Genomic DNA, 137,211 nt, shown 5'->3' with positions numbered 1-137,211 from the left:
GTATTACATACAAACCTCCCGACACACCGCCGACCGCCCGGCCAGAGCTGGTATTACACCCAAACCTCCCGACACACCGCCGGCCGCCCGGCCGCAGCCGGTATTACACTCAAACCTCCCGTCACACCGCCGCCCGCCCGGCCGGAGCTGGTATTACACCCAAACCTCCCGACACACCGCCGCCCGCCCGGACGGAGCCGGTATTACATTCAAACCTCCCGGCACACCGCCGCCCTCCCGGCCGGAGCTGGTATTACACACAACCTCCCGGCACACCGCCGCCCTCCCGGCCGGAGTCGGTATTACACACCAACCTCCCGTTACACCGCCGCCCTCCCGGCCGCAGCCGGTTTTACACCCAAACCTCCCGACACACCGCCGACCGCCCGGCCGGAGCTGGTATTACACCCAAACCTCACGACACACCGCCGGCCGCAGCTGGTATTACACCCAAACCTCCTGGCACTCCGCCGCCCTCCCGGCCGCGCGGCCGGAGATTGGATCACACCCGAACACCACCCCTGCACACCGTCGCCCTCCTAGCCGGAGCCGACACACGCAGACCTCCCGGCAGAGCGCCCGGCCGGAGGAGGTATTGCAGGGCCTGCGGTCTTTGGTGAGAGAGGCAAGAGTCACCCTGAGGAGGCTCCATTTTGTTGTCCTCTTTTCAGGTCAAACCAAACCAAATAAACAAACTCAGATTAAATCAGGACAAAGTAAAAGGGGCAGCTCCCCAAAAAGGAGGGGGAACAGCCCGAACAGAAATCAAAGTACAAAGGAAACTTAAAAACATCAAATTAAAATGTGATTATTAGGGTCAATAATGCACCCCAACCCCTGCGGCGCCCAGCGGGCACGGAAGGCGTCAACCGCGCCCGTGGACACTGCATGCACCCTCTCCAGGGACACCTGGCCGCGAACGTAGCCGCGGTAGAGGGGAAGACAGTCGGGATGGACGGCCCCCTCGATCGCCCGCTGCCTGGACCGGTAAATGGCGCGTTTCGCCAGGCCCAGGAGCAGGTTCACGAGGAGGTCGCCATCCCGACCCTCCCCGCACCGGGTGTCCGTAGATCAGGAGCGTGAGACTGAAGTGCAAACAGAACATCAATAAAAGGTTCTTTAGGAAAACATAAAGGGAGTGCAACCTTAGACACACAACATAGACATGGTCCACGGACTCCACAAGGCCGCAGAAAGGGCAGTCTTCGGAGCCCGTGAACCAGTGAATCCTACGGTTGTGCTGCATGCATCACCCTCCACCCCAGGTCCCTGACGTAATTGGGGGAGATCCCTCCATAGAGGGACCTCCAGCGGGGACCTCCGCCGCCCGGCGGCAACAAGGCCCGCCAAGGTGTATCCGGGCGACAGGCGAGGAGGCGGTAGTGGAAGGTGTGCAGCAGCAGCCCGCACAGGAAACGCCTCCGCGCGGTAGAAAAAGGCACGGAGGACATTTCCGCGAGGCGGCTCAGGCTGTGGGGCACCTCACCCAGGGAGGAGGGTTGAGGTTTTGGGCCAATGTGGAATTCCGTCCGAACAGGGGGCGCGCTCGCAATGCCCGGAAGATTATGGTGCAAAGCTGTGTTTACTGGCTATAAACGAGGCCTTCGAAACCAAAGAGAGCGCACTGCTCTCCTCAAGATTGAGGGTGTTTATTGCCGCAATGAAACAGAATTTTACCTGGGCAAGAGATGTGCTTCGTCTACAAAGCAAAGAACAATACTGTCACTCCTGGCGGTAAACCAAACAAGACTCGTGTCATTTGGGGTAAAGTGACCCGTGCTCATGGAAACAGTGGTATGGTGCGTGCCAAGTTCAGGAGTAACCTGCCCGCTAAGGCTATTGGGCACAGGATTCATGTGATGCTGTATCCATCAAGGATTTAAAGCACAGATGTACATAAGGGCGGCACGGTAGCACAGTGATTAGCACTGGTGCTTCACAGCTCCAGGGACCTGGGTTCAATTCCCGGCTTGGGTCACTGTCTGTGTGGAGTTTGCACATTCTCCTCGTGTCTGCATGGGTTTCCTCCGGGTGCTCCAGTTTCCTCCCACAGTCCAAAGATGTGCGGGTTAGGTTGATTGGCCATGCTAAAATTGCCCCTTAGTGTCCTGAGATGCGTAGGTTAGAGGGATTAGTGGGTAATATGTGTAGGGATATGGGGGTAGGGCCTGGGTGGGATTGTGGTCGGTGCAGACTCGATGGGCCGAATGGCCTCTTTCTGTACTGTAGGGTTTCTATGATTCTATGAAATTGACAATAAATAGTAAAATGATCTAAAAAAAAGGAGGGATTGTGCAGCCAGGACTTTACACAATTTGCAGAGATGGGGAGAATGTGCATCTCTCAGTAAATGGAAGGTTTGGGGAAGATCAGGTGTAGTATTGACATTTTAGATTCATTTGAAGCAATTTTTAAAGCAGCATCTTGGCCTTTTGGCTAAGATGCAAATGAGATCAAGCCTTGGCGGAGGAGCTATGCCTGCTCCAATCAGCTTGGATCATGTAGATCAAACCCAAGACAGGAGGTGAGAGCCCTGTCTTGTCAGCTTGGATCGGGAACATCTCACAACAGGTTAAAGTTCAACAGGTCTATTTGGTAGCAAGAGCCACTAGCTTTCAAAGCGCTGCCCCTTCATCAGGTGAGTGGGAGTTCTGTTCACAAACAGGACATATAAAGACACAAACTCAATTTACAAGATAATGGTTGGAATGCGAGTCTTTACAGGTAATCAAGTCTTAAAGGTACAGACAATGTGAGTGGAGAGAGGGTTAAGCACAGGTTAAAGAGATGTGTATTGTCTCCAGCCAGGACAGTTAGTGAGATTTTGCAAGCCCAGGCAAGTCGTGGGGATTACAGATCGTGTGACATGAACCCAAGATCCCAGTTGAGGATCCCGTCCTCATGTGTATGGAACTTGGCTATCAGTTTCCGCTCAGCGATTCTGCGTTGTCGTGAAGGCCACCTTGGAGAACGCTTACCCGAAAATCAGAGGCCGAATGCCCTTGACTGCTGAAGTGTTCCCGACTGGAAGAGAACACTCCTGCCTCGTGATTGTCGAGTGGTGTTCATTCATCCGTTGTCGTAGCGTCTGCATGGTCTCCCCAATGTACCATGTCTCGCGACATCCTTTCCTGCAGCGTGTCAGGTAGACAATGTTGGCCAAGTTGCAAGAGTATGTACCGTGTACCTGATAGATGGTGTTCTCACGTGAGACGATGGAATCCGTGTCGATGATCCGGCACGTCTTGCAGAGGTTGCTGTGGCAGGGTTGTGTGGTGTCGTGGTCACTGTTCTCCTGAAGGCTGGGTAGTTTGCTGCGGACAATGGTCTGTTTCAGGTTGTGCGGTTGTTTGAAGGCAAGAAGTGGGGGTGTGGGGATGGCCTTGGCGAGATGTTCGTCTTCATCGATGACATGTTGAAAGCTTCGGAGAAGATGTCATAATGTCTCCGCTCCGGGGAAGTACTGGATGACGAAGGGTACTCTGTCCGCCGTGTCCCGTGTTTGTCTTCTGAGGAGGTCAGTGCGGTTTTCCACTGTGGCGCGTCGGAACTGTTGATCAATGAGTCGAGCGCCATATCCTATTCTTATGAGGGCTTCTTTCAGCGTCAGTAGGTGTCTGTTGCGATCCTTGTCATCTGAGCAGATCCTGTGTATATGGAGGGCTTGTCCGTAAGGGATGGCTTCTTTAACGTGTTTAGGGTGGAAGCTGGAGAAGTGGAGCATCGTGAGGTTATCCGTGGGCTTGCGGTACAGTGAAGGACTGAGGTGATCGTCCTTTTTGGAGATGCGTGTGTCCAAGAATGCAACTGATTCCGGAGAGTAGTCCATGGTGAGTCTGATGGTGGGATGGAACTTGTTGATGTCATCATATAGTTGTTTCAGTGATTGTTCACCATGAGTCCAAAGGAAGAAAATGTCATCGATGTATCCAGTGTATAGCATCGGTTGAAGGTCCTGAGCGGTGAAGAGGTCTTGTTCGAACCTGTGCATGAAGATGTTGGCATATTGAGGTGCGAATTTGGTCCCCATGGCTGTTCCGTGCGTCTGGATGAAGAACTGGTTGTTGAAGGTGAAGACATTGTGGTCCAGGATGAAGCGGATGAGTTGTAAAATTGCATCTGGAAACTGGCAGTTGTCAGCGTTGAGTACTGAGGCCGTTGCAGCAATGCCATCATCGTGGGGGATGCTGGTGTAGAGTGCCGAGACATCCATTGTGACGAGGAGTGCTCCTGGTTCAACTGCTCCATGTGCGCTGAGTTTCTGTAGGAAGTCCGTAGTGTCGCGACAAAAGCTGGGGGTTCTTTGTACAATGCGTTTCAGGATGCCCTCGACATAGCCAGAGAGGTTCTCGCATAGAGTCCCATTGCCTGATACGATGGGACGGCTGGGTGTGTTTGCCTTGTGTATCTTCGGGAGGCAGTAGAGATCTCCAACGCGGGGAGTACGTGGGATGAGAGCACGGAGGGTGCTCTGAAGGTCTGGATCAAAGGTCTTGATCAGAGTGTTGAGTTGACGGGTGTGTTCTTTGGTCGGATCTGCGGGCAACTGTCTGTAGTGTTCCTCGTTGTTCAGTTGTCGGTCCACTTCTTTGCAGTAATCCGTTCTGTTCAGTATGACGATGGCCCCTCCTTTGTATGCTGGTTTGATGACAATGTTGCGGTTGGTCTTGAGAGCACGGATGGCATTGCGTTGTGCTTGGGTGATGTTCGGGGCTGTCTTGTGAGTGCGGCTAATGAATCTGATGTTGACGCACCTCCTGACGGGTTGGGCATATATGTCAAGTCCACGGATAACCTCACAATGCTCCACTTCTCCAGCTTCCACCCTAAACACGTTAAAGAAGCCATCCCCTACGGACAAGCCCTCCGTATACACAGGATCTGCTCGGATGAGGAGGATCGCAACAGACACCTCCAGACGCTGAAAGATGCCCTCATAAGAACACGATATGGCGCTCAACTCATCGATCGACAGTTTCGACGCGCCACAGCGAAAAACCACACCGACCTCCTCAGAAGACAAACACAGGACACAGTGGACAGAGTACCCTTCGTCATCCAGTACTTCCCCGGAGTGGAGAAGTTACATCTTCTCCGGAGCCTTCAACATGTCATTGATGAAGACGAACATCTCGCCAAGGCCATCCCCACACCCCCACTTCTTGCCTTCAAACAACTGCACAACCTCAAACAGACCATTGTCCGCAGCAAACTACCCAGCCTTCAGGAGAACAGTGACCACGACACCACACAACCCTGCCACAGCAACCTCTGCAAGACGTGCCGGATCATCGACACGAATGCTAACATCTCACGTGAGAACACCAACCTCCAGGTTCATGGTACATACTCTTGCAACTCGGCCAACGTTGTCTACCTGATACGCTGCAGGAAAGGATGTCCCGAGGCATGGTACATTGGGGATACCATGCAGACGCTACAACAACGAATGAATGAACACTTCTCGACAATCACCAGGCAAGAGTGTTCTCTTCCTGTTGGGGAACACTTCAGTGGTCACGGGCATTTGGCCTCTGATCTTCAGGTAAGCATTCTCCAAGGCGGCCTTCACAACACACAACAACGCAGAGTCGCTGAGCAGAGACTGATAGCCAAGTTCCGCACACATGAGGACGGCCTCAACCGGGATCTTGTGTTCATGTCACACTATCTGTAACCCCCACGACTTGCCTGGGCTTGCAAAATCTCACTAACTGTCCTGGCTGGAGACAATACACATCTCTTTAACCTGTGCTTAACCCTCTCTCCACTCACATTGTCTGTACCTTTAAGACTTGATTACCTGTAAAGACTCGCATTCCAACCATTATTTTGTAAATTGAGTTTGTGTCTTTATATGCCCTGTTTGTGAACAGAACTCCCACTCACCTGACGAAGGGGCAGCGCTCTGAAAGCTAGTGGCTTTTGCTACCAAATAAACCTGTTGGACGTTAACCTGGTGTTATGAGACTTCTTACTGTGTTTACCCCAGTCCAACGCCGGCATCTCCACATCTTGTCAGCTTGGAATGTCTCACTTGCTGAGACTCTGAATTGGACTTCGATTGGATTGAATTGGAGAGATAAACAAAAAATAGAAAGCTGAGGAATGACTTGATAGACATCTTTAAAATCATGAAAGGATTGACTGACATCAAAAATAAACATATTACATTTATGGTAGAATCCAAAACTCGGGGCCATAAATATCAGGTTATTGTCTCTCTTTCTGCACCTAGTGGGGCACAAGGCAGACTTTCGTCTGTTGCCATTGCAAGGCTTTTCTCCTGGAACAGCTCATGAGCCTGTTGCCAGAGGCCTATAGCCACTCCACGTCAACCACAACTGACCAGGAGTTTGTCCCACTCTTTGCAGGTTGATACCCTGTTCAGTTGCGTTATGAACACACTTTCCTTTGCCATCAAATCCTGGGGTGGGACTCGAACCCAGAGCTTCTGGATCAGAGGCAGGGGATGTCACAACACCACCTACAAATATAAGATAGTCACCAATAACTCCAATAAGGAATTCAGGAGAAAGCTGGTTAAACTGTGAAAATTACCACTTTTTTATTTTATGAGTGTCACAAGTAGGCTTACATTAACACTGCAATGAAGTTACTGTGAAAATCCCCGAGTCACCACACTCTGGCCCCTGTTCGGGTACACTGAGGGAGAATTTAGCGCGGCCAATGCACCCTAACCAGGGAGGAAACTGGAGGAAATCCACGCACACAGAGGGAAAATGTGCAAACCCCACACAGACAGTGACCCAAGGCGGGAATCGAACCAAGGTCGCTGGCGCTGTGAGGTACAGTGCTAACCACTGTGACACAGTGCCATGCCACTTCATAGCATAGCTGTAGCAATTAACGTAGATATATTTAAGCAGAAGTTAAATTAGTACATAATAAATTAGTACATGGTACATAACAAAGGGTTCAATGAAGAGAAGCAAGAGGAGCCCCTAGTGGAACATAACCACTGACATTGACCAATTCAGCTGAATGGTCTGTTTTATGATGTAAATTCAATGAAATTCATATATTTCACGATCCCTGGTTATGTCCTGTTCCATTAGTAGCACAGAACCCCAGAGGTGACAGCACAGAACCCCAGAGGTGACAGCACAGAACCCCAGAGGTGACAGCACAGAACCCCAGAGGTGACAGCACAGAACCCCAGAGGTGACAGCACAGTGGTCTGCAGTCAGGAGGGAAGCGCCCTGGAAGTCCTCAACATTGACTTCAAGCCCCACGCACTCTCATGGCATCAGGTTCAACATGGACAAGGAAACCCTGTTGGTTACTACCAATTGCCCTCCTTCAGCTGATAAATCATTATTCCCCCATGTTGAACACCATTTGGAAGAAGCACTAAGGGTGGCCAAGACACAGGATGTACTCTGAGTGGGGGACTTCAATTGTCCTTCGCAAAGAGTGGCTTAGCTGCACCACTACTCACTGAACTGGCCGAGTCCTGAAGGATATATCTGCCAGGCTGGGCCGACAGTGAGTGAGGCCATCTTCCCTCTCAGGTTTGTATGTGACTCAATGGCACGACTTAAGTGCCGGGGTTCTCCTGATGTCTTGGCCAATATTTATCCCTTAACCAACACCAGGTGATTTGTACATTGCTGTATTGGGACCTTGATGTGCACAAACTGAGTCCTGCATTTCTAACATTATAACATGTGACTACATGTCACAAAGTACTTCATTGGCTGTGATGTCATAGAAACCCTACAGTACACAAAGAGGCCATTCGGCCCATCGAGTCTGCACCGACCACAATCCCACCCAGGCCCTACCCCCATACCCCCACATATTTTACCCACTAATCCCTCTAACCTACGCATCTCAGGACACTATGGGGCAATTTTTTTTTTAGCATGGCCAATCAACCTAACCTGCACATCTTTGGACTGTGGGAGGAAACCGGAGCACCCGGAGGAAACCCACACAGACAGTGACCCAAGCCGGGAATCGAACCCAGGTCCCTGGAGCTGTGAAGCAGCAGTGCTAACCACCGTGCTACCGTGCCGCCCCGTGCTTTGAAACATCCTGTGGTATTCTAGGTGTTATATTAATGCACGTTGTTACCTTTTTTTCTGGGTTTGCCTTTTGTCTCCTTTCCACATTGACATTCCACATTTTTCATCTGAATGTTATCTTCCATCACAATTATTGCAAGTATTTAGTCATCTTTTGACTGAGTACTCCCAGTTTTACATCTGACACCATTGGCAGTCACATCCTATCCATCTGTCTTGCATCAAGTCCTGCATCAGCCAAGATTCCTTCCATTGCAAACTCAACAAAATTTAAGCCATACTTTTTAGTTTATGTCAGTGCCTCAGTGCCTCTGACTTCATCTCCACCTACCTCCCTAACCGCCCACTCAGCCGAAACCACAAAGCTCGCACACAACCTTGCTATTCTGATGGATTCAGCTGGTATTCCCAATGGCTGGTTGTTTGTACTCCAACCTCACACTTTCACTGCCCAAACTCGCAATCCGTGTCTTTGTCACCCAGAATTGTCATTGCTGTCCCTCAACGACCACAATCGTGCCTCTAGTTTTCTCCAGTTACTTGTTCCCATTTACAACTCCTGCTTCCACAGTGCCAGACACCAAGATCCCATCCAATTCCCTGTTCCCTCCATTCCACCATTGGAAACTTCCTCGTTGCGAGAATTTTCTCCCAAAGGAGCTTTATTGAAAGCTGCTGGAAAATGTAATTGAGTGATGAACCATTCTTAACCCTCCCAGTCACCCATCCGACCTCTGATTCTCCGTGTACTGAGACATGGTACCATGAGGAACAAACAAATTAAACCATCATAGAAATATCATAGAAACCCTACAGTACAGAAAGAGGCCATTCGGCCCATCGAGTCTGCACCGACCACAATCCCACCCAGGCACTACCCCCATATCCCTACATATTTTACCCACTAATCCCTCTAATCTACACATCCCAGGACACTAAGGGCAATTTTAGCATGGCCAATCAACCTAACCCGCACATCTGCTTTTGAGCTATTCTGAATAACCCATATATACCAACTATTGTATAACATAGTCATAATCTCCACAAGAATTCTGTGCAGCACATTGTATTAAAGTCTCCTTTTTTTTGCTGTTCAACATTTTAACCTACTTATCATCATGAAAACTTCATAGAAACCCTACAGTGCAGAAAGAGGCCATTCAGCCCATTGAGTCTGCACCGTCCATGATCCCACCCAGGCTGTATTCCTGTAACTCCACACATTTACCCTGCTAATCTCCCTGACACTAAAAGTCAATTTAGCACGGCCAATCAACCTAACCCACACATCTTTGGATTGTGGGAGGAAACCGGAGCACCCGGAGGAAACCCACGCAGACGCTGGGAAAAAGTGCAAACTCCACACAGACAGTGACCCGAGGTCGGAATTGAACCCGGGTCCCTGGCAATGTGAGGCAACAGTGCTAACCACTGTACCACTCTAAATGGTTCTGAAAGGAATTGAGAATGTTCAAGTACAAATTTCTTTGAAACAATTTTTAAAATGGATCCAGGTGAAAAGGCAAACCTGTAACAAATAATTCATGAATAAATAAAGCTGTTAAATAGGGCGGCACGGTGAAACAGTGGTTAGCACTGCTGCCCCACAGCTCCAGGGACCCGGGTTCGATTCTCAGCTTGGGTCACTGTCTGTGTGGATTTTGCACGTTCTCCCCATGTCTGCATTGGTTTCCTCCCACAGTCCAAAGACTGGTTAGGTGCATTGGCAATGCTAAATTGTCTCTTAGTGTCCAAAGATGTGTAGGTTAGGAGGATTAGCCATGGTAAATATGCAGAGTGACGGGGATAGGGCAGGGGGTGGGCCTGGATGGAATGCTCTTTCCAAGAATCGGTGCAGATTCAATGGGCCAAATGGCCTCCTTCTGCACTGTATGGGTTCTATACGATTGGTCTGAAAAAGGGAAGAGGTTTGAAACGATATGGACATGGGCTTTTGAGGAACACTCTGCATCAGTGATGAAGCCACTTATATCAAAGCCTTTCAAAGCCCACTGGCAACTTACATTAAAAGCAAAAGACGCCATGTTAAAAAAACACTGCATGATGGTTAAGTTAGATTAGACTTGGACCAGGCATGCTGAGTGGGGAACCAGTATTAGTATGGAGGCAACAAACTCTCTCTTACACTCTATCGAGATGGGAGGAGCACGTCTTCCCAAATGTGCTTCACCGAGTTATTTTCCAATGTGGGTGTTTTCCCAGGCGTCAGTGGCGGACCTGTGAGGAGACAGCCAGGAGCTGAGGAGCATCCTGTTCCACCAGCTGTTAGCCACACTGACTTGCAAGTTGATTGGCTGTCCAGTAAGTGCTCAGGACAGAGGTCAGTGTGTTAATAACTGCCTTAGGGAAAGGGAGTGAAAATCAACCTGTAAATAAAAATAACTAAAACTTTAAAATTAAAATAAAAGCACAATAAAGAAAGTAATTAAATTGAGTTAACTAAATAACACAAGTTAGGATGGCAGGATAGGTGTTGTGTTGCAGCTGTGGAATGTGGGACTTTTAAAAGCCAAGGCAATCCAAGACATCTGCAGAAAGTGTAAGCAGCAAGAGGAATTCTGGATCAGGATTATTGATCTGGAGGCCAAACTGCAGACACTGCGTAACAGAAGGGAAAAGGAGAAATACCTGGACACTGCTCCAGAAGATGCTCACAGTTATTAGAAGAGGGTCATCTGTTTTGGGCAGCTTTCAGGGACAGAAGGATCTGACTGTGAGTGACACAGGTAAAGGGCCAAGCAGACAGGAATGGAGGAGCGTCAGACCTCACAATTGTCAAACAGGCCAAATGGTGCTCATAATCTGGACGAAAGTGAGATCTGCAAGATGGATGAGCAGGCTGACCGTGGCACCATTGTACAAGGTGATGTCCAAACAGGAATGTAGTGATAGCAGGGCACAGTATAGTGAGGGGGATTAACACTGTTCTCTGCAGCAATGAGCAAGAGTACAGAAGGTGGTGTTGCCTGCCCAGTATCGGGATTTGGGCATTTTCTCAGGGCTAGAGAGGAATTTGCAGTGGGAGGGGGAGGGTCCAGTGTAGGCACCAATAACATGGGCAGGATGAGGAATAGGTTCTTCAAGGTCAATATCAAAAGATTGGCACCAAGTTAAGAAGAACTTCAAAGGTAAGAATCTTTGGATTACCTGAACCATGTGCAAATTGGCACAAGAGAAATAAAATGAGAGAGATGAATGCATTGCCCAAAGACTGGTGTGGGAGAAGTGGGTTCTGGTTCATGAGACACTGGAGAAAGTGGGGGATGTACCATGGTCTACATCTGAAACAGACTGGGACCAATGTTCTAGAACCTCACAACTAGAGAAGTTGAGGGAGTTTTAAACTGAATGGGGAGGTGGCATGCAAGATCAAGTTTGGATAGATGTAGAAAATCAAAGGGTGGAGTCAAGGCAACAGAGCAATATACTAGTATGGGAAATTAAGATCAGAGATGGCACGAAGGGTCAGAGAGATAAAACCCAATACGTCAATAGTCAAGACCAGATATTACAAAGATAACAAGAAGACAAAACTAAAGACTCTGTATCAGAATAGATGTAGCATTCATTACGGAATAAACAAATTGGTAGCGCTCATTGAGCTAAATAAATATGAATTGACGGAGATGTGGCTGCAAGATGACAAGGATTGGGTCTTGAACATTTAGAGATCTTGGTGACAGTAGTCTCTTGAAATCGAAGGGTATCTGTCATTCAAGAAGAAAAGGAAGCTAGGTAAAGATGGAGTGGTAATACTGTCTCACCTGAAGATTCTATCTCCCGAAATGTTGAGTTATCAATCCTGCCCTTCCATCAACCACATCTGTGATGGCCACAAAATAAAAAACAAAGGAAAAAACATCTTGGTCGGAGTAACTTACAAGCCCCCGAGCAATACTCCCAAAGTGGGGCATTATATAAACCAAGAAATAACGAGGGCTTGTGAGGAGGGCACAATGGCAATCATGGGTGATTCTAACATGCATATTGACTGGATCAATCACATTGGCAGAGGTAGCTTGAGGGAGATTTCGGAGTGTATGAGGGATTGCTTTTTAAGGCAATATGTTACGGAACCAACCAGGGAACATGCTAGTTGAGATTTAGTATGGAATGAAGAAGGGTTGATAAATAGTCTTGTGGCCAAATGGGCCATCTAAAATGGCGATTTGTAAAGCACTCTGGGACAATTGGGCAAGAACTAAAACGACAGTCTGCAGCCTAAAGGACAGAGACAAACCGGCTGCAACCCGGACGTGTGAATCCACAGGATATGGGTCATCTCCTGGATCAAAGAGACTTTCTGGTCACACTGGGTTGTTTACCAGACATAAGGGCACCGTGACCCCCTTATTAAGAAGGGAGGTATGTGACCTATGTGCCTCCAGTACCTACAGACATGGCCATTGGGGACACACCCAGAGATTGATGTGGCAGCACCCGATTGGGCTTTATCGATCAGGGTGATCGATTGATTGGCAATGGCCAAAAGGGGTATGAAACCCAACGGGGTATAAAGGGTGCTGCGCAACCAAGAATCTCTCTCTCTCTGACCCCACGAACAGGTTACAACAACGGTGACCATCGCCGGTGACAACCAGCACGAGGAGAGCCACCACACCCAAGAAGGAAGGAAGACCAGAGCCAGAGTGCCAGACCAGACCAAAGGACCAGACTACGCAGACGACTACCAAGACCAGCGCACAGATAAAGGCCAATATCTGCTTGGGTACTTGCCAGTCACGCAAAGTTAAGTCAAGGTCTCGTATTGGACTTGAACTTTAGTATTTTCATGCAAGATAACTTATCGTTGGTTGGGTGGGTGATTATTGATTGTGTGTCTTAAATAAATATTGGTTGCACTAACACGACGTCTACTCAGTTATTTGTCCACCGTATAAGGGTTAAAATAGACTGTGCGGCAGATAAGAGGCAACAGTCTTGTTGTTAAAGATCCTCTTGGAAAGAGTGATCACAGCATGGTAGAATTTCAGATTGAGCGAGAGAAGACAGAGTGCCCCACTAGAGTTTTAGCATTGGGCAGAGTAATTATACAGACCTGAGGAAAAAGTTGGCCCAAGTAAACTGGGCACAAATAATTGAGGACAGTTGAGGAACAATGGAGGATGTTGAGGGAGATGCTGAATACCTCAATTAAAGTATATTCCTGAGAGGAAGAGGAATTTGTAAAAGGAAAAAAAAGTTCCATGGCTCGACAAGGAAGTCAAAGAGGACATAAAGGCAAAACCGAGGGCATACCAAAAACTAGTGGCAAGCTGCAGGATTGGGAAAACTTTTTCAGCAAAAGGCTACTAAAACTAGAATCAAAAGAGCCAAAACCAACTATGAAAGGAAACTATCAGAAAACAAACACAGATACCAAAAGTTTCTATAGGTATATAAAGAGGAAAAGAATAGATAAAGTAAATATTGGCCCTTTAGAGGGCAATACTGGTGAGGTATTAATGGGGAACACAGACGACAGAGGCACTGAACCAATATTTTGCCTCTGTCTTCATGGAGAATAATGAAGATTTTCCAAAAAACTGTCATTAATGCAAAGCAACTTGGTGCAAAAACCATCACTGGGGAGAAGGTATTGAATAAACTAATAGGATTAAAGGCAGATAAGTCTCCAGGACCCTATTTACTGCACCCTAGGGTATTAAAGGAGGTGGCAGCAGAGATAGTGGATGCATTGGTTGTGATATTTCAAAATTCCTTGGATCCTGGAAAGGTCCCGGTGGATTGGAAACACATGAATGTGACAACCCTATTCAAAAAGGGACAGGCAAAAAGTAGGAAACTATAGGCCAGTTAGCTTGACCCTGCGGTGGGAAAGTTGCTGGAATCAATCATTGAGGGGAGATAACTGAACATTTGGAAAGAAAGCTCCATCCACCATTGTCAGCATGGTTTTATGAAGGGAAAGTTATGCTTGACAAACTTGCTTGAGTTCTTTGAGGACGTAAGCAGCAAGGTGGAGAGTGGGGAGTCTATGGATGTGGTATACCTAGACTTCCAGAAGGCATTTGACAATGTGCAACAGGAAAGACTGATCCAGAAGGTGAGATCGCAGGGGATTGGGGGTAGAGTACTAGATTGGATTGAGGATTGGCTGACTCCCAGAAAGCAGCAGGTTGGGATAAATGGGTCCTTCTCTGACTGGCGAAATGTGCCACAGGGATTAGTCCTCAGACCTCATCTGTTTACAATCTATATAAATTATTTGCAAGCAGAGTGTAACAATGCAAAATTTGCAGATGACACGAAAATAGGTGGGAAAGCAGGCAGTGAAGAGGAGATAAAGATTATATAGATGGATATGGTTGGCTAGGAAATGGGCCAAATTTTGGCAGATGGAGTTTAATGTGGATAAGTGAGAGGTTACCCATTTTGGCAGATAAAATAGAAAGGCAAATTTATTACCTGAATGGAAGGCAGATTCAAAATGTGTCCGGGCAGAGGGATCTGGATGTTTATGTTCATGAATCGCAGAAAGTCAGGATGCAGGTGCAGCATGCAATAAAGACAAATGCGATGTTGGCATTTATTGCAAAGGGACTGAAGTGTTAGAGAGGTATTGTTGCAATTATATAGCGTGTTGGTGAGACCACATCTGGAATAGTCTGTCCAGTTTTGACCTCCTTATTTGAGGAAGGATGTGGTGGCATTGGAGGCAGTTCAGAGGAGGTTCACCAGATTGATTCCAGGGATGAAAGATTAAACAGTTTGGGCTTGTACTCGCTGGAGTTTAGAAGGATGAGGGGGGATCTGATGGAGGTATGTAAAATTTTTAAAAAGGGATTGATAAAGTAAATGTACACTAAATGTTTCCTGTTATGGGGCAATCTAGAACAAGAGGTCACAGGTATAGGTTGAGATGTGGTAGATTTAAAAACTGAGATGAGGAGGACCTCTCGCAGAGGAGTGGAACTCTCTGCCCCCGAGCGCAGTGGAGTCTGAATTGTTGAATGGTTTCAGGATAATGGCATATGAGGAACAGGTGGAGAGTGGATTTGAGACCAGGGAGAGATCAGCCATGATCTGACTGAATGGCGGAGGCTCGAAGAGCTGAATTTGCCTACTTCCGCTCCGAATTCCTGTGCGTCAATCACCGGCCTTATCTTATCCGTTCTACCAGCAATTCTCCTAACATTAGGCATGTCCATCCTTGCCTTACTCCCTTGAAACAGAATACATCTGCACTCCCTCTGATTTGATTGTTCTACCATACGATTCTGTGCCCTTATTCTGCCAACTATGTCCCCTCCCTTCTGCTGAATTAGTTTAAATTCCTGCCAATAGCACTAGTAAAACATTCCACAAGGATGTTAGTCCCGCTCTGGTTCAGATGTTGACTATCCCCCTTGTACAGGTCCCACCTTCCCAGAAATGGTCCCAGTGATCCAAGAATCTAAAATCCTCCCTCTTGCACCAACTCTTAAGACATGCATTCATCTGCAATATTCTCTTATTTCTGTGCTCGCTAGCATGTAGCACTGGAGTAATCCAGAGATTACAACCAGAAAGGTGCTGCATTTTAGTCTACTGCCAAGCTCCCTGAATTCTTGATGCAAACCCTCAACCCTCTTTTTACCTGTGTAATTTCATAACCTCTGCATTATCATCCCGTCTCTTCATGATATCGTGCAGCTGTGCAGCGACATCCTGGACCCAAGCACCAGGGACACAACACACCATCCTGGAGTCGCATTGACAGCCACAGTAGCACCTGTTTCTGACTATAGAACCTCCTATTGCTATTGCCCTTCCCCTTTTCCTCCTCTCCTATACAGACAGGCTGCTTATGGTGCCAGTAGCTTCGTTCTGTCTGCACTCCCTGAAGGAACCTCCAAAATGGAATACCAATTTGTGAGCAAGGCCCCAGGAGATTCCTGAACTACCTGCCTATTTTTCTTGGAAATCGAGGCCCATCTACCTGCTTGGATGGATCTAAAAGAGACCAACAGTACTATTTTGAAGAAAAGGGGAATTATCCCTGGCCTTCTGACCAGTATTTGTCCCTTGGCCAACATCTCAAACCACAGATTAGTCATGACCTCTCCCCATGTTTTCCACATTGCAACAATTCAAAAGCATTTGACTTGGCTTTGAGACATTTGGTAATCATGAAAAGCACCAGAAATGCAATTCTCTCTTTCTTTGAAGTTAATTCAATACAAAACATGAGTGATGGGAAACATTGGGTCTTTTGCACTCCCACCAGTCAACAGGTAGAAATGACAAAGTACACGGAAATTAATAGATTGAGGCAAAGCTTTTACTATCAGAAGTAGATTTATTACAAAAAAGCTTCAAGTCTTGCACTAATCGGTACATGTACTGCAGCTCAGCTGCATTCTACATATCAAAACAAAGCCAACAACTTCAGTTATTTGAGGACCTGGTAAATAAATAGTCATATACTACAGTGCCAACATTTATCTGAATGTCAGAATCTCAAAAGAACACAACATTCAAGATCATACAGTTTCCTCAAGTACTTGCTACTGAAATTACATCAGTATATTCCATATTTGTGTCGAAGGATTTACAGCATATACCAACCAACTTAAAGTGAAAGCACCATTACCCTTTACAAAAACAAATGTAAAAACATGCAGTTAGTGTTCTGATATATTTGCATTTAAAAATACTAAGTATTTGCATTTTGCCTTTAAGTATACACAACTTTTGAAGTATGCTATCTGAAATATACATGCACATATCACAGAATAAAATTCCAAATATTAACCCAGAAAGTTAGCAAATCGTTACCGAGTAAGTGTGGTTTGAGTCAGATGCGCACTTGCCACAACAAAAAAGTGCATTTGGAATATTTGCCGTCTTTGTTGTGTTGAACAGAACTCAAATTCAAGCTTTCCATCAGCTGCTCCGGTACTGAAAACCGGAAGCATTTCCTGGATTCAAGTATTTCACGTTTTCTCCTTAAAATAACCAATCTGCTTGGTTGTGCACTTCTCCTTTGTATTGCTCTTTAGTTAAGTTTTATACTTTAGGTGAAAAGTTAGTTTGAGTGATGATTAGCTTTCTTGTTAATAATTGAAAACTACCCATCATTGCGCCTTACTTTCAAGTCCAATCTCAGGACACTTGTACAAAATAAGGCCTAATTCATTGGGCCAACTCAATGAGGTCAGTCAGGAAGACAAGAGAGTTGTATGAAGGAACCACCAATTTGCAGTTTTTTTTTCTGGAAAATTGAAGTATTTACAACTGAAATCAAACTGCACATATTCAGGTTAAGTCACAATCAGTAGAAACATTTCACAAAATGCTCCACTCTATCCCGTGGTGATGTAACTGCACTGGGGCCTTTTCTTTGTTCTCAGTTTCAGTGATCCATACCGAACCTGTACAAAACAAAAAAAAAGTGTTTAATACATTTACTTTTAAACAAGTACAAACCCTCAACTTATAACTCATACTTATTGATGCTTGGGTCAAAAGAGTTTTTCCAATTATTAACAGCTCATTCTTAACTCCCCCATTTGTAAACAATCCATTCCTTTGGGAGGGCGCGGAGGAGATTTACTGAATGGGAGCAGGAATGAAGGGTTTGAGCCACAGAGAGAAACTGGAGAAGTTGAAATTATTAACGGAGGTGATGAAGTGTCCGATCTAGCAAATGGAGAGAGAAAATGTTTACACAGGCAGGAGATTTGGTAACCAGGGAAAATAGATTGAAGATAATTATTCGTCAAGAACCAGAAGTCAGATTTTTTTTTAAATTTGTTTTATGCAGCAAGTTATGGTGAATTGGAATGCATTGCCTGAAAGACTGGAAGCAGATTCAATATCAATTAACATTATCTTAAATCTATGTCCTCTGATCACTGACTTGAGCCATTTTGAGCAGCAACTCTTAACAAAACCACTCTATTAAAGCCTTTGTGATGTGTGTGCTCTATAACAAGCAATTCCATAATGTAATCTTGTACCAACAAGTCACCTGGCTTTATATTTAACACCAAACAGGATTTAAGAATACTGCAACTAAAACTTTACTCAAAACTATGTTTGGAAATATACTAATCAAAAATTCTCTCAATACATACTTAACACATTGGAAGGAATCAAAGCTGGAAAACAGCAGAGCGAGAGAGAAAGGTCCAGTTACAGGGAGCCAATAGAATTTACCTCTCTACGAAGGCCTTTTTGTTTGACTTTGAGACTCTGTGATCGTCGGAGGTATTTCTGTGTGGTGATCTCATCGTCTGAATGAACACCATCCTGCTCATCCTCGAATTGTTCCTTGTCATCCACTTCATCAAAATCAAAATGTCTGTCTGAGGGGTGAAATGGCAATTTAGTGAACATGCTGACCACATCCGATAGTTGCTCTTACGAAAGTTGATATGAAAGCCAAGTGTCTGCCATTGCACAAAGCAAGCATTGAAATTCTTTCCCACACGTTCAGTGTTTAAATTCTAATAACAATGTACCAATATGGAAGAATGTACACAACATTTATCCAACTGGCCACGAGGGGGCACCAGACACCTCAATACCCAAGCCACTCAACTCCCAAAACAAAATGAGTCCCCCAAAATGTTATTAAAACTGTAGTCTAGATGCAAGAGAGTTGGAAAAGCATGCTTTGCAATTTCAGGCTTTCCCTTCACACAGCCCAGACAACAAAATGCCCCGCCCAACCCCCCCACACACAAACAATCACCCTGCACGCACGCACACGGCACAAGTATATTTCCCATGTTATAATCAAATGTCAATTACATGCTGCTCCTGTCAATACCCAATTAAAATCTGCTTCGACAGTGACGTGAGCACTATGCTCTTAAAGGCCCTCACAGGCAAGCTTAAGCACTTAAACTATTCTACATTTGAAACATCACTACATGATATAAAAATCAAAGCTGGAAGTTTGCTAAAGTTTTATGGGTGTGATGAAAAGGTTGCTCTGATGAACCGTGTATGTGAAGGCAGGCCATATGAGTATAGTTTTCAAGTACCAACCAACCCAATGTGCACTTTTGGAGTTGTGTGTTTTCACTTGCAATTTTCTTTTAGCTGTATCAGCAAGTTAAGAGATTGGCTAACTGGAGAAACAAAACATCTGAGCTGACAGTGATGACAGCAAGAGTTTTAACAACACCAGGTTAAAGTCCAACAGGTTTATTTGGCAGCAAATACCATTAGCTTTTGGAGCGCTGCTCCTTCATCAGTGATGACAGCAGCATTGTCTTGCCTGAGGACGGCACAGGCTAGATTCTGCCATTCTATACATTGAGATAATTGATCATGCTTCAAATACTGGAATTAAGTTTAAGTTTATTGATCACATTAACTTACATTAGGCTTAGGTTTACATTAACACTGCAATGAAGTTACTGCGAAAATCCCCTAGTCGCCACACTCCGGCACCTGTTCGGGTACACTGAGGGAGAGTTTACCACGGTCAATGCACCTAACCAGCACATTTTTCGGACTGTGGGAGGAAACCGGAGCACCCGGAGGAAACCCACCAGACACTGGGAGAACGTGTAGACTCCACACAGACAGTAACCCAAGCCGGGAATTGAACCCGGGTCCTTGGCGCTATGAGGCAGCAGTGCATACCACTGTGCCACCCCTATATAGCTCGCATATTGTACAAATAAATTTAAGATCAGTTATCTTCAGAATGATTTCCCGTAAACAATGAATGAACTTCCACAACTTGCAACATACTGGGATGGCATCAATCTGCTCTCCATGGGTACCTATGAACTTTCTGAAGGCGATGCATTGGGAAACAATTTTATATTCAGAAGTTAGGTATCAATGGTGGATAGGAATGGCCACATTCAAACTGAGCGGCACAGAACTGTTCAGAGGATTGGAGCAGGTTTTTGATGCCAGGTGAGGATTTGTAAAGGAGGGGGGCAAGGATACAAATTCTATCCTTTAGAGGGACAGGGGTCCAATGGAAGTTTGGAGGGACAGGAATGAATGGTGAATAGGACAGGATGTGGGTCATGAGCGTTTGATAAATTCGAGTTTGTGCAGGGTGAGCGAGCAGCAAGGTGATCATTGAGAAAACCAGGTGTGGAGGTGGATGACGATGCTGGAGATGGACCAAAAAACCTTGTTAATGGGATGGATGAGGGGTCTGACGCTTAATTCAGTAACAGCTGCAAGAGAAAGGGATGGAGTCAGGAAGGAGAGGAAAATTGGACAAACACAATGCTTCAGTCTTGCCAACCTCAAAGTTCCAGTCACTTAACGTCCCTATAATTACTGAACGACCTGGCACTCCTCAGCACATTGATACCAAGCTAGTCAACTGTGTACACAAATCTCTCCCTCCAGCTATGCTTCACCTAACTTAAAATATTCCTGAGTTATACACATCATGATCATCTAACAAATCCACCAACATTTTTAAATTCTTTTTAACATTCCCTGAGATTCCAGCTTATAATCAATTCAGACGGCATTCACTAAACCCACACACAGTCTATTCTACCATCACACTTCTCAGGTTCAGCAAGGTGATCTGAGCACAAAGATAATCACACAATTCTTTGAAGATCTTTTTTGGGGAAGAACCACTGCTTTTCATCCCAATATTCAAAATAGCAATTTGCTGTTGTATTAAAAAAACACGTATTCCAAATTGAAAAACTCTAATCCCAGAAATTTAGCTGGTCAGATTGCTAACTGTCGTTGACATTGCTATCTGTTTTTGGGATACTACTATTTTTAAACCACTCCTCATTACCAGTGATGGTCACTATCTACTGGATTTGCTCTTCAGAATATGCATCTGGCCACATATACACAAGGATATTACAATGGCAAGTATGCACCCTAATCAAAAACATTATCTCAAGGGGGAAAAAAGCAGGTTCAGACAGACAAGTGGATGTAATGGGTTATTTTGAGCATGGTGACAGAATCAGAGAACGCAAACTTAAGTGGTCAAAGGATCAATATATATTCATGAAACCTTTCAAGCTTTTATTAACTGCATCAATGCCAATTAAATAGGAGACGAGAGGAAAAGGATTTCAGTTGGAACAAGATACGCAACTTGAAAGATTAAATGGAATAACAGAATATCTTGTTATAACTGCTCCAGTCTGATCAGCAACAACTGTAATCCACTTAATTAATCTCATCAGAGCAAGAACTCGGGGCAAAAATGGAAGTTTCACCTGCAATTAATTATTCAGGATGCATTTACACAAATTCAGTCAGTGCGTGGGTTTCCTCCGGGCGCTCCGGTTTCTTCCCACAGTCCAAAGATGTGCGGGTTAGGTTGATTGACCATGCTAAAATTGACCCTAGTGTCAGGGGGATGAGCAGGGTAAGTATGTGGGGTTATGGGAATAGGGCCTGGGTGGGATTGTGGGGGGTGCAGACTCGATGGGCCGAAGGGCCTCTTTCTGCACTGAAGGGATTCTATTTTATTCTATGATTCAGATTGGGCTCTGCGTCAAAATTATAAAGCACAAACCTGGTGCCAAGAACTCAACTCCTCTGGGGAATAACATTAGTTTTGTTCTGGTTTTTGATAAGCCACCAGACCTTCCACTCCATTCCTCCCCATTTTGAATTTAGGTCAAACTAACACTGGAACATTAGCGGCAGTGAAATCACTTTGTATCAATGCCACAGTTGTACGACAAAGCATTCAGAAAGCAACTGATCATCAGGATACACTGGCATCATTATGAAAAGGCAAAAAGATTCTGTTTTTGAAATACAATACAGATGTCCTTTTACCATGAACCTTTTCATAGTGTGAACATCTATTAGCATAGTACAAACTGACACTTTGTCACTGTATATGAAAACTGTTTCTGGCTTACAAAAAACTACTTACAAAATGGTTGGCAATAGATTAGAATACTTTAGCTAAACATACATTCAAAGCATCCAGCAAGGTATCCGGAGGTACTTTACACTTGGCTTTTCAAGGAATGGGAATGGGGTGCGGGATGGGGGTTGTGACGGATTGAGAGTTGCAGATTTCCACTATCATGAGTGCGATTAGTGCCAAATCACCATGTTTCAGTTCAATTTTGGCAGGCTGCCAAACTTCCCAGATGTCAAGGCTGGGAAAGCAAGTAGCTCCACCTTCTGAAGCCAGCCTCAGCATCAAGCAGGGAAATCAGAATCAAGCTAAAACTCATGCCAGCCCAGCCAAAACCCCAGGAGCATGCTCAACTGCAGTGAAGACTAATTCCCATTTTGGGGATTTGTGATCTCCTGAAACAGGAAACGATTCACCATCCATTGATCACCTGTTAGAAAGTGAATTTTGCTGTCCAAACTGGACACTGGCAAAGGCCAGCACTCATTTTCCAACCCCCAACTGTCCCCAAAAGGTGGTTAGTCATTTTCCAGATAACTGAATGGCTCATTAAGCTACTTCACAGGGTAGTTAAGAGTTAACCACATTGTTGTGGATAAGATGACACATGTAGGCCAAACTAGATACGGACTGATTAAATTCCCCGAGAGAAATTAGTGAATTAGATGGGCTTGATGGCAATCCCAATCCTATCATTAGATGGTCAACATAATATATTCTAGCTTTTTATTCCACATATATTTAAATAAATTTGATGCGAGTCGCCATGGTAGAATTTGAACTCCTCTCTCCTGGCCGCAGGATTGTTGGCCCTGAAACATGACCACAATGCTTGCATCACCAAGCTACTGACAAGATACACTTCAATCATAATTTAGTTCAAATTCAAAGCCTAGATTTCACAGATTAAAGATGGCAATCAAATCGATTGAGCCACACTCAGGAGGCTGTGTCAAGGCTGTTGGAGGTCTCACTCAATGCCAGTTGTGTCTCTCCGTTGCTTCCTTTCTCCAAACCCCCCCCTTCCAAAAAAAATATTCTGGCTTGTTATTTACACAGTCACACTTCACTTAGTTTATTTTCCAGTAAGTGGCCAAGCTGCATTATACAACTCATTACTTTTCAAAATTTAGTTGAGTGGTTGTGTAGTGCCTTTAACTACTTACTAGAGTTCTCCTTTGGCAGATGTTTCACCTTCTGTCTGGTATCAGCAGCACTGGTTATGGAGCGATGTCCTACTGGTTCATCACCTTGTATTGCTGTTAAATCATGCATACTTAAACTTCGCAGCCTCTCTGTAATTGCACCTTGACTCTGCAAAGTACAACAAAAATGAGAGATCATAAATGCAGCATTTTTCCATTAAACGTATTCATTTTTGAACACTAAAAGCTTTCACATATTTAAAAATAAAATTTTTGCTTCAGCCTCAGTGGATACAAACACTAAGTGGTGTGGCGCCAAGTCAGAGATCAGAAAGTACCAGGTTTAAACACAAATCTAGAACAAGTCAATGTTAGCTGGGGATACTACAATGGGACCACTGTGACCAGACTAAATGAGATTTTAAAAAAAGGTTAGGCCAGGCTCAGACCCCCTAATGTCACCCAGCGAAAACATGCTCAGGTGCCGACTGGGACTCGGATCAAAATAGCTGGTGTGATGTCCCCTCCCTGTCCCAATTCAAATATCCAACTGCATCAATGTTCAGATTCTCTCATAAAGCAAGTTGACTTTGACATGGGGGAAATGCCACTGCCATGGAAGTGCATCCAGCATTGGTCATTCAGAATCATAGAACCCTACAGTACAGGAGTCTGTACCAACCACAATCCCACCCAGGCCCTATCCCCATAACCCTACTTATTTACCCTACAAACCCCTCGACACTTAGGGTCAATTTAGCACAGCCAATCAACCTAACCCGCACATCTTTGGACTGTGGGAGGGAACTGGAGCACCCGGAGGAAACCCAGGGAGACACAGGGAGAACGTGCAAACTCCACACAGACAGTGACCCAAGCCGGGAATCGAACCTGGTACCCTGGTGCTGTGAGGCAGCAGTGCTAACCACTGTGCCGCCCTACCTTCCTTTCAACACAAGGGATATGTGCGTTGGTTTTATCTCAGGAATTTATTTTCAGGCTTCTGCCAATACATAGAACACAGACGTGGAATGCAGCACATAGTTGCAAAAGAAACTACACAGGAAAGTTTTTTTTAAACAAAATCTACACATCTCAAACTAATGGTCATCACTAAATTAAGGGGCGATAAACAAACAAAGAAAAATGCTGCAGAGAGGAAACAACTTGCATGCGGTGTTACCAAAGTCCTGTTCTAAACCATAAAAGCAACATTACAGGTAAAAAGCAAATGCCGGGTATCGTTACAAGTTAACTTTTACTGACACATGATGATATTCAAGCAACTGGACAGTACTGTGTTCTCCAGAGTGAGCACAAGCAGTAGAGTTTTAAAATAATCTCAAATGTTTAAGGGGGAAACTACGAACTGTTTGTGTTTTATATAAAATTTGTAGGTCAAGACAAATCCCAAAATTACTCAGAGCATGAAACAACAAACTCCCAAGATCAATGTCCACGGATGGGGAGCTGGGTTTTGTAGACGAGATTTGCATGTGTTGGTAAGCTGTGTCAATCAGAAACTTTCACCTTTCCAACTGATAATTCAACTTGCATTAAGATTTATTCAATTTGCATTCCATAACTGGCTGCTTGACCTCAAAGATCATTCAAATAAACTCCAAAAGTCCCCATGCACATTTTAATCTTCAGATTGACTACAATTCATGAAAAGGTTTTGAAATTCTGATGGAAACACAAAACATACACTTTTGAACAAAAGCTATGCAGAAATATTAAAAGGGTACTGAAAATTGGAGTTGCAAGGTTACGAATGAAAATAGCATGCTGTTAGTAGCTTTAAAAGCCAGCAATACAATCCAATTTATTGGAATCTTCCCAATGGTAACAAACATCCAATTTTAAGGCCAAAAAGGTAATTAGTGCCATTCACCCATAACTTAAGAGAATAAGTACAGAAGCAATTATCCATGTCAAACTATTTATGCCAATAGTCTCATTACCTCAACTTGAATGGGCCAGTACAAGAGTAGAAAGCTGAGCAACAATCCTGCAAGACAGTTTGCGAGTATAGGCAAGAGAAAGCAATATCATAGTTAGAATAAAAGACAGAAGGGAAATGACAAGCTAGGCAATATAAAAAATTCCATAAAACTGTTGATGCAGAATTAAAGTACAGTGGGAACAGACCATATTTTTAATTTGTGCATCAACTTTTGAACTACTAAATGCCTTTTGGAGGTTTAATGAAGACATACCTTAACACAATCCAATACTGCAAATGTAAATCTAAAATGTCTGGGCATGAGGCACGAGGGAGGAGGATGATCTTTACACAAACATGAGAAACATCTTCTGCTTTCTCTTTCTTTGTGCACCACCTTTCAACAAGTATATTACACATAATAAAACAGTACATAAACTGCCCTCGTTCTTGTACCAGAGTTGCACACACATACCTCTTTAAACTAAAGCTTTGAAAAATAAAGCTTGCAAGTATACAGGATACTGAATTCAGCCCGAAAGCAGGGCAGAATAAAGGGTCAACAACAGTGTTATATTCAGGTATTAAAATACTACGGGATTTCTGCAGGGATTTAATTGAGATCTTCAACTTGAGCCATTTTCAATTATCTGAGACTCTGCAACAAAGACACATCACTTGCCTTCACTGCAGCAGACACAGCAGCAGTTGCAGCTAAATTTAGACTTTGCTTTCCAAACTTCACCATCGTGTCATAGCTTCGATCTTTAGCTTGACTAATATATTCATCGATATCCTGTGACAAAAATAATTCACAATGTACGAACACCATAATATTTAGTCATGAAAATACCAGTTTTCAAATTAAATCATACAGCCTTTCATGTAGAAAACGTCTGTGTTGCTCAGAAATGTTGTATACCTCATTTCATGAGAAACAAAAATCGTTTCCAATATCCAAAGTAGAAAAGCTCAAATTACTGCTGAAATGTTCAGACAAAATTTGCATTTATACAATCTCAGATATCCCAAAACACTCTCCAGCACAAGTAGGTTGAAGTGTGGTCATTGGTGAAAAATAGGAATTGTGGTAGTGAATTTGTGCACAGGAGTGTCCAACAAGTAGCAATGATATAAATTACTAGATTTTTTATTCACGACGTTGCTCAAGAAATACAAGTTGAAAACTCTTCTGCTTTCTGACATGTCCATTTGGGAAGGAAAACAGCACCCAAATTTAACACCTCATTTGAAACACACACCACTGACATTGGTGCAGTGCTACCAAGTGGATCGTGTGCTTCGAGTGGGACTTTGAACCCAGACCTTCGAACTAAGAGGGTATTACATGATCATTAAACCAAGAGTGACACCTGGATGCACGGAAAGGGAACTGGACGAGGACTGGGTGCCACAGACTTTTCACCTGCGCCCGAATTAAACTTGGACAAATGTGATGAAAATTTATTTTCTTTTGATTACAGAAGTCCTATGTGAATCGAGCCAAGCTCAATCCACCTCCCATTTAATCTGGCATTAACTGGCAACATTAGTCGGAGGTCTCACTTCTGCATTTTGATGTATTCGAAGGTTGGGGCTGAGAAACACCTTAGTCTGTAGCCAGTCATTGCACAACTGACCTGAAAAACAGTCGACAGCCCCAAACTTTGGAATTATAACATTTCGCAGCACCAATCTTAATTTGAAAGAAACAGTAATGCACTCTCAAAAATAGACTCTGCCATTCAATTGTATCATCGCTTATTGTACGACAAGCAAAGCATCTCTTTAGTATCTGGACCTATGCTTATCAATTACAAGCTTTAAAATATTTAAGATTAGTTTTCCAACCTTAGTTGCGCTGTTATTTTCCCAGTTGCAAACATTTTAAAACATACACTTTCAGTTAAATTATTGTTGCAGCAGGAGTACATTTCACTGGCAAAGTAATAACCAAACAAAATAATAGCGAACAAGGTTTTAAAATGTTTTACTTCACAAAATTGCAACTCATGTTGCTTTCCGCACACTGTGGCATGTTTTCACTTTGTGCGTCACACCCTAGAAACCAGGGTTCAGATAAAACTAGCAATTTAAAATGCTTTCACCAGTATGATCTAGTTAGAACGAGGGTTATTTTAAGAACTGACACTATGCCTAGACTTAGCAGAAAAACTTACTCGTTCACGTGAGGAGAGAAGAGGATGTAGAAACTTTCTGTAAATTAAACTTGCTCCTCGAGTGTACGGAGACAACAACCAGATAACAAATGCCACTTTAAGTTCATAGTACAGTGGAAACCTGCAACCAAGAGCAACACTTGTCAAATTAGATATAGTATCAGAAGCCAGGTTAGGGAGGCATTTAGTTTCACACTGACAAAACCAGTCATTTCTAAATTACTTCATGCTTGTTCAGTTCTGTAAGACACAGTTGCAATTTGACCCATTGAAATATATCTAAGCTGGAAACAATCAGAATACATTTTCCAGAAGTCACAATCCACATTTCTGCAATTATAGTTTTGTGCAACTTCCTCTGCCAAAAATCCCGATCACCTCACCAGAGACTGGAAGCATGCTACAATAATAGAATACAAATTATAGGCAATTTTTATTAAAACAGGAACTTGGGGGGAAAAGTAAGATCACCTCGAAGAGGCCTTATTATTTTTTGAGCAACAATTTTCTGCTCAAACCAGAGTAAACATTGCCCCAGATCACATCATATTCTGCAGACCTTGTAAGGAGGACCATCACACCGGGCAGTAGCCCTCACGTGGCATCATTTGACCTCAGCTACATACAAATCCATAGTAATAACTTCTATGAAAGGGCTGAGGGTGACATATCCAAGTTTGTTGAATTTACAAATTAAGGTGGGAAGGTAACCGATGAGGTAGAGTTCTCCACTTTGGTAGGAAAGATAAAAAATGCAGAATATATTTTTAAAAGGACTGGGAAATTTTGCATTCAAAGGGACATGGGGGTTCTACATGAATCACAGAAAAATAATGGACAGGTACAGGAAGCAATTATCATATTTATGAATGATCAGAATTTTAAAAGGAAATGTGTGTGTAACTTTGGTCCGTGAACACAGCAACTTTAGGCCACTTCTTTCCAGAAGAAAACATGCTTTATGGTCCAGCAAATACAATAGGAAGGCAAATAGCATATTATCGTTACAAAGGGATTGCGGTACAAGACAGTGAAGGTGTCTTACAACAATTACACAGGACATCAGTGAAGCCACACCTCAAGTAGTGAGCGTAGATTTGGTCTCCTCGCCCAAGGAAGGACGCAGTTGCCATCAAAGGAGCGCAACATAGAACAGTTCTTGGGGTGAAGGTAATGCCCTAATAGGGGAGATTAAGTAGCCTTGGCTTGTATTCCCTGGAGTTCACAAGAATGAAATCTAACCGAGTAAAGTTTGTCATAAGTAGGTTTACATTAACATTGCAATGAAAATCCGCTAGTCGCCACACTCCAGTGCCTGTATGGGTACACTGAGGGAGAATTTGGCATGGCCAATGCAGTTAACCAGCACATCTTTCAGACTGTGGGAGAAAACTGGATCACCCAGAGGAAACACACGCAGACATGGGGAGAACGTGTAGACTCCACACAGACAGTGACCCAAGCTGGGAATCGAACCCTGGTCCCTGACACTGAGACAGCAGTGCTAACCACTATGCCACCCTTACATAAAATTCTTCAGAGGTAGATGCAAAGAAAGTATTTCCCCAACTGGGGAATTGGGAACACAGGATCACTGCCTCAGAATATGCAGTCAGCCATTCGAACCAAAATGTGGAGCAATTTCCTCACTCAAGGGTTGTGAATCTAATGAATTCTCTATTCCAGAAAAATGTGGATGCTCAGTTGTTCAGTGTATTCAGGACAAGATGTCGACAGAATTTTGGGTACTGAGGGAATTAAGGGATAAGGGGAGAGTGCAAGATGGTCTTGTTAAGGTAGACTATCAGCCATGATCTTGCTGATTTGGCAAAGTCCAAGAGTCAAATGGCCTATTCCAGCTCTGATCCTTATATTCTCTCCAGAAGTAAGCAGACATCATGCAAAGGACAAATCAGTTTCCCATGCACTCACTGCAAGACTGGTTTGCAGTAGTGCATACAATAGCCAGCTGTACTCAGGAGACCAGGGAGTAACAGACAAGTTCAAACAGCACTGCATGCAAAGGGAATACAGACTGATATATGCAACACCTTGGCTAACGGACAGCTGTTTCATGGGTACCCCATAAGCAGCCAGAGCGACAGATGAAATGACCTCTGACACAGACATTAGTGTTTTCAACAGCTAGGATAATGCAGTGGAGAATACAACCCATCAGCCATTTGCTGACTCCATTTGGAAATTGGTTTTCTAAACCTTGGAAACAATTAACCGATCAAGACTGATAAAGAAACTTGGCATGATCCATATGAAAAATTCAATGTTCCGTTTGATAGATTTATATGGGAATGAATCAACTTCTTCAAAATGGGTCCCAAGAATCACAACAGTTCAATTTATAATTCCAACCTCACTAATTCAGAAAATATTTTCCATGAGCAATTAAATTTACACACGCCATGATTCAAAGAATGATCAATCAATTATTGCACAACTAAATTAAGATCCCAAATCAGGATGTTAAGTAATCAAGTCAATTCTTGAAGTCTCATCTCACCATACCCTCTCAAACCCATGTGGAGCAGTGTCAAAAGCTTTACCAACAGCTGAACAAGCAGCATCTACTGAGTTCCCTTATTTATTTCGCCCAAACCATTCTGCCCTCAGGGAAGTCCAACTAATGAGAAAAATAATCCTTCACCTATAAAGACATGCTTCTCATGGCACATCAATGGTCCCTTTGCAGAAGATCCTGTTTTATCCATCACTGATATCATGCTCATTAACTTGAAGAACTTGGACAGGTTAGGAGAGTGGGCAAAGAAATGGTAGATGGAATACAATGTGGAAAAGTGTGAGGTAATGAGAAGGAATGGATGCATAGACTATTTTCTAAATGGGAAAATGCTTAGGAAATAAGAAACACAAAGGGACTTGGGAGTCATCTGATAAAGAAACTTGGTATGATCCATATGAAAAATTCAATGTTCCGTAGACATAGATATAATGGTAGCCACATACTTGATAGATTTATATGGGAATGAATCAACTTCAAAATGGGTCCCAAGAATCACAACAGTTCAATTTATAATTCCAACCTCACTAATTCAGAAAATATTTTCCATGAGCAATTAAATTTACACACGCAATGATTCAAATGATCAATCAATTATTGCACAACTAAATTAAGATCCCAAATCAGGATGTTAAGTAATCAAGTCAATTCTTGAAGTCTCTTCTCACCATATCCTCTCAAACCCATGTGGAGTATGGGTTTGAGAGTATTATTTGCTTTTGTATTATTTAGCATTTTTGTCCTCAACATAACCCACAGTGATGTGATTAATTCTGTAGGCCCTTGTGTGTCAGGCACCCATTCTCCTCGTTTGCAACATGCATGCTAAATACTCAATATTGAGCCAAGAAATGTGGGCATAAGACATCGGAGCAGAATTAGGCCACTCGGCCCATCGAGTCTGCTCCACCATTCAATCATGGCTGATATTTTTCTCATCCCCATAACCCCTGGTCCCCTTATAAATCAAGAATCTATCTATCTCTGTCTTAAAGACACTCAATGACCTGGCCTCCACGGCCTTTTGCGGCAAAGAGTTCCACAGATTCGCCACTCTCTGGCTGAAGAAATTCCTCCTCATCTCTGTTTTAAAGGATCATCCCTTTAGCCTGAGGTTGTGCCCTCTGGTTCTAGTTTTTCCTACGAGTGAAAACATCCTGTCCACGTTTACTCTATCCAGGCCTCGCAGTATCCTGTAAGTTTCAATAAGATTTCCTCTCCCCTCCGCCCCCCATCCTTCTAAACTTCAATGAATACAGACCCAGAGTCCATAACCGTTCCTCATACGACACGCTCTTCATCCCAGGGATCATTCTTGTGAACCTCCTCTGGACCCTTTCCAAGGCCAGCAAATCCTTCCTTAGATATGGGGCCCAAAACTGCTCACCATACACCAAATGGGGTTTGACCAGAGCCCTATACAGTCTCAGTAGTACATGCCTACTTTTACAGACTAGCCCTCTCGACAGGAATGCTAACATTACATTTGCCTTCCTAACTGCTGACTGAACCTGCACGTTAACCTTGAGAATCTTGAACGATGACTCCCAAGTCTCTTTGTGTTTCTTATTTCCTAAGCATTTTCCCATTTAGAAAATAGTCTATGCATCCATTCCTCTTCATTACCTCACACTTTTCCACCTTGTATTCCATCTACCATTTCTTTGCCCACTCTCCTAACCTGTCCAAGTTCTTCTGCAGCCCCCCGCTTCCTCAATACTACCTGTCCCTCTACATATCTTTGTATCATCTGCAAACTTAGCAACAGTGCCTTCAGTTCCTTCCTCCAAATCATTAATGTATATCGTGAAAAGTTGTGGGCCCAACATTGACTCCTGAAGCACCCCACTAGTCACCGGCTGCCATCCTGAAAAAGACCCCTTTATCCCCACTCTCTGCCAGTCAGTCAATCCTCTATCCATGCCATCTTTGTGGGCCACTCGTGCCTAAAGTATGAACTGGTCAATGCTCCTGACAGGGTGACTAATCACCCAACTCAGTAATCAGTTCTCACTTGCCTCCCCATTTCGTTGGTTCCTTTAGCCCCAAGAGCTATATCCAACTCCTTGAAAAAGTACAATGTTTTAGCCACAACTACTTTCTGTGGTAACGATCGAGCCAGCATGAAGGGAACAGCCAGCAGTTTCAAAACAGGCTGGTTAACCAACCAATTACTGGAAATACACAGCAAGGTGAGTCAGCTGCTGTTACGAGAAAAACAAATGGCAATCTTGGAGGCACTTACTCATCAACTGATTTCAATTGATGGGTAGGTATACAGCAGAATTATCATAACCTATTATTGTTCTTCACAGCAGCCAGCTTGCCTGCCGTACAGGAGGCATTTTATAGATTTCTGGACTCAGGAGTTCAACAATTTCAGATCATAACCGTCCCTTCTATTTTATGGGCAGCAGTAATTGGCAATGATTCTGTTTTTGTCATTTACATTTCAATAGACTGAACTTTTTTTTAAAAAATAAACTTGTTCCATTACCACCTCCATTTGCCATCATTTCTTTTCTCATTTAGTCTTCCTTGCCTTCCAGCCAATCATTGAATTTTGTTCTTTCCGCCCCGTTTTACCTTTCTTTCTACTTATTTGGATCTTGTTTATCCCAAACCTTTTCCAGCTCTGATGAAAGGTCATCAGCCAGAAACAGTAACTATTTGTCTCTCTGACCTGTTAAGTGTTTCGAGCATTTCCAGTTTTTATTTGTGCATTTCCAAAGAGTTGTCCTTTCTAATTCCTAACATTCTTCTAAATTTTAAAATTTTCATGTGAGCTAGTATCACTTCATGGGCAACTCAACAGTTTCATTGCTATTTCGTAATCTTACCAAGATATCATGAGATCTGCAAAAGTTTCAAGTACGGTGTAAAGGGCAAACACAATCCAGTACATCATCCAACGAACCTGAAAGAGGGAAACGCAGAATAATATTTTAGTCAAAAATGTCAAATTAATTTAACAGAAGCAATACCTTGGCCTTTTCCAAAAGGTAAGCAAAAATGATTAAGCAAACTCTCATAAATCCCAACCTCTGCTTACACTTAGCATTTTATAAAGTGATCAAACTGCTCACTTTGGATCAGCAAGGAGGAGTGAAGACAAGCTGCTGAACCAAAATACTAGGCTTGAAAAAGCCCTTATTTGGGAGGGGGACAGGACGGAGGAAAGTGCCCACAGTACTCCACATGGCATGTATTGCAACCTAATGGAGGTGCGGTGGGCAGTCACTGAACAGAATCCAGAGAGATTGGAGAGACGTCGGTGAGTCAAGAGGAATAAGTTGTTACTGGAGGTCCCTTGTGTCTGGTTTCAGCAGTTTACCATCAAATCAAGAATGGTGAGCAGCATGGGGTGAACATATGCTGGTGAAAGCCACAAACAATGGCCAAAGGAATCTGCTCACTGTGCGTGCTACATAATGGTGTGAATGGCATACATGTCACTCATAATATCCAGCTCACCAAGCTGTAAAATAACATGCAGGTGTGATAAATTTATGGAATTAAACAGTAACAATTCTGGGGCACACTCATCAAACAGATTATATAAATACGTACAAAACAATATGAAATCACAACTTAACGTTCAAGTGAGTGTCCTTTGACATCCTTGCAAAGTGCATACAGATCTGGGACCATGTTTAAGATACATTCCAATCAATACCAAGCAACATTTACTCGCCATTATTATGGAAATGGAGCTGCAATGAACATTTTGCAAGATACACATACACCTATACAAGATCATTACTGCTAGGTCCCGTAATATCTTAAAATCTAGCACTTGACCTTGGAATTTCAGTGTTGCTTCTTGGAGGTTATACCATGGCAGTCAGTTCAAACTCTCTTAGCAATTAAGGGGTTATTTTAAGCTCAAGTAAATGAAGCAAAATGCATGCATGCCACGTAGAAATTGGGACAAGCAACGTTTGCCTTTAATTGATGAACTTTCCATGAACTTGGCCATCTGTTCCTCTCATGCGACCACTGTCATAATGGTATGGTTCAGCGCCAGTGCCTATTTGGTGCCGCCTCTGGTGGTGAGTTGTGCTATTAGCTCCCAGGAGCCAGCAAAGCAAGGCACATGCAAGCACAATACAAGCACAGCCGGCAACATTCTAACATTTATAGGGCCTTTTCATACTTGCCCATCTTTCTCCCAACTTTCACAAAATACTTGCATATGTTTAAGAGAGGAGAAAAGGTTGAACCTAAAACACCAATCCCAGTTTCAGACAATGCTGCTGTGTAGTTACCGCATTTGCAGATATTTGGTTTAAATTTACAATGTTCCACATACTTAAACATTAGAAAATAAAGAATAGTTCTCGGGAAACTTTAAAACATTAAAAACAGCAGACTGGCTGGAGCTATTGTGCAGCTGGTATGTGATGTAAGTTGATTTCACCAGGATCAAGGAGATAAATCATGGGGCCCTGATGCATCTACTGTTTCACACTCTTCTCCCCCCCCCCCCGCCCCCCCCCCCCCCCCCCCCAACCAACCCCAGAGCAGAACCCTCCCCATCAATCACCCGTTATTTTCACCCCTTTTCTATATTCGCCAAACTCAAAGCTGCTTGCAAAATGGTGACACCTATTGCTGACATCTGCGTACAAATAGCACCTAATACATATGTCGCATGGGTCATGAGTATCAAGAGCAGCAACAGTATAATACAGTGCATTGCTCAAAGCAGTGTGATAGCATTACTGTGCTGCCAGTCAGAAAGGGAAGGGAAGGTAGAGCCACTGAGGACATTTCATTACACAGAAACATCCCCACCCCAGCCACCTCAACAGACTGGCACTCCACAGCCTTCACTCTGCTCACAGCCTCCTTCTCCAATTAGGAGCTGAAGAAAATAAAAAGCAGTGGGGGACCTCAGCCCCAGGAGCCAGCCACTGCCTCAAGCGGCCAAATGGCCTACTCCTATTTCTTATGGTCTGATAGGATTGGGTTCCAGGGAGCCTGTCCTGTGCTGATTTGATCTTATTCCAGCTTTTCCTCTCTTGTCTGTTTCCACACTTCCCCATCTTCAAGATGTACTGCAGGAAATTTCCAGTGCCCCTCAGACCACTACCACCTCAAAAGGACAAGGGCAAGGAGGCACATAGGAGCACCACTCACCATCCTGACTTGCTAATATATTGCAGTTTCTTCATTGTCACTGGGTCAAAATCCTGGAACTCCCTCCCAACAGCAAGCACGATAGGTGTGGCTATACCACATGGATTTTGCCATTCGAGGTGGCAGCTTACCAGCATCTTTCCAAGGGCAACTTAGAGGTGGGCAACAAATGCTGGCCTAGCCAGCGCTGTCCACATCAAGAATTTTTTTTTGGTTTATTTATCTAATTCAATCCAATCGAAGTCCAATTCAGAGTCTCTGCAAGTGAGACGTTCCCGATCCAAGCTGACAAGACAGGGCTCTCACTTCCTGTCTTGGGCTTGATCTACATGATCCAAGCTGATTGGAGCAGGCATTGCACCTCCTCCAAGGCTTGATCTCATTTGCACCTGAGCCAAAAGGCCGAGATGCCGCTTTAAAAAATTGCTTCAAATGAAGCCACAATGTAACCTCATGACTTCAACCAAGTACAGCATGTCGATACTACACTTCATCTTAGCCAAAAGGCCAATATCTCAAGAACTAATTTATTAAAAACCTCAGCTTCTGCACTAGTTCCTGGATGTTTGGCTTTCAGAACCCGAATAGGATCAGCTCTTTACCCAACACATCTATGTCCACATTGTAAAATTTGATGTACTGGGTTCTCACCTCGATCAGGGAGATATTCCTGATCACTCAGTCAAGTCTACTGAAATCTTGTATCTGCACGGAGGACAACCTGAGTGCAGCCTGAGAGAGCTACGCTTTAGGAACGCAAGATACTCCCAACGTCTGATAGGTTGTACATTCTCCACCCTCTATCCTTGTTGGTTACACTGATGAAAACATCGCAATTTTGTACCCTTGAGTAATAACAAGGGGCTTAGAGTTGCTAGGTTACCACTCTGCTACCAGAAGTGAGATGGGGAGAGACTTCTGTCTGTTAGGCGTCCAGACGGTTGATGACATCAACAGTAATAGGGTTATTTTAATATTCACTCAACTATATCTGTGAGCGAGTTGGAGGCAGCTCAGGACTTGGCAGTGTTTAAACTCTTGAGCGAAGGAACAGCATGCAGCAGGATTATTTGTCCAGCTAAATGCTAAAAGCAAAGGTAGCTCCCTAATAAAAATTTCTATGCATAAAATTAAACCAAGTTGCTGATAAAATTTCAGACTCCAGGTGTGATTGTGCAGCCCCTCTCCCAGGCCCTGGTTTCACATCTGACAAGTTTAAAACAAGTTAGCTTTAATCATGCTAAAAAATCAAATCAATAACAATCTTTTATTATGCTACACATTAATCAAAAATAGTTAAATAGGAAAATAATTTAAACTACAGTAGAAATACACAAGGGGATCATAGAATCCCAGGATAAATGTCACTTGGAGTCTGTGGTTTGACCACAATCAATTGCAAATATATAAATGAACACAACTATTATGCCGCTCCCTTCCATTTAACTTTGCCAGGTTCACACACACCTCTGTCAGGATTTAGCTTTGGTCATTCGCACAATGAAGCACTGGGCATGTGATGCAACGTTGTACACACATTGCAACTTCACATGAAGTGCCTAAAATGTTCAAACAACTGCCCTGCAAGAAAGCCTGACCTCTACTCATCTCCGCCCTGAAAATACAGGCAAACAAGAACTTGCCATGTTGTAAATTATGGGCACAAAGCTGTGCCTATCCCGTTACTTCAACATCAAAAAACATAACCTCAAATAACACCATAATTTCAGAAATCATTTCTACCAAACACTCAACTTTGCATTGGTTTTGCAATTTGATATTCCCTTCCTGAGGATGGAGTTTCAAGCAACAATGCAAGTGCAGCTAAATTATTGATCCTTCATTTTAGGGCACAAAATTCCTCTCAATGAAAGCAATGTTCTACTACCATTATTTGTCCCAGGCATCGCAACACAAACATCTACCCATTCCCACGAAGAGAAGGTACAAACTAAGTGTGACAGCTAACACAGAATTAACCTATTAATCTTACTTCAATTTCATGTAAAGTACTGGAAAGGTTAAACTTGAGAATCATGTGCACAACAATAACAAATCAACTTGTGTTTATAAAATTACTCATCACATTCCAAAGCATTTCCTCCCCAATGAAGTACTCATGAAATGTAGTCACAATGAAGGAAAGCATAGTGCCCGATTTGTGCACATCAAGATTCCACGAAGATCCCCAGAATAAGTTACCATATACTCTGTGGGGCTTTTGTTTGAGGGACAAGGATTGGGCCAGACAACTCCCCAGCTCGTTGAATGCTGCCATGGGATCCTTCACATCCACCTGAGCAGGCAGACAAGTCCTAACGTCTCATTCAAAACAGTGCATCACTCGCCCAATACCACATTGTGCCAGACAATTACATATTTAAGTCTCTGGATTGATCTTGAGCCATGATATGGAGATGCCGGCGTTGGACTGGGGTAAACACAGTAAGAAGTCTTACAACACCAGGTTAAAGTCCAACAGGTTTATTTGGTAGCAAAAGATCTCAAGCCCACAGTCTTCTCATAAAGGAAGAGTGCTACAAATTTTGGTATAGCTAGACTCACTGCAAATTCAAAAGGGAAAGCTCTCGCCTTACTAACATCTTCAGCATCTGCGTAGAAATGACAACTGGGTCGGAGTGCACCGAAACCCACGATGGAGAACATTCCAATCTGCACGAGGCTTTTGATAAAGTTCCACACAAAAGAACAGCAATCAAATTCAGCTGTGGAAAATAGTTACACAATAAATTCAGTCACTTCGAGCTGTACAGTCTCCAGTATGATTGGCAGGGGAGCTACACTTCATCTCCAACCTGGTTACAAAAACCCGTGCCACTATGGGCAGAGCAACGGATAAAATTTAAATGGAGACAAGTACAGTACTGCACAGGGAGGAAACACAGACAACATTCATACTCCATAAACAGCATTGAAACAACCACAGACATCTAAATGTCTCAATGGATTCAATGTTAAAACATGTCCAAACACTGCAAAGCAGCAATCCAAGTTAATAGGATGTGGAATTACATGGCCAAAGCATTTGAATCTAGGACAGAGAAAATAATATTCAAACTTTAATAAAGTGCTATTTGGATCAAATTACATCATGAACATTGCATCCAACTCTGATCTAAGGAAACAAGGGAGACATTCAAGTTCTGGAGGCAGTGCAAAACAAAAAGCCACAGTCTGATCCTCATGTCAGAGGTTAAAGTTAGGACGGACTGAAGCTTTTCAGACGAGCCTCTCTCACTGATAATTATGACCTGACTGTATGCCTTCCAGCACTTTCTCCTTGGGTTTCAATTTTTCCCAAGGAGACACAGTAGTTAAAAAAAAATCCACACCAGGATATTTCCTAGAAAATAAATGCAGAACAAATTGCTTGGTTATTTGTTCAATAATCTATTGAAAAGGCCAGTGAGAAAGCCTGCGACCTGTTTTAGATAATCCCCAAATAACAATAGGACAACCAATACTGAATCTAGAAACAAACATTTGTGACTTAAATGCAGCCATTAGTCAACTTATTTTCAATTAAATATTATCCCATTGAAAGTAAGTCCAGCATAGGAACACCTGCTAACACTGTCAACAGTGACTTTTTTTATTCATTCATAGGACATGGGCCAGCACTTACTGCAATCCCTAATTGCCCTTCAGAAGGTTACTACTATGTTTTGGTATTGCAATCAGTAATTAATAGTACTAAAAACAGCAATTACGATTGCTGTAAAACTATTAGAGGATTGCTGACCAGATCACATTCATCTTGAACTTTGGGCCGGGAAGAATACAAAAGCCCTTGGGGATTTTCTGTCAATTCCTATATAAGAACAGAGTTTTTGTCCATCTCATCCTCGTACACAAAGTAAAAGGAGGCAGGAACCCCCATTACTGGGCAATCCTGCACCCTAGATCTTCAAGGATCCAGTGTTAACCCAGAGGCCAGTAGGCTGAGGTGAAACAAACTACAATTCCAGCACAAATGGATTCCATTGAGGGAATGGGTGCTTTGGGGGCACATGGATAGGGGGTTGCAGGGTCCCAAAAGGTACTCAATGGTAAAGCAGCAATAGCCTCCTTACAAAGCCATCCATAAAAGGCTGTGTATTGTTTCCAGCTGAGGACCAGTCACCAACCCTCCAACTAGCTCGCCATAATACATCATCTCCCTGCAATGAAAAGGGCACACTGATTTCTCCCCTCGCCCAGCCACCATCCCTGCCCATAAACAACAAGTTGTTACACGAATAAGCAGGATATACTCTCCATTACACACCGGGTGTTCACTATTTTAATATTCATCTACATCAACACATTGTATAAAGATAATTACTAATTCCTAGATGGCTTAACAGAAAACAGAACGGTTTCCAAATCTGTCAGGATGGGGTGTGGGAGCACACCATCCGACTCAATTGTCGGAGAGAGAATTCATCCTGAGAGCAAACTCCCCATGACACAAAGAATATTGAGTGCTCATTTACAGTGCATTTATGGAACATACAAGTTTCAACAACTTTGACTTTGTTTCCACTAAATAAAAGTTTTTTCCCTCCAAAAGATTTCGAAGACAAAACACAGCTGTTTTTTTTCAGCCCACTTGCAAGCTTTTTTTCCACGCTCAAGACTACAATCACTGCAGAGGGAAAAAATGAGAGATCAATTTTTGAACTGCTGTTCCTGTTTTATAGGCAAACAAAGCAGCAGATCAGTACATGTGTGGTCCTCTAAACACCAACTGAAGTAAATGGACAGTTAATCTCAAATCCTCTTCAGAGATGCTGCCCGACCTGCTGAGTATTTCCAGCAGATTGTTTTTATTTCAGATTTCCAGCACCCACAAAATTTTGCTTTTGCCTGTTAATCTTTCACATTGCAGGATGAATGTTGGTCAAAACACCGGGAAAAGTCCCTGCTTTTCGAATAGTGCCGAGGATCTTTTGAAGGCAGATGAAGAAAAGTAGTGCTCTCAACAATGCACCATGCTGAAGCATGTGAAATGTCAGCCTAGATTATAGGACTCGAATGTATTCCTTCTGACACAAGTGTATTAAAAATCTGAACCAAGTTGATACAACATTGCTTGCGAATATCACTTGCTCAGCTGAGAAAATTGAGAATGTTTGGAGTGTCGGATGGAAAAGCCCTTCCACTTGCCTGCTGATAACAGATTCCTCCAAGAATGAAAGGGATACAAGGAACAGCTTACGGAGAAACAAACACCCCACTCTCACCTTGCCCCCTTTCAAGAATCTTTTAGAAATTGAAAGTATCATGAATAACTAAGTTGAAACAGTACTGAGTGTTGTAAAAAGTAACGGAAGTTCAATATAATGGAACTTCTCATTTAAGATTTTTCAAACACCAATTAAGTAAAATAGCCACTGGGCTGAAATAGATTTAGATTTCAAATATGTATTTAATGAAATAAATTTTTCTTCCTTCAAGTGAAATAAATCACTGATAACAGAAGCCACAATAAGCTAACTTCACACTACTTTGTGGACAGCCACATTGCTTCTTGGCCTTTTGGCTAAGATCAAGGGTCAGATCAAGCCCAAGATGGGGGTGCAATGCCTTATCTTGTCAGCTTGGATCTTGTTTGTCTGTCTTGTGGGGACCAAGAATTGGATTTTGAATTTGGTTTTGGAGCAAGCAAGGAATAGATTTAGGGTTGCCTAGTCCACTCTGAGCATTGGCTTTGTGACTGGATTGAGTAAAAAATTTAAAAAACCAGAAGGTTACAGCACAGGAGGAGGCAACTCAGCCCATCGTTCATATACCAGCTCTTTTAAAAAGCCATTCAATGAGTTGCACTTCACTGCTCTTTTGCCACAAGCCGGTAGAAATAGTTGACAAACAGAACCTTGTTAAGTGCTGTAATAAATGAAGCAATAGGACAAAATGTTGATTGCAAAGGTGAATGACAGCTGAGAGCAGAAAAGCCTCAAATGTTCAGCTCAAGATTTATTTATAGGAAAAAATAGCAAATAAGAAATGTGCTCATCATGAACGCTGAACTTTACAAACCGTTATGTTTTGAAATGTACCTTTAATTCAAAGTAAACAGGACTTTCTAGATAAATAGTTCACTTCAGACATGCATGTGATCTGGTTGTCACAGGGAGAGAAACTCAAACAGAAACCCACTCAAGTGTGACAACCTTTGACCTAAAAGCAGTAACATGAAGGAAACTAAGCAATTACTGGAAAACATCTGGGGAATCTTAATGGTTTTTTTAAAAAAAAGTTTGAAGGACATTTAACAATAGTTTTAAATGTCTTAAACTATAATTTGGGGAATACTGGTGACCTGGAAGCAGTACCAACAGGAGGAATGGTAAAATACAGTCTACGAGGCTGAAAACAGAAAGAGGATCAGAATTCAAATGGGAAGAAATGAAGCTTTCTATGACAAGGTCAGTTATCTATGTAGCAGCAAGAAGAAACAGAATTCCAGAAGCTCTTGGGGAAGCAACATACGAGCAAGCTAAAATAAACACAGTGCAAATAGCTCAGGCTGATATTCGAGGCCCAGATTGTGAACCGGTTATTCTTGGTTGAAAAGGAACTCTATAAAGAACTGACTTGACGTGCGAGAGAAAAGATCATGAACATCTGCCCACCCTGTCGGTACTAACCTGGGACCTTAAGCGGAATACGAATGCTGTTGAAGTGGCTCAGGAGCCGCAGCGATTGAGTGGAAAAGTTGGAGATCCTACATACTCATGAAGCAAAATTGGAGAATTTTGGAATTGCATGTGGTGGCACGTGCAGCAGTGATGCTTGATTCGTTAAGCACAGTTTTGTGCTTTCATCTACTTCAAGAGAAATTTACCTCTATTTGTTGGCATGTTAATTCATATTTAATTTACATTGATTCTGATTTGTGAAGTACAAGTTACAAAAAGTGAGATCTTGGGGTGGTACATTCAGTAAATTTGGTTGTTTTGGTTTGTGGATCCCCACTGGGATTGTAACAGGCTGCATTAGCAGAGCGACTGAATCTATGTATGTATTTTGTGTGAAAGATGCTGATTGGACCCTATCACACTTGATTATAAATACAAAATATAATCGAGCTATGGGCAGAAGTGAGAAACGAGGCGACTGATTATCAAGATGAAGAAAGGTCAAGGAAATCAAGTTCACTTTCTTTAGAGGGGGCAGCTACGAGCCAATTGATTTAAAGTTGAAGGGTCAACTGGATGACTAAAGGGTCAACTAATCCATGCACATTATTTGTTGCAGTGAAGAGGTCCAAATACCTGAGTACTGGGGGTAACATCTACAATACCAGAAAAGGAGAAGATCTACAACCAGGGAAACAGAGTGGCCTTCTCCTGCCCAAAATAATAGAGCTCTGAAAAATTCTCAAGGAAAACCACTGGAAATCACCCAAGACAACAATCCCATTTAAGAGGAGTTAATTGTCCATGACAGAGAATTTAGATGAGGAAACACAATATAAGGAGTTGGGAATGGAAATGGCCAAAATCAATAAGGTGTGAAATTTTGTAACATAGTCATTTTCATATGATAGCACAAAGCAAAAAAGTGACAGCAGCACAAGGTGCCAAATTTTATAGCATTCGAAGTACTTTGAGGCCATTTCCAATGGGCAAACTATTAGACTTCAAGTCATGAGCTTTCTCTTGGATAAAAGCTATGCCAGAAACAGTAAAGTCACATTCAACTCAAAACATTTAACTGCTTCTCTCTCCAAAGATGCTGCCAAACCTGAATATTGCTAACACTTTGTTGTTACCTTAAGATTTCCAGCATTAGCAGTATTTCAATTTTACTTCAGATTTCTCTGACTTTTAGTATCAAAATTGTGGGCCAATGTATTCATATCAAATTACTACATGACCTCAGCATTTCAACTTTTCATGCAGTTATTATGGATGCCATCCTGTATTGCATGTACTAAGAAGGGGCTTAAGGCTCCGAAAGCTTGTGGCTTTTGCTACCAAATAAACCTGTTGGACTTTAACCTGGTGTTGTTAAACTTCTTACTATCCATGCTAACAACAGGACATGGCCTTGCTGGATTACGTACGTCACTGGCAGGGAAACTACGGCAGGGAATTGCCATTCGTGAGCTAAGATCCTGAAAATTCTCTGTTCATCATCTATGAGTACAAGGTAATTCAATCCCAGTCATTCGAGGCAAATAACATGCTGAGGGTACCAGTCTACCTTAGCTCCTTGGTGTTTTCTCTCCGATTTGGATTCTAAATACAATTCCCACACTTACGAAAAATAAACCAAGATCAGATTCATCTCAAATTCCAACTATCTGATGCAATGAGACAGGAACCAGTCAGGCTTAACCAGTTTATCCAAGTTAGCAACAGACCAAATGAATTCCTGCATGGTTTATCAGATCTCTTCTCATGCGTCTTTGTCTCCCCACCCACCAGCACATGTTTATTTATTTGAAAGTAGTCGTTAACATCCCGAAAGTCTCGCAACCTATCCACTCGTCTCACGAGCCAGGAAGTTCCCAGCTTCAATTATTTATCTCTGCTGAACAGACTGACCTTGACTGAAATGAACAGATTCTGTGAAACTATGCCACAGCCAAGAATCGACACATGCAGTGTGATGCAATAATGTGGGAAAAAGGTACATCATTCCTGACTCAGAATGCTAAAATATCACCAGGTTGATCACAATCCCAGGCTCAAAATTAAGTGCATGGACTCCCCCGAAACTGAAAAAGGGCCCCACAGGGCGACACAATGGTTAGCACTGCTGTCTCACAGCGCCAGGGGCCCGGGTTCAATTCCTAGTTTGGGTCACTCTCTTTGTGAAGTTTGCACATTTTCCCTGTGTCTGCGTGGGTTTCCTCAGAGTGCTCCAATTTCCTCCCACTGGCTGAAAGACATGGTTAGGTGCATTGGCCAAGCCAAATTCTTCCTCAATGTACCCGAACAGGTGCCGGAGTGTGGTGACTAGGGGATTTTCACAGTCACTTCATTGCAGTGTTAATGTAAGCCTACTTGTGACACTAACAAATAAACAAACAAGAGTTGCCAAGACAATCCCAGGCCAGATTCGAACAGAGCCTTGCAGCATCCACTGCAATGCCCTGACCCCACTGGAGGTTGCTCTGGACAATCGGCAAATTCTGTATTTCACATGCATCATGTATTAATGTTCATTGTTTTTGTATAGAAATGGAACCCGAAGCTACATTTACGCTCTTTGAACCAAGACTCCTCTGAAAACAATAAAAGCTTCACTTACCAGTTCCCTATTTGCCTGGTCATCTTCAAAGCCCAGGGTTTGCAGGATGAAGTCAAGTGCGCTATCACCAGGTAGCATTTTGTGTTAACTGAGATTTTGATAACCCCTTCCACTGTCCAATACTCCAAGGCCTTGGGCGGCAGACTCGCTCTCTGCTGGCCATAAAGATATCGTCTCGATACAGGCGGTGCCCCTGGTCCTGCTCCGGGACTCATTACTTGTGGAGATTTATAATACTCCGCCAGGTTTTGCCACCTTGGAGAAGGTGGCACACAAGAAGCTGCCAGAGATCCCTCTGGGTTTTGGGCTGTCTCACTCCTCTTTTCTTTATTCAGCTTCCCTTTTAGGGCTACGGAGGATGTTAAACATCTGGTCAAAGCGACTGGTCTCTGACATGGCAGTCGTGGGACTGGCCAGAATAACTGCCAGTTCAACCCATCTCAGAGTGCTACCCTGCTGCCCATGCTGCTCCTCCAGTCATAGGTTGTGCCTCCAGAGAAGAAGCAAACATGGGAGAGAGGAAACCTGCAAATGCAGGAGCTGGAGCAGCAAGCTTGAGAGAAACAGAATCTGTGATTGAAGGAGTGTACCCCCTCACAGATTCTGTCACTACCACGCTCACTGCTCTTCCAGCAGCTGCTCTGCACTATTTTCCTACTCTGACTGATGCTTGCACTTTCAATTGTTCAGCCCTGTTTGGATTCTCAAGGAGGCAGATGCCTAAGATATATTTAGAATGGCAGAATTCCAAAATCCAAATGTCAGAGATCTGTCAAACAGCAGAAAACTCCTGATCCCTGAAGGAGTTTCTTTCACAGAGCTTGATAGTAGAAGTGGATTCAAGAGATAACTTAATACATCTCAGGAGAAAGAAAGGGCTCAGAAAAAGTTAATGAGATTCACCTAGACAGGCATATTATCTTGTTTCGACCAAATGGCCATCTGGCCAAAATAAGACAATACATACTTTGCATTATATCTATATATAATATATATCTAACACACAAAACTGGCAGTCAAGCTGTACATTTATACCAGCTGTCAGCTATGTCTCACTGAGAGCACTCACTTGAGGCAGATGATCTTTGGTTCAGTCCCACTGCAGGGACTTGAATACGCACTTGGATTACCCTCCGGTGCTGTGCTGCAGAAGAACTGCTGTCAGTTTTGGATTAGACATTAAGAGCAACCTCCAGTTCTCAGGGTTCCCTCCAAACTGCACAAAGAACAAAGAACAGTATAGCGCAGGAACAAGCCCTTCGGCCCACCAAGTCTGTGCAAACATAGATGCTTCTCTAAACTAATATTTTCTTGCCTCCATGTGATCCATATCCCTCATCCCTGCCTATTCATGTTCTCTATCCAGATGCCTCTGGACAATCCAAGTTTGCTCAACCTTTCTTCGTAGTCCATATTCTCCAAACTAGGCAACATCCTGGTAAGTCTCCTCTGCACCCTTTCCAATGCATCAACATCTTTCCGGCAGTGTGGCGACATGAATTGTACACAGTACTCCAAATGCGGCCTAACCGAAGTCTTACACAGCTGCAACAAGTTTTTCCAAATCCAATACTCAATGCGCTGACGGATGAAGGCCAGCATGCCATACGCCTTCTTGACCACCTTGTCCATCCGAGTTGCCACCTTCAGACAACTGTGGATCTCCACACCGAGATCCCTCTCTATGCTAATATCTCTAAGGGTTCTACCATTTACTGTATACTTTCCTTCTGCAGTAGATCTTCCAAATCGCATCACCTCACATTTGTCCGGGTTAAATTCCATCTGCTATCTTTCGTTCCGGGTCTCCAGTTGATTTATATCTTGCTGTATCCTCTGACAATCCTCCTCACTAGCTGCTACTCACCCAATTTTTGTATCATCTGAAAATTTATCAGACCACCTACATTTTCCACCAAATCATTTATATATGATTTATACAACTGCGCAGAAATGCAGAAGTTCCTGTGCGGGCATACACAAGTCAGCTCCTTAAAGTTGTCATGCATATAGGGCTGTGTAAAAAAACTTTAAGGGTCTGCAAATTTCTGAAAAAATGTGGGGTGTGAGGATCCAATAGCATTATTTGAAGACACCTAAAAGGAAATTCCCTCAGTATCTTGGTCAATACTTATTTCAATGAACATCACAAAAGTGGTTCCATTGACGAATCCTCTCATTGCTGTTCAGAGATCTTGCTGTGCACAAATTTGCAGCCATGTTTGTCAACATTTCTCAAGTATTTCAGAGCAGTTCTAAGGATATTACCAGGTGGCAAAGAGATCCCACAGGCCAGTGTCACTACAAGATCTAAACTCAGAATTTAGTGATGCAAATACTATGGATCATGAGCTTCATGTTGACAGAGTTCATCCATTACTGAGAATACACGTGGCTCAACATTACATGAAGCACCTATCAAATATGGAGCCGAGCTTTACTTGCAGATGTTTCGAACACCGCAGATCAAAACACAGAATAGGCAACCAGACAATATATCAAGTGTTTGCAATTAAAGTTACACAAGCATATTTCCAGATTTCAAGCAGGGGGAGATGAAGGTATGGTCTTAACTTTTTGTTAATGCTGTTTGGCTCAATACAAAGAATTGCTGGATATGTTATTTACAAAGAGACACAGATTAACTATGAATCACAATAATGATTAAAGACATATTGCTCTAGCAAGTCATGATTTTGCTCCAAGGAAATGAACTGTACACATCCATAGATAGCATATAACGTATTGTTCAAAAAAAAACTTCTGCCAATACGCATAATTTTTGAATTAGAATTGAACCTGACGACAGCATCATGATTGTGTGCCACAATGATGCAGATTTTGGAAGATAACCATGATTTCCATGGCCATCCCCTTTTGTACCCGGGATAATAGAAACCAAATTCTCAGTGAAAAGGGTGATGTGCAGTCTTATTGTCCAGAACCACTACACAAATCAATCTTGTCTGTTCAAACTGACCTGCTCATGGTACTAGGTGGTTTAGCAATATGCATTAAAAAGGTGGCACAAAGATAAGCGCATGGCCAGCATAACTTCTTCAGATATATGGTCATGTTTTAAGCCTCAAGGCTTCCCCACAAAATGTTACTGTATAGAGGAATTGCTAGTTATTTCTTTAACGACTGTACAAATATTAGTTCCATAGATCAACAATTTGACTGTGGCACCTTGCTACCTGCAACAGATCCAAGTGGTCAAAGAATAAACCAAAAACAAAAATAACATCTGAAAAACTTGCATTATGATGCGTCCTTGCAACACCAAAGTAGAATTCTCAAACATTACTCCTGGAAACTTTTAACACCTCAAATAAACTTCTCCCGAACACAGGCAAACTCATTTTTGAGCTCCAGTATCCACCCCAATGCTCTAAGTATTCTGTTTCCAGAATGCTCTTAAGGCTCAGATTTTCTAGATTCCAAAGTAGCCCGAAAAGACTCCACTGCCAGTTCGCATGCACCAATCCCAGTCTCCCAACGCTCCCCTTTCTAATTGTTTCCCTGTCAACAATTTCTCCTATGCACTCATTTCCTAACAGCTTTGCTCTATCTGCTCACAGTGTCTACCTCTATTTGGTACAGCTCACTTTTTACACTTTTGCTTCTGCCTTCAGAAATATTCATTTCACTCTTGCACATGGATAATCAGTCATAGAGAATAGAACAGTTAAAGAAATGGATATTGGGGGTGGATGGCACAGTAAGAAGTCTCACACCAGGTTAAAGTCGAACGGGTTTATTTGGTAGCACAAGCTTTCAGAGCACTGCTCCGTCAGTAGGTGAGTGGAGGATTGGGTTCACAAACAGGGCATACACAGACGCAATTTATAAGATAATGGTTGGAATGCGATTCTTTACAGGTGATCAAGTCTTTACAGGTGCAGACAATGCGAGTGGAGAAAGGGTTAAGCACAGGTTAAAGAGGTGTGAATTGTCTCCAGCCAGGACAGTTAGTGAGATTTTGCAAGCCCAGGCAAGTTGTGGGGGTTACAGATAGTGTGACATGAACCCAAGATCCCGGTTGAGGCCGTCCTTGTGTGTGGAACTTGACTATCAGTTTCTGCTCGACGATTCTGAGTTGTCGCGTGTCTTGAAGGCCACCTTGGGTGACATCTTCTTCGGAGCCTTCAACATGTCATCGAAGACGACGAACATGTCGCCAAGGCCATCCCCACACCCCCACTATTTGCCTTCAAACAACCGCGCAACCTCAAACAGACCATAGTTCGCAGCAAACTACCCAGCCTTCAGGAGAACAGTGACCACGACACCACACAACCCTGCTACAGCAACCTCTGCAAGACATGCCGGATCATCGACACGGATGCCATCATCTCACGTGAGAATACCATCCACCAGGTGCAATGTTGGCGACTCGGCCAACACTGTCTACTTGATACGCTGCAGGAAAAGATGCCCTGAGGCATGGTACATTGGGGAGACCATGCAGACGCTACGACAATGGATGAATGAACATCGCTTGACAATCACCAGGCACGAGTGTTCCTTTCCTGTCAGGGAACACTTTTGTGTGGCTTTTGCTACCAAATAAACCCGTTGGACTTTAACCTGGTGTTGTTAAACTTCTTACAGGGAACACTTCAGCAGTCACGGGCATTCAGCCTCTGATATTCAGGTAAGCGTTCTCCAAGACAGCCTTCAAGACACACAACGACGCAGAATCGCTGAGCAGAGACTGATAGCCAAGTTCCGCACACGAGGACAGCCTCAGCCGGGATCTTGGGTTCATGTCACACTATCTGTAACCCCCACAACTTGCCTGGGCTTGCAAAATCTCACTAACTGTCCTGGCTGGAGACAATACACATCTCTTTAACCTGAGCTTAACCCTCTCTCCACTCACATTGTCTGTACCTTTAAGACTTGATTACCTGTTAAGATTTGCATTCCAACCATTATCTTGTAATTGAGTCTGTGTCGATATATGCCCTGTTCACGAATCCAATCCTCCACTCACCTGATGAAGGGACAGCGCACCAAAAGCTCGTGCTACCAAATAAACCAATTGGATTTTAACCTGGTGTTGTCAGACTTCTTAGTGTGCCCACCCCAGTCCAACACCAACAGCTCCACACCATGGGGGTGGATGGGGAAGAAGAGATGCAGTGAGGAAAACACAGCATAGAAAAAAAATAAGCTGGAAAGAACTAGCTAAATACAAAAAAGACACTATTTAATCTTCCACTGCGAACATCTTGGGAAAACAACCAGCCATAAAAAGTAACTTGAACATGGACACAAAGATTGTTCCAATGCAGTAACATGGAGGGGTCAAAATGGACTTGAGCAGCTTTCCACACAGAAGGGCAGCTGAAAATAAACTTGTTACTTGGATGAGGCTACAATTTTTTTTTGGTCTGCAGTTATTTTATCTGGCAAGTTAACAGGCATGAACAATAGGGTGAGCAACAACTTACCAGCCTCGTGAAAGCAAAGTTCATAGAGAAAGAAGTCACACACGCTTAGACAGCATTGACAACCGAGAGCCTCAAGAGCCAATGCAGCTGTCAGCAAGCAACTGAGTGCAAAATACACTGCTTTAAATATGTGAAAAGTACATCATGTCGAATGAATATATTTATAATATGGTTTCCATGGCATCTTCAATCTTGTGAACGCTGAGTTTCCTTGCATGTTTACAAGTGAGCTAAAAGTACAGTGGTGCACTAAACATGAGCTCTGTGGACAAACACCAGAAACTGAAACATGACCAAATTTCAAGGTGGTTCAGCTGCCTCAAATAGACAATGACAGATTTCCACAACATTGACATAACACAATGGCACCTCTCACTTATAGTAAGGAAAAGCAAACAGGATTTACTGAAACAGCTGCAAGCGAACAGACTTGTCACGACTTGTTTACAAAACATGTCTGAAATTGTGGAATGCTAACTTACTGATAATGTGAATCACAGCAAGTTAAAACACCCTTTGTGGGGCTGCAGTTTGGCCAGCTCGCTGCAGCTCAAGAAAGAAAACAACTTCTTCAGGGTTCAGTGTCAAATATCCTCTCTGTCTAAAAGCCAAATTAAACTGCTCTTGGCCTTCATTGGGATCAACTCTAAGGCTGAAACCAGTGTCTCTTCATAAAAACACACGCAAACCCAAGGAGCAGCAGTCCTGAATAAATACAGTTTAACAACTAACATCTGTGGAATTGAAAGCCAACTCCGAATCCACTGCATGTGTGGCAATCCCAGGGGCTTGTCCATCTCTGATCAGATTGCTGTCTCTTTCCTGATTCGCTGTTTAACAACAGAAATAACATGCCAGAGAAAAAAAAGAGTTTCCCCCACAATAGCAGCGTTGTTTCCCTCTGGTTAGCTGACATTATCAGGGGGTCTCCGGGAGTTTGTCAGTAGCTCTGGTGAGGGAACTACCCACACTCTGCATGTTGCAAACCACTAGTATGAACCACGTGTAAAATAAAATTACTAGGTTAAAAAAAATGTTTTAAAACTGCATTCACAGAAAACTTTGTATGTAAAAATCTTGCTGCAACATTGATTAGAAAGGAATTTAGAATTAATCCACTTTGTTTTAATGGAACACAAATAGAATCATTGCTGCCAACTACAGTAGAACATCATCATCCTGCAGTATTCCGAGCTAGTCATACCTTGAAACCAAGTACCATATCCACTAAGCATTAACTGTATTGCAAGAACTAAGCCTGATCTAGTCAAACCAAACATTAGGCAGACTAGTGATTTGTTTCTTCTTGCCAAATCTAGTAAGATGCTTCTTCATATGCAAGTCAACCCATGCTGTGCATTTCCAGAATTCACAGTTTGCCATATATCACCTTTATGATCAGCTTATTCTGCTGGAATTGCAGATCTACTTAATAAATCACACTGCAATATTTGGACTGCTTTGGGCCAAATGTAATGAAATTGGCATTTGCCAGTAGTGTACAAACAAATCCTACACGGGGCTTCAGTGGGCAGAGATTTTGTAGCTCAACACATGTTCCTGTAACTTGAGAGTCAGAATATGATGGTCATCAACACGACGTTTAAATTTACTGCATAAAAGGCATGAAGCTCCAATCAACAATACTGCTTATGCCAGCAGCTGGCCAGACAGGGAGCAACAGATGGTGAAAAGTTGTCACCAGGATTTTAGTACCTCATTCTGCGAATATGAATTTTTTACACTATGCTCACTTCAGCTCAGATGACCAACCAGTGGTACAATTATAGATATCCTATTTCCACATTGGGGTGGCGTTTGATACTCACACTTCAGCCTGTAACAGCTCAAATCAATGCTGGCTAAAGAAATTTATGAACTAAAAGCATCATAAAACTGGGGGAAAAATAAAGGATCTTACACAGAATCCAAGTTTCACAGTACAAAAGAATGATCAGCCTATTAAATCTGTGCTAGCTCTCTTACCATTTAGTGCCATTCTGTAGCTCTTTGCCCACTCTCATTTACCCGAAAGGCCTTCTCCCCTACCCTTTGTCCCTATCTCTGCATTTGGTAGAAACCCTATTACATGTTCACTTCTTCCTTTTCTGACAAAAGGTCCGAAACAAGCTCTGAAACATCAAACCTTGTTCTTTCTCCATAGATGCTGCCGACATGCCAAATAGTTACAACATTTGTGGTTTTTATTCCTATTATTCTTATTTGTCACATTAACCTTTCCACCCTGACTTGCGGCTTTGCTTGTAGTTAGTTCAAAGCAATATTACCAATCCAGTCTTTATTCACTTCCTCTCAGTGCCACAGTTACTCACTTTTTCCATCACAAATGGTTAAATTGAACTCACTGCAGGCAGACACATGACAGATTACAAATAACTACATCCCAGGAGGCACTAAAACATTCACACTCCAGGTGAGATCTTTCCGAGGTTACAGCAACAATAAGAGAATGGATACCACTGATTGATACTCCACAATGTCTAGAAGCGCCATTGTGTCTCTGGAATACTAATCAAGTATCAGGGAAACGGGGACAATTAACACACTGTTGAAATCAGCTTGATAACTACAGTGCTCTGATATTGCAAACGTACAATGCTTTGATATTGCAAACAGGTAGACAGGATATGTTCAGAAAACAATTAAAGATAAAGCACACAGGACAATGGATCAGCATGTGATCAAAAGAGAACTTCAACAAATTTCAAGTAACAATGCGATGACCTAATCAAGATGTAGCACTTTTAAAGTTGAGTATAAGAATGTCTAAGAACCTATGATTAGCAGAGCCGCTAGGGAACAAGCTGGAATTACAGCTCCAAGTACTGCTCCTCATGCATGTTGAATAAAGCCCTTGTTGAAGTTCTATATGGTCTCAGAAGACTCAGTTTGTTCATTCCCTCCAACAATAACCTGGTCTCAGCATGACCACAAAATCTGCTACTTTATAATACAAGTCTTGTGTCCAATGCACACTTCCTCAATCACACTTACTTCAAGTATCACAATACGTCTGTCTTGCCTGGATACTACTTCCAACAGTTGGTTTTGCAGACTGATTGCGATACATTGCTTTTAGTCTTCTCTATGCACCCTCCATATTTAAAACCCAGGTTTCATCTGATTTGTTAAGTGACACTGTAGGTGGATTTTATTTATTTAGATTTAAATTTATTAAAATTTAAAAATTCTCTGCATTACTCTCTTTATGCATATTTTATTTTTAACCTCCTTTAACTTCATTTCTAGTCAGCATGACACAAGTCTACTCTGAACTAAGTTACACAAAGTCCTCCCCCTACAAGGTTTTGGGACTCAAGTTCCCACTTGTGCATACAGTACTGTACGTAAAGCTAAATGACTGAAATCTCAGATGGAATTAGAATAATTTCAGTGGTATTCAAACTCATTTTGCCATCATGAGACTGTACAAGACACTAAAAAGGCAAGAACCAAGAATTTGTAAAACCTTGGGGTTCAAGACATGGAACACAATCTTTGGAACATCTGTACTTTAGTTAAATTGGCTTGATCATGCAGTTTCATAGCATTCACTTATGCAATCTACACTTCATGCCAACGGATATGAAAAAGACCTTGGAAAGAATTTACAGCAGCAGAAAGATTAAGGAAAACAAATCTTGTCAAGACGAGGCAGACAAGGTGGTGTCTGGTCATAGCTTTTTATGTTTTAAAATTTAGGCAGAACAAAAAGGATGGGGGCTGGGAAGAAACAGGAATAGGTGGCATAACTACACAAACAACTTGTATTCAACAAGCTGGTTATTCCAGTATTGCAAAAGTAAAAGTGCCCTATCAGTTACTCACAATCACTCTACCTTATCTTTGTTTCTGAATACCATTCTCACCTCACAAGCTACCAGCAACTTGAAATCGAGATCACATTGTAATACTTGGGTCAGTCACATCTTATGTCATTATTTGTGTCTCATAACATTTCTTTACAAGGGTAAAGAACCGAGCTTTTCTGCTCAATCCAAAAGCCTCACCACCGTGTTATGATACTGCAAATTCACTCAATAATGTACAGCACAACTGATAGAATATTCACAGTTAATTCTTTTTTTTAAAATCACCTTTAGCTATTCGTAATTACATATCTGGAAACAGGACAGCAGGGATTGAAAAGTAGAATTTGTGGTAGTGAAGTGCGACCAAGAAATTTCAGTTTAAAAGGATTTTTTTTGCATAAGAAGTTCGAGGACCCAATTCAAAGAGGCACTTACATATTCCTTTACGTTTTTGGTTTTCACAGCTTTGTACGAATAGTAAGCAGGATACAAGGTCCCAAACACAAGGCTGTTGAAAAAAGAAAATCAGTTAGAAGATACGCAATATACATTTATATGCAAAGTAATGGTCATTAGCTGTGGTACAGTGACACAGAGAGAGGAACAGTTGGGTATATAGCTGGAGGGGCATCCACTGCACATCAAGCACGAGGCAAACCAAGGAAGCAGGCTGCCATAGCCAGTACAGGGCTGTTGGTGACATTCTCCACCAGACTCTAGACCATCTCGTCAACTGACCCTCACCCTTTGAGCAAACAGAAGCTTTAAAAACATGTCGGGAACCATTTTTGTTTAAAACACTACTATCCATCTAGCAGCACCAGGAGAATCCACTCAGCCTGCTGTGCTATTTTGCTGAAGATTACAGCTTTCCATGCTTTCTTGACACTTTCCGTCCCCAACACTGACCTGCCCTGTAAACTCTCAAATCTACCTTTCGGGACGTATCACTTCTCATACAAGTCTGTACAGAGACATTTTTCTAGAATTCCTTTCAGCCAGTTTAGTTGTAATTTTAAGATTACGTTGCCATGTTCTTTGGGAAGGTAGAAGTTATTGTCCCACTTAGCCCAATAGATCCTAGATCTAGTTTTGTGCACTGAAATTAAATGTAGCCGTTTCCAAAAAAGAATTGTTTTTAATACACACACAGCATTGCTGAAAGGAGTAAACAAGTACCCTAAAACAAAAATACATTTGGAAAATTGTGAACTACTTGCAGGATGACAGATGCCTTTATGCAACTACAATACAGAGTGCGACAGTAACACCATTTTAGTGACATGCCGTCCAGCCATATAAATAGCGCAGCTACAAGAGCAGGTCAAAGCTGGGAATTGTGGCAAGTAACTCACCTCCTGACTTCCCAAATCCTGTCAATCATCAACAAGGCACAAGTCAGGGGTGCAATGGAACATTGGCCATTTGCATCCATGAGTGCAACTCCAACAATATTCAAGAAACTCGACATCATCCGGACAAAGCAGCCCACTTGATCAGCACTGAATCCACCACCATAAACATTCACTCCCTCCACCGTCAGTGCACAGTGGCAACTGTGTACACCACCTCCAAGATGCATTGAAGCAACTTGCCAAGTGTCCTTCAACAGCACCTGCCAAACTTCACCATCTAAAATAACAAGAATGGAGACACATTGGAATATCACTACCACATTTCTTCTGCCCCGCCCCCATCATCCCGAATTGGAAATACATCACTGTTTCTTCACCATCACGAAGTCAAAATCCTGGAGCTCGCACCAAACAACACTGTGGGTATGGCTATACCACATGGACTGCAATGGTTTAAGGTGGCAGTTCATCCCCATCTTATCAAGGGTAGTTAGGGATGGGCAACAAATGCTGGCCGAGCCAGCCACACACTCATCCCATGAAGGAATAAAAGAAAATGTGCATATTACATAACACCTGCCACCAGTGTATCTAATTTTGCAGTTTCACTCTTTCAAAGTTTGGAATTCTGCAATGAATTCATCGGACACAGCAGTTGGGCAACTTAGTTGTTGTCCAGCAGTTGTGAGTATCACTCTGACCTGCATGATTGTTGACTTGAACTTCTAGATGCTCCAGGCCACCCAATTTACCTCGAGACCAGTGCTTCCACAGCCCCTGCTGCCTGCAATGTGCCTTTGCCCCCTTCCCTGACTCCATGGTAAAGTCCAACATTTTTAGTGCTCCACAGCTAACCAAAGCAAAGCACAAAAACTGACCAAAAACACAAATCCATTCTCCACCTTAATATGAAGAAACTCACATCAAGGTTACAGTACATATGCACGAGTATCAAGATTGCTTGGTCAACCATCTCCAGTAACCATAAATGAAATTAGCCATGTTGCAAGTAGATAATTTATTGGACAAGAATTTAAAAACAATGGTTGTAAGGGAGAGACAAACATCTAATCCTGCATTATCGGTTGTAGGCATTTTCACATTATGCCCATAACATATCCCCCTCGTCTAAACATAAAACATAATTTTCTCGAACTGAACTACACCAGACTTCAAAGTAAAAAAACACCCTTTGTTGATACACTGGCGAAAAGCAGACATTACTTTTATGGCAAGGAAAAGAGACAATGGACGATTTGTTTATGACTTGATATATGCCCATCTGCTTCTGCTCCAAAAATTACAACACACCAGAGTAATTCACATGCTGAGTGGATTCCTCATTCCCAGCAAATAATTCTGCTCAAGCTATTCAGATATACCTTCTTGAACATCATTTCATCTTTAGGCCCTCATAATTATTTTCAAGCTTTGATAGATGCAACAACATTTCAAAATGTTTGCTCCACAAAGCAATACAATGTTTGCTGCGTCCTCAAGAACTGCATATCTCAAATGGTTTTAAAAACTACAAGCACTCAGTTCAAACCCTGCCAACATGTAGACATGAGAGGGCACATCTTGTGCACAGACTAATGGCAGCTTGCCCAGACGAACCAGATGGGAACAAAGCCAGGCTTTCACTCTGGCTTCAGCTAAAAACTTAAGTCTTTAATAATGGAAGACTTGTGTATTGAAGTTAGCCAAGTGCTCGCAGACAACAAATCCTGACCAGATACTGTACTCAGCCAGAAGATTTTGTAATAGTATCAGGATTGTACCGATAACCACATTTGTTACTGAAAATGTGCTGAATAATAGTGCAACTTCAGATGAACTCAGTGCTCTGTACATTTCTGAGAGAAGACCTTACTCCCTTGTGTAAGGAAATGTGCTCATGCAAATCGTCCATCAGACCTTTCAAATGTAAATTATTGGGTATATTAAGCCAATTAAAATTCAGACATTGACATAAGTTGGTAAGAATTTTACATCAATGGAAACAGATTTGCTATATAGTTAACAGTATTTTACATACACCAGTTGTGTATATGTCAGCAGCCTTCAACAACATCTGGTTTTCCTGCTGTGCAGAGAATCATAGCTCCTGTTTCAACTGAAGGACTAAAGTGGAAAATCCATAAATTTATTTCACATGTAGAAGAGCAATATTTGGAATAGACTTAACAACAATAATTCAGCAAGCAACTCGGTTCAAAAGTTCCCACCAGTAAACAGAATTCATGGCTGGTGAACTAAAGTCTAGTATGCAGGCACAATGGACAGGACTGGCCTGAAAAATGTCTCTGTTACTGTGTTTTGAACAGTTTCAAAAATTGCTGCAGCTGTATACTTACAGTAACCTGAAAACATACTGCTAAAGTTTACGGTTATAAAAGTCAACTTGAATTCACATATAGATCTAAAAATCTACAGATATATTCAATGGAGAAACTTAATCCATTCCAACTACCCACTTGCTTAAAAATTACATTTACTTGAGTTGCCACAAATGTAACAACCTTTAAACCTGCTGCACTTTTGAGGTCAAGTAGAGCTATAAATGATTTTTCACAAGAGTAGAACAATCTGCAAATAAAGGGAGGCCCATTTTGCCCAGCTAATTAGTATGGACTCATTTTCAGCGCAAAAATCCTTGTTGGAACATGCATGGCATGAACAAGTATTTAAAGTCAACCAATGACAACAGAAATAGAGAGTTTCATTAAGGAATAGCTCAAAAGCTGGCCGAGTTAGATTCAGTGTGACATGCACAAGGGAAGGACACATGTCTGATCACAAAGCCCCCGGAATGAAACCTCTTCCTTGACAGGGAAAATATATGAACACATGTCTGAAACGCCCCACCCAACTCCTTGCTCTTCTGGCGAAGCCGAGACAACACACAGACTGTTTTGCTAAAAAAAACCTTGGCTAAAATCCCAACAGATAACATAGTAAACAGGAGACGGCAATTTAGATCCAACACCTCAAAGAGAAAACATAGGATTTCCTGATTTTAATCGAGAATTTTTACTGCTCTAATTTGTATATTGGATTTAATATCCAGTAAATATGCCACTCCAAGTAATCGAAGCAATAAATCTTTATACATCAAGTACACAGCAATCTAGTCCACAGAACAACAGGCATTTTTAGTTTGCTGATAAAATGAACCCTTGAAGTGCCAGTCACAACAATACTCATGAGCTAAATACAGCAACCTCAGCAGTAGGGGTTGAACTACATTTCTCATCATTACAAAATTGACCATCTGAAAAGGAAAGAAAGAAAATAATGAAAGGAAAGGAACGAGTCATTACTCCCATCATGCTTCCATCTGGCTGTGGAATAGGAGGAGGAGAATAAGTTTCAATTGTTGAAACCTGCACAACACCACCAGCAATGATGGGGCACGACTAAGGTAACATGGACATTAAAGACAGGAGATGCTGGAAATGCTCAACAGGTCTGACAGCATCTGTGGGGAGAGAGAGGGAGAGAGGGAGGGAGGAAAGGCAGAGACAGAATCATAGTTAATGTTTCAGATTGTGAGCTTTCGTCAGCACTGATTCAATTAAAATTGTTTAACCCTTTCTCTCTCCACAGGCACTGTCAGATCTGCCAACTATTTCCAGCATTTTCCATTTTTATCTTTGACCTTTCCTCTCATGCTTATGGTGACCATATCAACCCAACTTGCAAACAAATTCTGCATGCTAGTTTTCATTGCCCTCTTAAAATTTTGCCATCATGATGTGGTGACACATCAAATGGGGGGGGGATGCAGGTTGGCACTTGCAAAAATCCTCACTGCAAATTCCAGCTTTTCGTTTTCACATGAATAGCAGAAAGCAGAAGTGCCTTCAAGCATCTCTCCAAGAAACGGACAAGAGCAAGAAGAATAAAAACTACCAAATGGATTTTCTGATTTTGTTCCAAACATGCAACCAGATTTGAATGTTTTAAAACACCACAGCTGGAAATCACACACGACTGCATTGGTTATTGTGGCACCATCCCCAACACTGGTATATAAAGAATGCTGAATTATAAGTACAGCATGTGTTCAGTCGCCCAAGTAAGTACCTGCAATCCTTTGGGCTGATGTATAAAAAAATTGAAGCCAGCATTGCCTACAAAATATGGCCACACCCCCCCAGGGTGCCCAGAATTGGACAGGTTCCTCCATCTGGGACCGGACCAGTGCTTCAATGGGCTCAGCAATAACTTCCTTGCTTTTGTATTCTATTCCATAATTAATAAAGCCAAGGGTGAACTAATCACCATTGGGGAGTTTCCAGTAATCATAGTCATTTGCAGGCTTTGACAAGGCTCCAAAAATTAAGTTTGAGGATGCAAGGACACTGATAGCAGGTTTTGAATGCATTTTTAAAATTGACTAAAACGGACTAGATTGCATCCCAATTTAATTAGAAAATTGTTCCGTCTATCTTTAAACATCATTCTGCAATTTAAAACAAGATTACACACAGATAGTTGAATGACAGATTTAAAATACTTGATTGTTATGAAGTGGATGTTGATTTTCCCCCCCCTCTCCGAACTAACACCGAAACACCCAAAGAAGAGTATCTCACCTCAATCTGCAATAAGTGTGTGAAGTGGCGAGACCTGCTCTTCAGCAACTTCTAGTGGTTAAATACAAAATAAATCCCTGACAGTCTCTCTAAAGTCAACACGTAACAATTTAACAGTGAACAAATTAACTAAACTATTAACAAACCGAATAAATCCTTTCTGTTAACTATTCCCAAATAAAACAAGAATCTAATTGTATGCAGTTTAAATAAAAACAATTCCCACATTAACAAAAATAGAATTTAGTCACTCTCTAAGTTATTGTGTCTTCCCTGTTGATTCTTCTGTCTGGAACTTCTTTCTTCTTTGGTACCTTTGCTATCTAGATGGTGCTTTCTCTAAGACATAGATGAAGCTATGAGAGCCAGCGATTATCGAGAGAGAGAAAGAGCTGAGAGCTCTGGCAGGTGGCAGTTGCTCTTGGTCCCACTGCCACCTTCTTTTATACCCGTGATGACATATCAATATTTCCCACAATGGGATTGGTTCTAGATTGTCAAAACCATCAGATTGAAATTTAATAGGTTCTTGGTATCCAAGTGCCTGATCAAAATTGATTGGCTAAATTCAAAAACCCATTGTCTTGGTAAAAACAGCTGCTTGGCCTTTCGAAACTAATATTTCAGTTTGGGCTCTTTGTGTACTTGCATTTTCAATCTCCAAGTACAGAAAAAGCACCATATTTTAACAGCACCACAAAAACGCTTTCCCCAAGCACTCTATAGTTTTACTAACACCAAATTCTAACTTCCTACCTCCCAATCTACAATTACTCCATCCAACTTGGCAACAATGACAGATATATTTTCAGCTGCATTAATTCAATCTTGCAAAGTCAACGAGTTTAAATGTGAAAAAAGTTTACAAAGGAACATTTTTCAAATAAAAGAAGCACTTCAAAACATTCCACTGCTCCATGGCAAATTTTATATTTGGTATGCTAACTAGGTTGTCAAAATTCCAGGGGAATAAACACTTGGTAACATGGTGCAATTTGTGCCAGGATCATCAATTCCGCCCAGAGCAGAAACTCTACCCTCCCATTTCAGCATTGTAATTAACGACATTATAATGAGTCTGCCTTAAACTGTAATGTCACAGAATATTTGTACCTTGATTAGGTTTCAGCCATCATTCCAATTAACTGCAATCATTGCAGGCACACGAGTGTAGTTGTCACATTACTAGCACTAGCATTTCAGAGATCTAAATGATTCAGAGGCACAAATTAAATTCCCACCATGACATTTGGGGTATTTAAATGCAATCCATCAAACATGGTACCAATAATTGTGACCATGGATGAATAAAAGCCTACTCGCACAGGTCCTTTTAGGGAAGCAAACCTGCCAACTGCTCTGGGAAACACAGCAAGTATGAGAAGCAAAGAGACAATTGCAGTTAGCTGAGTTGACTTATGGAATGCACAGGACAGAAAAAAATCATGTTACTTGTAACAGATCTGCTAACAACTTCAAATCTGTAATGTGAAAAGCGGTGCTGAAGCTTGAACATGATTGCAGAATGTGGGGACAGTAAACCATTCTGGAACTATGTGAAGCCCAAACAGAAAGTTAAAAATCTTACTGGTCTACTATTTAATCCAGGAACTGGGAGAGTCACCGATCACGCCCAACAACGTGCTCAGATATTTAGTGACTTTTATTCCAGAGGCTGCGCTCGAAGATTTAGATCAAGTTTCAGTCGCCTCTCAAAGTACAATTGACCGATTGGAGGCCATTAACTTCACTCCTAATGGTCTTCATAGAATCCCTACAGTACAGAAGGAGGCCATTCAGCCCATCAAGTCTGTACCAACCACAAACCCACCGAGGCCCTACTCCCGTAACCCTCATTTACCCTGCTAATCCCCCTGACACTAAGGGGCAATTTAGCATGGCCAATCAACCTAACTCTCATATCTTTGGACTGGGGGAGGAAACCGGAGCACCCCGAGGAAACCCACGCAGACACCGAGAGAAAGTGCAAACTCCACGCAGACAGTGACCCGAGGCTGGAATTGAACCAGTATCCTTGGTGCCGTGAGGCAGCAGTGCTAACCACTGTCTTCAACAAAGGCTATTCAGATGCAAGAACTCAGCTGGACTAAATAAGACACATGATGTTCTGAAAATAGAGGGATTTTTTTTTAAATCGCATCTGCTTTGTCTGCTCTTTAACACTTTCTGGAAGATGGAGAAACACCTAAAGAATTGAAAACTGCTTGTTATATTTTTTGAAAAAAGGAGTAGAAAGGGTGCTGAGAATTATCAGCTAGTCAGTTTGATTCGTCACATTGGAAAATGACTGGAATTGTGTGTTGAAGGGACCATCTGGACTTTTTTGGAAGAAGCGTGGTCTCATTAGGGGGCGACAAATTTGGTTTCATCTCTGGGGGTTCATGCGCCTCACTTGAATTTTTTTAAGATTGGCTGCTATCGCTGACATCATAGACATCTCCACATCATAGTTGACAGAGGCCAATGGTGTGAAGTAATTTACTTGGGATTTTTCAAAAGCCACATAAGTGGTTATGGACCATGTGAAGGTCAGAAGGGTGAAATTGGAAGCAGAATTCATAATTTTTTCCAGGTCCAGATGACAGCATAAAATGGCATGAAGCACCAATACAGTCATCAATATAACAGAAGATTTGCGGGAGCTTGCCCGAGTCAGGCTGGAACAAGGAGTGTTCCGCATAACCCACAAAAAAGCAGCTATAATAACTAGGGCCCATGCGGGTACCCAAAGCAACTCCTTTTATTTGCAGAAAGTCAGTGTCTCCATACTCTGGGCAGGAATCTTTCTCCCATTCAATGGATCATTTCACCCACCTCCAATATTCTCATTCTAACTGGACCCCACCCACTGGCCTTTTACCTGCTCTTGATCTTTTCACTGAGAACAGTCAGCACGACATCTGCCATCTCAATTTTTCTGTCCCTCTCACCAATTTTTGAAGAAAGACCCCGACCCATGGACCCGTATAATATCCAGTTAATTTTAACTTAGCCTGTTATATCATTTGTTGGCCATCTGGAAGATGATAAGGTCTCTTAATAGTCACCTTCCTTGAGGGAAGACGGAGTTATCTTCCTCAGACCTAAAAGTGAGGGAAGTGGCTGCCTTGAAGTCAGATGAGGGGGGCTGTTGAAGCAATGCTCCCAATCTCGAGCAGTCTCCATTTGGGGCTAGAGTTATAATCCACTTCAGTGCACCTAACCCCACAGGCATACAAGGCAACCTATCATTTGCTTTTCTAATTGCCACTGTATTTGCACGTTAACTGTGAATTGTGTACAATAGAAACATAGAAACATAGAAACCCTACAGTGCAGAAGGAGGCCATTCGGCCCATCGAGTCTGCACCGACCACAATCCCACCCAGGCCCCACCCCCACACATTTTACCCGCTAATCCCTCTAACCTACACATCCCAGGACTCTAAGGGGCAATTTTTTTTAACCTGGCCAATCAACCTAACCCGCACATCTTTGGACAATCGGAGAAATGAAACACATCTCTCCGATTGTCAATATTCCAAAAGTATTCAGCTTTGCTACTTTTCCTACTCAGGAAGATCGCCACATTTCTCCACACGATATTCCACCTACACTTTCTTGCCCTCTCACTTAAATAATCTACATCCTTTTGTAGTCTTTGTTCTCCTCACAGCTTACTTTCCCACCTAGCTTTGCGTTGTCAGCAAACTTGGATGTGTTATCCTCAGTCCTCTCATCTACATATATTTTATATAACTGAAGCCAGAACATTCAACCTTTCAGAACCCTATCAGTTACAGTCTGTCAAGCCAGAAAAGACCCACTCACTTGTGTTTTTCATCAGTTATCCAGTCCTCAATCCATGCTGATATATTTCCCTAACCATGAGCACTAAAGTTATCAAACAATCTCATGTCCGTGACCTTACCAAATGCTTCCAGAAAATGCAAACACAGTACATCCACTTATCCTCCTTAATCTAACCTGCCAATTACATGGTAAAAATTTCAGATGTTAATTATGATAGTCTTTTCTTAAAGCATGCCCCCATTTCCAAATTGCATGTCACTAACCTATCAAAACTGGATCCAATGCTCTTCACTTGGTATCTTGGTTCCAACAAGAGTCAGAGAACAATAATCAGCATGGAATCCATGCTTATTTGTCATACTTTGTAGCATGTCAATTCAGCAAATACAGCTGAAATTAGGAACTTCTGTATTATTCACTGTGGTACTGAATCGACTTTGCATTAATAGAAAGCTACTCAAATGAGGTGATGTGGTCATCTGTGCTGAAGAATAGGTGTATGAAAGCAACAGTTCTGCCAGCCAGTATTACTTCCAGGATTGAAAATTTGCAAAATCTGTTTGGCAAGAACACTACTGTCTTCATAGGGCTACTTTGATGAGCTCTTTCTTGTTATGATATTTCTTGCAGAGGCTAATTATGCAGCAAGATGGACATTTTTTCAGTAGAAGTGTCAAGTTTTTCTTGCAAGCCAAATAATTGGTTTCAGTGTAAATTCAGACACCTCAATTTTCTTCACTGGGTTACAAAATAGCACACAGGAATATTTCAAATAGTAGCATTAACTTTTAAGTATCCAATCTTGATTTTCAGTTGCTCTGATACCTCAAAAAACCTATTTTAACGCAGTATGCTTTATTTTATGTTCTTTCATCTCAGTGGAAGCTCAGAATATTTCCAGCTTCCACAGCTCGAATTTCAAACCACCTCAATGACTTTTCAGATTCCGGTTTCCACGGCTGTGGCAATTAGATTGGAATTTCCTCAAACCCTCAGCTGTCTGTGGAGCAGATTTTCACCCACTGTATGCTGCAGTCTTAACATCCATAACTGTCCAATCGTTGCATTTTAAAATTCAAATCCCTCTTCTCTTTGGGTCTGAGCTATTACACCAGAACCTAAAAGACAATTCTAAGGCAGCCCAAATGGTTCTGATAAAATGCAAACTTACAAATGTAACATTTGAGTCATCCAAATGGCCATTGTTTAAACTGAAGCATGTTTATAAATTACCAGTTCATCTCCCATACAACCAAAAGAATTCTACTTTTGACCCTAATAATGTGACAAATTTCTCAGGAAAGTTTTTAAGTTGCATGCACTGCCCTTCATTCCTAGTTATAATCAGCAACTGACAATTACAATATAATCAGAAGCCAATTACATCCAGCCCAACGTGGCTTCACTTCATCTATATTGGTTGAGAACAGTGCCAAGATTTGCAGACCTGCTAAAAGGCAATCAACTGCTTAAAAATCACGAGTTACAGTCAACTTTGGCCACTGAGACTGCAAGAAAGTGTTACTCAGTTGGAAGTTTGAGATCTCACAGCTGGATTACATGCACTCAATTCTTTAAAGCGCTGTAGCATGTCGGTTCAGTGTGTTAATTGACGACTTCTACACCTCAGCTATTTTTAAATTAGCACACAAGTAGAGTATTGGGTCGAGTAGGGATAGGCTACCTAGCAGGTAGGGGGTCTCATGCAATATCAGAAAATGTAGACACAGAGGCATAAGTTGCTGACAGATAATCGTAGGAACCGAGGTTGGCTCATGCAAGGTGCCAATGCTGGGCAGGTTGATGCCTGCAAGAATTGGCATTAAACAAAGAAAGTGGTCAGGGACTGCTATGGATGAGTGAACAGAACATTCTAGATGAAGTTTAGGCCTCAATATTGGAGTGGGAGAATATGTGGCATGGAGTCAAGCATCTATAGATGGAATTTGAGAACATGGGGAATGGATATTGACATTTTGGAGCATTTATGCACACAGGAATTGGGACCATATCAGGTTGGGATTTAGAAACATTGTCAAAGCTCTGGATTTGACAACACGGAGTGGGAGAAACGTAACAGTTTGGAAAAGGGAAAAAATATTAGTTCAGATGTTCATACAAGAGTAGCCTGAGCACAGACAGCTCCTTTCTCAGCATGTACAGCAGCTGCAGGAAGAAGAAGCGAGCTGCTGCAACCACAATAAGATCAAAAATGCTGACACATCACAAGGCCAGCAATAATTCTGCCTGTAAGCAAAGTGGTTTTACCAGTAACAATGGGAGACAAAAGAGCTCAGCACGACTGTAAGCACAACCGCAAGACAAAGTGAATGTGGTCATGCCAGGGGTCGTTAAATTACTGCAATATTCAAGAAACAGCATCACCTCTTTTAACCTGGTACTGTGAACCAATAATGATGTGGAGATGCCGGCGTTGGACTGGGGTAAAAACTGTAAGAAGTCTCACAACACCAGGTTAAAGTCCAACATGTTTATTTGGTAGCAAAAGCCACTAGCTTTCAGAGCGCTGCTCCTTCATCAGGTGAGTGGGATTAAATCCCACTCACCTGATGACGAAGCAGCGCTCCGCAAGCTAGTGGCTTTTGCTACCAAATAAACCTGTTGGACTTTAACCCGATTTTGAGAGACTTCTTACTGTGTCAACCAATAATGTACCAGAGTGTAGGTGACTCTTAAAAGCCTAGCAAGCCACTCAGTTGTATCAAACTGCTAAATAGTAAATATGAAACCAAACTGGACAGACCAGGGAGCATTTCAGTGATAGTGACCGTAACTCAGTAAGATTTTAAATAGTGATGGAAAAGGACAAAGGTGGACCAGAAATAAAAGTTGTGAATTGGAGCAAAGGTCCATTTTAATAGCATAACACTTGATGTGGCCCAAGGTAATGGGGAGCAACTCCTTGTAGGGGAATCCACATCAGAACAGTAGGAGTATTTCAAAAGGAATGAGAGAGAGTACAAAGCCATGTTCCAGTAAAGGGCGGGACCAACAAATCCAGTGAAGGCTGGATGTCAAGTGATATACAAGATTGGATAAGAACAAAGTGAAGCTTATGGCAAAGAGAGGGGAACTGAAAACAGTGGATGCTCTAGGGGAAGAGAGGAAGTGCAGGGGGATACTTAAAGTAGAGCCAAGTGGGGGAACGAATAAACACCGGCAGGCAAAATATAGGCACCGGAGTGTGGGGACAAAGGGGTTTTCACAGTGACTTAATTGCAATGTTCATGTAAGCCTACTTGTGACACTATTGAACTTTAAAGGAAAATTCTGGAGATGTTTTACAAGTATATTCAGGGCAAGAAGGTAACCAGAGAAAGAGCTCCTGTGAGGAGCTGAAAGACGTAGCCTTGGAAATTAAATGAGCATTTTGGATCGGTGTTCACAATGGAGAAGAACGAGAGAGGTATAGAATGCAAGGAGCGACACTGTGATATAACTCAACAGATTAGCATCGTAAAGGAGGTGGCATGAGCGGTTTTAGATGACTTCAAAGTGGATAAATCCCCCAGGCCCAGACAAGAGGCATCCCAGGCTCCTGAGAGGCCAGGGAGGAAATTGCACGGGCTCTGATGCTAATTTGCAAATCCTCTCTGGCCACAGGAGGAGTACAGTAAGAAGTCTCACAACACCAGGTTAAAGTCCAACAGGTTTGTTTGGTAGCACAAGCCACAAGCTTTCGGAGCGCTGCTCCTTCAACAGGTGAGTGGGAGTTGTGTTCACAAACAGGGCGTATAAAGACACAAACTCAATTTACAAAATAATGGTTGGAATGCGAGTCTTTACAGGTAATCAAGTCTTAAAGGTACAGACAATGTAAGTGGAGAGAGGGTTAAGCACAGGGTAGAGATGTGTATTGTCTCCAGCCAGACAGTGAGTGAGACTTTGCAAGCCCAGGCAAGTCGTGGGGGTTACAGATAGTGTGACATGAACTCAAGATCCCAGTTGAGGCCGTCGTCACGTGTGCGGAACTTGGCTACCAGTTTCTGCATTGTAATGTGTCATGAAGGCCACCTTGGAGAACGCTCACCCAAAGATGAGAGGCTGAATGCCCGTAACTGCTGAAGTATTCCCCAACAAGAAGAGAACACTCCTGCCTGGTGATCGTCGAGCGGTGCTCATTCATCGGTTGTCGTAGCACCTGCGTGGTCTCCCCAATGTACGATGCTTTGGAACATCTTTTCCTGCAGCGTATCATGTAGACAACGCTGGCCAAGTTGCAAGAGTATGTACCGTGTGTCTGGTGGATGGTGTTCTCATGTGAGATGACGGCATGTGTCGATGATCCGACACGTCTTGCAGAGGTTGCTGTGGCAGGGTTGTGTGGTGTTGTGGTCACTGTTCTCCTGAAGGCTGGGTAGTTTGCTGCAGACAATGGTCTGTTTAAGGCTGTGCGGTTGTTTGAAGGCAAGAAGTGGGGGTGTGGGGATGGCCTTGACGAGATGTTCGTCTTCATCAATGATATGTTGAAGGCTTCGGAGAAGATGTCGTAGCTTCTCCGCTCTGGGGAAGTACTGGACGACGAAGGGTACTCTGTCTGCCATGTTCCGTGTTTGTCTTCTGAGGAGTTCGGTGCGGGTTTTCACTGTGGCATGTCCGAACTGTCGATCGATGAGTCGAGCGCCATATCCTGTTCTTATGAGGGCATCTTTCAGCGTCTGGAAGTGTCTGTTGCAATCTTCCTCATCTGAGCAGATCCTGTGTATACGGAGGGTTTGTCCGTAGGGGATATCTTTGTTAACGTGCTAGGGTGGAAGCTGGAGAAGTGGAGCATCGTGAGGTTATCCGTGGGCTTGCGGTACAGTGAGGTGCTGAGGTGACCGTCCTTAATGGAGATGCGTGTCCAAGAATGCAACCGATTCCGGAGAGTAGTCCATCGGTTGAAGGTCCTGTGCGGTCTTGTTCAAGACCTCTTCACCACACAGGCCCTTCAACTGATGCTATACACTAGAAACATGGATGACATTTTCTTCCTTTGGACTCATGGTGAACAATCACTGAAACAACTATATGACATCAACAAGTTCCATCCCACCATCAGATTCACCATGGACTACTCTCCAGAATCAGTTGCATTCTTGGACACACGCATCTCCATCAAGGAAGGTCACCTCAGCACTTCACTGTACTGCAAGCCCACGGATAACCTCACGATGCTCCACTTCTCCAGCTTCCACCCAAAACACGTTAAAGAAGCCATCCCCTACGGACAAGGCCTCAATATACACAGAATCTGCTCAGATGAGGAGGATCGCAACAGACACCTCCAGACGCTGAAAGATGCCCTCATAAGAACACGATATGGCGCTCGATTCATCGATCGCAATTCCGACGCGTCACAGTGACAAACCGCACCTACCTCCTCAGAAGACAAACACGGGATACGGTGGACAGAGTACCCTTCGTCGTCCAGTACTTCCCCGGAGCAGAGAAGCTATGACATTTTCTCCGGAGCTTTCAACATGTCATTTGGAGAGGCAAGGATCAATCAAGAAGAGTCAGCATGGCTTTGTCGGGGACGTTATGTCAAACGAATGTGATTGAATTTTTCATGGAGGTGACGAGGTGTGTAGATGAGGGCAGCGTAGCTGATGTAGTTTACATGGACTTCAATAAGGCTTTTGACAAGGTCCCACATGGGAGACGGAGCAAGGGCCTATGCGATCCAGGGCAATTAGAGCTCAAAGTTCTGATAGCATGAGAAAGGCCCTTCAGCCCATCACATCTGCACCAGTCAAAAACAACCATCTCACTATTCCAATCCCATTTTCTAGCACTTGGCCCGGAGCCTTGCACCCCTTGGCATCGCATGTGCACACCTAAATGCTTCTTAAATGTTTATGAGGGTCTCTGCACCACCCTTTCATCATGTTCCCCCCCTCCCCCCAGTATCCTCTATGCTCCAAGGAAAACAACCCCAATCTATCCAATTTCTCTTCATAATTAACACTCTCCATCCCAGGCAAAACCCTGGTAAATCTCCTCTGCACCTTTTCCAATGCTATCACATGCCTTATATTATTTGGCAACTTGGATCCAAAATTGGCTTTGTGGTCAGAAACAGGGGTGATGGCCGAAGGTTGTTTTTGTGATTGGAAGCCTACGCCCGGTGTTGGTGTACCACAGGTATTGGTGCTGGTCCCTTGATGTTTGTAGTGCACATTAATGAGCTAGACGTGAATGTGGGGAGTATGATCAGCAAGTAAACAAGATGATTCCACTGAGAAAAGAAATTAATGCTTTCGCTTAGACAGCGGCAACTCTGAACAGAGATGGCTTTGCCATATTTACTGTGAAGTCACAGAATTCTATTCACCCTGCTGCAGCAAAAATGCAGGGGCGCCACGCAGGAGAGGATGAGACATGGTGTGAACTACACAAACTTGTGAGATTCTTCAGTCATCAAGTCCATATAGGGACTTAAGAGCATTGTTGGACTTCAGATGAAACGGTTACAAGTGCAGGTGGTAACTGGACTGGAACATATACATATGTAATTCAGTGCCATTTTAAAGTGACACATTTCTATTCTCACTTTTGTAACTCCACTGTAAAAAACTAAGACCACATTTATAATGCTAATAGCCTGCATAAACTAGTCACACTGCAATTACAACTCAGTATTCCAATTTACAAGTATAATTAAAGCATGTGACAAGATTACTTAAACAGTTGCACTGTAAATGTGGCTAACAGGAGTAGTAATACAAAAGCTGACAGTCTAAATGACTCCTATTAGTAAAAATAACTTGGGCACGCCAGTTCTAGAGAATTCTTAGCAGCAATCAATGCCAATCTTCTATTGCTTGACCAGTTTTGTATCCGTTTCCCCTGTTCCTTTTTTATTTTCCCCCTGCATTCAATCCACTGGGATAGTCTAATTCAAACAAACGTCCATGCTGAAGCAGAGGAAATGCTGTTTTGCAAGTTCAACAACATTATGCCAAGTAGCATGATGCATTTTTCTGCTGTTCTTTTTAAGACGACATGCATTAACTACACATGGAGGTCATTATGGGTTCATTAGAGTGAAGCTCTTTTACTGCAGGTCAGCAGCTGATAATTAAACCCTGGCTCCTGAATAGCATCAGCACACAAGGCCAAATGGTACCCTTATCACTGCCAAAAAACTTGCTTCGAATTTGCTGCAGCAATGGTAGCAAAACAGTCAGCATGCACTGTTATTACTCCTCTGTCTGAAACTGGAGTCTGCAAATGCATAGTTCAACATGTAAATTCAAGGTTGCTCTCAGTGATTCTACACTTCCCCCAGCAGTGCATTGCTGAAGCCATAAGCCTGCAATTAAGTAGAAATCACGAGAACTGTACAGTTTTTCACAGCAAAAACCTCAAACAAGTTGCATAGAATTTCTACAGTGCAGAAGGCGGCCAAATGACCCACCGAGTCTGCACCGACTTTCAGAGAGCATCCTATCCAGGCCCACCCCCTGCCCCATCCTCATAACCCCACACATTCAGCCCGCTAAACCCTCTAACCCCAACACACCTTGAAACATTAAGGGGTAATTTTGTATGGCTAATCCACCGAATGTGCACATCTTTGGAATGTGGGAGGAAACCACGCAGACAAGGGGAGAACATGTAGACTCCGCACAGTGACCCAAGGCTGGAATTGAACCCAGGTCCCTGGTGCTGTGAGGCAGCAGTGCAAACCACTGTGCCAACCTGCCACTCATTGTTGAATGAGGGTTACTGGGTTTTGATGGCATTCTAAGCTCATAGCTATTGCTGAGAAACCACATTTGCATTAAAACAATTATGTTTATTTGTTGAAAGTCAAATTTATCCATTCTGATAAAAAAATTTAAAAGGCAAGTTGGATATTTCAGCTTCCACCTTAGTGTCATTTGTATGCCACAATCATTCACACTCTAAAATAATGAAAAAACAAAGGTTAATCGGTGCACTTTGCTTGCTTGTTTGCTGCTTGAGGAGACTTCAACATGATGGAATACTTACCATGCTCGGTGACACCATAGTTGCCTGACCACCAGTAAAGGGGAAATCCACATCACAAATGACAAGATTTTTTAGGTCAGCTTTCTTTCAGGTCAGTGACAAGTGCTACAGTTTTGTTGCTGACTGCAAACTCCAGGCCAATGAAGAAGGGTGTTTGGGGAATTCCTTACGATATTTATTAAGAGGGTTATGTAAAAAGATGGAATGGCCTACCAGAGGCAACAGTGGAGGTAGCATCCATAATCAATATTACTGCACAAGTGCGAAGTACTTGGAAAGACAGAGTGCATTCAGAAATCCAGCACGAGAGAGTCAAATAACCACCTTCCGTTGAATCAAATTCTGTGATTGTATTCCACGCTGCAGTTTGTTCAATTCTACGATTGACAGGAAGAATCCTTGCACAAAAATTGTAGAAGGATCTGGTACATTAAGGGTTAACCTGGGACTGTGTACAGTCCTGCCCACTCGTGATCTCAGGCAGCAGCTGAACTAGTGCTTAGATCAGCAGTATAGGTAGGAACATGCAAGGAAATGCTCTGGAGTCCTCGCCATACTATCCAGTCTACTCTAAATATTTGCATTGTTCAGAAATGTAAACAAAGACTTCTTATAACTTCCACGAGCACTTACTGGTGTCTAAGCAGCGTGCACCATACTAAGTGACAACACAACAAAGTAAATATTGTGCAAAGGCAGAACTGGGCTCAGTTGCGCTCCATTTTGTGGCCCAACAGCCAAAGGACACTCTGTGTGCCAAGACAGAGGTTCCTAAATTGGAGCACAGTGAGAAATTTGGAAGAAAAGCAATGCATTCGCACCTCCGTTTCTTTTGCTAATTATCTTCATTTGTAATACACATTACATTTGCCACATACAATTACTTCATTACCTTTTCTGGGCAAATCCAACTTTCCATTCCAACACTTAAACCTAACACACCAGTTAAATATTAGGAAGTCCAAAACCATCATTTTCAGCTCCCCACCAACAACTCTGTATCCTTGCCACTTTGTACACCCCTCTCCCCAGCAGAGCAACAAGTTGAACTTTTAACTCAACATCTTTCCACCCATCAAGGCAAGGACCATCAGCCATAACATTAATTCTCACATTGCCTACTTCCATCACTACTGCAGCTCATCCACTGTTAAAACTCTTCACCTTCACCTTTGTCACTTCGAACCTCAACTACTTCAACATTCACATCCTTCATTTAAAACATTATTGCTTGCATCCTCTCTTGAATCAGGTCCACCTCACCCAGCACCCCTCTGGTCACTGACTGACACTGACAGCCTGCCCTCAACATATTAAATTATCTCAAGCAACTGGCCCACATGGGACCCCCCAGGTGAGCACTCAAATCCTGCGCGGATGAGATAGTGGGGGTATTTGCAGATATCTTTAACCTCTCCTTAACACCGATCTGAGGTCCACACCTGCTTCAAGACGACGACCATCATCCCTGTACAAAAGAAAAGCCAGGCAGCATGTCTTAATGACTATTGCCCGGTGGCTCTGACACCCATCATTATGAAGTGCTTCGAAAGGTTAGTCATGGCACAGATCAATTCCGGCCTCCCAGATTGCCTGGATCCACTACAGTTCACCCATCGCCGCAACAGGTCCACAGCAGACTCCATCTCCCTGGCCCTACACTCAACCCTGGAACACCGAGATAACAAAGACACCAATGTCAGACTTGTATTTATTGACTACAGCTCAGCCTTCAACACCGTCATTCCTACAAAATCCACCTCCAAACTTCATGGCCGAGGGCTTGGCTCCTCCCTCTGCGACTGAATCCTAGACTTCCTAACCCACAGAGCGGAATCAATAAGGATAGGCAACAACACCTCCTCCACGTTATCCTCAACACCAGTGCCCTGGAAGGCTCTATTCTCAGCTCCTTATGATACTCCTGACACACATACGGTTGTGGGGCCAAATTCCCCTCCAACTCGATTTTCAAGTTTGCTGATCATCATAGAAACCCTACAGTGCAGAAGGAGGCCATTCGGCCCATCGAGTCTGCACCGACCACAATCCCACCCAGGCCCTACCCCCACATATTTACCTGCTAATCCCTCGAACCTACACATCTCAGGACTCTAAGGGGCAATTTTTAACCTGGCCAATCAACCTAACCCGCACATCTTTGGACTGTGGGAGGAAACCGGAGCACCCGGAGGAAACCCACGCAGACACGAGGAGAATGTGCAAACTCCACACAGACAGTGACCCGAGCCGGGAATCGAACCCAGGACCCTGGAGCTGTGAAGCAGCAGTGCTAACCACTGTGCTACCGTGCCGCCCCGATGGGTCGGATCTCAAACAATGATGAGACGGAGTACAGGAAAGAGACAGAGAATCTAGTAAATTGGTACGACAACAATAATCTCTCCCTCAATGTCTGTAAAATGAAGGAGATAGAAGTGTAGTGGAGGACATGCCCCTACAGCAACGGGGATGAGGTGGAAATGGTCGAGAGTTTCTAGGCGCCCAGACCACCAACCTGTCCTGGTCCCTCCATGCCAACACTACTGTTAAGAAAACCCAGCGATGCCTATACTTCCTCAGGAGGCGAAGGAAATTTGGCAGGTCCGCTACGGCTCTCACCAACATTTACAGATGCACCATAGAAAGCATCCTTTCTGGTTGTATCACAGCTTGGTCTGTCTGTCCAAGACCGCAAGAAACTACAAAGGGTTCTGAACTAAGCCCAGTCCATCACGCAAACCAGCCTCCCATCCATTGACTCTGTCCACTTCGCGTTGCTTCGGAAAGCAGCCAGCATAATTAAGGACCCCACGCACCCTGGACATACTCTCTTCCACCTTCTTCCATAGGGAAAAAAATCAAATCTCTGGAGGTCATGTACCAACTGACTCAAGAACAGTTTCTTCCCTGCTGCCATCAGTCTTTTGAATGAAACTACCTTGTATTAAGTTGATCTTTCTCTGCACCCTAGCTATGACTGTAACACTACATTCTGAACCCTCTCCTTTCCTTCTCAATGAAAGGTAAGCTTTGTCTGCAAAGCGCACAAGAAACAATATTTTCCACTGTACTAATACATGTGACAATAATAAATCAAATCCATCTTTGGCTCGGGACAAGTTCTTATGCTTCTGAAGTACTTTTGGGACATTTTGCTACAGTATAGCACATTTATTTTCCGTGATAGCCAATGCAAGTCAAATGGTGTTAGGAATAAATATTCAATAAGCAGAGCCCTTCAGCAGTGCAGTGAAGATGGCACAGATGCCAACACTACTGTTAACACTCTTGTGTTCATATGAAAAGATGGCAACCTATTAGTTGTTGCCATGAGGTAAAGCATCCCCAGACCACACAGCCGACGGAAATGTCAACAAGCTTCAAGTTTTTAGGTGTCCAGATCACCAACAACCTGTCCTGGTGCCCCCCACCCCCCACCGATGCTATAGTTACGAAAACACAGCAACACCTCAACTTTCTCAGGCAGCTAAGGAAATGTGGCATGTCCACTGCAACTCTGGCCAATTTTTGCAGATGCACCGTGGAAAGTAACCTTTCCACTCCTGCTCTTGGTATGGCAGGAGCCATACCAAGACCACAAGAAATTACAAAGGTTGTGAACACAGCCCAGTCCATCTTAAGGACAACTAGGGATGGGCAATAAATGCTAGCCAGCCCACGACACCCATGTCCCACGAACAAATAAACAAAATCCTGCAAACCAGTCTCCCATCCATTGACTTTGTCTCCACTTCCTGCTGCCTCAGAAAAGCAGCCAGCAGAATCAAGGACCCTCCACCTGCACCTTCTTCTATCAGGAAAAAGACACAGAAGTCTGACATCATGTACCAACTGACTCAAGAACAGCTTCTTCCCTCATGGTCAGACTTTTGAATATAATCAGTTGATCTTTCTCTACACCCTAGCTGTGACTGTAACACTACATTCTGCACCCTCTACTTTCTTTCTGTATATACAGTATGCTTTGTCCGTATAACACACAAGAAACAATACTTTTTACTGTATCCCAATACATGTGACAATAATAAATCAAGTCTGTGCAACCAGCCCAAAAGAAGACAGGCAGAAATAAATCGGCATTTCATAGTTAACTGGCATACCTTTTTTTTTCATCCTAATTAAGGAGTCCTTATTTGGATCCCCAGCTACTCAGAAAAACACTGCTCGGCTCCAATGACTTATTTTTGGAAGATAAAACAATCAAGTCGGAATTCGATTTAAGAAGAAAGCAGTTCCACATCCCAGGGCAGGATGCCAAAGGTGTAACGCAATTAATGAGGTGTCCTAACCCGGGGGTGTGCATTTGGAATGGCGGATCTACAATGGCTAAGTTTGGCGATGTTGTTGGGTGGAGACGTGCTCACGGCAGCCACTCGGTGAGCGGGTCACTCAGTCACTTCTGGAGAATGACAGGAATTCAGACACACAATCCCCACAATATTACTGAACACATCTTCCCAGAGAGCGGCCTGGCTGAGGCGGTGACCGGGACTCAGAGCTGCCCGGCCGCTCACTCAACCCACCCGGGGCCTTCCACAGGCGGCTGCCCGACTAGGGAGTCACCGAGGCCTCGGAGCCCGAGTTCCCTCCCGCCCTGGGAGCAGCCCGATACCCTCCCCTGTCCCGGTCTCTCTCTCTCTCCCGCGCCTGGGCCTCTCTCACTTACACCACACTCCGCGAGATGATCGCCGACACCATGGCCCCTGCTGGCAGCCTGGGCTGGAGCTTTCCTCTGACCGTCTCTCCCTCACACCGCTCCGCTCGGTAAACCCGGCCCCGCCCTGAGGCCTAACCCACCTCTCATTGGCCATGTCACACATCGCCAAGGGAACGCCTCGGGATTCCGGCTCTGATTGGCCACTCCGCCTGTCAATCAGCGCACGGGACGGCCCTCCTTCCCTCCAATGCTCTGTGCCAGGTGGGGCAAGCTGGACGAAAAGCCAACCTTATCCCTCCCTCTCTCAATGTCAGCCTTTTGGCCAAGATCAAACCCCAGATCAGCTTGGATCTTGTATGTCTCTCTTGAGGCGACCATGAATTGGATTCGGTTTAATTTTTTTGGGGAACAAGCAAGGAGATGGATTTTGCCCTGTCCATTCTGCGCATTGGCTTTGCAACTTTACCAATGAAGGAACAAGTTATTTAAGAAAGTGCTGTGACAATCAAAACCTCTGCGGTTTTAGAAGAGTGAGATGGATTAAAATGGGTGACAACTGGGGAAGTGGGGGGTGGGGCAAACTCATATACAATAAAAGTCTTTTATTCGTGTTCGGAAGTAGGCTTACATGACATACATGAGAGGATAAACATCAAGGGACAGAAAGAGGAACCTGAGACTGCAGTCCACATATTTCTGAAGATGGTTGGACATGTAGACCAAAGGTGATTAAAAGGGCATATAAAATGGGGACAATCACCATTAACTTTATTCGTCAAGGCATAGAGTGCAATGCTGGAACTGCACAAAACACTGGTTAGGCCATGGCTAGAGTACTGAAAGAAGTCTCACAACACCAGGTTAAAGTCCAACAGGTTTATTTGGTAGCAAATACCATAAGCTTTCGGAGCGTGCTGCTCCTTCGTCAGATGGAGTGGTCTCTGCTCTCAAACAGTGCACAGACACAGAAATCAAGTTACAGCACTTGTAACTTGATTTCTGTGTCTGTGCACTGTTTGAGAGCAGAGACCACTCCATCTGACGAAGGAGCAGCACGCTCCGAAAGCTTATGGTATTTGCTACCAAATAAACCTGTTGGACTTTAACCTGGTGTTGTGAGACTTCTTACTGTGCTTACCCCAGTTCAACGCCGGCATCTCCACATCTAGAGTACGGAATACAGTAAGAGTTTTAACAACACCAGGTTAAAGTCCAACAGGTTTATTTGGTAGCAAATGCCATTAGCTTTCGGAGCGCTGCTCCTTCGTCAGCTACTCAGAAAAGCTACTTCGTTGTTAAAACTCTTACTGTGTTTACCCCAGTCCAACGCTGGCATCTCCACATCTAAGTACTGAACACAGTCCTGGTCACTACAGCAGGAAAGAGAGGGTACAGAAGAGACTTACGAGGATATGGTCGGGACTGGAGAACTTTAGTTATTAGAATGGCTGGGTGGTCTACTTTCCTTGGAATGGCAGAGGGTCAAGGGAGATCCAGTTTACGTCTATAAAATTATGAGGGGTCTGGATAGACTGAAAAGAAAGGACTCTTCCCTTTGATTGATTGATCCATTTCTGGGGGAATAGATTAATGGTTAGAGATAGGAGATATAGAGGCAATTCAAGGGGAAACACCAGGAGGGTGGTGGGTTGAACTCATTGCCCGAAAAGGTGGTCCAGGCAGAAACCTGAAAAAGTTAAAAAGTACTTTACACTTCAAAAGTAATTATTGTCTATAAAATGTTTTGGGATAATGCAAAAGGTGTGCTGGAACTGCATGTCTTTCTTTTTTTCTTTTCAAACCCCTCCAGTTGAAGTGTTGTAAACTCCAAGGCAAAGAGCCAGAAACTGGGATGAGGCTCCTTGTTGGCCAGTGAAAACACGATGGCTCAATGGTCTCCTTCTGTCCTGTAAATTTCTATGACTTTCTTCACTGGTCTGTGTCATTAATTAACAGTGCCAACCACTCATTTTGGTTTTAAAATATAATTTTTGTATATCCTCCATGATTTAACTCCCTGAAGAGTTGAGAGCTTACACCCACATCTTGCTTGTTACAACCTGACAATTTTAATGTTCTCCTTGACTGAAAATCTTAGTTAAAGAGTCAGCCGTGGCTCATCTGGTAACACCTTCACCTCTGAGTCAGAAGGCTGTGAATCAAAGCACCATTTCAGAAACTTGAGTCTACACTTCAGTACAGTACTCGGGGAATGATGGAACTGCTGCCTTTCAGATAAGACATTAAGCCAAGATCCTATCTGCATTTTACAGTTGAGGTAAACAATCCAAGAGCATTAAAAATAGGTGCCCTCGCTAAATTTTAACCTTCAATCAAAACCATAAAAGCAGATTACCGGGTCTTTCTCACCAACATTTACAGATGCACCATACAAAGCATTCTTTCTGGTTGTATCTCAGCTTGGTATGGCTCCTGCTCTGCCCAAGACCACAAGGAACTATAAAAGGTCACGAATGTAGCCCAATCCATCACACAAACCAGCCTCCCATCCATTGCCTCTGTCGACACTTCCCGCTGCCTCAGCAAAGCAGTCAGCATAATTAAGGACTCCACGCACCCCGGACATTCTCTCTTCCATCTTCTTCCATCGGGAAAAAGATACAAAAGTCTGAGGTCACGTACCAACCGACTCAAGAACATCTTCTTCCCTGCTGCTGTCAGACTTTTGAATGGACTGACCTTGCATTAAGTTGATCTTTCTCTACACCATAACTATGACTGTAACACTACATTCTGCACTCTCTTGTTTCCTTCTCTATGAATGGAATGTTTTGTCTGTATAGCGCGCAAGAAATAATACTTCTCACTGTGTGTTAATACATGTGACAATCATAAATCAAATCAAATTCAGATCATTGCTTGTGGGAACTTACTTTGTGCAAATTGACTGCTACATTTCCAACATTTCATAGGCAATGTAGTACTTTTGAAGTGTAGTATAATGTTTTGGGGTAACACAAAAGGTGTGATATAACTTAAAGTCTTTCTTTTTTCAAATCCCTCTGTAGTTTCACACACACTAGGCAGAATTTTCCAATGTCCCCACCAGCAGGTTCAATGGTGGGCAGGAGATCTAAACATTGATTTTACACTGGCATGAATTTCCACGGGATCTTCCATTGGTGCCTGCTTTGGCAGATTTGAAAACCCACTGATGGCGAGCATCCCACTAATGGGATGCGGATGAAGGCCGGACTGGAATCTTGCTCCCATCCCTGATTCTCTGACACTAGCAGGGAAGCACATCTGGGACAACATGGCATGCAGAAGTCGGAACGTATTTGAAGACTATCTCCGGAGTTTGGGATGGAGACTGCCAGCAATCCTGGAACATCACAGCAGTGGGTGGCGGGAAGCCTCTGGCCTGCCCCAATACGGAACATGGTGTAAAAACCCCAGATGCATAATTAATTAGGTCGGGGTCACAGATTGCTGTGGTTTCCAATCAGCCTCTGCAACAGGAAACACTCATTGTTCCCACCATTGCCACAGGACTTTGTCCCAGATGACAGAATTCCACCCACTATCTCTGCAAATCTTCTAACTTTCCACTTATCTCTCCTTTAAAAATTCATCTCTTCCTTTCGGTCAACCTGTCCTTCTTGTCCTAGCTCAGCATTTGTTTTCTTCAGATAACCTTGTTAACTGCCTAGTGTGGTGAATCCTTCTGAAGTTGCCTGCAAGGGTGTCCCAGAACCCAGAAGGGTAACTTGGAACACCAGTTCTTCGTGGTGTATGTGTTTTTTGGTATTATGTGAAGAACGAAGTACACTCTAGTGAGGAACAGTCCAGTCATTGTGTGAACAATTAATAAAGAATATTTGTTAACTTAAAAAAAACACACACACAAGAAGGACTATACAGGAAACTAACCCATGATTCGCAACTACCAATCTTACCTGAACTCCAACACCATTTATTCCAAACAACATCCAAGATTTTCCAACTGTCATCTTTGCTTTCAAATCCTTCAGTGGCCTCACCCCTTCCTATCTTTGTAAATCTCCTCCAACATTCCACAATATCTAAACCCGATTTGGTGCTTTCAGCCACCAAGGCTCTAAACTCTGAAACTCCATCTCAAAACCTCCCACTTTAAGAAGCTCCTTTAAACCTATCTCTTTGACTAAGCTTTTGGCCATCTGTCTTAATATCTCATTATATAGTTCAGTGTCAAATTTTGTTTGATTATATTCCTGTGAAGTGCTTTGGCAGGTTTTACTACATTTAATATATTATCTAATTGCAAGCTGTTGTTCTTGTCTTATAATGAAAGGAGCAGACAGAAAATGGATGACATGTTTGATTTATTGTCACATGTATTAGTATTGCAGTGAAAAGTATTATTTCCTTTGCTATACAGACAAGCATACTGTACATAGAGAAGGAAAGGAGAGAGTGCAGAATGTAGTGTTACAGTCACAGCTAGAGTGTGGAGAAAGATCAACTTAATGCGAGGTAGGTCCATTCAAGAGTCTGATGGCAGCAGGGAAGAAGCTGTTCTTGAGTCGGTTGATATGTGTTCTCAGAATTTTGTACCTTTTTCCCAACGGAAGAAGGTGGAAGAGAGAATGTCCGGGGTGTGTGGGGTCCTTAATTATGCTGGCTGCTTTTCCGAGGCAGCGGGAATTGTAGACAGAGTCAATGGATGCGATGTTGGTTTGAGTGATGGACTGGGCTTCGTTCACAACACTTTTTAGTTTCTTGTGGTATTGGACAGAGTAGGAGCCATACCAAGCTGTGATACAACCATAAAGAATGCTTTCTATGGTGCATCTGTAAAAGTTGGAGAGAGTCGTAGTGGACATGCCAACTTTCCTTAGCCTGCTGAGAAAGTAGAGGCACTGGTGGGCTTTCTTAACGATAGTGTCAGCATGGAGGGACCAGGACAGGTTATTGGTGATCTGATCACCTAGAAACTTGAAGCTCTCGACCATTTCCACTTCATCCCCATTGATATAGACAGGGGCATGCTTGTGTATACTTTTAAGATATATTTCAGAACTAACCAAAATGATTGTCAAAAGTTCATACATGACCAGATGTACCACGTGGTACTGGGAAAGAAACATTTCCAAGTGTAATATGGGAAACCTTTTAAGTTGAATTTTTGTAACAGATCATTCCAGCAAATCAGTGTCTTCCTGTGTGATGACAAGTCCCCAAAAAAGCTCTAATGATCCATTAAAGTATATGTCATTTTAATAATGCCTTTCTTATTTGATATATTGTATGTTTGCAATGAATTGAATGATGAACTACAGAAGTTCTATTCCATTGTAATCAGTCGAAATGGAATAGAGCCGCACTTCTATTCTACATACTTGATAGTTTGTCTCGCATAATATTACCTTTATCTTGCCACTTAATCTTAATTTTGACATTCACTTCGTCATTCAGAGAAGAATTGCAAGTCTAAATCAGAGCACAGTATGAATAGGTCAATATCTCATCCCAGGGGCAGAACCGTTGACAATGCAACACTCCCTTAACTCTGCACTGAACAGCCAGCACAAATGATGTGTTCCACAATCTGATTTTTCATTTGAACACACAACTTTTTGACTCAGTGGCACTGAGCCACTCAAATCTCCTTTGTTGAAGCCATGCATCCAATGCTCTCCGTTTGAAAGAGCTATTGAATTAGTTCCACTCCTCTGCACTTTCTCCAGAGCTCTGCAATTTTTCCCTTGAAGTAGTTATCCAATTCCCATTTGTAATTAATAGTGAACCTGCTTCCTTCGCCCACTCAGGCAATGCATTCCAAATCATAGCAAACTACAATTGAAAAAACAATTCACCTCACTTCCCTTTGTTTTTTTTGCCAATTTGCTAAAATCTGGTTATTGACTCTCTTTCCAGTGAAAACAGTTTCTTCCAAAATACTTTGTAAAAGTCTCTCATAATTTTGAGCACTGTGTTTTAATTAATTACTTTTCAATGCTACAAATACCAAATGCATTTTAACCCATGTGTCAGCTTTGATGCAAATTATACGAAAACTATTCTTTACAATTGGAATTACAGGTTTCAGTAATACAGAAACAAAATCCTTATGGATGCTGGAAATCTGAAGCAAAGAAACACAGAAAATGCTGGAAATACTGTTATGAACTCGGTAAAGACTGAAATTTAAAGGAAATAGAACTTCCAGTTACGTGCTGACAGAATGACCTGACACAATTTTGTGTTTTAAAAATTTTACTCTCACATATTACAAAATGTTATGCATTAAATGATTGATTCAGCACGACTTTCTTTTTGCAGGTCATTTATACTTTAACTACAGAAAATGGCATTTCTCTATATACTTCTCACCCATTGAACTCTTCGTGGAATACAATCATTATAGCAGTCCTTTGTTCTCCCAGTTCCAATGGGTTTCTATATCCCTGTTTGGCTGGGTAGTAACTTTGAGTGACCATCTCCAGGTGCTTTCCTCAGTTTTTAGCAATTTTCTTAAATAAAGACAGTTCTGCTGATTCTTCTTGCCCCAGCCACTCTATAACAAAACACCTGGAATCTAGAGAAGACTACAGGATGCATCTCTTTGACTAGACAATGTCTCCCTCCTGCATCCAGCTGTAGTAGGTTTGGGCGGTATGGTGGCACAGAGGTTAGCACTGCTGCCTCACAGTGCCAGGGATCCGGGTTTGATTCCTGCCTTGGGTGACTGTCTGTGTGGAGTTTGCACATCCTCTGTGTCTGCGTGGGTTTCCTCCGGGTGCTCCGGTTTCCTCCCACAGTATGAAAGACGTGCTGGTTAGGTGCATTGACCTGAACAGGCGCCGAAATGCGGCAACTAGGGGAATTTCACAGTAACTTCATTGCAGTGTTAATGTAAGCCTTACTTGTGACGAATAAATGAACTTTAACTTTTAGTTAACAAGTCAAGCTGCCTTTTCTCTCTGCAGACCACTCTGACATTCTTTGTGATATTTATTGATTTGTAGGGTAGCCTATAACCTGATCTCAAAAATAGCTTCCTCTACCCCCTTTTCCCATTCGCCTTGCATCCAGGTAGAAATGTTAATTGGCTATTTTTGACTTCAACTTCCTTTCATTTTAGGAGTAAATGAACAGTTCAGGGCACAACTGTTTACAATTTGATATTCCCAACACTTTTCTGGGACTCTGGAGACTCTGGCTACTCTGTGCAAAGCAAAAGACTGCTGCCATTGTGTCCAAGGATAAATACCTTGCTTTCTTCTCAGTAAAACAATCTAAGTACTCCTTTGATTTTGAACAATCAAACCACTCAAGCTTATTGTCAAGCAGACTGCAGAACAGGTTGCATGAACCCATTCATTAACCCTAAATTTAAAGCTGCAGTCCCAAGACAAAGATTGATAGAATTTTTGGGTACTAAGGGAATCAAGGGATATGGGGATAATGTTAAAAGCTGGAGTTGAGATGGAAGATCAGCCACAATCCTGTTGTATGGCAGAGCAGGTTCAAAGGGCTAAATGGCTGAATCCAGCTCCTTATATCCTACTGTTATTATGAGTAAAATGATGGAGAATCAACCAAGGGTGAAATGTTAAGTGACAGAACGACAAAACCTGAGCCAGACATTCAGGATAAATTGAACATCCCCCGCTCAGTGAGAGTGCATGTTGGGAAATTACATTTGTTGTGTTGCCCTATCTCAATCTTCGTTGTGAGTGGCACGGTGGCACAGTGGCCAGCACTGCTGCCTCATAGCTCCAGGGACTTGGGTTCAATTCCCAGCTTGGGTGACTGTCTGTGTGGAGTTTGCACATTCTCCCTGTGTCTGTGTGGGTTTCCTCCGGGTACTCTGGTTTCCTCCCACAGCCCAAAGATGTGTGGGTTAGGTTGGATTGGCCATGCTAAATTGTCGCTTAGTATCCCAGGATGTGTAGGTTAGAGGGATGAGCAGGGTAAATGTGTGGAGTTAAGGGGATAGAACCTGGATGGGATTGTTGTCGGTGCAGACTCGATGGGCCGAATGGCTTCCTTCTGCACTGTAGGGATTCTATAATTCTGCATAGCTCCCCACTGGAAGAGCAGGAGAGATAAATTTATCAATTCCCCAAAAGCATAAGTTCAATGAAACATTAGCAGTAAATTAGTGAATAATTTATCGGAGGAGTGCCAGGGAATTCTTGTTTCAACTTAAATTGTTCAATGAGAATAAGAATACTATTGTATAAATATTTGATCAAAAAGGTCTAATTAAGACATTTGAACATCCCAGTTAATATGGTGCAATATCCCCTGACATGGTATGTTGCCTACCGGATGCCAAGGTCCGTGACGTCTCAGACCGTGTTTTCCGGATTCTGAAGGGGGAGGGGAAACAGTCACAAGTCATGGTACACATTGGTACCAATGACATAGGTAAGAGAAGGGACGGGGATTTAAAGCAGGAATTTCTGAGGCTGGGCTGGAAGTTGAGAGCCAAGACGAAACATGTGGTTATCTCTGGTACGTTGCTGGTGTTGCTGGTGCCACGTGATGGCGAGTTGAGGAACAGGGAGAGAGTGCATTTAAACATGTGGTTGCAGGGATGGTGTAGGAGGGAGGGCTTCAGATACGTGGATAATTGGAACACATTCTGGGGAAGGTGGGACCTGTACAAACAGGACGGGGTGCACCTGAACCAGAGGGGCACCAATATCCTAGGAGGGAAATTTGTTACGGCTCTTCAGGGGGGTTTAAACTAATTTGTCAGGGGAGTGGGAAAAGGAGTTGTCGTCCAGAAGTCAGTGAGGGTGGTGAGGTATTGGGGAAGGTATCAGGGTCAAGGGTGGGTACCGGTAGCCAGGAAGGTGGGTTGAAGTGTGTCTACTTCAATGCAAGGAGCATCCGGAACAAGGTAGATGAACTTGGGGCGTGGATTGGTACTTGGGACTACGATGTTGTGGCCATTACGGAGACGTGGGTAGAACAAGGACAGGAATGGTTGTTGGACGTTCCGGGGTATAGAAGTTTCACTTAGTGTAGGGAAGCTAGTAAAAGAGGTGGAGGAGTGGCATTGTTAATCAAGGATAGTTTAACGGCTGCGGAAAGGCACTTCGAGGGGGATCTGCACACTGAGGTAATATGGGCTGAGGTTAGAAATAGGAAAGGAGCGGTCACGTTGTTAGGAGTTTACTATAGGCCCCCAAATAGTAATAGAGATGTGGAGGAAGAAATTGCTAAGCAGATTATGGATATGTGTGGGGGTCACAGGGTAGTTGTCATGGGGGACTTTAACTTTCCAAATATTGATTGGAACCTTTGTAGGTCAAATAGTTCAGATGGGGCAGTTTTTGTGCAGTGTGTGCAGGAGGGTTTCCTGACACAATATGTGGATAGGCCGACAAGAGGAGAGGCCACATTGGATTTGGTACTGGGAAATGAACCGGGCCAAGAGTTGGATTTGGTTGTGGGAGAGCACTTTGGAGATAGTGACCACAATTCGGTGTCTTTTGTTATTGCAATGGAGAGGGATAGGGCCGTATGGCAGGGCAAGGTTTAGAATTGGGGGAGAGGTAATTATGATGCGATTAGGCAAGAATTAGGGGGCATAAGTTGGGAACAGAAACTGTCAGAGAAAGGAACTGATGAAAAGTGGAACTTTTTCAAGGAACAAATACTGGATGTCCTTGATAGGTATGTCCCTGTCAGGCAGGGAGGAAATGGCCGAGTGAGGGAACCATGGTTCACGAAAGAGGTGAGATGTCTTGTGAAAAGGAAGAGGGAAGCTTATGTAGGGATGAGGAAACAAGGTTCAGATGGCTCGATTGAGGGTTACAAGTTAGCAAGGAATGAGCTGAAAAAGGGGCTTAAGAGAGCTAGGAGGGGACACGAGAAGTCCTTGGCGGGTCAGATCAAGGAAAACCCCAAGGCTTTTTACTCTTATGTGAGGAATAAAAGAGTGACCAGGGTGAGGTTAGGGCCGGTCAAGGACAGTAGTGGGAACTTGTGTATGGAGTCAGTAGAGGTAGGCGAGGTGATGAATGAATACTTTTCTTCAGTGTTCACCAAGGAGAGGGGCCATGTTTTTGAGGAAGAGAAGGTGTTACAGGCTAATAGGCTGGAGGAAATAGATGTTCAGAGGGAGGATGTCCTGGCAGTTTTGAATAAACTGAAGGACGATAAGTCCCCTGGGCCTGATGAAATGTATCCTAGGATTCTTTGGGAGGCAAGGGATGAGATTGCAGAGCCTTTGGCTTTGATCTTTGGGTCCTCGCTGTCCACGGGGATGGTGCCAGAGGACTGGAGAATGGCAAATGTTGTTCCTCTGTTTAAGAAAGGGAATAGAAATGACCCTGGTAATTATAGACCGGTTAGTCTTACTTCGGTGGTTGGTAAATTGATGGAAAAGGTCCTTAGAGATGGGATTTATGACCATTTAGAAAGATGCAGATTAATCTGGGACAGTCAGCACGGATTCGTGAAGGGTAAGTCGTGCCTCACAAATTTGATAGAATTTTTTGAGGAGGTAACTAAGTGTGTTGATGAAGGTAGGGCAGTTGATGTCATATACATGGATTTTAGTAAGGCGTTTGATAAGATCCCCCATGGTCGGCTTATGATGAAAGTGAGGAGGTGTGGGATAGAGGGAAAGTTGGCCGATTGGATAGGTAACTGGCTGTCTGATCGAAAACAGAGGGTGGTGGTCGATGGAAAATTTTCGGATTGGAGGCAGGTTGCTAGCGGAGGGCCGCAGGGATCAGTGCTTGGTCCTCTGCTCTTTGTGATTTTTATTAATGACTTAGAGGAGGGGGCTGAAGGGTGGATCAGTAAATTTGCTGATGACACCAAGATTGGTGGAGTAGTGGATGAGGTGGAGGGCTGTTGTAGGCTGCAAAGAGACATAGATAGGATGCAAGGCTGGGCAGAAAAATGGCAAATGGAGTTTAACCCTGATAAATGTGAGGTGATTCATTTTGGTAGGACTAATTTAAATGTGGATTACAGGGTCAAAGGTAGGGTTCTGAAGACTGTGGAGGAACAGAGAGATCTTGGGTTCCATATCCATAGATCTCTAAAGGTTGCCACTCAAGTGGATAGAGCTGTGAAGAAGGCCTATAGTGTGTTAGCTTTTATTAACAGGGGGTTGGAGTTTAAGAGCCGTGGGGTTATGTTGCAACTGTACAGGACCTTGGTGAGACCACATTTGGAATATTGTGTGCAGTTCTGGTCACCTCACTATAAGAAGGATGTGGAAGCGCTGGAAAGAGTGCAGAGGAGATTTACCAGGATGCTGCCTGGTTTGGAGGGTAGGTCTTATGAGGAAAGGTTGAGGGAGCTCGGGCTGTTCTCTCTGGAGCGGAGGAGGCTGAGGGGAGACTTGATAGAGGTTTATAAAATGATGAAGGGGATAGATAGAGTGAACGTTCAAAGACTATTTCCTCGGGTGGATGGAGCTATTACAAGGGGGCATAACTATAGGGTTCGTGGTGGGAGATACAGGAAGGATATCAGAGGTAGGTTCTTTACGCAGAGAGTGGTTGGGGTGTGGAATGGACTGCCTGCAGTGATAGTGGAGTCAGACACTTTAGGAACATTTAAGCGGTTATTGGATAGGCACATGGAGCACACCAGGATGATACGGAGTGGGATAGCTTGATCTTGGTTTCAGATAAAGCTCGGCACAACATCGTGGGCCGAAAGGCCTGTTCTGTGCTGTACTGTTCTATGTTCTATGTTCTATTGCTGACATTGACATTGATGGGGTGGCATGGTAGCACAATGGTTAGCACTGCTGCTTCACAGCCCCAAGGACCTGGGTTCGATTCTCGGCTTGGGTCACTGTCTGTGTGGAGTTTGCACATTCTCCTTGTGTCTGCGTGGGTTTCCTCCGGGTGCTCCGGTTTCCTCCCACAGTTCAAAGATGTGCGTGTTAGGTTGATTGGCTATGCCAAAAATTGCCCTTAGTGTCCTGAGATGCGTAGGTTGGAGGGATTAGTGGGTAAATATGTAGGGATATGGGGGTAGGGCCTGGGTGGGATTGTGGTCGGTGCAGACTCGATGGGCCGAATGGCCTCTTTCTGTACTGTAGGGTTTCTATGATTTCTATGATTAATAAGTGGACTACTTCAATATTTATGATGATGCTTATAGTTTAAGTTATTATGAACATGCTGCACATGTACACTTCCACCAAAGAATCATTGGATAGCATTAGGAATGAAAACTCGGGGTTATTTTCCACTCCTAAATTCAGATGTATAGAGGAGAATTATAGCATCAGTGAAACACACTTCCTGGTATGTACGGCTCAGCTATAAACTTCCTCTAACCACTGTTAGTTTATTGAACACATTTCTGACATGCTGATTTCTCACAAATTACACATTCTGAATCATTGTGCGGGACCCTTCAGTCTTGCTCCCGTGGTGAGCATCGGCAGGACCGGGAGATCCCATGGCAAGCAATTGTGAGCTGCCTCGGTCACCGGAAAACACACCGCGGGGGGCCGGAATATCCCACCCATTGAATACAAATCTGTTTCAATCATGCAAGGTGTTATTTCATGGAGTTTGTGGCATTCGGTTCATCTGCATTTAATGGTTTGCTTTTAGTAGTTTTTGCATTGATGCAACTCACCAGTATAAGCAGGTAATTAAACTTATCATACTGATGCCACATCACCATCTGATCAATGCCCCTGAACTCGCCAATCAATGCGAGTGAAACTGGGGCATAATTTATTTTCCAATGTTTCCAGCAAGAATACTTCAAAACTATTCAATGTACTCAAAGTCCTTTCAACTCTTGACTAACATTAAAAATTTAACTGCGAGTGTGACTGAGCCGAGTTCGATGCATCCATTGAAGCAAATGAGAGCTCTGCGTTGCCTGACCAAAGAGGTGAATTTCGAGCTTTGGTGAAAAGCTGCTGAATGTTTATTTATCTCTCTTTAACAGGCACTGAACAAAATTGTGCACTCAGAAATTTCTAATCATGATGCTAAATAACCGTAGGAGTAGAAGAGGATTTTAAAGGGAAAATTTCAAATTGTTTTAAAACTACATCAACAGTTTGCCTATCCATCCTGTCATCGGTTACAATCCTACTAAAGGATACAGGGATAGGTAATGGATGATGAATATACTAAACTTATAGAAGAGATCAGTGGGAAATGTGATATATGTAAAAAATACAGGAGGGCAGCATCAAGATCTGGAGTGAGTCTCCGATTAGCAAGAGACTTTCATGAAATAATAGCAATGGACTTAAATATGGAACAAGAACAAAAAACATTTCTCTCTTACCCCTCATTGTTATGGCAACTAGATTCGGTCTGTCAACAGTAATATATAACAAAGGAAAAAGGTAATTGTAGACAAGATAATGAATAAATGGGTAGGAACTGGATTGGGAGCACCGATTAAATCCCAAACTAACAAAGGGGAGGAATTTGCCAATGATTAATGTAAAAGTGTGTGTGAAAATATAAATATTGTAACAATGAACACCACAGCAACAAGTCCCTTTAGTAATGGGGTTTGTGAAAGAAATCACACAATAATAATTGATGAGATGTGTTACAAAATCTTAGCTGACCAACAGAGCTGTGAACTGTCTTGGTGTGGGCAGTTCATGCAAAGAATTCACTTGAAATGTTTTAAATGAGATTAATCCAAAAATAACTTTGGTGATGTGGGATTGTCCCCGGGCTTTTGAAGGGACTACAATTAGTTCAAAAAAATTCTGAATGCGTCAATGTTGTGCATGCAGGAAGAAGGGCATTTAGCAAGGCTGAGGCTTCAGTGAAAGTTTGATGAGCCTTACGGCACTGCATAATGTGGTAAAAAATGAAATAAATTTTAATCCAGGGAACATGGAATAAAAGAGAAAGACAGAAAGAGGTTAAAAGCCTGGGTAAGACATTGATGGAAAACTAGTAATTTTACAACATGTCGATCAAACTGTTAGGGTACAATTCTCGAGGTGAATTGGCACTGATTATAGATTGACAGAATCTGAACAGGGTACAGAAAGTGAAGAGGCACGATGCACTTCACATCACCACATGTTGAACAAAACGAGGAACAGATTATGACAGATAAAGGGCTGAAATAATATGAACAAAAATACTGAAATGCAGGACAAGGCCAATTATCTCAAAAATCAACTAACAAAAGTTGGCACCAGAGCAACATATGTTCCAGTAGAGAGGTCAACCTGTGGAGGGGTGCCAGTGGCTTTTAGGGACAGCAGGAGAAGTCACTGGCAAATACAAGCATTGGCTGAATGTGCAAGATGTGAGGCAGAAGGTAAAACCTATGGATTGGCAAAATGAAGTAAATATGTAGAAGGCCAGAAAATGCAGTATGAGTTCTGAAAGTGGATCAGGAAGCAATCAGGGCCCTACGGAAAGAACAGAGACTTGCAAAAAGGATTCTGATCGTAGGAGAGAGAGATCATGCAGCAGTAGTCCAGAATGAAGGAGGAGGGTGAGTTGAGATCATAGCTTGACAAGAACAAGAATCATAGAACAGGCTAGGAATGCACCAGAAGGAGAAGCTTTAGTAACAAATTAGAAAATAAGTTGAGAAAGGATGCCAAACAGAAAAGGGTTGGAAAGTTGGTAAGAATTTGATGTATGCACTGAAATATCAGATAGGGGACAGCCAGCCTTATCACACAGGTAGATATGCACAGAAACGATACTTCCTGATGGTATGTTTCAGGCAAAAGCCAGAGGAGTGGCTTTGGGTTTCAAACAGAGACTTGGTGATCAAGATTTCAAGTGGATTCTCCCATTGCAGGAAAAGGGAGCTTGAAGATTTTCTTAGCTTTTTAGTGACATGTTCCTCAGAACATAAATCGGTTGATATGCAAGTTGCATTTTTGTAGAAATTACCGAAAGAAGCTGGTGATAAAGAAGGGAAACTATGGAAATTAAACAAGTATTTATGGATTGCATTATGGGCACCCTGGCTCATCCCACCTGGCACCTTATCAGGGGGTGTGGCCTGAGTGGGAGTTGGGGTGAGGCATATGCACAATGACAGGTGGTTCTGCAAGCAGCGGAGTGGGGGGGGGGGGGAGGTCTCCGATGTCCATAGGGGGGTTGTTGGGAGGAAGTCTCCCAGTTTACTGAGAGATCAGGGCACCCTGTGCAATGATACCCGAGCTCTATAGATCCAGTTTCCCCAGCAAGCTTAGGCTCCAACACTGCTTCCCACCCCCCACCCCCGCCTCTTCTACTGGTCCAAGTCTCCCTGCTGTCAAAAAGCTGAGTGTGCCAAGATTGCAATGCCAAACTTGCCCAAAAAACAGGTATGAAACACAGCCATTTGACTTTTTATGGCACTCAGAATTTTTTTGGTAAGATTGCCTCTGGTATGTCTAAGGAGCTTCTAACAGGCCACCGAGAGCTGCACAGACCAACCTCAAAGGGAGCTTCACAAAGGCGATTTGCATTTGATAAGCCAAGATTGTTCGTGGAGTTGGAGAGTCTTGGAGGCATTACTTCCCAAACACCAGATCCTCAACAAATAACACCTCTTTCAACACAATGGCTGAAACGTTATCAGTCCTGGACACAAAACCAACTTCCAGGCACTTGACAAACATCTTTTGGTGAAGTTATTGTGGAGAAGTAACATCGCATAACCCAAAACTCTGCATCCCCAGTCTGTTGTTCAACATCCAATCAAGGCCATCCCCACACCCCCACTTCTTGCCTTCAAACAACCGCACAACCTCAAACAGACCATTGTCCGCAGCAAACTACCCAGCCTTCAGGAGAACAGTGACCACGACACCACACAACCCTGCCACAGCAACCTCTGCAAGACGTGCCGGATCATCGACACAGATGCCATCATCTCATATGAGAACACCATCCACCAGGTACACGGTACATACTCTTGCAACTCGGCCAATGTTCTCTACCTGATACGCTGCAGGAAAGGATGTCCCGAGGCATGGTACATTGGGGAGACCATGCAGACGCTACAACAACGGATGAATGAACACTGCTCGACAATCACCAGGCAAGAGTGTTCTCTTCCTGTTGGGGAACACTTCAGCGGTCATGGGCATTTGGCCTCTGACCTTCGGGTAAGCGTTCTCCAAGGCAGCCTTCACGACACACGACAACGCAGAGTCGCTGAGCAGAGACTGATAGCCAAGTTCCGCACACATGAGGACGGCCTCAACCGGGATCTTGGGTTCATGTCACCCTATCTGTAACCCCCACAACTTGCCTGGGCTTGCAAAATCTCACTAACTGTCCTGTCTGGAGACAATACACATCTCTTTAACCTGTGCTTAATGCTCTCTCCACTCACATTGTCTGTACCTTTGAGACTTGTTTACCTGTAAAAACTCGCATTGCAACCATTATTTTGTAAATTGAGTTTGTGTCTTTATATGCCCTGTTGGTGAACAGAACTCCCACTTACCTGACGAAGGAGCAGCACTCCGAAAGCTAGTGGCTTTTGCTACCAAATAAACCTGTTGGACTTTAACTTGGTGTTGTGAGACTTCTTACTGTGTTTATCCCAGTCCAACGCCGGCATCTCCACATCACAACATCCAACCAGCAGGCCACACAGAAACAAGCACTGGTCAGGTTGGATACCTGGCCCCCGTCTAATCTGTTTCTGCTGGGAAGATTTTGTACTATCACTGCAGAACTGATTGAGTCTCTGTGTGCCGACTTCATTTTTTGAGTTCAACACTGCTGGAAAAGCGGACCTTAACCACTGGCCTTCAGCCAGCTGACCTCTGAGCAAGAATTTCTCAATGGACTTGTGCTCTGAAACTCACATGAACCAATACTCATTTTTTTCTATGGCCCTTGTACTGTATAATCTCCTTTTCAATAACCCTCCCTTTACTGTATAAATGCAGAGTGGGAAGTTGCGGACACTCTTTTTCAGTTTTCATTTTGAATGTCTGCCATAAACTAACCTTCTGAGTTAATCCCAACTCGAGTTTGCTGTGGGTTATGAGTAGAAATTGAATCACATAAAAACTGAGGGATTGGGAAAAAGGCACCGTTTATTCAAAAAAAAATCAAAGCATCTTTTTGTTTATGGGCAGGTGGTAAGAGAAATTATCATTGTTGTTTGAACTGACCCCTCCCTCATCCTGTCCATAACATAGGCTGCACTTAAACCAGGCTGGGATCGGTGTCCTGCTGAATTGTATAACTAGGGCTATAGATAGAGCACAAAATTAAAAGACAGGAAACTCATGTGAAGGGAGATTTAGAAATCTAAAGATAAATGATAGTCTAGTGATTGGGGTGAACATAAGCAGAATGAGATAGAAAAGGACAGAGAATTTGAAGGTATAGAACACCGGTAAGGAAGGTTCAGGGAAACAAATAATGGCAATAAAAAAATACAAGGCTTGTTATCTGAATGCATGAAACATATGCAATAATATGGATGAACCAGTAGATTTAATTGCCAATGCAGAGACCTTCTCCGATCTCATTCGCCCCACCAGCACTGCCAGCGAGAATGGAGAATTTGGCACTCAGCCTGAACTCTATTCATTGCAGGGGGACTGGAAAATCCAAGCCGCAGGTGAGCTCAGAGGTTTCCAGCAAGTGTCTTTAGAATTATATATTTTATAATTATTGACTTTTAAAAATATATATCTATATATACACCAAGAAGAAAACATATTCTGCCTCCAAATCATTGCTTTTCTTTGGCAGCTGAAAACAGAGTTTTTAAAGGTGGATCCACTCCATTTCCTTCTGCCTTCAAAGGGCACTGTGGGAATGATCGGCCTGGCCACCAAGTTTTGATTCAAGCCCCATTACCTTTCACCCTGGGTAGGTGAAAAAAGGAGCAGCAACAAGAGCAACAGCTGCGACATCAAAGCTTTTGGAAATATATTGCTGCTCCCCTGTAACAGATTTCCCCCAGGAGACAATCTAGTCAGTTGAATCTCCCTATTAAAATAAACATTGCCTTTCAAATGTTGCGGTGTATAGTTATGTTATTACAAATTTTTAGAAAAACTGATCTGAAGGTCAATTTTAAAAAACATTGGACTGAGTTTAAAGACTGTTCTCAAAATTGTTTCAGGCTGCCAGGAAGAATTCTGGATTTCAATCATTTTTCTCTGACCTCATGAAGAGACAAGATGCATTCCTCAGAGATACACATTTAAAATCCAATGAATGTTCCAAAAGAGTAAACAGAAGCTAATTGATTTGATGATTTTTCCTCCAAACACACAGACACTGTTAAGTGAATGTTATGGGTGATATCACAACTCATCACTGATAAGCTGTTATCATAAACTGATATGCCACAGTGAGATGTGAAAACCATATCCCTTTGATCACTACACTGGGTAAGAAGACTTTGGATAACGGACTACCACGTGCCTTATAATAGAAAGTGACTTGGATTCAGGTCACATGATAATGGGGCTACCTTGCCTTACCTGGAAAAAGCATTGAAAAAGGCAGGAAGTAAGAGCTCCACAGAAAACTATCTTAAAAAAAGGCTTCAACCCAGGGAGAGACCAAGAAAGGCATATAAAAACAGCTAGTGATTTGTAAAGTAACCAGACAGCTAAAAGTGCCACATCTGAAGAACAGAAGTAAGGAAACCTCTCCTCCCTATAAATCCTGATTCCACTTATCAAGCTTACCTGTTAAAGCAACCTCTGGAAATTTGACAGTGGAAGCCATCGGAGCTGCAGAGATAACTCTCCAACCTCAAGATCTTCACATCAGACAATGCAACGCCTTGACTTTTGCACTCTCTCCTTTCCTTCTCCTCTATGTACTCTGAATGATACATTTTGTCTGTGTGGGGGGAAGAAACAATACTTTTCACTGTATCCCACTTCATGTGACAATAATAAATCAATGAAATCTTATGAGGCCCACACTGAATATGGACTAATGTTAATTTTCATTGATAAGTATAGTTTCAGCTTAATTTTTAACTAATCTTGGTACGTATTAGTAATTTTATCTTTTCTTCGGTAACTTCTGGAGTCAAATAAATTAATTGTTCGAGTTTGAAATAAAAAGCTTTTGCTACAGGGTTATTTAAAATTGAAATTTGCACTCCATGGGTACATGCACACACACTTTGTGGAAAGACCTTTAAAACATCTGTAACACAAAAAAAAATTGAAATAAGTCTATCCAATCCCCATTCCACTTTTAACCCCTAAAATGTGGCCAATCTGGTACCAAATTCTAATATTCAACCCTTTTCTATCTAAGCACTCAGCCAAAACCTTGAATTCAATTTCAATATCAACCCCAAACCTCACCCTAACCATAAAGACTATTCCTGAATAGATCCAATTAATGACTCCAGTGACATCAAGTCCAGGGAAACAACAGCAAGGCTGATGAAAAAGTTTGGTGTCTACAATATTTCAGGAACTGCAAGAACTGAAACCATTGATGACTATGAGATGTGATTGATGTTGGTGGTATTTCACTGCCTATTCCCTCTTAAGTGGAGTGTCTGAATATCTGATGGTCCAGGAATGAATAATAACCCTCATTTAATGTTCAGTTCAATATTATGTAGATTTCTACATTCTATGATTCTATGCAGTTGTGCTGGCAATGATTTACTGACTGGAAATGTGAATGTTGCTCCAGAAGCTGCTAATAATTACCACATACTGATGAATAATATTAATATTTGACCTAATTTAACCTCACAATATCAGCTTTACAGACAGTGTCATTAATGCAGACTTATTGAAAGTGGAACAGATTATAATAATCAATTATTAATTTTAAAACATTATGAATGGTTTTCACAGAGTAGACAGTGAGAAGCTATTACTAATGGCAATGGGGTCAGGAACCAAGGGACACGGATTTAAAATAATTGGCAAAATAACTCGTGGAGAGATTGAAACTTTATTTTTAATTGGACTTGCGATGATCTGGAAAGGATAATGGAAGCAGATTCAATGATAACTTTCAAAAGGGAATTGGATAAATACTTGAAAAGGAAAACTACAGAGGCAATGGGGAAACAGTAGGGGTTGGGAACAATTGAATCAAAGAATGATACAACATAGAAAGAAGGCAATTCAGCCCATAATGCTGTGGTTGAGTTATCCAATTCATTCCCTTCCATTCTCTTCGACAGAGTGTAGTCTGTCCTTGTCGACTCTGTACCCAAGGTGCATTACTGCATTTAGCTGGAACACACACTTTTCCCTTTTTAGCCTGATGCCAGCCTCAGAGAAATGCCATAAAAGTCCTTTTGGGGTTTTGTCTTCCAGGATTTCACCTTCTGGGAAGTCGCCTTCTAGGACACACAAGTCCAAACTGGGACGATAGTTCTCATAGAAGTCCCAATTTTCTTATTATTTAAACAATTCATCCAAATACATTATAAATTACAACCCAAATACATTATAATGTCATAATAATTAAACCAACAAGCTGACATAATTACAACAGCAATAATATCTTCCTTAATTCAGCAGCAAACAACCTCCTTTCCAATGAAAATGGAATCCATTGTAAGTTATCTGTCACCTTTCGAGGTTTTGCCTTCCAGTGTTTTGCCTTCTGGAGTTTCACCATCCAGGGGTTCATTGTCCAGGACACATGAGTCCCATTTGGAACAACAACTCTCACAACTGTTGTGAAACAGTTCTTATACACAAGTCCCATCAAGACAATAGTTCCGCAGACTTTCCTGGTGTCTGCCTTATAAAAGGCTCAGGTGATGACTTCCACTGGGCAGGCTATTGCCTGTTACCAAGGAAACTCATTTTCTATGAGCCCCACTGGGAGATCAATTAGAGATTCCCCATGGAGCTCATGGGGTTATCACACATAACAACACCTGTGTGAAAAAAATACTCATGTCATGTCTGGCTCTATTAATTATCACCTCAAATCTGAGCCCTCTTCATGGTCATCATTGCTGAGACGAGCTTTATATTCCTGATTTGTCAACTGAATTTAAATTCCACCAGCTGCCATGGTGGCAAAGTGATTAGCACTGCTCTCTAACAGCGCCAGGGACCAAGGTTTGATACTAACCTTGGGTTTAAAGTTTATTTATTCATGACAAATGGGTTTACATTAACACGGCAATGAAGTTTCTGCAAAAATCCCTTAGTCGTCACACTTCAGCGCCTGTACGGGTTACACTGAGGGAGAATTTAGCATGGCCAATGCACCTAATTAGCACACCTTTCAGACTGTGGGAGGAAACCGGAACATCCAGAGGAAACCCACACAGACACGGTGAGAACGTGCATATTCCACACAAAGTCACCCAAGGCTGGACTCAAAGCTGTGTCCCTGGCGCTGTAAGGCAGCAGCACTAACCACTGTACCATCGTGCCAAGTGAGGATATTAATCGAGCGGCACGTTGAAAGAGCTTGCATAGAGAGCATGGACCGAATGGTACCCTTCTGGGCTACAAGATTCTATGATACAAATATGTAGATCGTTACACCAAAAATATTATTTAAAAATCTGATGCTTTCATTATATCTGTTCCTGCCCCTCATTATCAGCAATTGTTTTCGATACTGTGAATCTGAATGGACTACAATGACATTAATTGTGACTTAGTCACAGCTCCTGTACTTGGATCAATTCCAAAAACCGGCAGCTCATTGGTTAACAGAAAGTGGGAAGCTTCCTTCAAGTTGCTGTGGAACTGGCTGTAGCAATTCTTCAGGGACGCAGTGTGGGGGGTAATTAAACCTCATCTCGGATACTTGTTTTGAATCAGACATTAACTGCAATAATGCAGGCGTGGGAAAAAAGTGGGAGGACTCAGCGACAAGGTCAGCTGGGGATAGGCAAAATCGTGAGCAAAAATAAATAGAACTAAATACAGTCGATACATCTGGAGAACCTTCAACGAGGCGGGAATCCGGAAACCTACAGCACTTTTCTTTTTTTTAAAAGGGACATGTTTAGAGAAAATCAAGGACGGTTTTCTCCGTACATGGGAGGGTCCAGTCTTGAGTAACGAACTGGTCCCGCTTTAAGCCTTGGGCAGGATGTTTTTGCAAGTATGTCCTGTCGGTAGAAGGTTTCTCATCCAGAAATCTTTGAAAACTGAGTACTGTATAAGAGCAACACCCGCCCCCCCCCCCCAACCGTCGCAACAAGCAAGATTAATATTGAGTAGATTCACACTCACATTAATTTATAATATTTCTAACTTTAATTGTGTATTTTATCATCAGTTAATGGTTAATTTGAAATTGGTAAAATTGCTCTTCAGATTATATTTAATTGAGATATTTGGTTTAAATAAACTAACTGAAAACATTGGGACCCACGGCAGAACTCAATCAAGAAAATACATTCAGTGCAAAGCACCGGCAAACTTAAATTAAAACAATTCCTCTTGCAAATTTCAAGTTTTATTAACATGTATAAATGTTGGTTTACATTCAAGAGAATTGCTTATTACGGGTTGTGTAAATTTCTTACAAAATGAAAAGCTACCACTGTCTTCTGAATTGATATACACAGTACATTTCATCTTTTACAGACCTATGTGTTTTAGTTTGGGATCACAGAAAGCCAAATCGGAAAAAACTATTCATTTGCAATGATTTAAAACGACAGGGAAATTATGCAGTTTGCTGGTAATGGGGTCTGGAGCTGTCTGTAATGAATACTTGCACCGATTTTAGTTAAGCCACCCGTTTTAGCCATGGAATATTACAATCCTCATCTCAGCTCTTCTGCTTAATGGCCCTGCAGTTATAATTGGAAGATGTGCCTTTATTTCCCAGCCCTTTTCCCCTCCCCTGCTGTTCTCTGTTGCACAGTCTCACGTTTGAGGTGGCAGTACAAAGAGCTATATTGGTCGATAAAATGTGCTTCGTGTTACACCCGAGGAGGAAGACAGCCACGAAGCAGGGTTAAGGTCAGAGTCAGCTCTCAGCTGAGCGAGAATGCACTTGGCACTGCGGTGAGCTGCTGGGAGAGATCCGCTGTTGAATGACACGACCTCAGGTTTAGGGAAATTCCCTTCTACTCTACACCACACACACGATTGAAGGCTGGCTGTAATTTAATACTCCACCAGATTTAATTTCACCGAATGCCATCAATCTGCATTAGACGGCGCCGACTGTACACACGCACACACCAGAGCTGTCAGTGCAGGCAGCTCATCAACAACAATAAAAAAAATAGAAATGTGATAAACATGGGGGAATAAAAGGCTACAGAATTGGAGAGGGAAACATACGTACTGCTGAAGTACGTGTCTGTGATATTAACCATCTGGTTAATGTTCTCCATATGTTCTGAATGAATTCTTGTCAGACGATGTGTCAGGGGGTGGGGTGTCCTGAATGGAGATGACAGCACTGACCCACACAGAGCTGTGAGTGTGGGGAGGGAGAGGCAGGGTGTACTGGGCAGTGTTGTTGCTGCTGCTGGGGCACTATTTGCTGTGGTGGGGGAAGCGCGTGGGGGCTGGCGGACGGAGACAGCGGCAGTTCCTCCGGCTGCTGGCGGAGGGATACAGGCCGTTTGTGTGCGTGCGGGTCGCAGCGGCTGAAGCTCGAGCGGCGGCGGCGGCGGCGGCAGGGAGCCGGTCAGCGGCTTTCCGACTGAATAATAAACCCCCCCCCCCCCCCCCCCCGTCAGCTCCGCTCCGCTCTCCATTATGTCAGTGCGCTGAGGTGTTTTTTTTCCGGTGAGGTTGAAGCTGGGCGGGAGGGGTTTGTGTGTGTGTGTGGAGGCGATGGCGCCGGCTCCTCGGATGGAGCTGGTCGGTAAGCGGTTTGTGTGTGTGGGTAACAGCGGCCGGGAGCTGGACGTGTCGAGAATCCATGAATGGCAATGGCGAGCCGGGGTGATCAGAGCCGTCTCCTACAGAGAAGCCTCCAACAGAGAGTTGTCGGTGAGTGTCCGAGTCACAGCACTGCCCCCCCCCCCCATACATACACACACACACAGCCGCTCTCTGCCTGTCCATCTCTGTCTGTCTGGGTCGGCCTGTGCCTCTGTCTGGTTGTCTGTGTGTCTCTCTTCATGTCTGCCTGTCTGTGGTGGAGGGGTCCCTGCCGGCCTGTACATGTGTCTGGGTTTGTGTGTGTCTCTAACTGTTTGGATCTCTTTGTGTGTGAATGTTTGTTTGTCTCTGTGTGTGCCTCTCTCTGTGCCTGTCAGTCTCTGTGTGCATCGTGGACTTTGCAGCTGCCTTGAGATTCTCTCCAAACACTTAGTTTCCTGTATATGTGTTTTTGTCAAGTGCCAAGTCCTGGTTTGGAACGAACAGTGATTTACTCTTATTATTTGCAATTAAAATTAAATCATTGCATTAAATCTGACTGTGGCATTAACATCCCCTAGTCATTGGAAGAAACTTGTGTGAGGATATTTAAATACAGGAGTACTCATTTGTTATGTTGTGGTCCTCAAGAGAGCGAGAACAAATGCCGTCAGGTTAGAAGTACATGTAGTAATTATACTGCGAGCGTGGCATGATCCTGATGTTTTGTAATACTCGTGCTTGCATATGTTTGGCATCGCGACAGTGGTGTTATCCGAGAATAAATAACATGGCATTTGTCCTAGAGCTATTTCTAGGACTGCTCCTTCTGGTGATTATGTTGCTGCTGGTTTGGCGTACACATGACTGCTCCCCCACCCCCACTCCACAAAATATTCATGGCTGCAGGGAAGCATCCAGATGCTAGTTTTTGTGCCCGGTAAATAATTCGGAAGCCATATTTTCCAAGATTCTGCAGAAAAATGGAAATGTCAATGTTTAGTTAGACAAATTTGGTACAACATTACACGACAAACACTTAAATCATGCCAGTGTACTCTCAGTAATTTTCAATAGTGACATACATGTCCATGGTTCTTGGTGTCAACAATTTAAGCTTCAACATACAATAGACCCACTTGACAGTGCACTACAGTTTAAGTATTCACAAGTTGTCTCTAAAATATGGATGGTATGGAAGATGCCAGTGTTACTTTGCCTTGTCATCAACAGTTGACATGTACATAATTATTGATCAACTGTTGCTTTGATAGGTATAGTTTTGTCTAATTGGATGATTTGAAGGGGAAGGGAAAACCAAATCCTTGTAGTAAAAAACATAGTTGGTGTGGACTTGAAAAGGTTGACAAGGTAATGGAAACAACAAAGGGTAATTTAGTCAATGTCATGTATTTGGATTTTCAAAAATCTTTTGGTAAGGTACCAGACAGCAGGATCGTGACAAAGTTGGGGATAAGTAGCTGAATCGATAGCAAATTGTTTTTTTAAAAAAAAAGCAGAGTGGGATGAACAAAGGTGAAAGCGGGTCTTCCCCGAGGTTTGGTGCTTGGACCATTGTTCAGAATTTATATTTGGATGTAGGAATAAGTAAGTGGATGGATATCAAAATCTGCATGTGAGACCAAAATGTGGGAGCATAACTAACACAGAAAAATGCAACATAATACAAATAGATGTTTCAAACTTTCAGACTGGATTGTTAAAAGACAAAATTAACTTTCACATAAGTGTGAGGTGATTGACTTTGGTGGAAAAAAAAATACATGCATCACCAATATCTTAGAATAAGAAACTGAATGGAGTAGATGCAAACAAAGTACAGATGTAACAAAAACTGTAAAATCTCAGCAAGTCTGACAGCATCTGTAGAGAGAGAATAGAGCCAGCGTTTTGTCTGGATGACCCTTTGAAACATTGGCTCTATTCTGTCTCCACAGATGCTGTCAGACCTGTTGAGACTTTCCAGCATGTTCTGTTCTTGTTTCAGATTCCAGCATCCACAGTTTCTTGCTTTTATCAAAATACTGATTTATTTGTTTAGACTTCAGAAGTGTTGACATTCTGTTAAATTTGTATAGGACCCTGATTTGGCCACATTACGGGTACTGTGCACAATTCTGGTGTGCAAACTGGAAAAACACTGCAGGAAGTGCAAAACAAATCAAAGATAATTTAACTGAGATATTATTGCTGTTGGGAAAGATTGAACAGGTCATCCATATGTTCTTTAAATGTCTGCCATTGCATATCCACTGTCAGCCTATCTTTTGCCAGCTTATCCGAGCAAATGCACGTCCCATACCATCAAAGTTAGCTTTCCTTCAGTTCAGGACACTAGTCTCAGACTTAACTGTGTCACTCTCCGTCTTAATGAAGAATTCAACCATATTATGGTCACCTTCCCCAAAGGATCTCGCACCACAAGATTGCTAATTAATTCTCTCGATGCACAATACCCAGTCCAGGATGGCCTGCTCTCTCATTGGTTCCTTGACATATTGGACGAGAAAACCATCCCTTATACATTCCAGGAATTCCTCCTCCATTGCATTGCTACCAGTTTGGTGAGCCTAATCAATATGCAGATTGAAGTCACCCATCGTAACTGCTGTACCCTTACTGCACGCATCTCTAATTTCCTGCTTGATGCCATCCCCAACGTCACTACCACTGTTTGGTGATCAAGGACTTCAACATTTTAATTGGGTTGGATAGGGTAGATCAGAAAAAGATGTGGGTGAGTAAAAAGAGAGGCTCAAAAATGCAAGATTGTTGTTAAAAATCTAACAGAGATGAGAAGTTTCTTTACTCAAAGGTAAGAACGTGGAACTTGCTAATACAGGAATTGGATAAGCAAATAACTTGGATTCTTTCAAAAGGCAAATTGACTAGTATGACATGCAGGGAAAGGGTATAATAAAATGAAAGGCTGAGATGTGGCAGATGGAATGAGATGAGACTTGTGTGAAGTATAAACACCAGCACTAATGAGTTGGGACTCAATGGCCTGTATGTTATGCAAGCGGCATTAAATAACATCAAAGAATGTAATCAAATGCTTATTGAGTGGGCCATTGTAACCATTTTAAATTGATTTTAATATTTTGAATTCTGGTCATTGTAGTGTAGAAGTGTGCATCAACTTTAGGTCTTCCTGTTTGTGGTGATGAAGCATCAGTTTGTAAGAGCATCTGAAATTCAGTCATAATTTGTCAGTTGGTGAGACTTCACAAAATCTAAATGGGCACAGCACTTTCTAAGGGAATACTTTTAACATTCATTGTGATAAATATGAAAAATCAGAAGTTATCTTGTGTTCAGACAATAGCTGTGACTTAAATTGGAAGCTGTATTTCTGTCTGTGTTGCTGATTTAGCCGTGTGTGTCTGCACCTTATGAAATATGTTGCATTATACAATCTTCTGTACATGTTGCTCGTTCTGAGTGAATTCTGAATAGTAGGTATGTCAGCTACTTGATGAACTTACAGTAAATTTTATTTGCCTTTTTCATGACTTTTATGCTTAGAAACATTAAGTTTATAAAATTCATTTAATTTTTGTGCCATTCTCTTAAATGGCTCATTATCACATGGCTGCTAGTGTAGATGGACCATGTGGCAGTGGTCCTGAATCTTGAGTATTCCAGTTTTATAACCACTTTTTCTGATTTTAATTCTAAAACAGATACTTTCTGTTTGGCCAGCATCTCTGAGACCAATCTCTAAGACCTGTCAATTTTCACCTCAGGGTGTTAATAGAAATAAGGGAAGAAATTATAGAAATGTTGATCTTAATTGTTGAAAGTTGTCTAGTTTGAAGAATTATCCTTTGGATTGAAGAAATGCAATTGTCATTGTTTAGGAAAGATTCAGCATGGGTTGAGATGGGCAAGTCATGTATGATGTCAGTGAATTGTTTTACAAAGTCACAAGCATGGTTTTGCGAGATGTGCCTCAGGACACTGTTCATATGGACTTTCAGAGAAGAATTGTATATCCAAGTTAGCAAATGTAAGGTGCAAACTTGCATTATTATGTCTTTGCAGGAGACTACAGGCTGGCTCAGAACTGAAGTAAAGATAGGAGGTTGCAAGCATAGGACAAAATGAAAGGGTTGGAAAGCATGCAGAAAATGGGGGAGGCCTTCTAAAATTTTAACATTTGAAATTAAAATCAAACTTGGCAGAAGTGACTCGTCATTGTGAGAGTGTCTTTGGAGACAAACAGCACTGAGTAGCAATGTGATGGCTCAAAAGCAAAGTGGCAGGAGAGACATGAGGCTGTATTAAAGTTCGAAGGAATTAGAAATGTTAGATCCAAACACGACAGGCAGGAATTAAGTGATAAATGCACACCTGATGCAAGGCTTTGAATACATTTGATAGATATTTCATGCATTGAAATGAGCAAGTTGTTCCAGTTCATTTGAAACGATGTGTGACTGCTGAAATGATGGGTTGGGATGATGCAATGTTTGAAGTATGATGTGTATTGTGTAGTAGTTTAATAATGCTGTAAAGTTTTTACATGAACATTTCAAATATCTTCATATTTAGCATTTTGCCAAAGTCATTTTTTTGCTAGCTTTCCATATCGTGTAATCTGACAGTTGTAAAAAGTTACTCTCAACTATCCTGTGATGAGGAGGGGTAGTTGCAGCTGGTCCCTCCCTTGGTGTCGAGTCACCTAAAGGAACCGTGTAGAGGTGTATCATCAGGTTATTCATATCTAATCTGTATAATTGCACAGTGAATACCCAGATGATATAAAGGCTCAATTTTCTTTGACTATATTTAGAAATTTTTGAAACTCTGCTTTTTATTGTGCTTCAAAGAAACAGTTAATCTTGTGCTCTGAAAATTGTACATGTGCTAAAAGGCATCCCTTTCTTTCCTCCACATGTCCATCTGTGTGTCTCTGCATTTTTCAACCTTCTGTGTTGATGGCAGAGTGTCAGACTAGGTGCAGTTTTATGGGCACATGAAGCTCTCCAGTACATGGTCCACATGTCCATAATTGTGAATGTTAATTGGTATGTTGATTAGATTTATTATTGTCACATGTATTAACATACAATGAAAAATATTGTTTCTTGCGCGCTATACCGACAAAGTATACCATTCAAAGAGAAGGTAAAGAGAGAGTGCAGAATGTAGTGTTACAGTCATAGCTAGGGTGTAGAGACAGATCAACTTAATGCAAGGTAAGTCCATTCAAAAGTCTGACAGCAGCAGGGAAGAAGCTGTTCTTGAGTTGGTTGGGACGTGACCTCAGATCTTTGTATCTTTTTCCTGGTGGAAGAGAGAATGTCCGGGGTGCCAGGGGTCCTTAATTATGCTGCCAGCTTTGCCGAGGCAGTGGTAACTGTAGACTGAGTCAATGGATGGGAGGCTGGTTTGCATGGATGGATTGGGCGACATTCGCGATCTTTTGTAGTTCCTTGCGGTCTTGGGCAGAGCAGGAGCCATACCAAGCTATGATACAACCAGAAAGAATGCTTTCTATGGCGCATCTGTAAAAGTTGGTGAGAGTCGTAGCTGACATGCCAAATTTCCTTGGTCTTCTGAGAAAGTAGAGGCGTTGGTGGGCTTTCGTAACTATAGTGTCGGCATGGGGGGACCAGGACAGGTTGTTGGTGATCTGGACACCTAAAAACATGAAGCTCTCGACCCTCTCTACTTCGTCCCCGTTGATGTAGACAGGGGCATGTTCTCCTCTATGCTTTCTGAAGTCGATGACAACCTCCTTCACTTTGTTGACTTTGAGGGAGAGATTATTGTTGCCGCACCAGTTCACCAGATTCTCTATCTCATTCCTGTACTCTGTTTCATCATTGTTTGAGAACAAACCCACTACGGTGGTGTCGTCAGTGCATGCGACATCTGAACTTGATCCTGACATAACTAACGTGTAACATAATATAACATGCTGTCATGATTCGATCATTCTATTTGATTTTATAATGTTACTTGCACTTCACAGTAAAAACAGTCATCAATAATAGGAATATTGTTTTTCTTTTCTGACACTTTTTTGCTTTTTCTCCTCTGCTCTCCTTTTTCTGTTTTGCTGACACTTTGTGCATCTGACTGCCTTTTTATGTACTTTTCCCCTCTCTCGCCCTTTTCTCATTCTTTATCTTTTTCATTTTTTCTCTTCACTTTCTCCTTTTTCTCACCTTTCCAGCTTTATCTATCTCTTTACCTCACTGTGTTGTTCTCTGTGCCGTTGTCCCCCCCCCCCCATCTCTCTTCCTTGATTCCTTGCTCTCTTTGCTCTCTTATTCACCTTGTCCCACTTGCTTGACTGTTTGGGCATATTCTACCCCTCAGTCTTTCCCGCTGCCATCTCAAATTGCTGTCTTATTTTCATCATCTCTGTTCCATTCTTTCCCTGCCTGTTTTTCGCATTCGTTTTTCCTGACTCCTGTAGTCTTTCAGTCCAACTTTCTGTATGTCTTTCATTTTCCTCTCTCTTTCTCATGCTCTTTCAGTCATGCTTTTTCATGATTTCCTGTTTCTTATTGGTGAATTGACCTGCCTTGCACTTTTGATCTCTCTTTCTTTTGATTGCATTTTCACATAGTACTCATTCTTGTTTTCTCTTGAGCACACTTGTATGCTCTCATTGTTCTATGTCTTGCCCAAGGACACTGAGACCAGTTTTGTTGCCTTGAGTTCCTCTTTATCTTAAATCAGCAAAATTTGCATGTACAAGAATTCAAATCTTGGATTTTGCTCACTACTTGAACTTTGAGTTCATCTTTAAGTGACTGAGGAATCTAACGAGGTCTGTTTTGCATGTCAATATGATGTTTTCTCGAGATCAGAGAGATGCATAACTGTTGAACTCTAAATTTGAGTCTTGGAAGTTTATTTCTAGAATTTATAATGCTCCTTGCAGCCATTGCACGAATGTAGGTTTTGTATTTAACAAAGCATAGAAAGTTCCACTATATAATTCTTACATTGAAATTAATTTTCAGCTGTCCTGACAAAATCTAACAATTTGTAAGAAACAAACTACCATTTTGTTAATTGTCGTATTACACCTGGACATGACAGGGTGACACGGTGGTTCGCACTGCTGCCTCACAGTGCCAGGGACCTGGCTTTGATTTTGGACTACGGTGTGTGTTTGGAGTTTGCACATTCTTTATAAATGACTTGAATGTAGAGGGTTGATCAGGTTGAAAATTGGTAGGGTGGTAAGTAGTGAGGAGAATTGCCTTCGATTACATGAGGATATAGATGGGCTGATCAGTGGCAAATGGAATTTAATCCAGATAGGTGTGAGGTGGTGCATTTGGGCAGGACAAGGAAATACATGATGAATGGTAGGACGCTGTGAAGCACCAAGGATCAGAGGCACCTTGGTATCTATGGACACTGGTCCCTTAAGTTAACAGGAGAAGTGGATAAAGTGGTTAAGAAGGCATATGGTATACTTGCCTTTATTAGCCAAGGCATAGAGTTTAAGAGCAGGGAGGTTCTGCTGGAACTATATAAAATGTTGGTTAGGTCACAGCTAGAATATTATGTGCAGTTCTGGAATCCATATTATAGGAGGGATGTGATAGCACTGGAAAGGGTGCAGCGGCGATTTACCAGGATGTTGCCTGGGCTGGAGAGTTTTAGTTCTGAAGAGAGATTGGATGGACAGGGGTGGTTTTCCTTGGAGCAGAGGAGACTGAGGAGGGACATGATGGAGATGTAAAAATTTATGAGGGGCATAGATAGAGTAGGCAGGAAGGAAATTATCCCCTTGATGGAGGGATCAATGGGCAGGGGGCATAGATTTAAGGTAGAGGGCAAGAGATTTACAGGGAATGTGAGGAAGGTAGTGGAAGTCTGGAACTCAGTGCCTGTAAGGGTGGTGGCGGCAGAGACCCACGTAACAATTGGACTTTTTATTTATTAGTGTCACAAGTAGACTTACGTTAGAGTCATAGAAGTTTACAGCATGGAAACAGGCCCTTCAGCCCAACTTGTCCATGCCACCCAGTTTTTGCCACTAAGCTAATCCCAATTGCCTGCATTTGGCCCATATCACTTGATACCCATCTTACCCATGTCTAAATGCTTTTTAAAAGACAAAGTTGTACCCGCCTCTACTACTACCTCTGGCAGCTTGTTCCAGACACTCATTGCCCTCTGTGTGAAAAAACTGCCCCTCTGGACCCTTTTGTATCTCTCCCCTCCCACCTTAAACCTATACTCTCTAGTTTTAGACTCCCCTACCTTTGGGAAAAGATATTGACTTTCTAGCTGATCTATGCCCCTCATTATTTTATAGACCACGATAAGATCACCTCTCTGCCTTTTATGCTCCAGAGAATAAAGTCCCAATTTATTAAGCCTCTCCTTATAACTCAAACCACCAAGTCCCAGGAGCATCCTAGTAAATCTCTTCTGCCCTCTTTCTAGTTTAATATCCTTTCTATAATAGGGCGACCAGAACTGCACACAGTATTCCAAGTGTGGCCTTACCAATGTCTCGTACACTGCAACAAGACGTTCCAACTCCTGCATTCAATGTTCTGACCAATGAAACCAAGCATGCTGAATGCCTTCTTCATCACTCTGTCCACCTGTAACTCCACTTTCAAGGAGCTATGAACCTGTACCGCTCAATCTCTTTGTTCTGTAACTCTCCCCAATGCCTTACCATGAACTGAGTAAGTCCTGCCCTGGTTCAGTCTACCAAAATGCATCACCTCGCATTTACCTAAATTAAACTCCATCTGCAATTTGTCAGCCCACTGGCCCAATTGATCAAGATCCCGTTGCATTCCTAGATAACCTTCTTCACTGTCCACTATGCCACCAATCTCGGTGTCATCTGCAAACTTACTAACCATGCCTCCTATATTCTCATCCAAATCATTAATATAAATGATAAATAACAGTGGACCGAGCACTGATCCCTGAGACACACCGCTGGTCACAGGTCTCCAGTTTGAAAAACAACCCTCTACAACCACCCTCTGGCTCCTGTCAAGAACAGTTCTGAAGTTTAACAACAGCAGGTTAAAGTCCAACAGGTTTATTTGGTAGCAAAAGCCACAAGCTTTCGGAGCCTTAAGCTCCTTCTTCAGGTGAGTGGGAATTCTGTTCACAAACAGGGCATATAAAGACACAAACTCAATTTACAGAATAATGGTTAGAATACGAATACTTACAGCTAATCAAGTCTTAAAGGTACAAACAATGTGAGTGGAGAGAGCATTAAGACAAGTTAAAGAGATGTATATTGTCTCCAGACAGGACAGCCAGTGAGACTCCGCAAGTCCAGACAAACTGTGGGGATTACAGATAGTGTGACATGAACGCAATATCCCGGTTGAGGCCGCCCTCAGGTGTGCGGAACTTGGCGATCAGTTTCTGCTCAGCGACTCTGCGCCGTCGTGTGTCGTGAAGGCCGCCTTGGAGAACTCTTACCCGAATATCAGAGGCCGAATGCCCGTGACTGCTGAAGTGCTCCCCAACAGCAAGAGAACACTCTTGCCTGGTAATTGTCGAGTGGTGTTCATTCATCCGTTGTCGCAGCGTCTGCATGGTTTCCCCAATGTACCATGCCTCGGGACATCCTATCCTGCAGCGTATCAGGTAGACAACGTTGGCCGAGTTGCAAGAGTAGGTACCGTGTACCTGGTGGATGGTGTTCTCACCTGAGATGATGGCATCCATGTCGATGATCCGGCACGTCTTGCAGAGGTTGCTGTGGCAGGGTTGTGTGGTGTCGTGGTCACTGTTCTCCTGAAGGCTTGGTAGTTTGCTGCGGACAATGGGCCGTTTGAGGTTGCGCGGTTGTTTGAAGGCAAGAAGTGGGGGTGTGGGGATGGCCTTGGCGAGATGTTCGTCTTCATCAATGACATGTTGAAGGCTCCGGAGGAGATGCCGTAGCTTCTCCGCTCCGGGGAAGTACTGGACGACGAAGGGTACTCTGTCCGCCGTGTCCCATGTTTGTCTTCTGAGGAGGTCGGTGCGGTTTTTCGCTGTGGCGCGTCAGAACTGTCGATCGATGAGTCGAGCGCCATATCGTGTTCTTATGAGGGCATCTTTCAGCGTCTGGAGGTGTCTGTTGCGATCCTCCTCATCCGAGCAGATCCTGTGTATACGGAGGGCTTGTCCGTAGGAGATGGCTTCTTTAACGTGTTTAGGGTGGAAGCTGGAGAACAGGATATGGCGCTCGACTCATCAATCGACAGTTCCGACGCGCCACAGCGAAAAACCGCACCGACCTCCTCAGGAGACAAACACGGGACACGGTGGACAGAGTACCCTTCGTCGTCCAGTACCTACCCAGAGCGGAGAAGCTAGGCATCTCCTCCGGAGCCTTCAACATGTCATTGATGAAGACGAACATCTCGCCAAGGCCATCCCCACACCCCCACTTCTTGCCTTCAAACAACCGCACAACCTCAAACAGACCATTGTCCGCAGCAAACTACCCAGCCTTCAGGAGAACAGTGACCACGACACCACACAACCCTGCCACAGCAACCTCTGCAAGACGTGCCGGATCATCGACACGGATGCCATCATCTCACGTGAGAACACCATCCACCAGGTACACGATACCTACTCTTGCAACTCGGCCAACGTTGTCTACCTGATACCTTGCCTGGTGATTGTCGAGCGGTGTTCATTCAGGAAAGGATGTCCCGAGGCATGGTACATTGGGGAAACCATGCAGACACTGCGACAACGGATGAATGAACACCGCTCGACAATCACCAGGCAAGAGTGTTCTCTTGCTGTTGGGGAGCACTTCAGCGGTCACGGGCATTCGGCCTCTGATATTCGGGTAAGAGTTCTCCAAGGCGGCCTTCACGACACATGACGGCGCAGAGTCGCTGAGCAGAAACTGATAACCAAGTTCCGCACACATGAGGGCGGCCCCAACCGGGATCTTGGGTTCATGTCACACTATCTGTATCCCCACAGCTTGCCTGGACCTGCAGAGTCTCACTGGCTATCCTGTCTGGAGACAATACACATCTCTTTAACCTGTCTTAATGCTCTCTCCACTCACATTGTTTGTACCTTTAAGGCTTGATTAGCTGTAAGTATTCGCATTCCAACCATTATTCTGTAAATTGAGTTTGTGTCTTTATATGCCCTGTTTGTGAACAGAATTCCTACTCACCTGAAGAAGGAGCTTAAGGCTCCGAAAGCTTGTGGCTTTTGCTACCAACTAAACCTGTTGGACCTTAACCTGGTGTTGTTAAACTTCTTACTGTGTTTACCCCAGTCCAACGCCGGCATCTCCACATCCTGTCAAGAAGCCAATTTTGTATCCATTTAGATACCTCACCCTGGATCCCATGAGATTTAATCTTATGCAACAATCTACCATGCGGTACCTTGTCAAAGGCCTTGCTAAAGTCCATGTAGACAACATCAACTGCACTGTCCTCATCTACCTTCTTGCTTACCCCTTCAAAAAACTCAATCAAATTTGTGAGACATGATTTTCCACTCGCAAAGCCATGCTGACTGTCCCTAATCAATCCTTGCCTCTCTAAATGCCTGTAGATCCTGTATCTCAAAATACCTTCCAACAACTTACCCACCACAGATGCAAGGCTCACTGGCCGATAGTTCCCAGGCTTTTCCTGCAGCCCTTTTTAAACAAAGGCACAACATTTGCAACCCTCCAATCTTCAGGCACCTCACCTGTGACTATCGATGATTCAAATATCTCTGCTAGGGGACCTACAATGTCCTCCCTAGCCTCCCACAATGTCCTGGATTAACACTGCAATGAAGTTACTGTGAAAATCCCTGAGTCATTACATTCCGGCGCTTGTTCAGGTGCACTGAGGGAGAATTTAATATGGCCAATGCACCTAACCAGGTGGTCTTTCAGACTGTGGGAGGAAACCAGAGCACCTGGAGGAAACCCACGCAGACATGGAAACATGCAGGTTCTGCATAGACAGTGACCCAAGCCGGAAATTGAACCTGGGTCCCTGGCGCTGTGAGGCAGCAGTGCTAATTACTGTGCCACCCATTTAAGAAATATTTAGGTGTGCACTTGCGATGCCAAGGCATACAAGGCAATGGGGTTAGAATACTTGGTTGTTTTTGACTGGCATAGATGTGATGGTCTGAAGTGCCTTATTAGAACAGTACAGCACAGAACAGGCCCTTCGGCCCACGATGTTGTGTGCTGTGCTTATTCTGTGCTGTATCCCCCTCTGACTCCCCGGGTACCCTATTTTCCTCCAAAAGTCCAATGATGTGTAGGTTAGGTGAATTGGCCATGCTAAATTGCCCCTTAGTGTCCCAAAATGTATAGGTTAGGTGGATTAGCCATGGTAAATGCGTGGGGTTATGGGGATAGGGCAGGTGGGAGGGCCTGGGTAGGCTGCTCTTTCGGAGTGTCGATACAGACTTGCTGGGCCAGGTGGCCCCTCTCCGCGCTGTAGGGGCTCTATGTTTCTAATTCCCATTCCCTTCACCATGCTCTGTTCATTTTTATGCAACAAGATGATAATCAGTCCATCAATTTTGTAACATTATTTCATTCATCATCTGTCTATTTATTTGGTTAACTGATAAGCAATAGTTTTCTTTTCTCTATCCACTCAGTTGACCAATCAGAAATTGCAACTTCAACATTGATGCATTTATCCATGTTACCAATTATAATAGTACTCAGTACCTACTCTGGTTTGCATCTCTCCAAATAATTGGTTATAAGAATTTGTGCTTTATTAATGGAAATCCAGTTGGGTCTGTCTTAAAGTGACCTGAATGTTGTGCATGGAGTATCGTCAAAAATAGGTTTCCATCACATTAATGAATTGCTTTTCTATTTTCCATGTCCTTCTAAAGTGCCATCTGTATGTAGATGTTGTGGATTGTATTCTCACCATGGTGCCTTACACTTGGACCACTATTACAGTTAAATACATTTTCCTGTGAAGGATAATCTTTGTTATCTGGCATGTTCGGGGAATGGGAGCTGCCAGATAATAAAATATGCCACTTAACTGAGATGCAAGCTGAGTTCCCCATTTTTATTCAGTGAGAGCGCTCCAGGATGATCATATGGGTATTGAAATTTCATGAAAGGTGCAGGAGTACGTGAATTGACTGAGCAGTGTCAAGGGGGAATGCAGAGCAGTGGTCGGCTGATACCAGAGTGAGAACAGGACTGATAGAAATGACTGGTGAGTTTATCATCGTAAGAAGTCTCACAACATCAGGTTAAAGTCCAACAGGTTTATTTGGCAGCACTAGCTTTCGGAGCTTTAAGCTCCTTCTTCAGTGAGTGAGGACTTGTGTTCACAAACGGCATATAAAGACACAAACTCAATTTACGAGGTCTGTTGGACTTTAACCTGGTATTGTGAGACTTCTTACTGTGCTTACCCCAGTCCAATGCCGGCATCTCCACATCGAGTTTAACATTTCCAATCAAAAAAACAGACGCAACCCACGAGGCATGGGATTGAGGGTGATTTAGTGGTTTGGATCAGAAATTGACTAGCTGTAAGAAAACAGAGGGTGGTGGTTGATGGGAAATGTTCATCCTGGAGTTCAGTTACTAGTGGTGTACCGCAAGGATCTGTTTTGGGGCCACTGCTGTTTGTCATTTTTATAAATGACCTGGATGAGGGCGTAAAAGGATGGGTTAGTAAATTTGCGGATGACACTAAAGTCAGTGGAGTTGTGGACAGTGCGGAAGGATGTTGCAGGTTACAGAGGGACATAGATAAGCTGCAGAGCTGGGCTGAGAGGTGGCAAATGGAGTTTAATGCGGAAAAGTGTTAGGTGATTCACTTTGGAAGGAGTAACAGGAATACAGAGTACTGGGCTAATGGTAAGATACTTGGTCGTGTGGATGAGCAGAGAAATCTCGGTGTCCATGTGCATAGATCCCTGAAAGTTGGCACCCAGGTTGCTAAGGCTGTTAAGAAGGCATACGGTGTGTTAGCTTTTATTGGTAGAGGGATTGAGTTTCAGAGCCATGAGGTCATGTTGCAGCTGTACAAAACTCTGGTGCGGCCGCACTTGGAGTATTGCGTACAGTTCTGGTCGCCGCATTATAGGAAGGATGTGGAAGCATTGGAAAGGGTGCAGAGGAGATTTACCAGGATGTTGCCTGGTATGGTGGGAAGGTCTTATGAGGGAAGGCTGAGTGACTTGAGGCTGTTTTCGTTAGAGAGAAGGTTAAGAGGTGACTTAATGGAGGCATATAAGATGATCAGAGGATTAGATAGGATGGATAGTGAGAGCCTTTTTCCTCGGATGGTGATGGCTAGCACGAGGGGACATGGCTTTAAATTTGAGGGGTGATAGATATAGGACAGATGTCAGAGGTAGGTTCTTTACTCAGAGAGTAGTAAGGGCGTGGAATGCCCTGCCTGCAACTGTAGTTGACTCGTCAACATTAAGGGCATTTAAAGGGTCATTGGATAAACATATGGATGATATTGGAATAGTGTAGATTAGATGAGCTTTAGATTGGTTTCACAGGTCGGTGCAACATCGAGGGCTGAAGGGCCTGTACTGCGCTGTAATGTTCTATGACCCTAGAATTCCAGTTAATAGAAAACTCCAGTTGGCTGAGTGTTGGATCATAGAAATTTTGCTATGCTTTCTTTTTATATGTGAACTGGTAAGCTGGTCTTTATTGTTGGGAAAACAACCTTCTGACAGTTTTGTCATAGTTCAGATTTAATGGGATAATTTCTTTTCCATTAATTGATGAAAAAGTAGGACTTTTTAAGGTAAGACTGAAGACAAGTTCTCACCACTTGAGCACTGTAATAATGTTTGCATAAAGCTTTGAAAAGCACTTGCAGTTATTTAAATTTGTCAGTTTGATTTGGTGAAGATAAAATTTGTAAATAAAAGCACGTTTCTCTGAGGGAATAGAAAATGCAAGCTTGTAAAATGTCTTGCTGCTTTCCTGTTTTGCTCGTTGCTGAATTACAACAGCGATACTGTTCCTTTTAAATGTTCTACACAAAACCAAGACAAGGTTAGATTGATTCTAGAAATTCACCAGATCTCCAGACTTCATGTCTGCACCCACTGATTGTACTTCAGTACTGGAAAGTCGTGGTTAAGTGAAAACAGCTGGATTGTATTTGTGTTCCGTGCGGAGTGGTGTATAATTGCATGCTTTAGCAGGTAAAATAAATTCTTTAGGAGCCTGAAATTTGAATCGTGTGAGACAAAAAAGAAAGCAATATCTATTGAAATCTGTCGTCTCTGCTATCAGGAGTATGAAGCTAACATGGTGGCCTAGACTTGGAAATTGTCGACTTAAAAATAATTTAATATTATGTCTTTCCTGTTTTCAGACATTCCAGAGTGCTTCATGGTACTTTTGAAATGTAGTCACAGTTGAAATGTAGGGAAGCACAGCAGCCAATTTGCACACAGCAAAGTCCTACAAAAAGTAGAGACACAAATGGGCAGACCATCTATTTCAGTCATGTATGGAAGGATTTGGAAGTGATATCCAGGACAACAGGAGAATGCCCTCCCTAATCTCCGAGGAGTGTCATGGGATCTTTTATACCCATATGAGAGGGCAGAAAGGACCTTGACGTACAATGTCTCAGCAGAAAGATGGCGTCGCTTTCAGTACTACATTGAAAGTGTCAAATGAGTGTCTGAAGTAAAATTGTACTTGTGATCTTCTGATTTTGAAGCAAGAGTGCCACAGCTAAGTCAACAATGTCATTTTATGATCCAGATTAGATTATGTTTAAATGTTTGAAATCGTGTTCACTGCTCAGTAGAAAGTTTCAGACTTGTTTGAAACAGAACCAAATACTTCCAAATGCTGAAATGCACTGCATATAATCTGGGAATATAAGGAAAACTGTTTGGAAAACTGTCATTCTCCTGTCACACTACCAAACAAAAAATAAAGCAGAAACCAACTTTCAAAAATTTAAGGGCTAAAACTAAATTAAATGTGAAATAGTACTTCTATCCAAGGAGCGGCATCTAAATCTGCAAATTGGATTTATTAAGTATACGGAAACACAAAGTGATGCAGCACAGGAGGTGGTTATTTGACCCATCATGCCCGGGCTGGCTCTTTGGTCGAGCTTTCTAAGAAGTCCCACTTCTCCGTTCTTTGCCAATAGATCTGCAAAATTTTAGCCTTGAAATATTTGTCTAATTCCCTTTGGCAAATTGCTATTGAATCTGCTTCCGCCACCCTTTTTAGGTAGCATATTGCAGATGACAGCAGCTGACTTTGTTTAAAAGATTTCATTCTTTTGCCTATTGGTTCTTTTCGCTAATCACATTTAATCCTTATCTTCTGGTTACTGACCATTCTTTCACTGGAAGTGTTTTTTTCTGATGTAGTTCATATCACAAGCATTGATTTTGAACATCTCCATCAAATCTCCTCTGTTTTGTGGAGAATAACCCCAGCTTTTCTAGTCTGAAGTCTGTTACCCCGGTAAATTTTCTTTTACATCATCTCTGAAGTGCAGTGCCCACAATTAACAACACTACTCCTGCTGAAGTCTAACCAATGTATTATAAATATTTAGGATAGCTTTCATTTTATCGTGAGCTTTGCTGGCTGTGTCGACCATCTGTATTTACCTCAAGTTGATGGCGCAATCTGTACAGTCCATGTAGGAAAGCTACATTCACATTGCTCCTAAGGAGAGAGATCCAGTATTTAGAACCCAGCGATAGTCAAGAAGCATTGATCGATATGATCGGGAGCGTGTGTGAATTGGAGGGGGACGGGCAGATGGCAATGTTACCCTTGTCATCATAGGTGGTAGAGATCACAGTTTGGAAGATGCTGTTGAAGAAACCTTGATGAACTGCTGCATTGCAAGTTTTAAATGGTACACAATGTTGCAAGTGGTGTAGCGAAGGAAGTTTAAGGTGGAGAAAGGGGTGCTGATCAAGTGGGCTGCTTTGTTGGATGGTGTCAAGCTTCTTGAGTGTTGTTGAAGCTGTACTCATCCAGGCAAATGTGGAGTGTTCCATCACAATCCTGACTTGTTAAGAATTGGGGAAAATATGATCTGAGTAGCCCTGACACCCAAACTAAGCATCACTGAGCACTCGACAGTTTGCCTCTAGTAATGAAGCCATAGATTGCAGATACTTTTGTCCTGTTATCGTAATACATTTGATTACATAGGTCTCTCTCTCCCTGCACCATCTCTAAAATTGTGCAAAGGAACCAAGGAACATAGGATTTAATAGTGGTATAAATCTCTTTTATTGTACTCTACGAAGTTACTGCACAAGTGTCAAACTCTACTACACAAACTTCAAGACACCAGACATCAAAACTTGTTGGACAAAAAGTATTCAACCTCTGACCGACTTTGTTATACGCAAAGTATTGAAAAGGTATGGTGGCACAGTGATAGCATTGCTGCTTCACAGCACCAGGGACCCAGGTTCAATTCTGGCCTTGAGTGACTGTCCCCTTGTCTGCGTGGTTTTTCTCTGGGTGCAAAGATGTGTGAGTTAGGTGGATTGGTGATGCTAAATTGCCCCTTCGTGTCCCAAGAGGTGTAAGTTAGCGGGATTAGTGAGGTAAATACATGGTGTTACGGGACTGGGTGTGTTGTTCTGCCGGAGAGAGGCGAGCTGAATGACACTGTAGGGATTCTATGAAAAGCTTCTCAAAATATCCAAATTCACAACTTGGACTCTGATACTACTCGTGGAGAGGTAAAGTAATCATGTTCTCTCCCGATGGATTCTGATGTCTCCTGAGTCATAGATTCAAGGTCTTGCTGCTGCTTCTGCAGTGGCTGATTCCTGGTTACTGCTGCTGATGTCTCTGAATCTCTCTCTGTGTAGATATTCTGTGCTGATCATGCTTCCAGTCATGTACTCACAGGACAGACACCGATCAATCACAGTCTTTTTGGTCATGAATGCTGAAGAGTCGTCGTGTCTCTCTCGGGTCAAAAATCTCTCAATCACTGTCTGTTCAATAAGTAGTCTCACAGCACCAGATTAAAGTCCAACAGGTTTTATTTGGTAGCACGAGCTTTCGGAGTGTTGCCCCTTCATCAGGTGAGTGAAGAGTTCGGTTCACAAACAGGGCATATATCGACACAAACTCAATTACAAGATAATGGTTGGAATGTGAGTCTTAACAGGTAATCAAGTCTTTACAGACAATGTGAGTAGAGAGAGGGTTAAGCACAGGTTAAAGAGATGTGTATTGTCTCCAGCCAGGGCAGTTAGTGAGATTTTGCAAGCCCAGGCAACTCGCGGGGGTTTAAGATAGTGTGACATGAACCCAAGATCCCGGTTGAGGCCGTCCTCATGTGCGGAACTTTCTGCTCAGCGATTCTGTGTTGTTGTGTCGTGAAGGCCGCCTTGGAGAATGCTTACCCGAAGATCAGAGGCTGAATGCCCTTGACTGCTGAAGTGTTCCCTGACAGGAAGGGAACACTCCTGCCTGGTGATTATTGAGCGGTGTCCATTCATCCGTTGTCATAGTGTCTGCATGCTCTTGCCGATATACCATGTCCCGGGGCATCCTTTCCTGCAGCGTATCAGGTAGACAACGTTGGCTGAGTCACGCGAGATGATGGCATCCGTGTCGATGATCCGTCACGTCTTGCAGAGGTTGCTGTGGCAGGGTTGGGTGGTGTCGTGGTCACTGATCTCCTGAAGGCTGGGTAGTTTACTGTGAACAATGGTGTGTTTGAGGTTGTGCAGTTGTGTGAAGGCAAGCTGTGGAGGTGTGAGGATGGCCTTGCGAGATGTTTGTCATCTTCGAAGACATGTTGAAGGCTCTGGAGAAGAAGTCATAGCTTCTCCACTTGGGAAGTACTGGATGACAAAGGGTACTCTGTCCGCCGTGTCCCGTGTTTGTCTTCTGAGGACACCTGTGCAGTTTTTAACTGTGGCGCGTCGGAACTGTCGATCGATGACTTGAGTGCCATATCCTGTTCTTACGAAGGCGTCTTTAGGTGTCTGTTGCGATCCTCCTCATCTGAGCAGATCCTGTGTATATTGAGGGCTTGGCCGTAAGGGATGGCTTCTTTAATGTGTTTGGGGTGGAAGTTGGAGAAGTTGAGCATTGTGAGGTTATCCGTGGGCCTGCGGTACAGTGAAGTGCTGAGGTGACCGTCCTTGATGGAAATGTGTGTGTCCAAGAATCAACCGATTCTGGAGAGTAGTCCATGATGAGTCTGATGGTGGGATGGAACTTGTTGATGTCATCATGTAGTTGTTTCAGTGATTGTTCACCATGAGTCCAAAGGAAGAAAATGTCATCAAAGTATATAGTGTCGGTTGTGCGGTGAAGAAGTCTTGTTCGAACCTGTGCATGAAGATGTTGGCATATTGAGATGCGTATTTGGTCCCCATGGCTATTCCATGTGTCTGGATGAAAAGCTGCTTGTTGAAGGTGAAGACATTGTGGTCCAGAATGAAATGAATGCGTTGTAGAATTGCGTCTGGAGATTGGAGGTTGTCAGCGTTGAATACTAAGGCAGTTGCAGCAATGCCGTTGTTGTGGGGGATGCTGGTGTAGAGTGCTGCGCCATCCATTGTGACGAGCAGTGTTCCTAGTTCAATTGCTCCATAGGTGCTGAGTTTCTTTAAGAAGTCCGTAGTGTCGCAAAAGAAGCTGGGGGTTCTTTGTACGATGGGTTTCAGGATGCCCTCGACATAGCCAGAGAGGTTCTCACACAGGGTCCCGTTGCCTGATACGATGGGACCACCGGGTGTGTTGGCCTTGTGTATCTTTTGGGAGGCAGGAGAGATCTCCAACGCGGGGAGTATGTGGGATGAGAGTACGGAGGGTGCTCTGAAGGTCCATTTTCAAAGGTCTGGATCAGTCTGTTGAGGTGACGGGTGTATTCATAGAATCATAGAAACCCTACAGTGCAGAAGGAGGCCATTCGGCCCATCGAGTCTGCACCGACCACAATCCCACCCAGGCCCTACCCCCACATATTTACCCGCTAATCCCGCTAACCTACGAATCTCAGGGGCAATTTTTAACCTGGCCAATCAACCTAACCCGCACATCTTTGGACTGTGGGAGGAAACCGGAGCACCCGGAGGAAACCCACGCAGACACGAGGAGAATGTGCAAACTCCACACAGACAGTGACCTGAGCCGGGAATCGAACCCAGGACCCTGGAGCTGTGAAGCAGCAGTGCTAACCACTGTGCTACCGTGCTCGGATCTGCGGGTAACTGTCTGTAGTGTTCCTTGTTGTTCAGTTGTTGCTACACTTCTTTGCAGTAATCCGTTCTGTTCAGTATGACGGTGGCCCTTTCTTTGTCTGCTGGTTTGATAATGTTGCGGTTGGTCTTGAGAATGCAGATGGCATTGCGTTGTGCTAGGGTGACGTTCGGGGCTGTCTTGTGAGTGCAGCTGAAGAATCTGGTGTTGACACACCTTCTGACGGCTTGGGCATACATGTCGAGTTGAGGGCAGCGGCCTTCCGGAGGAGTCCATTCGATGCTTTCCTCTTCGGTCACTCCACCGTGAATCTCTCTGTCGGCTGTTCTGGTTCATTGGCTGTCTCATCGGGTTTGCTCTTGGCCTCTTGGCGTTTGTGGAAACACTCCTGGAGCCTCATTCGCCTGGTGAATTGCTCTGTGTCTGCTGTGAGACTGATGGGGTCCATTTTGGTGATGGGGCAGAAATTGAGCCCTCGGCTGAGAACTTCGATTTCATCTGGTTGAAGTGTGTAGTCCGACAAGTTGGCAATGGACCTCCCTGCGGTGGTACCGGGGGAGGCTTGGTTGCTGCTGGTGATGATGCAGAGTTTCTCAAGTTTCCTGTTCTTGGTGTGCATGTAGATGGCGTAGTTCCATTGTTTCGTCTGCTTGGCAGTGTTTCGCAGCTGGTCTGCGTCCTGAGCGCAAGTTGAGAATATGGACTCTATCTTGTTTTCCAGGTTGTGGCGTTTGCTGTAGAGCTGGTGTATGACGTGGTTGAGGAGTGTGAGAGAGGTGCAATGGCCAAGTCTCTCAGCGTGTGTTCATAAGTTGACCTGAGTGGGTTCGTGATCTGTCATCCTTTCAGTATCTTGTCTGTTTTCTTGCATCTTTGTAGAAACTTGATGTCTGTGTCGATATGCGCGATCTGCTTGGAGATCCCCTCCACTTTGAGCCGGCAGTTTGCGGTGTTGGTGGTAGCCATGATGTGGCTACTGTCTGTTCAAGGCATAGCAAAATCCACTGTTCAATCAGCTCCCATGCTTGGTCCATAGCTGCACATTCTGTTCCTTGCTTTTCCCACATCCTTGGCCTGATGCAGAGTTATCCCTTTTAACCATCAGATTTTGCTGGTGTCTTCATGCTTACCTATCGGGCTACAACCCCCATAGATATGGAAAAGAGTTGCGGTCCTAATATAGGTCCTTGAGGAACACTGGATATTTCCCTCATGTCTGAAAAACATTCTATTAGATTTGTGTGAACTTGAGTTGACCAGTACTTAGCACATAGTAATTACACACTCGCCACTGTGAGGTAATGCACTGCCACCACTGTAGGAAGATGTAATTACAAAATTACTGGTTAACATGGGTAGTTTCTATTTTCAATGGAGACATAGAAATTAAAAATGGGAATATAGAAACAGGGACAGAATGTATGATTTAACATGGGCCTGAATTAAGTCAGCATATTGTGCTCCAGTTATCTCCCAATTTTTAATTTATCTTTGCCCAAAGATGGCAATTGACCTTGATTTCCTCTATGCAACACAAAGGGAGATGGACCGGCAATATTAAAAATCTTGCTGCTTTGAGTGCACTTCACGAGGCTGAGGTTGTGTGGGTGTGCCTATATGGAAGAGAAAACAATGACAGTGGTTGGATACCATAACTGTGAGACCTTTTGCTTCATATAAATGTTGGAGAGTGACAAAGGAAAAGAATGATGAGGGAGGGGGGAGGAGAGAACTTAGGCTGAACGTGGAATATGACTTAATCTTTGCTTTTGGAATGCCACTTCTGTTTTCAAAAAGCATCGGTTTGAAGCTAGCTAATTCAATTTGTTTTGTGAACAGGAAAGCTGAATGCAAATTTGAAACATAAAATTCCAATTTTAAATACTTGAAAGATCGTAGAAGCATCAACACAATTCTTTTCTGCATTTCAGTTAGAATTTTCTCTTTGAACCAAAAAGGTTAAATTTTGCCAACAAACTAAACCTCTTTGAAGCAACAGATGAGATGTCAAGGTAGTTTCGGAGAGGAGCAGGGAAACCGATTGTGGTGAGAAGGTCTCTGATGTCTTGATCATCTTTTGTGGGTGCTGGGTTAACAGAAGTGAGGAGATGGACAGAAAGTAGGAAAAGATGATTAACACCAACAATGGGAGGTGAGAATAAAAGATTACACATGGGAAAGTGAGACCAAATGTTACCTTCAGCTGAATTGGGGTGCAAGTTCAGGGGATAATTGAATTAGGATATTTAAAGACCAGGCTCCTCATTTTCATAATTCTGTTTCAATTCCAATCAGAAGTGGGGAAGACCAATGCAAAATACCTGTTCAATTCTTCTGTCATCTCCTTATTTTCTATTATTAATTTCCCATATTCGCCTTTCCATGGGACCACATTCACTTTGTTCATGCTTTTCTTTTTTAAAATATCTCGAGAAGCACTTTTTGCTAGCTAGTTTTCTCTCTCACTCTATTTTTTTCCTGGTTAATCTTTTCGTCATTCTTTGCTGTTCTTTATATTCTGTCCAATCTTCTAACCTGCCACCCATCTTTGCACAATCATATGCTTTTTCTTTAATTGATACTATTGTTAATTTTTTTCAATTAAACACGGAGGGTGGGTCTTGCCCCTTGGAATTTTTCTTCCTTGTCGGAATGTATCTATTCTGTGAATTCTGAAATATCCCTTTAAATGTTGACAACTGCATTTCTATTGACCTATCCCTTAACATCATTTGCTACTTCACTTTCTGCTTTCATCTCTTAAAAATTGTCCTTATTTAAGTTTAAAATACTATTCTTGGACACGCACTTCTCTCCGTCAATCTGAATATAAAATTTCATCATTGTATAATTTCTGCTACCTAGGGGTACCTTCATTTGAGGTTAGCAATCAATCCTATTTGCACACTACCAAGTCTAGTATAGCCCGCTCTTTGGCTCCAGAATGTACTGTTCTAAGAAACTACCCCAAAATATTCTATGAACTCCTCACCTATGCTATCTCTGCCCATCTGATTTTTCTAGTCTATATACGGATTAAAATTCCTTATGATCATTGCCATACCTTTCTGACAAGCTCCCATTATCTCTTCCTTTATACTTTGTCCTAAAATGTAGCTGCAATTAGGGAACTTATACACCACTCCCACAAGTGACTTCTTGCCTCCATCATTTTTCATTTCAACTGAAACTATGCTACATCCTGGTTTCCTAAAGATCGGTCATTCCTCTCTAATGTGCTAATCATTAATTAACAGAGCAGCGACTCCACCATTTCCTTGCTTCCCTTCCTTTTCTAAAGGTCACGTACTCTTAAATATTCCGATCCCAATCTGTCATCTTGAAGTCATATCTCTGTAATGGCGATAAGATTGTACTTCTTTCTTAGTTCATCTGTTTTGTTTAGAATACTACATACATTCAGATACAGAGATTTTAGTTTTGTCTGTTGATTATTTTTGTAATGTCTAGCCTTATCTGCTGATTTTACTTTTAGATTTGGACTCTGCCCCTTCCTGCCATGATCTGTTTATCGTTTCCCACATTAATACCTTATTCTTTTGCCTTGTTTCTACTCTTTGCCTTACCACATCTTCCCAAATTTGATCCCTTGCCCCCACTATTTAGTTTAAAGCCCCCTCTACTTCCCGAGTTATGTGGCTTGCTAGAACATCAGCCCATCATGGTTCAGTTGTAGGCCATCCAAATGATACAACCCAAGTACTTACCCCGCTACTGGTGCTAGTGCCTCATAAACTGGAACCACTTCCCCCACACCAGTCTTTAAGCATGCATTAATTTCTCTAATCCTATTTGACCTATGTCAATTTTCATCTGGCTTAGCTAATAATCTGGAAGTTAATTACCTTTTTAGGTTCTGTTCAATTTGGTGTCCAGAGCAGATGTTCTGAACATTGGCACTGGGCAGGCAACACAGCCATCTGGACTCTGGTTCTTTGCTGCAGAGAACAGTGTCAATCTCTTTCATTATGCTGTCCCATTGTACCACATTCTTGTGTGCCCTCCCAATTTTAATGGCTTTCTGTACAACAGTGCCATAGCCAGTCAGCTCATCCAGCCCGCACTCTAATTAAAACAAGATCGGGGGGTGGGTGGAAGGCTTGTGTACTGCCTTGGATAGAATCCCAAAATATTCTGAAACTGCCGAGAGCGATAGTAGTTAACAAGGGAGGCAGTCAGGCCCTTTGGCGACTAGCCGGGGCGGGGGGGGCGTTATCCGTGTGTGAGAGAGCACCGGGTATTGTGAGGGTGATGAGTGAATAGTTCTCTTTTGGCTTTAAGGTGTATGAGACCGTGGGGCGCCTGGATAGGGCGAGTAGGGAGCAGTTGTTTCCCTTCATTGAGGGGATGTGTTCGAGGGGGCATAGTTTTAGGATAAAGGTCAGTAGATTCAGAAGAGATTTGAGAAAAGGCCTTTTTTTTAAAGAAGGTGTTGGCTATCTGAAATGCACTGCTTGGGAGGTAAATGAGGCCTAAAGTCTTGCCACTTTTCAGGTTATATTTGGGTGAGCCTTTGAGCTCTCTTAATACTCCCTGTTCTGCAACCCGTGTAGGAAAATGGGGTTAACCCATCTTTAGTGGTAGTTGATGTTGTTGAAGCAGATTCGGTGGGCTGAATGGCCTCTCAGGCCCCCTCATTACCTCCAAGTTCCCCCCCCAATGTACCCCACGAACAAAAGAACCCCCTTTTCTTTTTTGCCCACCCCACATAAATACACCCCAATCCACCACTCCGCACAAAAACCGGCTAACACGAATAAAAATGGAAAAGCTCCAGGGGACAAGAAAGCAACAAGCCACAATACAAGGGCAAGGCATCACAAGGGGCAACAAGGGTTGGACATAAGCCAAATGAAAAGTGGCAGAGCAGGAAGAAAATGGGACATGTCCTCTAAATCAAAAATCAAGTAAGCTTGGGGAATGTTAGACATGTTGGACAACTGCAGAAGTTGATACTCCTGCCCTCTGAGTCCCGTTAGCCGTGATCGTTACCCTGTTGTTCCTGACCACCTTCCAAATAAAAATACCCTCTCTGAAGGGGTTGAGCCTGCAGCTCAACTTTCAGCTCAGTAACTGAGCCGCAGTTCCTCAAGATGTGTTTTCCATGGATCACACTGGTACCCGGAGCTCCGGTGCTTCAATCTTGACACATCACCTATCTTAACAACCTTGTGTGTTTTAATTAGCTCCTTAATTCTTTTATTCAATTATTTATTTTCTTTGTATTTGATTAATCTTATTTCACATTCCTGTAATTTTTTTTAAAACCCGAGTAGTAGTATGGATCTTAACCGGTCGCCTGATACTTCACCATACAGTGGAGATGCCGGCGTTGGACTGGGGTAAGCACAGTAAGAAGTCTCACAACAGACCACTCCATCTGACGAAGGAGCAGCAAGCTCCGAAAGCTTATGGTATTGGCTACCAAATAAACCTGTTGGACTTTAACCTGGTATTGTGAGACTTCTTACTGTACTTCACCATACACAGTAAGAAGTTTAACAACACCAGGTTAAAGTCCAACAGGTTTATTTGGTAGCAAAAGCCACACAAGCTTTCGGAGCTCTTAGCCCCTTCTTCAGGTGAGTGGGAATTCTCTTCACAAACAGAGCTTATAAAGACACAGACTCAATTTACATGAATAATGGTTGGAATGCGAATACTTACAACTAATCAAGTCTTTAAGAAACGAAACAATGTGAGTGGAGAGAGCATCAAGACAGGCTAAAAAGATGTGTATTGTCTCCAGACAAGACAGCCAGTGAAACTCTGCAGGTCCACGCAACTGTGGGAGTTACAAATAGTGTGACATGAACCCAATATCCCGGTTGAGGCCGTCCTCGTGTGTGCGGAACTTGGCTATCAGTTTCTGCTCAGCGACTCTGCGCTGTCATGTGTCGCGAAGGCCGCCTTGGAGAACGCTTACCCGAATAGATATTTGGGTAAGCATTCTCCAAGGCGGCCTTCGCGACACACGACAGCGCAGAGTCGCTGAGCAGAAACTGATAGCCAAGTTCCGCACACACGAGGACGGCCTCAACCGGGATATTGGGTTCATGTCACACTATTTGTAACTCCCACAGTTGCGTGGACCTGCAGAGTTTCACTGGCTGTCTTGTCTGGAGACAATACACATCTTTTTAGCCTGTCTTGATGCTCTCTCCACTCACATTGTTTCGTTTCTTAAAGACTTGATTAGTTGTAAGTATTCGCATTCCAACCATTATTCATGTAAATTGAGTCTGTGTCTTTATAAGCTCTGTTTGTGAACAGAATTCCCACTCACCTGAAGAAGGGGCTAAGAGCTCCGAAAGCTTGTGTGGCTTTTACTACCAAATAAACCTGTTGGACTTTAACCTGGTGTTGTTAAACTTCTTACTGTGTTTACCCCAGTCCAACGCCGGCATCTCCACATCATGACTTCACCATACAGCCAGCTTCTGTAGTAGAGTAGGAGCCAATTCCTACGGGCGAAAAGGTTAGAAAAAGCAAAGGAGTACCTCGCCTAACTCGAGCGCTTCATTCAAGGGCGTGCTGGAGATGTCTGAATTTATGTGTTTTGAAACTGAAGGAACTAGCTGAGCCCAGTTCAAGATTGTTTCCTTAACGATAGCTGCTCCCCAGTGAACGGTTTCTATTTCCCTGCTTGGGCCCCAGACTCCAGCACTCGGTTCAAGGTCGCACACCTTGTTTGATATTTCTTTAAAGAGCTCTAATAAATTACACAAACACGATTTCCCTGTCACAAAACCATGTTGACTCTGACTGCATTTCTACCTCGGAACAGGCCATGTGTGTCTCATTGCTATGGAGATGGTTGCTTTGTGAGATTCTTTGTGTTTGAGGTTATCTCTCTGAATTCAGTTAGGGTGTAGCCAGTAGGCAAGACTATTTAATGTTTGGAAAAGCAGCTTGATAGCCTGAGGATGGGAGCTGGGATTCCATGCAAGACAGAGTTGATGAGAACAACAAGAAGAAGGGGTGTGTGTATGTGTGTGTGGTTCCCCTGAGGTGTTGGAATGGGGGTAGTGTTGTGGGCTCCCTGGGGGGTTGTGAGTGTGAGGGTTTGCTGTGCAGGATTTGGTCTGGATGTTTCAAATACTTTGAAGTTAGCAGTGCTTTATTTTCTTCTAACTAGTTCAGAGTAACTATCAGGGTTAAACTGGCAGAACCATCTCAAAGTTAGTGATTTAAATTGCTTTGTCAGATGGTTCTTATTGTAATTTTGCAGGGAAAGTTAGCCTTCTGGACAATAGCTGGGATGAACCACTATGTGGGAACTTCCGAGAGGTATCCCCCAAATGCGATGCTGAAGAACTAGGAAGTTATGGGCCACTGTGTTAAGTTAATAATGCTTACTTTTTAATTCTTTTTGATTTACAATGAAGTTTGTTTTGTTAAAGATGTAAAAACCTTGTGGTGTAGTTTTGTCAGATAATTGCTGGGTGTTCAGATTTGTTCTTTAATTGTTGCTAAAGGTTTGCAATAACCTGTAAAAAAACAAAAAATTGTTTCTTTTTCCAAAGCTGCTGTCTGACCTGCTAAGTATTTCCATTATTTTGTGTTTTCATAGAATCATCAAATCCCTGCAGTACAAAAAGAGGCCATTTGGCCTAGCAAGCCTGCACTGACAAAAATCTGACCCAGGCCTTATTCCCATACGTCTGCTAATCTTCCTAACACTAAGGGGCAATTGAGCATGACCAATCAACCTAACTCGCACACCTTTGACATGTGAGAGGAAACGGAAGTACCTGGAGGAAACCCACGCAGACATGGGGATAATGTGCAAACTCCACACAGACAGTGACCCAAGGCCAGAATTGAACCTGGGTCCTTGGCGCTGAGAGACGGTAGTGCCGCCCTGTGTTTTGTTTTCAAATTTCCACCATCTGCAGTATTTTTGTCTCTGGGCCATGTTAAACTCCTACAGCAGTATACACCGACATGCATAAAACATATTATCAATACTGAAACAGGTTTTCACATTGAAGCAAGGCTAATTGTTTCCATGAAAGTATGGACCATGCGTAAGTTTGAATATGTAATATAGATATAATGTATACGTAGCTTACTATTCTAAAGTCATCATTTAATGCGCATTACAACCTGTCCAAGAAGTTCTTCATCGGTACTTTGAGGATTGCCCATGCTAATTTGCCCCTTAACTAAGTGTCCAAAGATGTTAGAGGGATTAATGGGATAAATGTGTGGGGTTATGGGGATAGGCAAGGTGGTGAGCCTGGGTGGAATGCTCTGTCGGAGAGTGGGTGCAGATTTGATGGGCTGAATGGCCTCCTTCTGCACTGTAGGGATTTTATGGATATATAACAAACGTGAGGTTGAGACTTACCAGATATTCCAATAAGTATTTGTGCACGAATAGGGAACAGAATTAATGATTTTGTTTCGCATGAAGCAATATTAAATTACTCTGCCTCAATTCACATAAACCCGCAAGATCGCCACCATGCTTGCTTGTTTAATTCTTTTTGATATGCTGTTGGTTTTTGTTTGTTAAAAATGTGAAATCTTGTGGCATGGTTGGCTCTGCCTGAGCACCAAAGAAAGACAGCATAAATGTGGAGACTTGCTCATAGCGGGAGTGGAGCAAAGCATTAGAAACATAGAAACATAGAAAAACTACAGCACAAACAGGCCCTTCGGCCCACAAGTTGTGCCAAACACATCCCTACCTTCTAGACCTACCTATAACCCTCCATGTACTCATCCAGGAGTCTCTTAAAAGACCCTATTGAGTTTGACTCCACCACCACTGACGGCAGCCGATTCCACTCGCCCACCACCCTCTGTGTGAAAAACTTACCCCTAACATCTCCCCTGTACCTACCCCCCCAGCACCCTAAACCTGTGTCCTCTCATAGCAGCCATTTCCACCCTGGGAAAAAGCCTCTGAGAGTCCACCCAATCTATGCCTCTCAACATCTTATATACCTCTATTAGGTCTCCTCTCATCCTTCGTCTCTCCAAGGAGAAAAGACCGAGCTCCCTCAGTCTATCCACATAAGGCATGCCACTCAATCCAGGCAACATGCTTATAAATCTCCTCTGCACCCTTTCAATCTTTTCCACATCCTTCCTATAGTGAGGCGACCAGAACTGAGCACAGTACTCCAAGTGGGGTCTGACGAGGGTCTTATACAGCTGCATCATTATCCCCGGACTCCTAAACTCAATCCCTCGATTGATAAAGGCCAGCACACCATACGCCTTCTTAACCATCTCCTCCACCTGCGGGGCCAATTTCAGAGTCCTATGGACCCGGACCCCAAGGTCCTTCTGATCCTCTACAGTACTAAGAGTCTTTCCCTTTATATTGTACTCCTTCATCCCATTTGACCTACCAAAATGGACCACGACGCATTTATCTGGGTTGAAGTCCATCTGCCACTTCTCCGCCCAGTCTTGCATCCTATCTATGTCCCTCTGTAACTTCTGACATCCCTCCAGACTATCCACAACCCCACCAACCTTCGTGTCGTCGGCAAACTTACCAACCCATCCCTCCGCTTCCTCATCCAGGTCATTTATGAAAATGACAAACAGCAAGGGTCCCAGAACAGATCCCTGGGGCACACCACTGGTGACTGACCTCCATTTAGAAAAAGACCCATCTATACCCACTCTCTGCCTCCTTTGGGCAAGCCAGTTCTGGATCCACCGGGCAGCAGCCCCTTGGATCCCATGCCCTCTCACTTTTTCTAGAAGCCTTGCATGGGGGACCTTATCGAACGCCTTGCTAAAATTCATATAAACCACATCTACCGCCTTCCCTTCGTCAATGTGTTTAGTCACATTTTCGAAGACCTGGGCTATCCCTATTCCCCTTCTTGAAAATGGGAACCACATCCGCAATCCTCCAATCCTCCGGCACCTCTCCCGTCTCCATCGACGACACAAAGATCATCGCCAGAGACTCTGCAATCTCTTCCCTTGCCTCCCACAGTAACCTGGGGTACATCCCATCCAGACCCGGTGACTTATCTATCTTGATGCCATTCAAAGATTCCAGCACAACCTCTTTCTTAAAGTCCACATACTCAATCCTTCCAGTCCACCGCACACCCACAGTACATCCACCCAGGTCCTTCTCCTCTGTGAAAACCGAGGCAAAATACTCATTGAGCACCTCTGCCACTTCTACTGACTTTCCCGCCTTCACCTTTTATAGGCCCTATTCCGTCACGTCTCATCCTTTTACTCTTCACATTAGTACTGTACTGTTCTATGTTCTATAATTCAATCGGGCAGCTCTTTGCTACCGTGCTTTAAGATGTTGTTGCTTTCGTTGATGTTTGTCGAAGGCTCTGTGTCATATCTCTCATTTGTACTCGCAAGCTTCAGGAGAAGCATTAAAGTAAGTTTCTTAAAAATGACGATGTTTATTGATGTTTGCACTGCATTTCTTTCAACTCAGAATGTAGAACAATCTGAGCCCACGTGCTGCAAGACCTAGACATCTTTCAAGCTTGGGCTGATAAACGATATGTGATCTTGCCACACAGGTTCCAGCAATGACCATCACCAGCAAGAGTATCTGATCATCTCCTTTTGACAAAAAGCAAAAGTCTGCAGATGCTGGAAATGAAAACAAAGTGCTGGGAATATTCTACAGGTCTGGCAGCATCTGTGGAATGAGAAACCGAGTTAGCATTTTGAATCTAACATGACTTCTTCAGAAATCTTCTGAAGCTTTGAAGAAGAGTTGCATTTGACTTGAATCATTAGTTCAGTTCTTCTCTGCATAGATGCTCCAGACCCACTAAGCACCATCTGTTTTTATTTCATTACTCCGGCAGTCAGTGCCGTTATCACAGCCAAATCTTCCACTATCAAATCCTGGGGTCAACATTGACCAGAAACTTAACTAGTCTAGCTTCATAAATTGTTTGGTTAATAGTAGGGCAGAAGCTAAGAATTATGTGAATAACTTGCTTCCAGGTACCTGACCCCCTCAAAAGCCTGTCCACTATCTACTCAGCACAAGTCAGGAGTGTGATGGAATAATTGGCTGGATCAGTGCAGCTTCAACAACACTCAAGAAGCTTGACACCATCTCAGACAAAGCAACCCACTTGATTATACCCCCATCTATCACCTGAATCATTTCCTTTCTCCACCACTGTAGCATCCTGGCTGCAGTGTGTAAAATTTACAAAATTCACTGCAGCAACCTGCCACAGTTTCTTCAGTAGCACCTTCCAAATCTTTCACCACTGCTACTAAGAAGGACAGAGTCAGCAGGCGCATGGGGGCATCGTCACATGCAAGTTCCCCTCAGAGTTGCACAGCATCCTGATTTGGAAATATTGCTGCTGCTTCAGCATGGCTGGGTGAAAATATTTTAACCCTGCTCCCCTCAACTGTGGATTGCAGTGCTTCAAGAAGGTGGGTCATGGCCACGTTTTCAAGGGCAATTAAAGATGGACAATAAATGCCTACGTTCCATGAGTGATGAGAAAACAAAATTACCTGTGAACAATTCAAATATCACTGAGTGACTTAAAAGTTCTGCAAAAAAGGCATGGATTCTGGCTGTTCTGTGTTTTAACAAGGTCAGACAGTATTTGTTGAGCAGATAAGGGGCATCACAAATGGTCATTGTGCTTACCAGAAGTGTAGCTTGTCTATTTCTGGATTCAACCCCAACCTCAGTATGCTTTTATGTTCACGTCATCACCCTTTCTCTGTCAGGACAGCTTGAAGGATTTCAAGCAAGTTATTTCAAACAACAATATTATCATGTTTTGAGGCAAACTGAAGATTTTCCTAATTTTTGTAATCCTAAGAAAAGTTTTAGAACCAAAGCTTTGCTGCTAATATGAATTGGAAGGGTGCTGAGTGATTGGGGGTAAAAGTATTTGTTTGAGTCAGGATTATAGAGACAATAGCTGAACACTGTCAAGCTACTGAATTTTATCATTTATTGAGCATTTCTTGCTGTTATCATGTGGTAACTTAATCAAGTAATTGAGATTGTGACTGCTATTATTATGTCTGTGATTTTCAATTATCAGGAATCTGATAGGCGTGTCAAAACATAGTGGTGAGTCTTGCTTCTTGCCCCTCGGAATGGAACGTGTATCTCTGAGGCACTACTGATATCCTGGGAGAGTTATGCCTCTGAAACTTTGGGCTGCATTTCCTCCCATTCCTTAACCCACCAAGAGCCAACACCTGCTTGGGATGCCTGGAAATGTGGTGGAAGAGAGAAGGAAATGGAGCACAGAGAGCTGAGAGTTTGGGTTGATTTGGGCTGTCAGAAAACCCAGGAACTGGATATTGTGACACTGGGCAAGAGAGGGGTGATGAGGCCAGTACTATTGAGGAGCTGGGAGAGGCAGTCACTTTGGAGATTTAAAGAAATGGTCGGGCAGTCAATGTTGTAAGTTCTCCATCGAGCTTTTCATGCTTTTTGGAGAAGTGTCTTGTAACAGGTGCAGAACCAGTTCAGGTTGATGACCTCTCACCAGAATGAGAAATTGCTAAAGATATAAAAGGTTTGAAACAATTATGGAAGCAAGGAGAAATGGGTGGGCTGAAAAGAAAAGGAAAGATCTGTGTTTGGGTTGGAGATTGGGCTGATCAGTAATGGGATAAAACTTGGGCCTGGAGGAGTTCTAAATGGCAACAGCAGAATGAATACCTGCACTTGTTGGGGAAAAAATGAGAATAGTGGTTTTGATTTGAAATTGTTGAATATGTTCTGTTTGGAAGGCTATAAAACGCACTATAAATTATCCAATCAAAAACCAAACAACTGTTCCTTGAACTTAACTTGAGCTCATTGGAACAGCTCAGGTGGATTGAGAGTTAAAAATATCATGTGACCAGCAATGCAGTCAGTTTCTTTTTGGAGCACCCATGCATTGAGATGTGTAACAAAATAGAACATGCATTTTTCTTGTTGAAGAACAGGAAGCAATTTGCATGACTGATCATAATTGAAGTATAGCACAATGCATGTCTTGTTTGGCAGCATTCACATCCCAAATGTGGTTGGGTTGCCGACAACAAGTCATTGAACACGTTTGTGTTAAGCAGACAATCCAGACTGACCAAGGTAATCCTGCAGTTTCCTGATATTGTAGTTACATTCTTTGATTTGGTAATTTTTATTTAAACCATGAAGTTGAATTTTTTTAACCAATGATTGGCATAAATGTGTTATTTTTGAACTATCAATGTCATAGCCTTGACTAAATCAGCATTTGTACTCCAGGTAATTTCTTGTTTTGAATACAATATCTGCAACTGAAATTTCTCGTCAGTTGTGCAACAATGCAGACTTTTTCCGGCAAACACGTTTAATTGGAAAGCATGCGTGTTGCCTCACCAAACAAAAGTTGTATTTTGGTTATCTTCATTTTACTCTGATTCTTGTACGGGAATTCAAAGTGTTGAAGTTCCTCAATTCCATTCATTATTTTATAATCAAATTGTTTATTCTTTTGACTTTTGCAATCTAGAATTACATTACCAAACATTCCAATGCACCTAATTCCTTTTTTTGACATCCGTTGCATTTGTTTCTTGCAATAGAATTCTTCATTTCCAACTTACTTCCTTCTCTATTACACCAAAAATACAATAAGTTCTATTTTATATAGCACTTGAATAAGGGAGAAAACCCAACTATTACTTTAAAAGGCTTCTGTTTATGAGTTCAAAAACCATCCTCCAACCATATGAGTTCTCATTTAGATCTGGAAAAGCGACCTGGACATGATTTCCTTTTCAACTTGGCTTCAAATTCCTGGACCTCTCTAAATATCAAGACCATACTTGGAACTAACTGTAAAACTCTGCTTTTGTCTATTATTAACTGCTGTTCTTTGCTCTGAGAGCTGTGAAGTTAGCTGGAAAAATCTAACTTTAGATCTTCTCTCGAACTTGTTCAAATTTTTGGACTTCTCTCTTCATCAAGAAGACACCTGCTCTGGACTACACTGGCTGTGCTGTGTGTTTTTCATTTCTCTTGCAATATATTAAGTAACTTCAGTTTACAGCCTTTCCTCCACGACTGACTGTTCTGATTTGAGAGTCTTCAGTCTCTGCTGAGCCTGTGATTGCCTTCCGAATTTCTCATTTTTGCTTCCATGCAGTAAGCCACTCAGCCCCTTGATCCTGCTCTGCCATCCTAATTTTGTATGTTCTTATGTAGCTGTAGTGGCTCTTATCCTTCATTGGGATGTTGGTATCCTTGTCCTCAGTTATAAATCCTTCCGAGGTCTCAGCCCATCTCACCTCTGCAGCAGTTGAGCCCCTACACTTGAGCTTGTATTTTATACTTTTCTGATGATACACAAATTGGTAGGACAGCAATTTGTGAGGGGAATGTGAACAGTTTGCAAAGGGTTATGGAAAGGTTAATTGCTGCGTGTCAAATTGTGCTTTTTAGTGTTCCTGTGAAGCTTCTTGAGACATTTTATTAATATTAAGGGTGCTAGATAAACGCCATGTGTATGTAAAAATCTATCCATCTCTGACTTGAATACTCAACGTCTGAGTATCCACACCCTCTTGAGATAGGGAATTACAGCTGCATGAAAAGGTTTCACCTCATCTCCAATGTAAACGACCACCTCGTGCTCTGAGACAATGACCCCTTGGTCTGGACTCCCCAGTCAAGGAAAATATCCTTCAAGCATCGACCCTGCAAAGCCCTCCAAGATTTTGTATATTTACAAGGAAACCACCGTTCATTGTTCTAAACTCAAGGCAATGTCGGTCTATGTATACAATCTTTCCTCATTGGACCATTCCCATATTACCAGAATAAGTCTAATGAACCTTTGTTGCAATGTTTCTAAGGCAAGAATATCCTTCTTTAGCAGTCGAGGCCAAAGTTATGATAGTATTTCAGCTGTGGTCTCATCAAACCTCTGTACAATTGTAGAAAGACTTTGTCATTCTTGTGCTTCAAGCACCTTGCAATAAAGGCAAACATACACATTAGAAGCAGAAGTAAGATACTCTGCCCCCAAGCCTGCTCTGGCATTTAACACGATAAGTTTGTTTTTTGAATTCCATATTCCCACCTTCCCTTGATAACATTTGACTCCTTTGCTTAACGAGAATCCATCTACTTCCGCCTTAAAAATATTCAATCATCCTGTATTAGAATATCTAGAATCGTCTGCACCTTGAAATTCTGCTGTTGTTCTCAATTCAAGTAATAATTTGCATTTTTATTCTTCCTGCCAAAGTGAGCAACTTCACATTTTCTCACATTGTGCTCCATCTATCAGATTTTTGTCCACACACTCAGCCTATTTATATCTGTCTGCAACCTCCTTGTGTCCTCTTCACAACATAGTTTCTGACCTATCTTTGTGTCATCTGCAAATTTAGCTGCCATGCCTTCATGCCCCTCATCTAAGTAATTGATAAAAATTGTAAAAAGCTGAGGCTCCAGCACAAGGAATCCACTTGTTTGATTTGATTTATTATTGTCATATGTATTAGTATACAGTGAAAAGTATTGTTTCTTGTGTGCTATACAGACAAAACATACTGTACATAGAGAAGGAAACGAGAGAGTGCAGAATGTAGTGTTACAGTCATAGCTAGGGTGTAGAGAAAGATCAACTTAATGCAAGGTAGGTCCATTCAAAAGTCTGATGGCAGCAGGGAAGAAGTCGTTTGGTATGTGTCTTCAGACTTTTGTATCTTTTTGTCACATCCCGCCAATTAGAAAACGACCTATTTATGCGTACTCTGTTTCCTACCTGGCAACCAATCTTCTATTGATGCTAATATGTTAGCCTCAACAACATGAGCTGTTGTTATGCATCATCATCTTTTATGTGGCACCTGGAAATTCAAGTCGGTACGGCTACATATTCATCAAATCCCTAGTGCAGGAGGAAGCCCATCCCCTCACTCTATCCCCATGACTGCGCATTTACCAAGAATATTCCAATCCACCTAACCTGCTGTGAGAGGAAACCGTAGCACCCCGAGGAAACCCACATAGACACTGGGAGAACATGCAAAGTACACACACTCGTCCAAGGCCAGAATGGAAGTTGGGTCCCTGGTGCTGAGAGGCAGCAGTGCTAACCACTGTGCCACGATGCTGCAACAGGATCCCCTTTATCCACAGCTGATATCACTCCATCAAAGAACTCCATTAAATTGGTTAAACATGATCTCCCTTTCACAAAACCACGCTGACTCTTCCTGATTACCTTGAGTTTCTCTTAGTGCCCAGCTAGAACCTCCTTAATGATTGATTCTAACACCTTCCCCATGATTGACATCAAGCTAACTGGCCCATAATGTCTCATTTTCTGCCGATCTACCTTGAAGAGAGGGGTTGATGTTGCTACTTGCCTGTTGATGGAATCTTTCCAGAACCTTGCGAATTTTGGAAAATTAACACTGATGATTGCACTACGTCATTAGCCATCTGTTTTATGACCCTAGGATGAAGAATATAAAAACCCTGTGACTTGTCAGCTTGCAGCTCCAACAATTTGCTCTACTTCCCAGTGATTGTAATTTCACCCAGGTTCCCCTTTCCCTTCCATCACCTGATTTACAGCTATTACTGAAATATTCTTTCTATCCTCTACAGTGAAGACATGCAAAATATCTATTCTATTTCATCTATCATTTCCTTATTATCTATAACTTCCCAATCTCTCTCGAGGACCAACACTCACTTTACATACTCTTTTTCTTTTTAAATACCTACAGAACCTCTTGCTATCTGTTTTTACCTTTATAACCTTCTTGCTCTTGTACTCTAATTCCTCTGATAAACTTTAATGTCATTCTTTGCCATTCTTTATATTTGGACCAATCTTTTGACCGCTCACTCTCATTGTGCTGTTATGTTATTTTCTCTTAAGTCTAGTGCTTTCCTTAACTTATTTGGTTATTCATGGATGTTGGAATTTGTCATATTATAGTCCCTAAAATATCTGCCACAGCTCTTCCATTGATCTATCCTCTTGCCTCTGATCCCAGTTCACTTCAGCTAGCTCAGCTTTCATGCCCATTTGTCCACTCGTTCTTCTTGAAGATTAAAGTACTAGTTTTAGGCGCACCCTTTTACCTTTGAAACTGGATGTTGAATTAAATCATCTTGTGGTCAATGCTATCTCGGATTGCCTTTACTCTGACAGCATTGATTAACTCTATCATATTGCAAAATCATAAGTTTAATATAACCTGCTGTCTGGTTGGCTTTGGAATGTGTTGCTTGGAGAAATTATCTCAAAACCATGCTGTGAACTCCTAATCCAGGCTACTATTGCCAAACTGATATTTCCAGTTTGTATGTAGATTAAAATTGCCCATGATTATTGCTGTCTCTTTCTCACAAGCATCCAATATTTCGTCTTGTGTACTTTGTCCTACATTGTGG

General features: G+C 43.0%; 2 protein-coding genes and 1 pseudogene across 5 annotated transcripts in view; 2 read left to right on the top strand and 1 right to left on the bottom strand.

The window, feature by feature from the left end:
* Positions 1–1,546: 1,546 nt before the first annotated feature.
* LOC144500920 (large ribosomal subunit protein eL33 pseudogene) lies at positions 1,547–1,883 on the top strand (annotated as a pseudogene).
* Positions 1,884–16,336: 14,453 nt separating this feature from the next.
* On the bottom strand, positions 16,337–76,024 carry reep3b (receptor accessory protein 3b). Of its 2 annotated transcripts, none has more exons than XM_078223640.1 (8): positions 75,886–76,024; positions 53,861–53,933; positions 32,565–32,641; positions 27,189–27,309; positions 25,691–25,804; positions 23,085–23,232; positions 18,237–18,385; positions 16,337–17,449 (listed from the first exon to the last, which is right to left on the bottom strand). In XM_078223640.1, exons 1-8 carry the CDS (start codon positions 75,915–75,917, stop codon positions 17,381–17,383), a joined length of 783 nt encoding a protein of 260 aa, XP_078079766.1. In that variant the 5' UTR covers positions 75,918–76,024; the 3' UTR covers positions 16,337–17,380. The 2 variants fall into 2 exon arrangements, with proteins under 2 accessions (XP_078079766.1, XP_078079767.1); XM_078223641.1 differs by having other exon boundaries at positions 16,346–17,449; positions 18,237–18,381; positions 75,886–76,003.
* Positions 76,025–99,350: 23,326 nt separating this feature from the next.
* The window catches only part of jmjd1cb (jumonji domain containing 1Cb), a 306,094-nt gene continuing 268,233 nt past the window's right edge, over positions 99,351–137,211 (top strand). For 2 of the 3 annotated variants that reach the window (XM_078223635.1, XM_078223634.1), the window contains exon 1: positions 99,351–99,721. In XM_078223635.1, the coding sequence (XP_078079761.1) occupies positions 99,563–99,721 (159 nt within the window). In that variant the 5' untranslated portion in view covers positions 99,351–99,562. The remainder of the gene's footprint in view (positions 99,722–137,211) is intronic. The other variant, XM_078223636.1, reaches the window with a different exon arrangement.

Source organism: Mustelus asterias, chromosome 11 (genome assembly GCF_964213995.1).
Source record: "Mustelus asterias chromosome 11, sMusAst1.hap1.1, whole genome shotgun sequence".
NCBI classification, from domain to species: Eukaryota; Metazoa; Chordata; class Chondrichthyes; order Carcharhiniformes; family Triakidae; genus Mustelus; species Mustelus asterias.
Note: the sequence above shows the minus strand (reverse complement) of the source record. Positions and strands in the feature narration are given on the sequence as shown.

Coding starts and splice junctions, on each gene's coding strand:
- reep3b (XM_078223640.1), bottom strand. CDS start 75,917: ATGGTGTCGGCGATCATCTCGCGGAGTGTGGT. Junction 25,805..27,188: donor TTCTCTCCTCACGTGAACGA/GTAAGTTTTTCT, acceptor TTTTTGTCACAG/GATATCGATGAATATATTAG. Junction 23,233..25,690: donor CTGTGTCTGCTGCAGTGAAG/GCAAGTGATGTG, acceptor TGTACTTTGCAG/AGTCAAGGTGCAATTACAGA.